This window comes from Oryctolagus cuniculus, chromosome 1 (assembly GCF_051225735.1).
Source record: "Oryctolagus cuniculus isolate XC-2025 breed Fujian yellow rabbit chromosome 1, ASM5122573v1, whole genome shotgun sequence".
Classification (NCBI taxonomy): Eukaryota; Metazoa; Chordata; class Mammalia; order Lagomorpha; family Leporidae; genus Oryctolagus; species Oryctolagus cuniculus.
In genome coordinates this window covers 7,400,879-7,542,376 of record NC_142867.1, presented here as the reverse complement: position 1 = coordinate 7,542,376, position 141,498 = coordinate 7,400,879, and the positions used below count along the sequence as shown (strand labels likewise).

General features: G+C 50.8%; 3 protein-coding genes across 9 annotated transcripts; all 3 read right to left on the bottom strand.

Annotated features, from left to right (window-relative positions):
• Window positions 1-15,081: 15,081 nt before the first annotated feature.
• LOC100344012 (phospholipase A and acyltransferase 2) lies at window positions 15,082-24,128 on the bottom strand. Its single transcript, XM_002720987.6, has 4 exons — window positions 24,100-24,128; window positions 22,385-22,493; window positions 19,066-19,334; window positions 15,082-17,820 (listed from the first exon to the last, which is right to left on the bottom strand). The coding sequence occupies exons 1-4, from the start codon at window positions 24,106-24,108 to the stop codon at window positions 17,719-17,721; spliced, it is 489 nt and encodes a 162-aa protein (XP_002721033.2). The 5' UTR covers window positions 24,109-24,128; the 3' UTR covers window positions 15,082-17,718.
• A 23,541-nt stretch (window positions 24,129-47,669) lies between these two features.
• PLAAT3 (phospholipase A and acyltransferase 3) lies at window positions 47,670-79,262 on the bottom strand. 5 transcript variants are annotated; one of them, XR_016229125.1, is made up of 6 exons: window positions 79,145-79,262; window positions 78,680-78,756; window positions 65,819-65,921; window positions 61,719-61,987; window positions 55,536-55,616; window positions 47,670-47,925 (listed from the first exon to the last, which is right to left on the bottom strand). XR_016229125.1 is itself a non-coding variant. In XM_008274337.5 (6 exons), exons 2-5 carry the CDS (start codon window positions 78,692-78,694, stop codon window positions 55,553-55,555), a joined length of 462 nt encoding a protein of 153 aa, XP_008272559.1. In that variant the 5' UTR covers window positions 78,695-78,756; window positions 79,145-79,262; the 3' UTR covers window positions 47,670-47,925; window positions 55,536-55,552. The 5 variants fall into 5 exon arrangements, 4 of the variants coding, with proteins under 4 accessions (XP_008272559.1, XP_069925391.1, XP_002721032.1 ...); XM_008274337.5 differs by having other exon boundaries at window positions 55,536-55,627; XM_070069290.1 differs by lacking the exon at window positions 79,145-79,262 and adding an exon at window positions 78,899-79,002 and having other exon boundaries at window positions 55,536-55,627.
• Window positions 79,263-84,844: 5,582 nt separating this feature from the next.
• ATL3 (atlastin GTPase 3) lies at window positions 84,845-141,099 on the bottom strand. 3 transcript variants are annotated; one of them, XM_089325897.1, is made up of 14 exons: window positions 140,628-140,762; window positions 126,637-126,910; window positions 123,649-123,863; window positions 123,375-123,518; window positions 115,597-115,701; window positions 114,301-114,351; window positions 102,645-102,701; window positions 100,558-100,650; window positions 99,759-99,897; window positions 93,797-93,924; window positions 93,165-93,221; window positions 92,336-92,407; window positions 89,974-90,405; window positions 84,845-88,937 (listed from the first exon to the last, which is right to left on the bottom strand). In XM_089325897.1, the coding sequence occupies exons 2-14, from the start codon at window positions 126,680-126,682 to the stop codon at window positions 88,851-88,853; spliced, it is 1,626 nt and encodes a 541-aa protein (XP_089182023.1). In that variant the 5' UTR covers window positions 126,683-126,910; window positions 140,628-140,762; the 3' UTR covers window positions 84,845-88,850. The 3 variants fall into 3 exon arrangements, with proteins under 3 accessions (XP_089182023.1, XP_008272558.4, XP_051689047.1); XM_008274336.5 differs by lacking the exons at window positions 126,637-126,910; window positions 140,628-140,762 and adding an exon at window positions 140,958-141,099; XM_051833087.3 differs by lacking the exon at window positions 126,637-126,910 and having other exon boundaries at window positions 140,628-140,874.
• Between the last annotated feature and the right edge of the window lie 399 nt (window positions 141,100-141,498).

The window sequence follows — 141,498 nt, the reverse complement described above, 5'->3', positions numbered from 1 at the left end:
CCAGATCTCCCTTGTAGGTGCAGCTGCCCAAGGACTTGGGCCATCTTCTACTGCTTTCCCAGACCCTGTCAGAGAGCTAGATTGGAAGTGGAGCAGCCAGGACATGAACTGGAGCCCATATGGGATGCCAGCACTGCAGGCAGCAGCTTTACCTGCTATGCCATAGTACCAGCCCCCAAAGTATCCTTTTTCATAAGTGACAAATGAAAATGTAGGTTTCATTCTGAGCATCTAGATGTATGCCATGATTTACAGACATGGCATAAAAAACTTTATCCCTAACCAATTTCTCTCACCACAAAGAAATGGGGTATTCTTGATTAACTAGCTTTTTTCAAATAGTTTGGGTTTGTTAGCTTCACTTTTATAGACAGCATTTGCATGCAAAAGTAAATAGAGCATTGAACATTAAAACATAAAGAATTTTTAAGAACACTTTTATTTAATGAATGTAAATTTCATAGGTATATCTTTAGGAACATAGCAGTTCTTCCCCCCATACCTGCCCTCCCCCACCAACTCCCATCCCACCTCCTACTTCCTCTCCCTTCTCATTCTTCATTAAGAATCTTTTTAAATTAACTTTATATACAGAAGACCAACTCTATACTAAGTAAAGATTTCCACAATTTTTACCCACACAGACACAGAAATTATAAAGTACTGTTTGAAAACAAGTTTTACAGTTAATTCTCATAGTATAGCTCATTAAGGATAGAGGTCCTACATGGGGACAGTACACAGTGCACAGTGACTCCTGTTGTTGATTTAACAATTGAGACTCTTATTTATGATATCGGTGATCATCCAAAGCTCTTGACATGAGCTGCCTAGGCTGTGGAAGCATTTTGAGTTCACAAACTCCATCAGTATTTAGACAGGGCCATAAGCAAAGTGGAAGTTCCTCCCTTCAGAGAAAAATGCATCCTTCTTTGATGGCCCCTTCTTTCCACTGGGGTCTCACTCACAGAGATCATTCATGTAGATCATTTTTTGCCACAGTGTCTTGAGCCACAGAGAATTGACTTCTATCAAGTTAGGCACATTGGGCTACTTTATTAAATGTGTTTCTCTTGTCCTCAAGCATGTGTCTTTATCCATCCTTGAGGTATGAGGGCATGTCAAAAAGTTCCTAAAAAGTGGAATTAAAAGATGTTTATGTGGATGCAAAAACACAGAAATCCATGCATAACAAGAGTTCTTCAAAACTTATGAAAATTCACATTATGAAAAAAAAACTATGAGTGGATTTCAAAAAATCTAGCACCAAAAGAAATTTATCTTTTAATGCCATTCTGCTAAAAAGGCTTTTGAAGTACTCTAACACTAACCAGCCTTAAGAATTTCAGTAACTATCAATAGTCACCTTGAATATAAATGGCCTAAACACTCTAGTTAAAAGATACAGACTGGCTGAATGGATTTAAAAAAAAAAAAAAAAATTTGCTGCCCACAAGAAACACATCTCACCAACAAAGAGCATGCAGACTGAAAGTGAAAGGATGGAAAAATATATCCCATGCTAACAAAAACCAAAAAAGACCTTGGGTAGCCATCCTAATATCAGACAAAACAGACTTGAATACAAAAACTGTTAAAAGAGACAAAGAAGGGCACTCACTATGTAATGATTAATGGATCAATTCAAAAGGGATATGTAACTATTATAAATGTATATGCAACTAATTGCAGGGCACCTAGCTATTTAAAAGAAATGTTAAAGCATCTAAAGGGAGACATAGACTATAATATAATAGTAATGGGGGATTTCAATACCACACTTTCAGAAATGGACAGATCAACCTGACAGAAAATCAGCAAAGAAGCAGCAGAGTTAATCAACACTATAGTTCAACTGGACCTAACAGATATCTACAGAACTTTTCATCCTACTGTTTCATAGCATACATTCTTCTCAGCAGTACTAGATCCTTCTCTAGGATTGACCACATACTAGGCCATAAAGCAAATCTCAGCAAAATCGAAATCATACTATGCATCTTCTTGGACTGCAATGCAATGAAGCTGCAAATCAGCAATTCAGGAATCTCTAGAATATATGCAAACACATGGAGACTGAAAAACACATTCCTGAATGAACAGTGCGTCATAGAAGAAATCAAAAGAGAAATCAAAAAAATTTCTGGAAACAAATGAAAGTGACAACACAACATATCAAAACTTATGGGATACAGCAAAAGCAGTGATGGGGCTGGCACTGTAACACAGTGGGTTAAAGCCCTGGCCTGCAGTGCTAGCATCCATATGGGTGCCACTTCATGTCCCAGCTGCTCCACTTCTGATCCAGCTCTCTGCTATGGCCTGGGAAAGCAACGGAAGATGGCCCATGTGCTTGGGCCCCTGTACCCATGTGAAATACCTGGAAGAAGCTCCTGGCTTCAGATTGGCACAGCTCCAACTGTTGCAGCCATCTGAGGAGTGAACCAGTGGAATGGAAGACCTCTCTCTCTGTCTCTACCTCTCTCTCTAACTCTGTCTTTCAAATAAATAATAAAATAAATTTTTTTTAAAAAAAGGCAGTGTTAAGAAGAAAGTTTATTACAATTGGAGTCTACATGAAGAAATTGAAAGGCACTAAATAAACGAGCTATCAATGCATCTCAAGAATCTAGAAAAACAACAGCAAACCAAACCCAAAACTAGTAGGAGAAAAGAAATAATTAAAATTAGAGAAGAAATCAGAAAATTTGAAACAAACAAAAAAAAAACACAAAAGATCAACAAAACAAAGAGCTGGTTTTTTTGAAAAAATAAACAAAAATTACAAACCATTGGCCAGCTAACTAAAAAAAGGAGAGAGAAGCCCTAAAACAATAAAATTAGAGATAAAAAAGAAAATGTAACAACAGTTACCACATAAATAAAAAGAATCATCAGGAATTACCACAAAAAGCTGTATGCCAACAAACTGGGAAACCTAGAAGAAATGGATAGATTCCTGGACATATACAGCTCACCTAAATTGAACCATGAAGACATAGAAAACCTAAATAGGCCCATTACAAAGACAGAAATTGAATCAGTAATAAAGACCTTCCCAACAAAGAAAAGCCCAGGAATGGATGGCTTCACTGCTGAATTCTACCAGACATTTAAAGAGGAACTAACTCCATTTCTTCTCAAGCTATTCAAAATAATTGAAAGGGAGGAAATCCACCCAAATTCCTTCTATGAAGCCAGCATCACCTTAATTCCTAAACCCAGAAAAGATGAAACAGAAAAGAGCACTACAGACCAATTTCCCTGATGAACATAAATGAAAAAATCCTCAACAAAATTCTGGCCAATAGAATCCAACAGCACTTCAGAAAGATCTTTCACCCAGACCAAGTGGGATTTATCCCTGATATGCAAGGATGGTTCGACATTCACAAATCAATCAATGCAATGCATCACATTAACAAACTGAAGAACAAAAACCATACAATTATCTCAATAGATGCGGAGAAAGAATTTGATAAAATATAACACCCTTTCATGGTGAAAACTCTAAGCAAATTGGGTATAGAAAAGAACATTTCTCGGGGCCAATGTTGTGGCACAGCAGGTTAATGCCCTAGCCTGAAGCTCCAGCATCCCATATGGGGGCCAGTTCAAAACCCAGCTGTTCCACTTCCTATCCAGCTCTCTGATATGGCCTGAGAAAGCAGTAGAAGATGGTCCAAGTCCTTGGGCCCCTGCACCCTTGTGGGCGACTGGAAGAAGCTCCTGGCTCCTGGCTTTGGATCAGCGCAGCTCCGGTCATTGAGGCCATTTAGGGAGTGAACCAGCAGATGTAAGACCTTTCTCTCTGTCTCTCCCTCTCACTGTCTGCAACTCTACCTCTCAAATAAATAAATAAATAAAATCTTTAAAAAAATAAAATCAGTTGTTTTGAAAATTGACAGAGGTAGTAGCTACTCGACATAGCGAATATACTAAATGCCACTGAATTGTATGCTTTAAAGTGTTTAATTGTATGTTATGTGAGTTCTATCACTATAAAATATTTTTTCAAATAAGGAAAAAATGGAATACCTTTGATTCAAAGTTTCTACATCTAATCTCTGGTTTCTCTTCCAGTTGTATAAATCTTTTGATTTACAAAGTTTCTACATCTGCCAAGAAGGAGCAACAAGGAAACATCCAGATTTGGTTGCATGCTTGTGAGATGTGAAGATTTCAAAGGCAAAGAATACATCAGCTGTCAGAGGAGCAAAATATATCAAGGACCAAAAGTCCCAGGTATATCCCTACTGCCTAAAATGGAGCGCAGAGTGCCATAGGTTCTCAATAAATACGGGTTGAATGAATGAATGAAGACATAGGAAATAGAACTAGCCATGTATTAGATATCTATGGAAATCTCAGTAGTGCCACAAGCTTATTCTCTGTCCAGATACAACTATAGTAGAAACAAAGACTAGAAATACTTTTCCCCAAAGCCAGATCTGTGAAAAGTTTCCTTTAGGGTCAATAACAACACGGGAACATCTGGGGACAGGAATTCTGAGACACATCCTTCCAGCTTCCTTAAGCTATCACAACAAAAACCATCCAGGCCCACTCCCTGTCAACTGGGCATCCACGCTTCTTTCCCTTACCCAGACTTAAGTTCCAGTTAAAGGCCGGCGCCGCGGCTCACTGGGCTAATCCTCCACCTTGCGGCACCAGCACACCGGGTTCTAGTCCCGGTCAGGGCGCCGGATTCTGTCCCGGTTGCCCCTCTTCCAGGCCAGCTCTCTGCTGTGGCCAGGGAGTGCAGTGGAGGATGGCCCAAGTGCTTGGGCCCTGCACCCCATGGGAGACCAGGATAAGTACCTGGCTCCTGCCATCGGATCAGCGCGGTGCGCCGGCCGCAGTGCACTGGCCGCGGCGGCCATTGGAGGGTGAACCAACAGCAAAAAGGAAGACCTTTCTCTCTGTCTCTCTCTCTCACTGTCCACTCTGCCTGTCAAAAAACAAAACAAAACAAAACAAAAAAAAAGGCTCCAGTTAAACTCAATGGTGAAATTAGGCTTGGACCAATCATGATGTACAACCGCCCCCTCATATGACTGAAGCACACAAGCTTCTCCCTTAGAAAAAAGCTAGCTTCTTTATCAACCTGTGGGTGATAGTCATTTCTCATTTTGCCAATAGACACTCCCCCTTTCACATCATATGAATTAGACAGAGAAATAAAGGTGACTACTATTCACACAGCTTATGTTACATGGCAAGAGAGTGGGAGAGGGAAGAAAATCAATGGCCAATACACAACAAATATATTCAAATCATAATTAGGAAGAAAAATCTGCAATGCCCTCATCCATGTAGCTTATATACGTCAAGAATTCAAGCTAACCATCTTAACCACTAGGACAAATGTCCAACCCACATACATTTTTTAAATTGGTACACAGAAGCATCTGAAAGAGTAAATGAATCAAAAACACCCTCCCTTCCTAAAAGGTTCCTTACAGAAGCCAAATGAAAAGCTTACGCAACAAACTGAGGACATAAAGAAGTGTCCTTGACTGAATGAACCAGCCTGCTGCTCCTTCTCGTTACCCATCTCTACCTAAATGCTCACTACCCACAGACATTTCTGCTCAATTACCTCTTCACCCTGAAGATAGTGAAATAGAAGTTAGACAAAGGCCTTACAAAGTGAGACCTGATCAGCCAGCCTGGCCATAACCACTTTTCCCTCATGGTCCAAGGCTGAGCTTAGAGTAAGAGACTTTCACGATCCCAGAGAAAAATTTTCAAAAATTTACTAAGGAACGTAGAATCCTCATAGGAGGGTATGATCCAGGGCTCTCTGACCTTTACTGATTTATTCACGTGACATTGGAACCAGCAAAGCTGGAAATTGGTGGCAGCCACAGAGAGGGGAGAACTGAGGAGGACAATAAGACCCCTCCAAACCCCTCTCACAAGTAGAGCCAAGAGGAGCCAGAAGAACTATGACTTTTAAATTCAATCACTAAGATCTTTCCACAAAAACATTGGCTGGAATGGAGTTCAGCCTAGCAGCTCAGGTGCCAGTTAGAATGACTGCATCCCATATCTGAGCACTTGGGTTCAATGCCTGACTCTGGCTACTAACTCCAGCTTCCTGCTAATGCAGACCCTGGACGGCAGAGTGATGGCTGAAGTCAAGGGTCCCTGCCACCCAGATGGGGTGCTTGGCTCAAGTTCCTGGCCCTTGGCTTTAGCCTGCCCATTCCTGACCATTCAGGAAATGACCCAACAGATGGGAAGAAAGGAGTGCACTCTCGCTCTCTCACTCTCTCTCTCTCTCTCTCACACACAAATAATTTTTTTAACATTGGCCAATCATGCACTCTTACTGAACAAAAAAAAAGTGAGCAAGTTTGAGACTACACTCTAAGTTCAAAACACATGGTTATTTCCTGCAGATTAAAATGTCATGAACTGTTCTACTTGTAAATGGACTTCATCCTGAACTTAATAATCTAAGTAGAAAACAGAAACCAAGGTGGGAAGTGATAGATATGGTTGAATTGGTGGACTTAGCTGAACAGTTTGAGAGGATTCTTGAGCAAGAAAAATATTCGAAAGATTAGCAAGCTGATGCCAGTCCAGTTACAGTTACAGGGGGCAACACTAAAGGGACCCTTTCAACTTCACTTCACACCACCACCAGGGGGTCCTAGAACACGCATTCATGCTCTGAAGTGTCTCCCTACATCATAAGCAGCCAGGGCTCTGGAGGAGAGGTCGTCCAGGTTTGTGTCAACCACCAAGCCTCCTCGTAGAGAGAGCGGTTTCCCAACCAGGGGGAGCCCGCGAGATGACAGCTGGCATCTCCCCTGGCTCCAAGGGGATAAGTTGTTCTCCATAATAAATAAATGTTGAGAAACAAAGGGTGAGTTAAGCAGAGAGGTTGCTGCGCGGTTCTGGTAGACACCGAGGCCATCTCCTCCACCGTAAATCCCTCGTTAATAAACCAACAAATCCCGCACATTGGGAAGGTCGTTTCTGTGGTGGACGTTTTGACTCAAGTTCAAGAGTGTCTCTTATCCAGTTGACTTAAGGCTACTTTCAGAGAAACATGTCTTTTTGCTATGTGGAACCACCACAGTAACCTTGCTAGGGTGACTTACTCTCCAAGATAAAAGGGTGTATTCAGTTCTCTTCTCAGAGAGAAATAAGTTGGTTTCCTGATTCTGCTGAACAAATACTATTAGATTATATATTTTATAGGCAAAAATTGGCGAGCTCAAATCATAGGCCTAGGATACCTGACTCTCCTAAATTCTTGAATGTTTACAGGCCTCTTCCTCCTGACACAGAAAGGGTTAAAAGTATGGCACCCACCAAAACCTATTTAAGATGATTTAATTAATTGATCAATAATAATTCATAACCAATTAATAATTAATGATTCCTAACCAATTAATAATTAACAGTCATTCTGTGTACCAGTCCTTGAAACACTACAACCTGAGCAGTTGAAAAGTCAGGTGGATGGGATTAAAGATTTGTTGAAGACTCACAAGCAATTAGTAAAAATTGTGACCCCAAGGTTTCCTATAGCCTCAAATCCTAATCCTTGCCTGTCTAATGTGCCTACCCACTGATTCAGAGTGGTTCAGCCTTCTTGGGATTTCAGCCCAGGGACAGAGTCGGTACTTGTTCTCTTTCCCTGGGAACCATCAACAATACACTAGGAGTGCGATGCCACGAGGATTTACTGAAGTCCCTCCTTATCTTCCCCAGGCATTATGACCCTGTCGCATCCTCAAGATTCTACGCTCACTCTGTCTGTAGATGACCTGTCCTGCGTGTCCTGCTAGAAATCCTTAGAAACCAACTCAGTGTACCTCCTCCAACAACTCGCACCTAAATGTCAAAGCCTTTTACAGATGGATTTCAGTTCTCAAGGGAAAGACCCACTATTCAGGATATGAACCGATGGCTGAAAGGATTGCTCCCTTGCCTTAGAGATAAGAAGGATTCTGTTTTTATGGCCTGCAATCAAGAGACAATTAAAAGGTTTTCTTGGCTGGACAGGATATTGCAGATTCAGAGTCCCAGATTTCTCGCTAATGGCCTCAGTGCTGTGTGAACTCGCTCTGAATACAGCACGGGTGCCTTTATCTGGGAAGAGAGGCACAAACTTTTAAACCAGTTGAAACTGGCCTTGCAACAACCCCCAGCCTTAGGACTTGGAAATTCTACTGAACCACTGAACTTGTTCATTCGTGAACATGGCAATGAAGCATAAGTGTCTCTATGTAAGAACGTGGGGGAAAACAGGCCACCCGCATGAAGGTGCTTCAAAAAGTGCATGAATACATGAAATTTGTAGAACTTAAATAAAATTTAACTAAATACATTAAAAGTTTATGGAAAATATGTATTAGAGAACACCCATGCAAGACTGCCAAAATTTTTGGCATCAGAATAAACTCAAATCTTAATTCTATTTTCCACAAACTTTTTGAAGTGCCCTCTGTTATGTGGCCAACAATTAGACTGAAGGCTAGTATGCATCTTACAGCAGGCTATCATGGGACCACAGCAAGGTAAGTTTCAGACTAGACTTTGTTCGGAAGCCACGCAGACAAAGGAGATGGTCCTCTCTCCCAGCCCCCAGGGGCCTATGTTGGGTCTGCGGAGAATTTGCACCCTCTGTCCTGTCTCCACAGATTTGGATGCTGTGGGTTGGCCTGGCTTGCTCCTGCCTTCTGAACAGTTGTCCCGACATTTTCCATAGCATCTCCTACAACCAGAGGAGGCAGCGACCAGAGCCCTCGAGGTTGGTTTGCAGGCATCCTGGAAGGCGGCCAGCATGCTTAGCTCTTCCAGGGTTTCCTAAGCTTCGTGTCTCTTTGCATGGTCTCGATTACTGTGACTTGTGGTACCAGGCCCACCACAGAACGGATCCTCCTGAAATCAGGGCATTTTATACAAACTGCAGTCCTTGATTTCCCTCAGGCCCAGAATAAAAACCATGACTCATTGGACAATTTTTATTGCCTGAACTTTGAGTTGTTTGATATTAGTTCAGATTGTGCAGAACCCTGTCAGAGAGTACACCTCCATTTCCTGGTGTTCTCCTGATAACCATTGTGAGAGCTCCAAAAGCGAACCCTCAAAGCATGGCACTCTGACATGCTGAGTCTTTCTGACAAAAGGAGATTGGGGGGCTGGCACTGTGGCGTAGCGGGTAAAGCCAACGCCTGCAGTGCCGGCATCCCATGTGGGTTCTGGTGCGAGTCTCAGCTGCTCCACTTCTGATCCAGCTCTCTGCTATGGCCTGGGAAAGCAGTGGAAGACGGCCCAAGTGCTTGGGCCCCTGCACCCAGGTGGGAGACCCGGAAGAAGCTCCTGGCTCCTGGTTTTGGATCGGCACAGCTCCATCCAGTGCAGCCAATTGGGGAGTGAACCAGCGGATGGAAGACGTCTTTCTCTCTCTCTCTCTCTCTCTCTCTCTCTCTGCCTCCTCTCCTTCTCACTCTATGTAGCTCTTTCAAATAAATAAATAAATCATTAAAAGCAAAGGAAGCCCACCAGGGGCCGGTGCTCTGGCGTAGTAGGCTAAGCCTTCACCTGTGGTGCAAGGCATCCCATATGGGCACCAGTTCAAGTCCCCATTGCTCCTGTTCCAACCCAGCTCCCAGCTGACGGCCTGTGAAAGCAGTAAAAGACGGCCTAGATGCTTGGGCCCCTGCACCCATGTGGGAGACCCGGAAGAAGCTGCTGGCTCCTGGCTTCGGATCAGCCCAGCTCTGACCATTGTGGCCATTTGGGGATTGAACCAGTGGATGGAAGACCTTTCTTTCGATCTCTCCCTCTCTGTAACTCTACCTCTCAAATAAATAAATTAAATCTTTAAAAATAATAAATAAATAAGGCCCACCTGGAAACAGAATGGGTTGGGCAAGGCCTGAGGATTAAGGGGCTTTGGACCAGTGTGTCTGGGCCCGGGCTTGTTGAGGGGACTGGGGCCCAGGGGTACTGTTAGGAGGGGTGATGCCTTTCCGGGGCCCACTAGCAGAAATTATCTCTGATGGGTGCCATGGCCACCTAGGCAGGCCCGAGGTTTTATCTTCTAGTGAGTTCATTGCCCCCGTTTTTCCTGCCAAATCCTACGAGGAAGCAGTCTGATTGTTTGAGAACTGGATTCATTCTCCTTGTAGCCTTAGCGTGAACCTGTCTGTGTGGTGAATGAGAAGTGTGTGGGGCCGGGGCCACAGCTCAATAGGCTAATCCTCCGCCTGCGGCGCCGGCACACCGGGTTCTAGTCCCGTTCGGGGCGCCAGATTCTGTCCCAGTTGCTCCTCTTCCTGTCCAGCTCTCTGCTGTGGCCCGGGAAGGCAGTGGAGGATGGCCCGAGTTTTTGGGCCCTGCACCTGCAGGGGAGACCAAGAGAAGCACCTGGCTCTTGGCTTCAATCCGCACGGCGCGCCAGCTGCAGTGGCCACTGGGGGATGTACCAACGGAAAAAGGAAGACCTTTCTCTGTCTCTCTCTCTCTCACTGTCCACTCTGCCTGTCAAAAAAAAAAAAAAAAAAAAAGAAGAAGAAGAAGAAGTGTGTGTGTCTTATGTGTTGGTCATCCTGCTAATGGCCCTCTCCACACACTCACATGTACATACATGCATGAACACACATGTGCACACACACACACCACTGTCATCTCCTCCCAGTGTAACAGAGCCCTAGGGTCCATGGACAGCAGAAGCCCCTCCCACAGATGCTCTGTTGGAGGTCCCAGCCTCTCAAGGTAGCCCTTTCCCCTTTCCTGTGATTGGCTTAGGGTAGAAATGTCACTGGTTCTGGCCAATGAAAGGTGGGAGTCCACCAGCCAGGGGATTATGGGAAAAATTCTACTCCCTGAAAAAAGCAACGATCAACGGGAAGCACCCGCCACCACTCCTTTTGGCCTTTGCTGGGTGAAATGAGCCACTTGAGGCTGCTGTGGCCATAGTGGGCGGTGCGGGGCCACACTGTTCACAGGAGCCACATGACAGAAGAAGCCTGGGTCCTTGGTGGCCTTGACAAGCTGCTGAACCAAACTCCTCCTTGTCTTCCAACACCTGAGACTGCTGAAGCCCCTTTGGTATAGTACTGCTTCTTGCAGCCAAATGCAGCCTGATAGGGCCACGAGCTCTGGGCCCCACGTGGTCTACAGCACCCATGGTCTCCAGGGCATGTCCATGGCTGAAGCAGCCCCTGGCTGAGTCCCTGGCTTCTTCTCATTGCTTGCTGTGGATGGTTACAGGACCACGTCCTGGGGGCACTGGCCTCTCCCTGCCTCTGAGTCCTGCCCTTCCCGGGGTGGGAACAGCTGTCCAGGGGGCCGGTTAGGAGAGACATTCGGCTCCTCAAGTGGGGACAGGAAGGCAGGGCTCCTGCGGCTGCTGCTATGGTGGCTTCAACCACCAGTGAGGCAGTGGTGCAGGCCGGCGGCCATCTTCCCATTTCCGGGAAACACCCAGTTGATAAGGGCTGGCTTCCCTTTAGAAATGATTCCCATTTAAGTTTCTATGAATAGGATCGAAAGGAAACCAAAAGTGAAATTCCTGTCCTTGGAATAGAAGCTGCCCTGTGAGCCGTGGGGTCCCAGGCGCCGCCTTGGCCCGGGAGGTGCCCGGGAGTCTCCCACTGCTGCTTGGCCGACGGTGCCATTTAAAAGCCTGGTTGTTTTTTATCTTGCTGGACTCTGAGGTCTGCAGGGCAGAGCGGGCCTCCTCTCTGAGGGTGGCACAGCGGGGTCCACAGCCCTGCACGTGGGAGGGAGCTGGGGAGGGGTCTCCAGGAGCTGCACCTGCTGGAGCCAGGGGCCCTGCTCTCCAGACGCAGCTGGGGAGGGAGCCCCAGGTCTCTGGAAAGTGAGGGGTCCCCCACATTGTCTGCCTCTGCTGCTGACTGGGGTTCCGTTGCTCCTCAACCCCAAACAGGCCGTTCTCTCTCCTCCTTCCCCATGGCATTTGTCCTAACTTAAGAAATGCCATGGGGGCCAGGGTCAGGCCATGGAGGGTGGGGCTGCCGCCTGGGAGGCCAGCATCCCATATGGGTGCTGGTTCAGGTCCCGGCTGCTCCACTTCCCATCCAGCTCCCTGATAACAGCCTGGGAACGGCAGTGAATATGGCCAAGTGCTTAGGCCCCTGCACCCGCGTGGGAGACAAGGACGAAACTCCTGGCTCCATCCTAGTGCAGCCCTGGTCTTCTGGGGAATGAGACAGTAGACAGAAGTTTCTCTCTCTCTCTCTCTCTCTCTAACTGCCTTTCAAATAAATTTTTTTAAAGATTTATAATATTTATTTGAAAGACAGAGTTACAGAGAGAAATAGAGACAGAGAGAGATCTTCCAACCACTGGTTCACTCCCTAGATGGCCGCAACGGCCAGAGCTGTGCTGATCAGGAGTCAGGAGGCAGGAGCTTCTTCTGGGTCTCCCACATGGGTGCAGGGGCCCAAGGACTTGGGCCATCCTCTACTGCTACCCCAGGCCATAGCAGAGAGCTGGATTGGAAGAGGAGCAGCCAGGACTTGAATCCGTGCCCTTATGGGATGCTGGTGCTTCAGGCCAGGGCATTAACCCCCTGTGTCACAGCGCCGACCCCTCAAATAAAATCTTTAGAAAAATGACATGTGTGCGCCTCCCCTGCCATCAGCCACGTGTGCAGATCTGCAGAAGCTCCGGGCAGTGCAGCAGCTGAAAGGGAAGAGCTGGGCTCAGGCGTGGCCTGGAAAAGAGCTGATCCTGGGAGGGCAGCCACAGGTTCCTGGGGAGCGGCCCCGTGGGCGTCCGTCACCTGGTGTTGGGAGGAGACGTACTGCTGCCCAAGCAAACCAGGGCTCTGCTAACCAGAGCCGTTTCCTTCCCCAGGTGGGCCACTGGCAGCCGTGACAGTGTCCTGACCCTGCTTTAGAATTCCCTCGTGGTCCCCTAATAAAGCCCGATGGGTGCAGGCACGGCAGGTGGCCACTTCACTGCTTTGCCACAGCGTGGGCCCCCTGGAGCCGCTTCTGACCCACGGGTCTGGGTTTTGTGCCTGGATATCGGCACGAGGGAGAGGCCCACGTGCACAGAGCTTGTCTGGCTGGACAGGCCGGGATGAGGGCCGGAGGAGGGTGCTGTCCACGGAGCACAGGCACAAAGACGGAGAACACTGGAAAAACCCTCAAAGCAGAAGCTGCAGTGCCCTGGGAGGGACAGAGGCAGAAGAGGAAGGATGAGTGAGGGGGTCCTGGGAGGAGGCAGGCAGAGCCCCGCTGTGTCTGCCCAGCTGAGCTATGCTAGACCGGTCCCTCTGCCTCTCAGATCCTCCATTTCCCCACCTGTGCAATGGGACCATTGCGCCTTCCCCTGGACTGTTGGGAGGGTTGTGGTTATCCTGGGACAAGTGCCCGGCAGAGCCCTGCTCTGTGATGCAGCAGCCCCGCTCCATGCTGGGAGCCATTGGCCCCTCTAGACCCACTGCAAGGTCAGGTCCCAGCAGGATGCTGCCAGGTCCTGTCTCCCAGCCCGTCCTCTCCAAGGGATGGCTGTCCAGATACCAGGTGGGGGCAGGGTCATGGAAGAAGTGCCCGGCGAGGCCATGGACAGGCACGGGGCAGGAGGGTGATGAGGAGCCAAGGGGTCTGCAAAGGGCAGAGGGGTCAAGACTCCCCCTCCCCCATCCAGTGTAGCTCCCAACCTCAGCCAAGCCACTCGTGCACACAGCCTTGGTGTCCCCACCCTCAGGAACACGTGCACCTGCATCCTCCACGTGTACACAGAACACACTCACGGTCTCCCAGACCAGCCTCCTCCTGTCCACCCCACAAGGCATGCACATTAGATGGGAGCTGAAATTGGGAGCAGAGCTTGGACTTGAACCCAAGCACTCTATCAGATGTGGGCATCTCAACTGCTGGGCCAAATGCCCACCCCAGGACCCACCTCTGAGACCTACCCTGCTGTGGGTCAGGGGGACAGTCTGGGTGTGGAGCAAGGACCCGGACAGTTCTCTGAAGGCCCCATGTGGGTACAAGGACCCAAATACTTGGGCCATCTTCCACTGCTTTTCCCAGGCCGTTAGCAGGGAGCTGGATTGGCCATAGAGCAGCCAGGACACAAACCGGCCCCTATATGGGATGGCAGCAGCACAGGTAGCAGCTTTACCTGTTACGCTGCAATGGCAGTCCCCTGACCCGCAACCAAAACACAGCTTCTAAGTAGCAGAAGCAGGATTCAAAGCTCAGGTGTCCCTTTCTGTAGTCTGACTATTACTGCCACGTGACAGAGCCTCGGGGCCCCTGGGCTCAGCGATTGGACGGATGAGGACCCCTCGGGATGATGGGGGAGGAGCTGGTTTGGAACCAGAAAACCGAGAAGTCGGCGCAGCAATGTGATGCTGGCGGTGTCCCCGAGGACAGCCCGGGGAGACTGGAGAAGACGAGGTGCCCAGGACCAGGGCGGGGCTTGAGCGTGTCCTCGAGGGGGCTGGGGTCTGGGACAGCCAGGGCACAGGAGGAGCAGGGGAGCTCTCAAGGCTGCCAGCCATGTGTTTTTTTCATTTTCATTGCTTTTCCATTTGTTTGAAAGGCAAAAGAGAACAGAGACACAGACCAAGAAAGGGCTCTGACCCACTGGTTCACTCCTCAAATGGCTGCAATGGCCAAGACTTGGCGAGGCCACAGCCAGGAGCCCAGAACTCTATCTACCTAGGTCCCCTGTGTGGATGTCAGGGACCCACGTACTAGAGCCGTCCCCTGCTGCCTCCCAGGGAGCACCGTAGCAGGAAGCAAAGCTGGGATTCAAACCCAGGCACCTTCATGTGGGATGTGGCGTCCCGAATGGCATCTTCACCACTCTGCTGAACACCCACCCATCACACTGGGTTTGCTTTTTAATGAAAGGCAAACATTCATTACTGGAGAAGAGAAAAAGCTAGATTCTTTCTCTTCATGCACTACTTTTGTAATAATGTCGCAGAATCAACTTTAAAGATTTTACGAGGGTAAACTCTTCCTAACATGGGCTCATTCATTGTGTGGTGGACCTTGTATTCAAAGAAACCATTTTCTGTAAATTTGTTCTCATAATTTGCAAGAAACTGAGAGCAACTACATATTAACAAAGATGACAATGTTATATTTGACTACAAAATATTATAAAATGATACAATTGTGTGGCTTTTGAGTATTTAATTTGATTTGAGCAGGACAACGGAAAAAAAAAATACATAGAAAAATCATCCAGACAGGCCTGAATTTTTGTGTTCTATCGTCATCTCCAGTTAGCTGAAACTCATTAAGTGACCACTGGGGAAGCCTGGCTACCCATCAACACGAATGAAGGAACAATGTTTCTTTCCAAGACATTATACGCCCCAGTGGCAGAACCTGGGCTAATCTAGAATTTGTTTTCATGCTCAAATGCTTCAAATTGTGTGCACGTTGAATGATGAGATAAGAATGTCCACATCAAGCAGGCTCTGCCGCTGGGCGAAGCTGGCAGGACCGCCCCACGGAAAGACTCGAAGTCCACGGGTCAAGCCAATTTTGCACCGTCGACAGTCACATCTTCCTGTTCTGTATCATTCAGATTCTCATCAACGTCTCCTCTCACATGTGAACAACAGCAGCCAGAGTCCGCAGAGAGTCAGTGCTTTATTTGGAGCAGAAGTGTGCAGTCCAGAGAATGTGCTTGTGGGGAGCAACTCGGACTAGACTGTTACTGGAATTAAGACTTATTCTATGCATCTGCTCTCCCACAATATGGCGCTGGGAGAGAAGAAAACAGCTTCTACACAGCTGCCTCCAGTTCAGCCAATAAACAGCAGGACCTGCTCCTGATTGGAGGAGAGCAGCGTGCTCGGCGTGTGGGCAGCTGAGTTGGGATTGGCGGAGGAGGACTATAAAGGAGGAGAGAGACGGCATGCACCAGGAACATCTAAGGGGAACATCTAAGGGGAACACCTGTGCAGCCCCCGAGAGAGCCGGCCGGCGGTGTGCCGCTCCCCCTCGGAAGTGGGGAAAGTGGCAGGGGGAACCGCCCTTCCACAGAGGTGGAGGGACGGTAGCCAACCCGGGAAGAACCAGCAGCAAACCCGGGGAGGGCCGAGCAGACGAAAGAACAGCGCAGGGTCCTGTGTCGTTCCTCCACGAAGAGGGGGAGCAACATGTGCTAACTCTTTCCCTGGTACCGAGTTTTTTGCTTGGTTTTTTAATGTAGCTGGCAAACTGTCTCCCGGGCGTGGGATGTGCGGATCTCCTGATACCAACCTCAGCATCCTGTAACCCAGCTTCCCCGGCCCCCCACGTGATTTCTTAATTCCACTATTCCATGAACTTTCTGCAACCTCTCCTATGTACACAAGGAAACTAGTCAGCCATAAGAAAGAACAAAATCTTGTTATTCATGACCACATTAGATGATTAGGTTACATGAAATGAGCCAGGCATAAAGACAAAAGCTGCGTGATCTCCCTTCTCTGTTCAGTCTTTAGAAGTGGATCTCAAAGAAGCTGAGGGTAGAATGGGGGTTGCCGGAGGTTGGGAAGAGTGGGGGACGGAGGATGTGGCAAAGCTGATCAACAGGTCTAAGTAGGAGAAGTGAGTCCTGGCGTTCCATGGCCAGTGGGATGGCTGTGGGTAATAGGTGCGTGCCGTATATGTCACCAGAAAGAAACAACAAATGTTTGAGGAGGCAGACATGCATATCCTGATTGGAACATTATATAAATAGACATAGCAAAACAGGGTATGCCCTAAATATGTATACTTTTTAACAGGAATTTAAAAGATTTATCTAAAAAAAAAGAAAGAAATAGGAGCTTGGGACTTCTTGGGGTGGAAGAGGCGGTGGCAGAGTGTGGGATGTGAGAAGGAGTTAGGTGCAGATAAAACCCTCAGACAGGGGTGCGCACCATGGCAGGTGCCTGCAGACACCAACGTCTCCCTGCACGAGCTGTTGTGCTTCTTCTCTTTCCAGTCCTCCAAGCCAGTTTTCTGTGGTTGACGAGGGGAGGAACCAGTCTCTAGGCAGACAAGGAAGTTCCCGGATGCCTTTGGTTTGCAGTAATCAGCACGGCAACATTCCATTCTTGAGGGTTTCCTCTCCTGAGCGCCAGCAGGGTGGTCTTAGTCCCTGCCAAGATCTAAACGAAGCATTGATTGGGCCTGGCCCTTGAGCCCAAGGTCAGGGAAGAAGCAGGGGGCAGTCAAGACAGTGCAACGTAGCGGGACAAGCCCCAGGACAGGGGCCTGGGCTCTGCGCCCGGCTTATCAAAAGCCCCCTGCGCAACAGCAAGCTGAACACAGCTTCTCCTGCTGCTCTGTTCAGGCCGAGACCACCCCACCTGAGGGGAACGACCGCTCGGTATTCCGGCGCTCGGGGACACAGAACCGCCAGCCACGTCCTCGGGGTGCACGGTCGTCCCAGCTCCCTCAGCCACTCGCCAGAGTCACACAACTCCAACCAGAGGAGCTGGTTTCCCTCCAGATCTGCTTGATCCAAAAGTCACTTCTTCAGTGCGCCACGTGGGAGGCGGGGCTTCAAAATATAAAAGGGTGGGGGGGCTAGGACCAAGCGATGGAGTCCATGACGTGGTGCAACGGTGTCTAGCAGAATTCACATGGAGCTGCATTCCTCCTCAATAAGCAGTCAGGATCACGAAACAGAGTGAAATCAACAAAGCAAGCCCCACTCCCGTCGGCTAAGCGTGATCCCCTCACAGTGGACGCATCTCAGGGCAATGCCTCGAAGTTACTGCCTTTCCCGCTTGCTTCTGGCAAGTGCCATCCCGAAGATGCCCAGAACTGCCAAGACACCCGATGCCACAGCCACTGTTGTGACCGTGTCCGTGACCTTAGGTGGAAGAGAGAGGGGCTCACGCTCAGTGCCAGGGTGCTGACCAGGAACACTCACACCCACAGCCTGCAGTTCAGCAAAGACCTGCCTGGCCCTGGCCCTGTAAAGACACATGGGTCACACTATGGGCAGGAGAAGAAAGGGCTGAGCTGCGCTCTGATTGGGGCAGAGGCGGAAGAAGGGAGGGGAGAGGGGAGGAGCCTGGGCTCAGCAGAAGCAGGGATGTGAGAAAATTCAACGCCGTGGTCTGAGCCAGCACAGCCAAGCCAGCGGCAGCCTTGTGAGGATGACCCTGCACAGGTCCCTGAGAAAGACGCTTGCACTGTGGGAGACAGTGGTGGGGGCTGGGGTTGTCTGAGGGACACAGCCTCAGCCACTGGAAGCAATAAATAAACAGGTGACACCTGCTCCCCAGGGCGCCATACCCCCTTGAGCTCTAACCCTTGGAAGGACAGTGGAGGGTCAACCATCCCCAAAAACCAGGGTTTCCCAGACCAATCCTCGGGGAAAGGCACAGCCTCTGGAGTTGCCTTTAACGCAAGCCCACCCACAGCCCCTGCCCCACCCCCACCAAGCACACCACCCCTTGGTCCAGAAACAGGTCCAGCCTGCTCAGCTCCCAGGAGGGGAGGCCCCACCAGCAGGGCCACCGCCAGGCACCGGAGCAGTTCCCGCTCCAGGGCCCAGAACAGCCTGGCAGCCCCTCGGTAGCTCCATCCTAGGGTTCTCCTTTCCACCACCTCTCCTGCTCCTTAATAACTAGGAGATGAGTCCTATGTAAAACAGGCGGGAGTCATTTTTCATTGGTTGAGCAAGCTGAATGTGCAACCCCAGGTGTAAAGAGAGCTCATGCATGAAGTGTGCACGCAAGGTGCAATCTGCCAAAAATCCCATCTTTTGCAAATTTCTCGGATTTTTTTTAAGCAGCTGATGCCAACTAAAAACAGATGAGGAGTCTCCCAGTTTTGCAAGTGACTTTAGAGCAGGAGTTGGTAAACTTTAGCCCAGGGGGTGGGATCCAGCCTGTGCCCATCTATGAAATAAATACATAGAAACAGACCACTACCGGGACATGGCCTTGCTACGTCTGCCAATCCCTTCCTTGGCCAGCGAGAATCCCATCTCCACAATTTCGTCCACGTGCCCTATTGCCATCCCAGACCAGCCACAGCAGGTGGCCAGCCGCTGTCACTGAGGGAGTGCTCTGGCTCCTGGGGAAGGGGACCCTGGATGAGGACCCACCTGGTCGCTGCGGGAGACCCTGTAGCGCAGCTCGTTCACGAAGTGCTCACAGTTGTCGTGGATCAGTGAGTAGCGCACCTTGCGCCCCACCCACTCCTCTGCCTGCTTCACGATCTTGTTGGCAGGCAGCGGCGGGTACTTGTCATCGTGTTTGTTATTGATCCGGTACCTGTCTCCCCCAGCCACCTTGGACAGCAGTTCCTTCTTCACTATGGCTGTTTCAGCCACGGTGGACAGGATACTGGATGCCCCAGCTCCCGCGATTTCACCTGCCGAAAACAGCAGTTCAATCAGAGAAGGGTCACCAGGACCCCCCGCAGCTTCCAGCAGGCAGCCTCACTGCCCTCGGCCCCACCCACAAGGACCTGTCCATCCTGCCTGGCCTCAAACTCAAGAACAGGTCACACCCAAGCCTTCTGGGAAGTCACCAGGGGTCCCCGATCTCTGGTTTCTTCACATCCAAGGCCAAGGTAATGGGTTTTAAAGGACCAGGTGAGTCCACATTGTCTCTGTAGGAGCCAGACATCGAGACAGAAGACAACCAGGTCCCCGTCACTGGCCTAGAAAAAGGCACTCGGCTCCCTAGCCAGCACCGTGGGAGTACCTGCAGGGGAGGGGGCGGTTGGAAATAGTACGGCAAGTACTGAGCCAGACAGAGGTGTGACCTGGGAACCCCGCTCAGTCACTCTGTATCTGCAAGCAAGCCCCTTCTCCCCTGGGGCCCCACTGGCTCTGTCACTCACAGATCAAAGGAACCCAGCCAGGTGAGGGCCATGACCCCCAGCTCTACGCTCTCTGGTTTGTCATTCCTGGGGACGCCTGCCTCCTAAGCCTCACCCAGACTACCTGGGAAGCAGAACCAAGGTGCCAACGAAGACCCTGGGCCAGAGATCGAGTGGGCTTCCTGAGAGCTGTGTCCCTCATACATGCTGGGTCCGTCTGCCCTCCCAGATGATTGATGGCTTCATCATTGTTGTGGGTATCTGAGGAGTGAACTGGTAGCTGGAGATGGGGTGTGTGTGTGTGTGTGTGTGTGTGTGTGTGTGTCTGCTCCTAAATGAATGATTTCTACTGACTTCCGTAATCTAACCCCCTGGTTACAGACATCCTGAGTAGAATATCTTCTCTCTTGTAGTCCATCCCAGGATGCTCCAGCTCCCCCCACACACCTTGGTAAGTTTCCCTAATAAATGCTTTAAATTCATCAGCCTTTGTTTATCAATCGCATCTGCCTTTGGAATCCAGCTGACCCCATCTGGTGAGGATTTGGGGCAGTCCCATGCAGGAACTCACCACCACTTCTAGGACAATTCCAGTCATCAGTTCAACCAGACAGAACACAAGGGGACTCTTCTGTATCTGTCTTGTGGTGATGGTTACGTGATTATACACATTTGTCAAAACTCAGAGACCTTGGGCCAGCGCTCTGGCAAAGTGGGTAAAGGCATTTCCTGTTGTCCGGCACCCAACATGGGCATCAGTTCGAGACCCAGCTGTTCCACCTCCAATCCAGCTCTCTGCTATGGCCTGGGAAAGCACTGGAAGATGGCCCAAGTCCTTGGGCCCCTGCACTCCAGTGGGAGACCTGGCTTCAGATAGGCCCAGCTCCGGGCATTTGAGGAGTGAACCAGTGGATAGACAATCTCTCTCTCTCTACTTATGCCTCTCTGTAACTCTGCCTTTCAAATAAACAAATAAATCTTTTTTAAAAGAAATTAAAGAATTGTGCACTAAAAAGTTGACTTACTATTTGTAAATTATCCCTCAATAGGTTTAACTTGAAGAAAAATAAATTTGAGTATCTGTTAACCAAAATGGAGGCCACAGTGTGGCTATAAACCAAACATCCACAGCCACATAACCTAACTGTTTACCCTGATTTCTCCCAAAACGCTAGCTCTGTCCATACACAAAACCAAAGCTCCCCTCACGTGACTGTGAACTTCCGCAGCTTGCAGCCAATCAGCTACAAGCAAACTCCCGGAGGCGGGCACTTCCTTAGGGGAGTGTAAGTCTCCAGTACCCAAACAAACCAGGCAACAATGGATGGGGAGTCCTCAAAAGGTTCATGCAAAGCCCATTTGTTTTGTTTTTTTTTTTTTTTTTTTTTTTGACAGGCAGAGTGGACAGTGAGAAAGACAGAGAGAAAGATCTTCCTTTGCCGTTGGTTCACCCTCCAATGGCTGCCGTGGCTGGCGCGCTGTGGCCGGTGCACCATGCTGATCCGAAGCCAGGAGCCAGGTGCTTCCTCCTGGTCTCCCATGCAGGTGCAGGGCCCAAGCACTTGGGCCACCCTCCACTGCCCTCCTGGGCCACAGCAGAGAGCTAGACTGGAAGAGGAACAACCGGGACAGAATCTGGCGCCCCGACAGGAACTAGAACCCGGTGTGCCAGCGCCGCAGGCGGAGGATTAGCCTAGTGAGCTGCGGCACCGGCCGCAAAGCACAAATCATGAAGAAACTATGCATGGACTCAAATCTTCTTCATCCTATTTTGCCCTTAACCTTTTGAAGACCCCTTGTACTTTCTCCTTCGTGCTTTGTAAACTGAGCTACGCCTGCTCCAAGGCCAGGCTTCTCACCATTTCAGGTTGAAGTCCCCTGGTTCCTGAGCTATTCCTTCCCATGTGCAGTAAACCTCTTAAATTTCTCTACCGTGAAATGACTTCATCTCTTTTACACCTGTATGTGTGTGTCTACACTGGCCGTGCAGCAGTCCACGGTAGCAGGTGTATCTGGTTCATTTCACCGAGTTCCTGCATGCTCCTCAAAGCCATGATGCTTCAGCAAGAGAGGCCAGCCCTGCACCTGTGCCTGGGAGGAAGGGAGTCTCACCCCTGCCCTGCAGAGAGTACAGCTGACCGCAGCGAGGTGAAGCCGCACGCTCGGGTCACGCAGTCCACACAGCAGCCAGGATTCCCAAGTGTTCTGGAGAGCTGGGAGTCCCACACTCCTCCCATCACACTCCACAGCCAGCCAGGGGTAAACAACTTGGAGGGAATGACTGTTACTGGCTCTGGCTTGCACCTCCAGAGGAACCGATGTATGGGATTGGGCACACAGCGGGATGCTCACTAGGGAGAGAGGGGTGTTTGGGGCTGAACCACCCCCCCACAATGGAATAAAGGCCAACAACCATCTCTCCACCCACTTTCTGATAAGAACGGGCGGCCGTTGAATCACCTAGCAGGGAAGAGTAGATTCATTCAGCAAATTATCGAGTGCCTGCTCTGCCAGGCAGAGAGGACCATCACATAACCGTGCCTCTGTTCAGACTCGTGGTCTCCACCCGTGTGCTTAGAAAGGGAACCCATCCTTACTTGGGGGAGCCAAATGGACCACGTAGCCGTTTCCCACGTAGATGGCCCAGTGCGAGTAGCCGAAGCGAAAAATCTCAATCAGATCTCCAACTTTTGGTGTCGGCGAGGACTACAATAGAAAAAGCAGAGATGGGTAAGGGTGAACTGTCGAAGAGAACATTCTAGAATCTGACCTGCAAGGAATCCTGGCCCGGATTGCAGCCTCCATGTGTTCATTGCCTGCAGGAAACCAGGGAGACCCCAGCACGCGCCAGGGCTGCTGGGCTAGAAAAGCACGCTCCAGGGTCGAGGAGATGAAAAGGATGGTGTGTGTGAGCGATCACATTAGCAGGTGTGCACACGAGCTGGGTGTGAAGGCGCCTGAGGTACCCAACTGTGGGGAGCAGGGTCCGTCTCCCGCAACATGGCGGGGCTCCCGGGAGCGGCAGCAAATCCGGGAAGGACAGGGGAAAGAAAACAGGGTCCGGTGCCCTTCCTCCGCGAGCGGAGGAGCGACACCCAACGTGTTTGTATCAGCCCACAACGCCCAAAATGCCTCAGTAACGACCGCTTGTCACATGCGTCGGCCTGCGTAAGTCCTGTGAGTTAGAGTCCCAGCTTGCAAAGTCCACAGCACCAAACATGGAGTGGAACGCTGGATCCGCATACCCCTCACTCTCCCGAGCAAGGATATGATTACCCACTTAACCGATGAGAAGACCGAGTCTCAGGGAGGTACAAACAAGGTTAAAACTTAAGTCTAAATGATTGTGGATGGGGTGAGCATTGTGGTGCAGTGGCTTAAGCCATCTCTTAGGACACCCACATCCCATATCAGGGTGTCCGGTTCAAGTCCCAGCTCCCTGCTTCCAATGCAGCTTTCCTCCTACTGTGCTCGGGAAGGCAGCGGTCGATGGCCCGAGTGCTTGGGCTCCCACCACCCATGTGGGAGACCTGGATGGAGTTCCTGACTCCTGCCTTCAGCCTGACCCAGCCCTGGCTGTTAGCATCTAGAAAATAAACCAACAGATAAAAGAGCTCTCGTTCTCTCTCTCTCTCTCTCTCTCTCTCTCTCCCTGCCTTCCAAATAAAAATAAGTAAGTCTTTAAAAACAAAGAAGAAATGCTTCCTATGTTTGTGCCCTTAGCAATCCCACACCATCCCAGGCAAGTCTGGGGCTGCGGAAGACTGGGCTCCAGGCCAGAATTGGGCCGAGGGACGGCAGGTGTATCCGCAGTTGCTAGTGGGGCAGTGTTCTGGAGTTTGCTTAAGCGAGAGGCACGCTGCACTTTCCCCATGGGGATCTATTTCTGGACCACCCTGAGGCCAGCAAAAACCACTCCTCCAGGCCACCAGCTCATGCCAGGCCGGAGCTCAGAGCACAGTGGGGCCACTGAGCCCACCCTACTCAGCCCTCTACCCCCACCCCCACCCCCACCCCACAGGAGGCCCAGGGAGCCACAGGGAGTGTGGCCAGAGGAGCACTTGCACAAATACAAACTCAGACCCAGGCAGATGGTCCCTTGGCCTTCGGGGACCCAAAGCCCACACAGCAGCTGAGATAAAGATACCTCAGGACTCACGTCCCCGGGGCCGGGGTTCTGTGCCCACTGGTCTGAGGGTGCTGGACCCAGAGGCCTCAGCTGTCTCCTTGCCACCTCTGTGCCAGAGCTGTCAACCGACCAGAAAACGCTCAGAATAGCCCCTACCAGGGTTGGGGCTGTCTGGGGACTTACCGAAGCCATCCTTCTTCAAGGCGCTCTGTGTGTGGCCGCCCAGAGTCCCAGCCTTTTATTGGTGGTAAAGTTTCATTTTCCCCTCTCAACCTGTCAAGATGTAAATGCTTCAAAACCAAGGTCAAGGTTCACATAAATATTTGATCATCAAACAAAGGCAAGGCGTGGGCATGGAAACAAGCGGGAAAGAGAAGAAACTGGAATTCAAGAGGGCGAGTCGAGGAATCGGTGCCAACATGATCGGGTACACAGTCAAAAATCACCAAGCTGGGGCTGGCAAAAGGGCGTAGCAGGTTAAGCTGACACCAGCCCGTCTCTGTCTCCTGTCCCAAGGCAGAGGAGGGTAAGGGAGGCAGAGATGGAGAAACGGAGGAACAGAGACAGCTGGAACTTGCTTTTCCCACCTGCCCCGGTTAACCCTTTGCTGCCTCCTGCCTCCTCGCTTCCATCAGCTCCACAGCTGATGGGGAAAGAGGAGACAATTTATCACAGGCACAATCCCACCCCATGACAAACAGAGCGAGCCTGGCCCCCGCCTCCCCCACCCTGGGGCCCAGAAGCACTCGCTCTAGAGCAGTCAGAGCCCAAAGCCACGAGTGCCTGGCTGTGCCGAGGCTGCTTTTGGACCAGCCACCGAAACACGGCTCCCCGGCCAGACCCCCAAAAAGCTCCCCTCTCCTGATGGCCACTCACAGCTAACATTCCCAGGGCAAACTGGACAGGACAGGGTGGTGGGTGAGCCCGGAGACGGGGTGCATGGGTGGGAAAACCAGGGCCCCACAACCTACCTTTTCAGGCTCTTGGAAAAAAACTTAATGTGAGGGGCAGACTGGCTGGAACTAGAACTGAAACTGAAACTGAAACCACGCAGGACCTAGGGCATCCCTGCTGGCCAGCTGCCCTCACAACCACGCTGCTCCCCCTCCACTCCATCCTCCTGGGGGCCCCAGAGGGACACACCCCAATGCAGTGCTCGCCTTCTTTCTGGAGGCAGGGAGTGGGCTTGACCCACCTGCCTCCCTCTGTCCCCAGGGGCCACAGCCCCCTGCCACTTGGTGATGGTCACCTCCAGCCAAGCGATCTCAGTTTGTCCGTGTCATCCCCTCGCCACGACGTCCCAGCCCTATCTCCCTGAGCAGGGGGACTCAGCTGGGTGCTGTCCCCTGCAGAGATGTCAGGTGGGACTGGCACAGTGACTAACCCAATTGTGCCAGGCAGAAACGGGAGGAAGTGTGGTGGTTCCGGTGCTGGGACCCCCACCCACCCAATCCAGTGTATTCAGAGTGGTAGGAAATGAAGCCCAGGAGCCTTGCAGTAGAGGAGTCTACAGGTCGAGGGCAGGGACTTCTGCTTGTCCCCCTCCTGTCCATGCAGCCCGCCTGGGTGGAGAGTGCGGCCAGGGCAGCCACACACCCAGACCGGAGGTGAACCCTAGGACCACAGCCTGGAATGTGTGTATGTTGGTCATGTATTGTTTTTAATTGAAGACAAGACTGTAAAAGGAAGATGGGGATCCCATGCTCCCCTCCGCTGGCCCCAAGCATCCAATTCCCTTCCCTACAGGCAATGCACTCAGTGCCTTGGTATTCCCAAGGAACTCCTCGGAGCACACCAGGAGTCTCCACCGTATCCATGGAAATGCCCGCTCTCTTTTAGTGCAATTTTCAAGAATTTTTGGAGTACTTTCATATCCTCTTTAGTGAGTTTTATTAAATCTTCTGTAGAAGAATATTTGTAACATACGTATAAGATATAAGAAACAATAGAACATGTATGTACCAACCACCTGGCTGATGAAATAGAAGTGACTCTCGGCCAGCGCCGTGGCTCAATAGGCTAATCCTCCGCCTGCGGCACCGGCACACCAGGTTCTAGTCCCGGTCGGGGCGCCGGATTCTGTCCCGGTTGCCCCTCTTCCAGTCCGGGACTGCAGTGGAGGATGGCCCAAGTCCTTGGGCCCTGCACCTGCATGGGAGACCAGGAGAAGCACTTGGCTCCTGGCTTCGGATCAGGGCGGTGCGCCGGTTGCAGCAGCCATTGGGGGGTGAACCAACCGAAAAAGGAAGACCTTTCTCTCTGTCTCTCTCACTGTCCACTCTGCCTGTCAAAAAAAAAAAAAAAAGTGACTCTTATCTTCTTTAAAATTTATTTATATCTTTACTTGAAAAGTCAAACAGAAACAGAGGGAGAGACAGAGAAATCTTCCATCTACTGGTTTACTACCCAAATGATCCCACAGCCAGGGCTGGACCAGGTTGAAGCCAAGGGCCAGAAACTCCATCCCAGTTTCCCACATGGGTAGTAGTAGCCCAAGTGCTTGGGCCATCCTCTGCTGCCTTCCCAGGCACACCAGCGGAAGCTGGATGGCAAGTGGAGCTGATATGGGATGCCGGCATCACAAGCAGCAGTTTAATCTGCTGTACCAGGCTCCAGACCTGAAAAAGATCAACATCTCACAAAAGCCCTGTGTCACACAATGTTAACAGCAGCTGTGGTGATTCATGTGTCAATTCCACTGGGCCACGTAATCCCAGAGTAAATACTTCTGGGTGTGCCCGAAAGAAAGAACGAAGTTTTCCCCTGAGCTCTGCACTTGACTCAGTGGATCGACATTAACACAGACGGCACCGCCCAATGCGCTGAGGACCCGACCAGAGCAGAAGCCGAGGAAGGAGGCCTTGACCCCGTTTCCGCCTTGCTGCTTGAGCTGGAACTCTCACTTCTCTTTCTCTGGTTCTCAGGTGCTGAACTCAGACCTGCTGGGTCTCTGGCTTGCAGCGGGTAGATGGGGGGACTTCGAGGAATAAAGACAGAGATAGAAATGATAGAACTAGTTAAGTACATCTATACCTAGATGACAAGACAGATGCATAAATCAGATGATTGGACATAGACATACATACCTAGGTAAGATAGATACATGGATCAGATGATTAGACAGATATAATAGATGATCAGTACACAGATGATTGATAGATATCTGTCTTCAGAATGTTTATGGAAAATGTGTATTATGATAAACCCATACATGGATTTCAAGAATTTTGCACCAAAATGATTCATCTCTTTTTATTTGAAAGGCAGAGAAACAGAGACAAAGAAATGGAGATCTCCCATCAGCTGATTCACTCCCAAATTGCCCTCAACAGCCAGGGCTGCGCCAGGCCAAATCCAGGAGCCTGGAATTCAATCAGGTTTCCCCATGGGGGTGGCAAGGACCCCAAGTATCTGGGTCATCACCCACTGCCTCTCAGGTTGCAAATTATCAGGATGAGGCCTCTGTGTGTGGGACCCACAGCTGTCGGGCCGGAAGAACGATGACATCTCTCGACAAGAAACACCAGAGACAGGCCCGATGCACGTGTCCATTTATGAGCAATCAGGCACAGAGCTTTATGGGGGGGGGGAGGAAAAACCTGGGGTAGTAACAGCAATTCTATAGGGCAGAAGGGGCAGCGTGCCAAAGGACCCCTGACCTTATAGGTCACGTAGGCCACGCAGGTCCCCTGGGCTCCTTTGTGCAACCGGCCCACATGTGGAATGCGGGAGCTGCTTATCGGCTCTCTGTTTATCAATTGTAAAGGCACAGCCACAAGGCTTCCAACAGGAAGGCGGGTGGGAGAAACGGGCCTGGAGCTCCTGCCGCCTGCCAGCAGCCAGGCTGTGGGGTCCCGCCCAACCTCCCACATGGGCACGGCAGGCAGTCCCAAAGGATCACCCACATCAGGAAGAGGGAATCAGAAGCAGAACTAGGCCTTGAACTCAAGCTCCAATATTGGATACAGGTGTCCCAAGTAGTGGCTTAATCATTGTGTCAAACATCCGTCCCCTACTTATCTTATAATTTCATTTTTCCAGGAACTTTTCAAAGTTCCTTCATGTGTGTGAATCTGTGTGTATATATATGTATGTAACTCAGGGTGTATAAAAAGAACAAAATTCTGGGGCCTGTGCTGTGGCGCAGCGGGTTAATGCCCTGGCCTGAAGCGCTGGCATCCCATATGGGTGCCGGTTTGAGATCCGGCTGCTCCACTTCCAATCAAGCTCTTGCTATGGCCTGGGAAAGCAGTGGAGGATGGCCCAAGTGTTTGGGCCCCTACACACGCGTGGGAGACCCAGAAGAGGATACTGGCTCCTGGCTTCGGATTGGCTCAGCTCCTGCCATTGCGGCCAATTGGGGATTGAACCAGTGGACGGAAGACTTTTCTCTCTGTCTCCCTTTCTCTCTGTATCCCACTCTCACTGTCTGTAACTCTGCCTCTCAAATAAGTAAATATAAATAAAAATAAAAGGGGGGAGGGGGCTGGCGCTGTGGCATAGCGGGTAAAGCCGCCTGTAGTGCTGGCATCCCATATGGGCACCGGTTCAGTCCCGGCTGCTCCACTTCTGATCCAGCTCTCTGCTATGGCCTGGGAAAGCAGTAGAAGATGGTCCAATTCCTTGGGCCCCTGCACCCACGTGGGAGACCCGTAGGAGGCTCCTGGCTTCAGATCAGCACAGCTCCGGCTGTTGCAGCCATCTGGGGAGTGAACCATCAGATGGAAGATATCTCTCTCTCTCCTCTCTCTCTCTCTCTCTCTCCGCCTCTCCTTAATCTGTGTAACTCTGACTTTCAAGTAAATAAATAAATATTTTAAAAAAAAAGAAAAAAGAAAAAAATTAGGGAGGGGACTGAGCAGCCCCTTGGCTGACATCCTAAGGGCTGCCTCTGTGGTCTGTTCAACGGAGACCAGGAGGAAGAGGAGCGAGCTAGGCAGCGGGATAGGTGGCAGGCCAACAGCTGCTTTAGGCAATGAACTGCCAACAAGGAGACCCAGCAAGATCAGTCTACGTCCAGATGGCACCTGCTTCTGATGTGGAAAGCCAGGGCTCTGGGCAAAAAAAAAAAAAAAAAAGCTGGCTTCCCAACAGCCCTGACAGCTCTGCCAAAAGCCAGGACACTGGAAATGGAACTGCCTGGGGTCAAAGGACTTCCCAGGTCAAACCACAGTCCCTGTTGGCCTAAGAAAGCCCTTCCCGCCACCTGGTTTCCATAGTAACCACTGCTAGGCGGGGCACCTGAGGTCAGTGACACTGCAGACAGGACCTGTAAAGTTCCTTTTAGAGACACTGTCTATTCTGTACTGATCTCCTGTTTGAGCCAGCCCTCCCCCCACCCCAGCCAGATAGCGGGAATCAGTGGGCATGCCTTCCCTAAGGAGGTTCACACTTCCCTTGTAATGACTCTTCCAGGACCCCACGTGAAGAGATACCTAGGTCTGGGCTTCACACATACTTGGCCAGGCCTTAGAGCCCACCTGATTGTTGTTAAGCCTAAAGTCCCCTCCTGTCAGTTCTTATTTGCCTTTAAGGGGGTTAACAGGGCACAAAGTAACAGCTAACTTGGACTGTTCTGCATAGGGTTTCAGAGTCAGCCTGCACCAATCTGGACAGGCCCTCCCTGAGGACTTAAAGGACCTATCTCTTGGAGGGGGTGCAAAAGTAATCCGGTATATAGGTGAGGTACTAGTCTGCTTCCCCCAGGACTCTGGTCCTGTGCATTAACTAACACCCTTACCTCCTTAGCAGAAAGTAGCTACCAGGCATCTTCTCCCACTGGGGAGAGAAGAGCAGCCCCAGAGAGGGCACAGGCCACGGAGCAGCTTCCTATCCTCACAATGCTACTGCAGCCCCCCCCCCCCCCGCCATTTCTCTCACAGGTTAGGGGTCCCTAGGGGAAATAGCAAGGCTGCTAAATAAGGCCTTCAAGAAGGAGCCAAAATGGGGCCCCCTCCTTTGGGGAAAAAACAAAATGCAGTTTCTGCCCAGTTAAAGACTGCCTAGATCTCCCATGGGGTGCAGGGCCCAAGTACTTGAGCCATCCTCCACTGCACTCCCGGGCCACAGCAGAGCCATTAGAGGGTGAACCAACAGCAAAGGAAGACCTTTCTCTCTGTCTCTCTCTCTCACTGTCCACTCTGCCTGTCAAAAAAAAAATAAAATAAAATAAAATAATAAAAAAAAAGACTGCCTAGAGCCCAGTCCTGGAGTTGCTAAATCTAATCCTTCAAAACAGGTCAGCCCTGGACTGCTAACTGCTGCCCAAGGGGGTGTCTGTGCCATGCTCCAAAAATGGGCTTTTTCTCTGGAAGACGGGGTGGTCAGTCCAACTGGACAGATACAAAAACCACATTCATCATTTCTTGGGTAAGGCCAGACAGCTCCAGGACCAGACTGGACAAGGCTGGTATCTGGCCAGTGTCCCTCATTGGCCCTGTAGCTCCAACACCCTAACTGCTTCTCTTTGGATCATATGTTTTAATGCTTTGTTCGTTTTGTTTCAAACAGGATACAATTTGCCCAGCTTCAGGTGGCTGTGAGGCAGAGTTTCCAGGCTTTCCCACCAGAAGAGATGACCAGTCCTCTAGACCAGACAGGACGCTGTTGTCCAAGGCCACCCTCAAACACCATAGGAAAGATAGCAAGATAAAAATACCCATAAGCAGCTCTATGCCCATAGGGCAGCCGGAAGAAATTGAGACCTTCGTCCATTCTATCCCCCATAACAGTATGGGTAACTTCTCCTGAGGGGGGAATGTAGGTAGGAAGTAGTCTATGGGTGTAAGAGGGGCCTAAGGAAAACAAGGTACCTTGGAGAGGAAAGGAACGCATCGGACTTTATCAGCCTCAGAAGCACAGTGGTATTTTAACTACAAGGTCCTCCCACACCCTGATAACTCTGGGAGTGACTCCAGCCTTTTTCCCAAAGAAAGCCCCCAGGAAAGTCCTCTAACTGCATCAAATGAGTTACCCAGACTGATAACTTAACCGGACAATAAAACCTTCACAGTCTCCTCCCAGGGAAGTCACCCTAGGGGAATCTCTGCCCTGTGCCTGGTGAGCTAACCTGGGTAATAAAACCTTGGGACACGGGGCCAGCGCAGTGGTTCACTTGGCTAATCCACTGCCTCGGCACGGGCATCCCATCTGGGATCCAGGTTCTAGTCCCAGTTGCCCCTCTTCCAGTCCAGCTCTCTGCTGTGGCCCGGGAGGGCAGTGGAGGATGGCCCAAGTGCTTGGGCCCTGCACCCCATGGGAGACCAGGAGAAGCACCTGGCTCCTGGCTTTGGATGGGCACAGCGCCAGCCATAGTGGCCATTTGGGGAGTGAACCAACAGAAGGAAGGCCTTTCTCTCTGTCTCTCTCTCTCTCTCTCTCTCTCACTGTCTATAACTCTACCTGACAAATGAAAAAAAAAAAAAAAAAAAAAAAAAAAAAAACCTTGGGACTCTGGGACTTGATTCACACTCAGCCAGCCTTGTGTACTGGAAGAGAAGGAGGAGGGGAAGGAAAGTCAAGGGGAGGTGGAGGGGACTGGACCCTGCTCCCTCATAAGCCGCAGTCTGAATACAGACCACACTCTCCGCTCTCAGCTCCCTGCTGAGTTGCCTGCCTGGCCTGCCAGGTGCGTTCTCTCCTTTAACCATGGGACCCTGCTTTCCCCAGTCTGAGTGACAGGGCACTCTCTCTCGGATTCTGTCTGGAGAGGTGCCCATCCGTTCTGACAGATACCCTACCCCATTAAACCTTACTACCTTGCTTCCCACTCCTCTCCGTCTCACGTCTGTATTCTTTCTTGAATGAAGACAAAAGCCTATTCCTCTCGCCTCCACTGACAGTAAGAGTTAGTACATGAAATCATCCCCATAACTTGGAACAATTAAACAAAGTCATAAGCAAAAAGAGCTTAAAGGACCTGACTAGAAAACTGACAAGAGAGGGGCTGGCACTGTGGCGTAGCGGGTTAAAGCCTGGCCTGAAATGCCGGCATCCCATACGGGCGCTGGTTCAAGACCCGGCTGCTCCACTTCCAATCCAGCTCTCTGCTATGGCCTGGGAAAGCAGTAGAAGATGGCCCAAGTGCTTGGGCCCCTGCACCCACTTGGGAGACCCGGAGGAGGCTCCTGGCTCCTGACTTCGAATCAGCACAACTCCAGCCATTGCAGCCATCTGGGGAGTGAACCAGCGGATTCTCTCTCTCTCTCTCTCTCTCTCACTCTCTCTCTCTCTCTCTCTCTCTGCTTCTCCTCTCTTTCTGTGTAACTCTGACTTTCAAGTAAACAGTTAGGCAAATCTTTAAAAATAAATAAAAAGTAAAAGAAAGAAAATTGACAAGAGAGTAATCAACTAAACAGAAACCATTAAAAGGAGATGCTGTCAAACTGTTGAAATCCTTACTTAAGGTATACTAAGCTGATCTTCTGTATATTAAGATAATCGAAAATGAATCTTGATGTGAATGGAAGGGGAGAGGGAGTGGGAAAGGGGAGGGTTGTGGGTGGGAGGGACGGTATGGGGGGGGAAGCCATTGTAACCCATGAGTCGTACTTTGGAAATTTATATTCATTAAATAAAAGATAAAAAAAAAAAAAGGAGATGCTGTCATTTTTACAAAAACAGATTTTAAACCTTAAGAACCATATTGCGTTAGGTGTTTACTAACATAGCAATATATATATATATTCAAAAATTTCACTGCTTTAACAGATCAGATTTTAATTTTATGTTAGTTTATCTTTGATAATAATGCTCAATCTTTAGAAATGCATATAAATAAATTTATTTTAATCTCAACCAAACTAATCTCACACCAGATTTATTTTCCACAAGCTTTGTATAGCCTTCTTATATTCCCTCAGTGATTTATCCTATGTAGTTTCTCTGTCTTCTTATAAAACATCAGTTGTTTTACTCTAGGAGAGATATCTTTGTGACCAATGTCTTTTTTAATCCAAATTTCTTTTTCTTTTCAAGCTTTCTACCAAGAACACATTCTCATGCTTGCAGCTTTCTTTTTTGTTGTTTATTTTTCCCCATCTGTTGATTTTTTACATTTACATCCTGAAATAATCCTTGAAAAAAAATCTCTAAATTCAGAAAAAAATTTTCAACATAAAAGAGCAATTCAAATTCCAACCAGAGTTACTTTCAAGCAGACTTGAATTATTTGTCACCATAGAAAATTTATTAAAACCAGGGCCAGGCCGGTGCCGTGGCTCACTAGGCTAATCCTCCACCTGCGCCACCGGCACTCTGGGTTCTAGTCCCAGTTGGGGCGCTGGTTCTGTCCCGGTTGCTCCTCTTCCAGTCCAGCTCTCTGCTGTGGCCCAGAAAGGCAGTGGAGGATGGCCCAAGTGCTTGGGCCCTGCGCCCGCACGGGAGACCAGGAAGAAGTACCTGGTTCCTGGCTTCAGATCACCGCAGCACACCAGCCGTAGCGGCCCTTTGGGGGTTGAACCAATGAAAGAAAGACCTTTCTCTATGACACTCTCTCTCACTAACTCTGCCTGTTGAAAAAAAAAAAAAAAAAAAAAAAAACCAGGGCCAGTGATGTGGCCCAGCAACTAAAGCTGCCACCTGCAGTGCCAGCATCCCATATGGACACCAGTTTGGGTCCCAGCTGTTCCTCTTCTGATCCACTTCTCTTCTGTAGCCTGGGAAAACAGTAGAAGATGGCCCAAATCCTTGGGCCTCTGCACCCACATGGAAGACCTGGAAGAAGCTCCTGGCTCCTGGCTTCAGATTGGCCTAGCTCTGGCCTTTGCAGCCATCTGGGGAGTGAACCAACAGATGGAAGACCTTCTCTCTTCTCTCTCTCTCTCTCTCTCTCTATCTGCCTCTCTGTAACTCTGCCTTTCAAATAAATAAATTAAAAAAAAAAAAAGAAAATTTATGAAAACCTGAGTGTTGACACCAGTGTTGTGGTATAGCAGGTGAAGCCGCTGCCTGTGGCACCCCTATCACATACGGGTGCCAGTGTGAGTCCCAGCTGCTCCACTTCCAATCCACCCCCTGCTAATGGCCTGGGGAAAGCAGCAGAAGATGGCCCGAGTGCTTGGGCCCTGCCACCTACAGGTCCTAAATGGGGGACCTAGATGAGGATCCTGGCTCCTGGCTTCATCCTGGCACAGCCCTGGCCATTGCAGCCACATGCAGAGTGAAGCAGCAGATGAAAGCTCGCTCGCTCTCTCTCTCTCTCTCTCTCCCTCCCTCTGTGTGTGTGTGTGTGTGTGTGTGTCCTCTCTCTCTGTAACTCCAACTTTCAAACAAATAAATGCTTAAGCCAGCGCCGCGGCTCACTAGGCTAATCCTCCGCCTTGCGGCGCCGGCACACCGGGTTCTAGTCCCGGTCGGGGCGCCGGATTCTGTCCCGGTTGCCCCTCTTCCAGACCAGCTCTCTGCTGTGGCCAGGGAGTGCAGTGGAGGATGGCCCAAGTCCTTGGGCCCTGCACCCCATGGGAGACCAAGAGAAGCACCTGGCTCCTGCCATCGGATCAGTTGGGTGCGCCGGCCGCTGCGGCCATTGGAGGGTGAACCAACGGCAAAGGAAGACCTTTCTCTCTGTCTCTCTCTCTCACTGTCCACTATGCCTGTCAAAAAAAATAAATAAATAAAAAATAAATGCTTAAAAAAGAAAGCAAGCAAGCTTAAATGTTAATAAACCCCAATATTCTCTTTTTCAGAGAATTTAAGGTGCTAAGAGTATTTGTGGGGAATAAGCCCACCTGAGACCACCCACCCACCAAAGGATGGACTCAGAAACAGGAAGGAAGCAGAAAGCAAGGTGTTTATTCCCACCCCTCTAGAGCGCATGAGCAGTCGGTGGAAGCAGGCAGGGCTCTCAGAAGTTTAGTTCCTTTTATATCTGTCATGCAAAGTTTCCTCCCCCAGTTTGAGCCACTTTGGGAAACACAATCTAAACTCACACAACAATGCAAGGGGGTGGGGAGGTGAAGCGGTGGAGTGGTGCGGGGCAGGTAAGGCAGGGGAGGGGAGGTTACACTGCTGAGATTGATGGGAGGTCAGACCTTAGCCTACTTGTGAGTGAGGGACGCAGCAGCCTTGGAAGCACACCTTACAAGCAGCCCAGTATTCCACCCTACAAAGTTCTGCCCGTACCCCAGTAGCTCCGTAGGTGGTCCCAGCCTTCCCCCAGGGGATGGCTTCTGCCCTGTGCCAGGTGGGGCTACCCAGTGTGGTAACACTAGGTGGGAAAACCTTGGGAGGATGTTACCTCATTCCTACACAGCGAATCCTTTGTGCGGCAGGAGGGAGAGGACAGAAGAAGAAACGGAAGGAAGAAAGGGACCCCATTCCCTAGAAACCACAGTCAAACGTGAGCCAGGCGTCCTCTCCCAGATCCTGCCCACAGAGAGGCCCATCCATCCGGAGGAGGCCCCACCCCACAAACCTCGCCCTCTTGCTCATCACCACTCTCACGTCTAAATTCTTTCTTGCGACAAAGACAAAAGCCTAAGCTAAGTTCTTAGGAAAACACACTATTCGTTCACTTCCAACATATTTGTATTTAGAGACATTTATCTCAATCAGCTTCTACTTAGCATCTGTACCAGATGACTTAAAGAACTGAGATATTGGGCAAGCACAGTTATTTTAAAGTTATTTTAAAGCGTTTTTTGTCTAAAGGCTGGTTCACTGTGTTCAATAAGAGAACACGAGGAATGCTGTACGTTTAACTGAATTATTTGTTCTTAGGTCAAAGTCATACTTTTATGATTTTACATAACTGATAAGGGAAAACATCACATCCCCTTGGCATGGGATAAGGTGGCTTAGCTGAGCTGGAGGCCACAAACCATGAGGCCCTGGACCACGGAATTCTACTTGTTCATCGAAATGAATGCCCCCTTTCCCAGAGTGCTTTGTGGTCATCTGGGCTCGGGGGAGAAGTCTCCTGGTAAACACGTACCTGAAGCGCCGCGTGGCACTTTTTGGAGGTACCGTCAGACTCCCGGATGAGCGTGTTACCTACAAAGGAGGCGCTGGAAGGTGCTCCCGCCCTCTTTCTTCAGACCAAGACTCAGGAGGTGCTGAGCTGCTGCCACCCTCTGCTTCCCTTCCCCCAGCCCCTCGCCCCTCTGGCCCACTGCCCTCCTCAACTACCCCACGTGCGTGTGCGCGTGCGCTTTCTCACCTTTTGAATGACTACCACTCTGTGCACCACAGCTGTACCTGTGCTTAGAATGCTAAGCAGAAGGCAAGGACCTAGATCAAAATAGAACCCTGCCTCTCCCACATCACCCTGACCAGCAAACGCTGGCACTAACATATGCTAACAACTTGGAAAACGTCTTTATCTCTGTTCAAAAAAAAATGTAAGGGAGCCAGCACTGTAGTATGGTGGGTAAAGCCACCACCTACATCCCCTATGGGCACTGATTTGGGTCCTGGCTGCTCCACTTCGGATCCAGCTAATGGCCTGAGAGAAGCAGCAGAGCTTGGCACAAGTGCTTAGGCCCCTGCCACTCACGTGGGAGACCCCGATGAAGCTTCTGCCTCTGGCTTCAGTCTGTTCCAACCCAGGCCATTGCAATCATCTGGAGGGTGACCCAGCAGATGGAAGATTTCTCTCTCTCTCTCTCTCTCTCTCTCTCTTTCTCTCTCCATCTCTGTAACTCTTTCAAATGAATAAATCTTTTTAAAAAAATTTAAAGCAAATCAAAGAGCCACAGAAGCCACATAAGGCATTTGGATTAACATAATTTTTCTGAACCACTCTCAGTATTGGCTCACTTTGCATACATAGAACTCACTGCCATTTCTTTCCCTAAAACACTCTAGCTGGAAAATGGGAACATAAACCAGAGATCTGTTACGTGGCCACTTCTCACTTATCTCAGGGTGTACTGAGGTATAGGGGTGTTAGAGTAAAGCATCATTGTTGTCTTTCATAGGCTTAAATTAAAATTTAATTTTGCAAAATACACCTAAAGGTTGTGTCAATTGAACTCTGACCACCCATTGATATTTTGGCCAGACCCTTTGAACCCAATTACAAGACAAGTTTGGCAAGTTACAAAGCAAATTTTTTTATGAAGAGGCAGAGTCTCTTTCCTTTTCCCTGGAATATTTTTTTGTAAAGATTTACTTATTTATTTGAAATTCAGAGTTACACAGAGAGAGAAGGAGAGGCAGAAAGAGAGAGAGAGAGGTCCTCCATCCGCTGATTCGCTCCCCAATTGGCTGCAACGGGCAGAGCTGTGCCGATCCAAAGCCAGGAGCCAGGAGCTTCCTCCGGGTCTTCCCATGCGGGTGCAGGAGCCCAAGGACTTGGGCCATCCTCCACTGCTTTCCAAGGCCATAGCAGAGAGCTGGATTGGAAGTGGAGCAGCTGGGTCTCGAATTGGCGCCCATATGGGATGCTGGCACTGCAGGTGGCAGCTTTACCCGCTACGCCACAGCGCTGGCCCCTATACTGGATCTTTAAGTTGGGAATGATAACATATGCTGACAGAGCCTGGAGATGGAGGCTGGGTAAGGCTGGGCTTACTTCTGGCCCAGGGCCTTTTTTGTAAGGCTTGGCAATGGAAAGCACAGTTTCCAAGGACGGATCCCAGCAGGGAGGTGATGGAGGTTTTGTACTGCCCACTGGGGAGAGGAAGGCGCCCCAGTTCTGCTCCCTTGGACTGAAGCGGGCTAAGGCAGCCCTTGGCCATCCCCCTCCCTTACTCCCCAATCCTGAGCCTGCCAAGGGCCCCAGCCAGTCGGCCCCAGTGGGCATCCGCCTGACCTTAAGCCAGATGTTACAGGCCTGCATTGGGAAGTAAGCCTCGGCCCGAGCCCCTTCCGTCAGCCCCAGCTTTTCCCCCAGCCACTCACCCCCAGACCCCTGTTCTGGAAGGAGATCAGAGATGACAGGAGGAAGGAGAAAACGGGGGTGACCGCCTTCTCACACTCACCCGTCATGCAGTCAAGGGAACGTGGCAGCCATGGCCCCAAGATGTTCCAGCTGAGAGTGAACCCCAGGAATCTGGATCGGCGGCCAGGTCAGAGGCCGATGCGCAAAGAAGGTGATTTTTAGCCACATTTTATTGAAGTGGACAGAGACAGCTCGGGCCGCTGTGGCTCAGCGAGAGGAAGCTTCTGAACCAGAAAGGCCGTATTGCAAAGAGCGGAGGAGAGGTTCCCGGGAAAGCTGCCCGAAGGGGCTTTCCTCCCCCAGAAAAAAGCCCTGGGGAGGAAGTGAGCCGTGGGGTTTACTCTCGCTGGAAATTTGCATAAATTCTGTGTGTGTGTGTGTGTGCGCGCACATGCACTAGAACAAGGCATAAAGACATCCTCCTGTATTTGCTTACAGAACTGTGTATTTTTATCTTGCACAGGTTAAGTCTGGAAGCCTTCCCCAGCCTGGCATTTCCTGTGCAAAGTCCCTGTGGTTCTGCCATCGTCTGATAGTATTTTTGGGATACAGCTCAGCCAACAATGGCCACAGACCAAAACCAGCCTCTTCCCTCGTTGTGAGCAGCCCCGTTCAGAATAGTCTGTGCATGTTCAATGGCTGAGAAAGAGAAAATTAAGAATTGATGACCCATGGAAAGTATACAAAATTCACATCTCCGTGTATGTAGGTGGTTTTTTTTTTGGTGTTTTTTTGTTTTTGTTTTTGTTTTTGTTTTGGCAGGCAGAGTGGACAGTGAGAGAGAGAGACAGAGAGAAAGGTCTTCCTTTACCTTTGGTTCACCCTCCAATGGCACCTTCGGCTGGTGCATCGCACTGATCCGATGGCAGGAGCCAGGTGCTTCTCCTGGTCTCCCATGGGGTGCAGGGCCCAAGCACTTGGGCCATCCTCCACTGCCTTCCCGGGCCACAGCAGAGAGCTGGTCTGGAAGAGGGGCAACCAGGAAAGAATCCAGTGCCCCGACCGGGACTAGAACCCGGTGTGCCGGCGCCGCTAGGCGGAGGATTAGCCTAGTGAGCCGCGGCGCCAGCCCCGTGTATGTAGTTTTATCACTGCAAGGACACGACCACCTGTTCACTTCCTGTCCATGGCTGCTTTTATGATGCTACAGCAGAACCGAGTAATGGCCTCAGACACAAAGAGGCCCCCAAAATCTAACATTTCTATGACCCAGCCAGTCCCTGAAGAGTTCACTCTTGCCCCACTGATCTGAGTGCCACGTGTGCTGTAAACTGTGGTTTCACTTATGGGTGGTTCTGTTTTGGAAATTCTACTCCGTTCCAAAGGTCAGTTTCATTATTGCTGCATCAAAAACACACCACCTTGGTTGGGGCAGACACTTAAAATGCTGCTTGGGAGCCCTGCAGCCATATTGGTTTGAGTTTTGGCTCTGCTTCTGATCCGCATTCCTGCTAATGCAGACCCTGGGAAGGCAGTGGAAGAGGGCCAAAGTGCTTGGGTCTCTGCCACCCAGATGGAATTCCTGTCCTGGCTTCAGCTTGGCCCAGCCCTGGCTGCTGTAGGCATTTAGGGAGTGAACCAGAAGATGGAAAGTCTCTCTCTCTCTCTCTCTCTCTCTCTCTGCTTTTCAAATAAAACAAAAAGAAATTTTGTACTTTGAAAATACACCACCTTGATCATGACAGTAATTTGCAATCAGCTTCACTATTTGGTGGACAAGGCTGCTTGCTCGGTGTCCCTTCTCTCTTCGTGACATAGCTGACCCTGTCTGGACTTCTCCATGCTCATTTTAGAATAATCTGGTTGCCAACTCCAGGGAAGACCCTGCTGGGATTTGGTCGGCAATCTCATTGAATCTCTGGATGAGCTTAGAAAGAAACTGACATATTTATACTACTGAGGCTTTCTATCCGTGAGTAACATGTCTCTCTCCTTCTATAAGGTTCTTCAATGTACCCCAATAGCTCCTCTGGAATGGACTCACTCGTCTGTAGCTTGAAACTTACTTATAAGCTCACCTAGAAAACCACCCCTGGCCTAATGGTAGAGCTAGAAATGTGCCAGGGGATTCCAGTTCAATCCCATCAAGGTGGCATGTACCAGGGCCATCTTACTTGTGAAAGTGACCAGTTTAAGTTCATAATTGATCAAAAAGACAGGATTAAGTGTCAAAGGGATTACATAAATAAGACCAGTGTTGGCAAATAATAATTTATCAAATTAAAAAGGAGAGAATGATCCTACATGGGAAGCAGGATACATAGCAGACTCATAGAATGGCAAATGCCCTAAACAGCACTCTGGCCTCAGAATCAGCCCTTAAGGCATTCAGATCTGGCTAAAAACCCCATGAGAGTTTCACAGGCATGGAAAGCCAAGACATTGTGGCAAAAAAAAAAAAAATCTAAATGAAAGATCTCTGTGAATGAGATCCCAGTGGAAAGAACGGGCCATCAAAGAAGGAGCTACCTTTTTCTGAAGGGAGGAGAGAACCAATTTGAATATGACCTTGTCTAAACAAAATCAGAGTTGGTGAACTCAAGAGGCTTCCATAGGCTTGGCAGCTCATGACAAGAGCCCCAGGTGATTACTGACATCATAAATAAGAGTGTCAATTATTAAATCAACAACGGGAGTCACTGTGCACCTGCTCCCCGTGTAGGACCTCTGTCCTTAATGAGTTGTACTATGCAAATTAATGGTAAAACTACTACCCAAACAGTACTCTAACCTTTGTGTGTCTTTGTGGGTGCAGTCTGTTGAAATCTTTACTTAGTATATACTAAGTTGATCTTCTGTATATAAAGATAATTGAAAATGAATCTTGATGAAGAATGGGATGGGAGAGGGAAAAGCCACCATAATTCAAAAGTTGTACTTTGGGGGCCATTGCAGTGGCTCACTTGGTTAATCCTCCGCCTGCAGCGCCAGTGTCCCATATGGGCGTGGGGTTCTAGTCCCAGTTGCTCCTCTTCCAGTCCAGCTCTCTACTGTGGCCCAGGAAGGCAGTGGAGGATGGCCCAAGTGCTTGGGCCCTGCACTTGCATGGGAGACCAGCAGGAAGCACCTGGCTCCTGGCTTTAGATCGGCGCAGCGCGCCAGCTTTAGCAGCCATTTGGGGGTTGAACCAGCAGAAGGAAGACCTTTCTCTCTGTCTCTCTCTCTCTCACTGTCTAACTCTGCCCGTCAAATTAAAAAAAAAAAAGTTGCACTTTGGAAATTTTATTTATTAAATAAAAGTTAAGAAAAATAAATAAATAAAAAGATTGACTAAAAAAAAGGAGCCAGTGCCATGGCGCAGTAGGTTAATCCTCCACCTGCGGCACCAGCATCCCATATGGGCGCCAGTTCTAGTCCCGGCTGCCCCTCCTCCAATCCAGCTCTCTGCTGTGGCCTGGGAAAGCAGTAGAAGATGGCCCAAGTCCTTGGGCCCCTGCACCCACGTGGGAGACCAGGAAGAAGCACCTGGCCCCTGGCTTCGGATCGGCGTAGCTCCGGCCATTGCAGCCATCTGGGAAGTGAACCAATGGAAGGAAGACCTTTCTCTCTGTCTCTCCCTCTCATTGTCTGTAACACTACCTCTCAAATAAATAAATAAAATCTTTTTTGATAATAAAATAAAATAAAATAACCACCTGGCCATGCTACTTCTTTGTGGATAAATTTTTTTAACTTCCAATATAATTCCTAGAAGTTATAGGCCTGCTTAGATTTTTTTATTTACTTTGGGTTCAATATTGCAAATATTTTTCATAAAGTGTCAATTCATCAAGACTTTGCAATTTTTTGTCATAAAGTTTTTATTAATCTTTCTCATTGCTTGCTTCATCTCCTTATCATCTGTAGTTCTGAAGTAGGCAGGCATATAGGTTAAAATTGATCAGATTTGTGAACTGGAAGACCACGCCCCTGTGTGACCTCATGCCCCTACCTGATGCCTTTGCCACGGCCCTGTGTGGCCTCATTCCCCTACCTGGCCACACCTGGGTGCCCACCAGCCAATCAGGTTAATTGACCACTCCCCTTTGGAAGTGGGTTAAAAGCTGGGCCACGGTGTGGCCCGGCCAGCTCTGTTTCCCTGGCCTCGTGCTAGGAAGGGGGCTTGCTGTAGCCCCGCGCCTCCAGGGCCCATGGCCTTCGGGCCATGTGCTCTAGGCTTCCTGGCCTAGATGCTCTTCCACGTGGCTGGTTCCTGGTGCTTGGTATGAACCCCTATTCACCTCTCTCCCCTAAATAAAGCTCTCACTCTCCTACGCATCTTTCTTACTAAATAAAAGCTTAAAACGTACCGTGCTGCCTCGTTTATCTGTGCCGGTATTTAGAATTCTTCTCTAAATATTAGGCAAAACCCTCTCGGGCTTATGAATATCGGGGATTTAGTAATAAGCCCGTGGTGAAATCGTAAGGCACCCTAAATTCCGGTAGCACATGTGGCACCCCGGATAGCATTTCTATGGAACTTTAAGGGGACACATTTCAGTGTAAACTTTAGGGGGTCTTCTCCGATTTCAGTTCTGCCTCCTTTCTTTACTCCAGAAGGGTTTTCTTGGGGGTTCTCTCTTATATATACCCATTTTGCTTCATCTGATTTGCTCATATCTTTTTATTTTTTTCCTTCTATTTTTCTTTTTTTTTTTTTTTTTATTTGACAGGTAGAGTTACAGTGAGAGAGAGAGACAGAGAGAAAGGTCTCCCTTCCATTGGTTTACTCCCCAAATGGCCACCACAGCCGGTGCTGCGCGGATCTGAAGCCAGGAGCCAGGAGCCAGGTACTTCTCCTGGTCTCCCATGCAGGTGCAGGGCCCAAGCACTTGAGCCATCCTCCTCTGCACTCCCAGGCCACAGCAGAGAGCTGGACTGGAAGAGGAGCAACCGGGACTAGAACCCAGCACCCATATGGGACACCGGCACTGTAGGCAGAGAATTAACCTAGTGAGCCACGGCGCCAGCCCCCTCTATTTTTCTTCTTTAAATATTTCTTTTTATTTATTTGTAAGGCAGAGTGAGCAAGAGAGAGAATCTTCCATTTGCTGATTCACGCCTCAAATGCCTGCAGCAGCCAAGGCTGGGCCAAGCTGAAGCCAGGAACCCATCAATGGCAGGGACCCAAGTCCTCTGACCCATCCCCTGCTGCCTTTCAGGCACACCCTCAGGAAGCTGGATGGGACATGAGGAGCCAGAACTTGAACCAGCATTCTGCTAAGGGGTGCAGGCATCCCAAGGGGCAGATGAACCTGCAGCACCATAACACTTGCCCCTCTCCTTTTCTAGCTTCTTAAAGTGGATGCTTGGGAGCTAGCACTGTGGTGTAGCAGGTAGAGCCACCACCCAAAACACTGGCATCCCATCTGGGCTCCAGTTTGTGTCCTGGCTGCTCCACTTCGGATCCAGCTCCCTGCTAACGTGCAGGGAAAGCAGTGGAAGACGGCCAAGGGCTTGGGCCCCTGCACCATGTGGGAGGCCCAGGGGAGGTTTTTGGCTCCTAGCTTCAGGCCAGCCCAACTCTGGCCATTGTAGCCATTCAGGGAGTGAACCAGTGGATGGAAGACCTGTGTGTGTGTGTGTGTGTGTGTGTGCACGCGCGTGTCTCCGTGTCTCCTTCTCTCTCTCTCTGTAACCTTGTCTTTCAAATAAATAATCTTTTTTAAAAAAAATCGGATGATTAACTCACTAATTTGGACTTTTTCCTTTCTTAATTTAAGGGTTTATGCTACAGTTTTTTTTCTGAGCATCCCTTCAGCTGCTCAGTCCAAATATTTACATCTGCTTTTTTTGTCGTCATTCAGTTCTAAATATTATGTAATTTTCATTACGCTTGCTTCCTCGTCTTCTTGCTAGATGAGTTGTCTCGCAGCACAATCTAACATTTCTGAAAGTATCGAGGTTTTCTAGCTGCCTGCTACAGGATTCCTAACGTAACCGCGCTGGGGTTAGAGACGATGACCTTTTTGTTACTGATGCCCTGAAATCTGTTGAGACTGTGTGAGGCCCAGGATGTAGTCCCTCTTCATAAATGCACGATGGCCAGCGCCGCGGCTCACTAGGCTAATCCTCTGCCTAGCGGCGCCGGCACACCAGGTTCTAGTCCCAGTCGGGGCACCAGATTATGTCCCGGTTGCCCCTCTTCCAGGCCAGCTCTCTGCTGTGGCCCGGGAAGGCAGTGGAGAATGGCCCAAGTGCTTGGGCCCTGCACCCCATGGGAGACCAGGAGAAGTACCTGGCTCCTGGCTTCGGATCAGCGAGGTGCGCCGGCCGCAGGTGCCATTGGAGGGTGAACCAATGGTAAAGGAAGACCTTTCTCCCTGTCTCTCTCACTGTCCACTCTGCCTGTCAAAAAAATAAATAAATAAATAAATAAATAAAAATAAATGCACGACTGTGGGTGGTTGAAAAGAATCTTTGTGTTCCGCTATTATATATGTCCATGAAATTCATTTGTCAAGAAGGGTTTTGGTTTGGATGTTGAAGTCCCCCGAGTCCCCCATGTGTTAAAGGCTTGCTTGGTCCCCAGGGTGGCGCTCTTGGGAGGTGGTGGAACCTTTACAGGTGAGGCCTAGTGGGAGATCCTCAAGTCGTTGATGGTGTGCTCCCAGCAGAGTGGGGTGGGGGTAGGGCAATCTTCCTTCAAGGCTGTTAGGAAAAACCTAAGTTTCCGCCCACCCTCTCTGGACTTCCTGTGTTCCTGAATGACTGTGTTCCTCCCCCCCTCCCCCGCTCATGCTCCACACGGTCATTCTCTGTCACCACCAGACAGCCCAACCAATGGAGCCACCTGATACTGGCATTGAACCTCCACCACAGAGCTCAGTAACGCTTTCCTTTTAATAACGTTAGCTGTCTCAGCTGTTTCATTACAGCAACAGAAAGCTGACCGATATGGTTAAGTTTTTCAAATTTTCTGCATCTTAACTGACTTTTGTATTTCCTTGGTTCATCAGTTCCAAACAGAGGTGTGTTTAGGGGTCCAATTATGATGGTGTCTCCTTGCCAGTGGTAAACATTTTTATCTATTTTGGGACTGCCATTAGATGCAAATTTACAACTATTAGATATTTCCAGTGAGTTGAAATTTTTATCGGGAATTTTTATCCTCTTTGTCCAGTGATAATTTTTGCCTAAAGCCTGTATTTTCAGGTTTCAGTATACCAGCTTTCACTTGTTAATATTTGCCTAGCATATCTTAATATTTAATTGTTTAATAGTATTATTTGATGTATTGAAGTAGACTCAACAGTGCTATTTTATTTAAACTTTCAAATTCAAATTTAGATATTATTAAAGATGTTTGCTTTAAAATTTTGACATACAGAAAGTACTAGAAAATCCAGTACAGGGCTGGCATTGTAGTGCAGTGGGTTAAACTGCTGCCTGCAATGCCAGAATCCATGTGGACACAGGTTCAAGTCCCAGATGCTCCTCCTGTCCAGATCCCTGTTAATGCACCTGGGAAAGCAGTGGAAGATGGCCCAAGTGCTTGCACCCCTGCACCCACATGGGAGACCCTAAAGAAGCTCCTGGCTCCTGGCTTTAGCCTGGCCCTGCCTTGGCCATTGTGGCCATTTGGGAAGTAAAACATCAGATAGAAGACCTTTCTCTCTCTCTCTTTCAAATAAATATAATAAATCTTAAAAAATGAAGAAAACCAGAAATAAAAAAAATAAAGAAAACCCAGTGCAATGATTAAACCCCCAAAACAATGTACCTCAATTTAAGATACTATTTTGCCATTTTTGCTTTATCTGCATCAATTTTTTTTATTTGACATATGGAGTTAGACAGTGAGAGAGAGAGAGAAAAGGTCTTCCTTCCATTGGTTTACTCCCCAAATGGCCACTACGGCCAGCGTGCTGCGCCGATCCGAAGCCAGGAGCCAGGTGCTTCCTCCTGGTCTCCCATGCGGGTGCAGGGCCCAAGCACTTGGGCCATCCTCCACTGCCCTCCCGGGCCACAGTAGAGAGCTGGACTGGAAGAGAAGCAACCGGGACTAGAATCCGGTGCCCATATGGGATGCCATCGCTGCATGTGGAGGATTAACCAAGTGAGCCACGGCACTGGCCCCCTTCATCAATATTTTTATCAGGACATCTTTTTACCTAAGTCTAACACCATTGTTATTAGGTTTCAATAAAATTAATAATTCCTCAATATTAATACTCCACTCGCACTCAAAATTTCCCAATTACCTCAAATCGCATTTATGATTTATAATTATATATATATTGCTTTTTATAATTTACACTTGTTTTTCATGTTGTTCTTCCGGCCTAACACTTTCCTGATCTAGGACAGTTTCCGTAAACCACCAGGTCTCCACCACACACTTTAAAGTCATCTGCCCAATCCCCATGGACAGCCCAGGCTTTCACTTCCGTCTTTGTGTCCTTGTACTTTAGGCATGTTGGCTGCGACCCACGTTCTCTGCAACAGTTTCTTAAGCCAGTGCCGAATCTGTCTTTTACTTTGTTATGGGGTCCATTTATTCTTACTGTGATTGCCAATGTATTTGGAATGAATTCCTCCATGTTGTTATTTCTACACGACACGTCCTGTGTGAAAATGTAATTTTCCTCCGGTGCTGTTTTTGTTTAATTGGACCAAGTGTTCTGTTTTTGCTTTCCCGGGTTGGTTTCTCTCATTCCTTCTTTCTCCGAAATTACTCTGGAGGTTTATTTACATTATTTGTGTCCCCTGCCCTAAGCCACCTGACAGTGCGTAACAGCCCCACCTCCCCTTGTGCCTGGCCCGTGTCCCTCAGGTCTGGGTGCCAAGAGCCAGCGTGGGAGCCACATCCACGGAACTGCAGGACAAAGGGGACCGCCCTGGAAGAAAGCTGCTGTGCTAACCCTGGGCCACGGCTAGGCACGGGTCACTCCTGCACTGGCTGAGGGCCAGGCCGGAAGGCGGCGCTGGCATGGCGCCCTTTGTACACCCCATTCAGGGCTCCAGTGGGCAGGAGGGGTCCCAGGCAGCAAGGACGGACCGAGGACTCATTCACAGCCAGGTAGGACATCGGCCTGGGGCAGCAACAGCGCCAAAGGAGAATTTCTAAGGAACTCATGGAAGTCCCCGGCAAAAAAAAAAAAAAAGGTCACTTAGATCCAGGCCCCGGGAGTGGGAGCAGCCACGGAAGCTGGTGCCTTGTCCCGACTGCCCCCGTGAGGGCTCAGTGGACATCAGAGGGCCAGCCGCACCCACTTCCCACTAAGGTCTGGTGCGCTCTTTGTACCATGTGACCCTGGGCCAATAGCCAGGTTCTGATTGGCTTAGGGAAGGTCACCTGATCAATGGCCGCCAGTGGGTAGGCGGAGCTATGTGGTGAGCTCAGCCAATCAGATTGTCTCTCGGGAACTTGGCGCCGGGAGCCGCTGGAACCCACAGGAAGATGGCGCTGAGCACCGGAAGATGACAGCAGGTGGGACAGGCCATGGCAGGAAGCGGGAGTCCGGAGGCGGCGGAAGGCACAGGGCAGAGCGGAGGAAGAGAAGGGCGGTTTAGCAAGCTCAGCGGAAGCTGGATCCCTCTGGGCTGAGGATTCTTTGTCATCCACTCACTCCTGAGAGCTGGCTGCCGCCCTGGGGCATGGTCGGGCACTTGTTCATCCTGGCCAGGAGCCCCGGGCAGGCTGATCGCATTGGGGGCTTCGCGTCAGGCCCCTCGCCTCGCCTGCTGCCTGCAAGCGTCCTGCCCTGGAGCAGCGCCCTTCCCTTGGGGTCGCTGCAGCTGGGCTCTGAGCGCCACCGCAGAGGGCCCGTCCCTCAGGGAAAGTGAGAGACGGGAAGGGCGGCCCCGGGTGCAGCCCAGCGGTCCCCCACCCACACAGACGTCACCCCAGACAGCTGTTGCTGCGTGTCCTCCAATAAACTTCTCCCCCTTGTGTGCTTTATTTTATTCTGGGAAAATAAGCCTCATTGTATAGTAGAATGTGATGCACAAACCAAGCTCCAAACTCTGTCAAAACAAGAACCAGCCCGCAACACCCCTCCTCCCGTGTATAAAGTCACTGCCGATACGACCGGCCCCGCAGCTTATTGCTTCTGTCGCTTGTTTCTTGAGAACATGACCCCGATCAGGCCCATGGCTGCCAAGCCCACTCCTGCCACGCCTGCAGCCATGACCACGTCTCTGACCTGCAACAGAGAAGAGGGCCGATGAGACGGGGGAGGAATCAGAACAGGCCACACACTCCGGGAGGACACTGCACACAGGGAGCCTTGCCCGCCCCTCTGCCTACCTGACCAAACTCAGGGGTCAGCCGGGAAGGGCAGGGCAGCGTGGGAAAAGAATTAGAAAAGGGAGCCATCCGGCCAGGAGTGTGGGTGGGTGGCCGTGAAAGGACAGAGAGAGGATGCCAGGTGATGGAGGGCCTGGCAGGCCACCGGGCAGCTTGAAGCAAGGGAGACATCAGGGAGGAAGTGTTACCAGGACTCAGGAACCTGTAGGCCCGTGGGAGCAAGCCCTTTCCCTATCTTGGGCATCAGTGCAGGCAAGGAGGTGCCCTCTGTGGGTTCCTTAAATGACTCAACGATGAAAAATAGTGATGTTAGACTTTGAGTTATTAGGATAACTGATTTATTTTGCTTTCAGTTTGTTTTGTTTTGTTTTTTTAAAGGTGTTGCAAAAGTAACAGTGAATTTCATGACAAAAGTGGAACACATCAACTGTTGCTCCCTCCTGGTACAAGTTAAGCCTCCACTTGGGATGCCGCCCATCTCAGAGCGCCAGTTCAAGTCCTGGCTACTCTGTCTCTGATCCAGCTTCCTGCTAGTGCACCTGGGAAGGAAACAGCGAAATGGCTCACATGCTTGGTGCTTGGACCCCTGCCACCTGCGCAGGAGACCCAGATGAAAGTCCTACCTCCTGGCTTCAGTCTGGCCCAGATCTGGCTGTTGCAGCCATTTGGGGAGTGAACCAGCAGTTGGAACATCCATCCTTCCTTCCTTCCTTCCTTCCTTCCTTCCTTCCTTCCTTCCTTCCTTCCTTCCTTCCTTCCTTCCTTCCTTCTTTTCTCTCTTTCTTCCTCTTTCTTTCTTCTTTCTTTCTTTCTCTTTCTTTCTCTCTCTCTCCCTCTTCCTTTCTTTCTTTCTCCCCCCCTTTTCTCACTCCTCTCTTTCCTCTCTTTCTCTGTCTCCTTGCCCACCACTCTGCCTCTCAAATAATATCAAAAGAAAAAATAAAAAGTAAGGTCCCCTCAACTTTAAGAAGCAACTAAAACCCAATTAAGGGCTGGCACCACGGCTCAATAGGCTAATCCTCCGCCTTGCGGCACCAGCACACCAGATTCTGTCCCAGTTGCCCCTCTTCCAGGCCAGTTCTCTGCTGTGGCCCAGGAAGGCAGTGGAGGATGGCCCAAGTGCTTGTGCCCTGCACCCCATGGGAGACCAGGAGAAGCACCTGGCTCCTGCTTTCAGATCAGCGCAGTGCGCCGGTCACAGTGCACCGGCTGCGGCGGCCATTGGAAGGTGAACCAATGGCACAAGGAAGACCTTTCTCTCTGTCTCTCTCTCACACTGTCCACTCTGCCTGTCAAAATAAATAAATAAATAAATAAATACCCAACTAAAAGTAAAAGAAGGCATTTGTTGTAGGCTAATTCCACAAGGACGCAGACAGCCCTAAACCCTAGGACACCAGAGTACAATGCTTTGATGGACACTAATTATACAACTCCAGGTACGTGCGGAAACGGGACAGAAGGAGAAAGAGCTTTTGCTAGGTCCTTGGACCCCCTCCTGACCTCACTGGATAAATGGAAATGTATTCTCTGGAGAGGGTAAAAGAGTACATTGAGGGCCGGCGCTGTGGCGTAGCAGGTAAAGCTGCTTCCTGCACTGCTAGCATCCCATATGGGCGCCAGTTTGAGTCCCGGCTGCTCCACTTCCGATCCAGCTCTCTGCTATGGCAAGAGTAGAAGACGGGCCAAGTCCTTGAGCCCCTGCACCCGCATAGGGGACCTGGAAGAAGCTCCTGGCTCCCAGATTCGGATCAGCGCAGCTCTGGCTGTTGTGGCCATCTGGGGAGTGAACCAGTGGATGGAAGACCTCTCTCTCTGTCTCTGTCTCTCTCTCTGTCTCTCTCTCTCTCTCTCTCTCTCTCTCTGTAACTCTGCCTTTCAAATAAATAAATAAATCTTTTTTTAAACAAAAAGAGTACATTGAGGAGCGAGCCTAGATTTCAAGAAGGAAGTGTGCAGACTTGAGTATCCTATCGCAAACAAGGAATCAAGAGACTGTAGATGGAACCAAAACTGCCGTGACTCAGTTTTACTTAACAACAGCTAACAGCGATCTGCAACTGATCAGACTTGTTTAACTTCACAGCTAAATAATGCTTGCTTAAGAATTCCATGAAGTGACCTCAGGGAAGTTGGCTACAATTATAGGACTTCCTCCTTCTGCAAATGGCCAAGCCCAAGGTCAAACCGTTCCCACGTGGCCAGTTCCAGGATGCTCATCAGCGCTGACTGTGGGAATCCGTCCCCACCCCCACCCCCCAGCAAAGTTCAGTATCCTTCTTAGAGCCCTTCGAGGCTTCTCCCGCCTATGAAACGTTCTCCTGTGAACTTGAGAATCCGAGATGGTCTTTGCAACAAAGGTCCACCATCTCCCCAGGCTGCCGGCCTCTTGAATAACCTGATACCCTCACGTCAACTCTCGCCTCTCGAGGGTTGGCGTCTAAGAGGCCAAATCCTCAAGTCTGCAACACAAACCTGGGAGACTCCCAGACCTCCGACCCCTCTGCATTCCCAGGAATCCACTTTCCACAAAAGAGCCTGAAAGACTCCTCTGGGTAATCTGACCAGCCAGCACAAAAGAGACCAGTGACAGGAGTTCTTAAAGAGCCCACACAACTTTAAGAAGCAACTAAAACCCAACTAAGGGCCGGCGCCGCGGCTCAATGAGCTAATCCTCCGCCTTGTGGTGCCGCTGTGGCATAGCAGGTAAAGCCACCGCCTGCAGTGCAGGCATCCCATATGGACACCGGTTCAAGTCCCGGCTCCTCCACTTGCAATCCAGCTCTCTGCTACGGCCTGGGAAAGCAGAAGAGGATGGCCCAAGTCCTTGGGCCCCTGCACCCACTTGGGAGACCCAGAAGAAGCTCCTGGCTCCTGGCTTTGGATCAGCACAGCTCTGGCCATTGGGGCCAATTGGGGAAGTGAATCAGTAGATGGAAGACCTCTCTCTCTCTCTCTCTCTGCCTCTGCCTCTCTCTAATTCTGTCTTTCAAATAAATAAATAAATATTTTAAAAAAAGAGCCCACACAGAGCACTTCACAGTGACACGAGGTTAACACACCGCCCTGGCCCCCACCCACTCAAGGGCCTCATTCAGCAGCAAGCCGCTCACCCTTGATGGTGAGCTTACAACCAAGACCAGAGACTGCCAAGGAAAGCTTCCAAAAGTGAAGACAAACAGCAGGGCACAGGAAAAAGCTATCTAGACAAACATAAACGGCCCAGAGATGGAAGCAACTTCTGAAAAACCATCAGGAGAGAAAAACAGAACATGTTGCATCCGATGAATATGAAAGTGGTACTATAAGAAATAGAATATTGGGAAAACAAAAACAGCCCATAGAAAATAAACTTATGATGGAAATGACAAACTCAATAGAAAGGTCGAAAGATAAAGCTGAGGGGCCAGCACCATGGTGTAGGAGGTAAAGCCGCCACCTGTGATGCTGGCATCCCATATGGGCACCAGTTTGAGTCCTGGCTTCTCCACTTCCAATCCAGCTCCCTGCTTATGGCTTGGGAAAGCAGCAGAGGAGGGCCTAAGTGCTTGGGCCCCTGCATCCACATGGGGGACTCGAAAGAAGCTTCTGGCTTCCGATCAGCCCAGCTCCAGCCATTGCAGCTATTTGGGGAGTGAACCAGTGGATGGATGACCTCTCTCTCTGTCTCTCCCTCTCTCTCATTGTAACTCTTTCAAATAAATAAATAAATCTTAAAAAAAAAAAAAAAGATCAAGTTTAGGATATCTCTCAGAAGGAGTAGTAAAAAGGTAAAGATATAGAAAAACAAAGATCAAAAAGTAGGGAATAGACCCCGCTTCCTTATAACGCACATCCTGAGAGGCAGGAGGCAGTGGCTCAAGGAGTTGGGCCCTGCACCCATGGGAGAAATCGGGTTGAGTTCTAGGCCCCAGCTTCCGCTTGGCCCAGCCTGCTGTTGCAGGCCTCTTGGGAGTAAAGCAGCAGATGCCAGAACTCTCTGTATTCGGCTCTCTGCCTTTCACAATAAAATGGAAATTTCAAAAGTATGGAATAATCCAAACAGTCCAACACTGGCATAACAGACATTCCAGGAAGGGACACAAGAGAAGAATCAAGAGAAAAATAATGCATGAAACTCACTAGAACCCAAGCATGTATGCTTCAGACTGAAATGGTGTCCTGAGGCCCATGTAGACCTGCACCAAAGCACATTACCATGAAATTCTAGAACAAAGAAAGACAGCACAACAAGATGGTTTTTCAGAAGTTGTTTCCGTCTCTGGGACGTTTCTGTTTGTCTAGATAGCTTTTTCCTGTGCCCTGTGCCAGGAAACCATGAAGAGGTGAGAGACCACAGTGGCTCAGACTCAGAAGCAACACAGGAAGCGAGAGGACAACGGGCGACGCCCCCAGACTTCTGGAGTGAAGCTGTCTCCACCCAACATTCTGTGCTCCAGCTATCAAATCAGGTGACACAGGAAATGTTAAGACAACGCAGAAACACGAGGTCTCCAAAAATGTACTTCACGTGCTCCATTTTCAAGTCACCGAAACAGGTAAGACATGGGCTACAGAGGATGGGTGTTCCGTAATAAGACAGAAATAGAACGCACTCTCCCCCCAGGAACGGTGAAAGCCAGGCTCAGAAAGACCACTGGGCACCAGGGCACCACAGACAGTAACTGCCGGGCTACATCATAGCTCCCCCCCAACAGACGTCCACATGGCGAGGGGAGCTGAGGACGCAAATGCACTCCAGGGCACGAATTACGTCACCCTTGAAACAGGGACATGATCCTGAGCTACCCGAGTGGGCCCAAGGTAATCACAAAGTTCTTTAAAAGACAGAAGGCAACAGGCAGAACAGACGTGTCACCGTGATGCAACGTGAGAAAGATGCAACTGGTCATTGCTGGCTTTGAAAGATGGGGGTCCAAGAGCTGAGACAGTGTGGGAAGATGCGGCAATAGGTACAGAGAAAATTAAGCAATGAAAAGAGCTAATTATCATCAAGAAAAAAGAACCCCTAGAAAGGCAACTACCCTAATACATCACGGCACCCAGCTGTGAGTAAAACTTGTGTAGACAGAACGCAAACACCAAAGACTAACTTAATAAAAAGTATCCTCTAAAGTTGTGCTGAGAGAACGGGGAAGAGGGTAGTACTGAGTGTAACCCTCAGGGGCGGGCATCCGGACCAGCAGTTAACACCCAGCTTGGGGCACTTGCATCCCAGACACCAGGGCCTGGGTTCGAGTCCTAGCTCCTCTGCTTCTGATCCAGCACTCACTAGGAAGCCGCAGATGACGGCTCCGGAACCTGAGTCCTACCCAGCCACACGGGAAACCCAGATGGAGTTCCAGCCCCCTGGCCTGGCCCAGCCTCAGCTGTGGTGGGCATCTGGGCAGGGAATCAGCAGATAGGAGATTTCTCTCTCTCTCTCTCTCTCTCTCTCTCTCTCTGCCTTTCTAGTAAAATGAAAACAATTTTTAAGTGTAACTTTCATTCACCATAACAAAAAGACAAAAAAGCATATCTAAAATGTATTAATAAGGAATAGTATTTTTTAGTAATTTTATTGTTACTATTATTTTTAGAAATCTATTATTTAGAAACTTGGCAATAGCTGCGTACAACAGTAAGTGACTAAAATAGCCATCTAGTGGAGTGAGTTCTGAGAAGAACAGAGTGGCAGAGAAGGGAACCCTGCATTGCGTTAGGAGCTTGAGTCCTGGTTATCTTTTCAAATTGTGTAGTGTTACTTTAAGAAACTAAAACACTGAGTTTTAAAGAGTTTTCAAGAGAGAGAACAAAAAAGACAAAGAAACAGAGAGGCTAGGTTGGTAACCCCAGGAACCTGATACAAAATCCTGCCCTACTCACTAACTGCTTAGAAAACAAAAGGCACGACAATGGCGCCGGAGCCATTCCACAGCTGAGGAAGACAAGCAGCCACGCAGCCCAGCAAACAGCACAGGAAACACTGCTCCCGCACAGTGCCGGCCACCGCGCTGGCACAGGTACCCGGGCAACCGCCAGAACTGCCCTGCTATTTTGGCTTTGTCCAGCGGCGGGCGGGTCTCAGCTAAGAGGGTCAGGGACAGGCGTTGGCACAACCAGCGCAGCCGCTAACCCAGTGTGTGGGACGCACCTCCCACATCTGAGAGCCTGGTTTGAGTCCCAGCTCTCCGCTTCCAGTCCAGCTTCCCGCTAATGCACACCCTGGGAGGCAGCAGATGATGGCTCAAGTCCCTGGGCCCCTGCCACCCACACGGGAGAGCTGAGTGGAGTTCCTGGCTCCTGGCTTTGGGCCAGGCCAACCCTCGTTGTTGGAGAGCGAGCCACTAGGTGATAGATCTCTGTCCCTCTCTCTTTCTGTCTCTCTGCCTTTCCAATCAAGCAGGGGAAAGAAACGAGGGTCACACAGAAAGAGCTCAGATTCCCCTTTCCTTTGGCCTCTGAGCTTCAAGCTGGGTTTATCTCAAGTGCCCGAACACGCAGCCAGCGTGACCATCAGTGTTTCAGATTCTAGGGATGTGCCTGCTGATTTTACCACGCTGTCTTTCAGTAACCACACCTGGCATAACGGGTCTTTCAGAGGCAAGTCACAAGACGTCTTTAATGTCCAACTGGAGGGTCTCTCTGGCAGTCTGCAACACAGCAGCCATGGACCTAAGCCCAAGCACCATGAAGAGTTTCAGATCCACTGTGGTAGGAGCTGGCATGAGTGTGTGCCGGGCATGCACCAGCGTTTGGACCATTCCCAGCACAAAGCTCTGTTCCCCTAGTCTGCACTTGGGCTTTTAAAGTCCACTGCACCTGTTATGGTTTAAACAGAATTTTCTTTTCTTTCTTTTCTATTTATTTATCTGAAATGCAGAGTGGACAGAGGGAGAAGGAGAGACAGAGAGAGACAGATCTTCCATCCATTGGTTCACTCCCCAAATCCCTATAACAGCCAGTGGGCCAGGCCAAAGCCATGAGCCAGAGAATCCATCCAAGTCTCCCACATGGTGGCAGGGGCCTCAGGACTTGGGCCATCACCTGCTGCCTCCCAGGCCATTAGCAGGAAGCTAGATTGGAAGTGGAGCAGCCGGGACCCAAGTGTCCCAAGTGGTACCTTAACTCACAGCAGAGAGTTCACCCCGTAATAGGATTCACCTCCCGGACTCAGGCAGACATTTAAACCGCCAAGTCTTGTGTTAACAGTTAATGGATTACTAATATTAATGGGTAGGGTGGACCCTTGATCTAATCATGGCATCTGAGAGGTGCGATTCCAGAGAGGTCTTTAGGTTCCTGAAGGTGGTTCTCACCAGAAGGTTGGTTATGTAAGCCAAGAGTGCTCCCTCTCTCTCTACTTGCTCTCTCTGTCTGTCCCTTCCCACTTCCCTCTGCCACCTTCTCCAGCTTCACCAGATGCCTGAGCCAGTGGGGTCCCCTGACTGTGGACTGTGCACCTCCAAACTGTAAGCCCCCTTCCCTCTGCAAAGCCCCTCTCCGGTATCCCGCACCTTCCCCCACCTTCCTTCCCAGTCTCTTCACCAGCGCGGCCCGCCATCCACCGGCTCAGCCCTGCGCGTTGTATCAGGCACAGCAGCAACCCTGAAACAAAACTGGATAGGAGTGACGTAGGTCAGCACCAGTGGCGGGACAGCGTGACTTCTTCCTATTTCTAGAATTATCCAGGGCTCAATCCTGGGGCCATCCATTCCTGTGACAATGCAGAGGGAGGGAGAAACCCCTCCTCGCTTTACAGCAACTGTTCCCAGTGAAAGCCAGAGGCCCCAAATCAGCAAAACTGCACTGCCTCCCACTGAAGGCATGAAAGAGAGTCACGAACACAAATCAAGAAATCCCGTCCCAGAAACAGGCACTGAGCCTGGCGGCTAAGTCCCCGGTTAAGATGCCCACATCCCACACCGCACTGCCTGGCTCCTCACTCCAGCTCCCTGCTCGTGTAGACCCTGGAAGACAGCAGTGAGGGCTCAAGTAATTGTGTTCTGGCCATCTGTACAGGAGACCTGACTTGAGATTCCAGTTCCCAGTTTCAGCCCATCCCAGCCCTAGCCATTGCAGGCATTTGGGGAGTTTCTCTCTCTCTCTCTCTCTAATAAATGAACTACTCTAAGCAGAATGCTGCCAAAACTCCCAGCTGACCAATGTGGAGAGAATGCATAGGCCTGTCTTCAATGGTCAATATTTACATATATATACATATATTTATTTATTTATTAATATACACATCTTGGCGTTGCTCAGACTTAACTGGGTCATATATGTGTCAGGATACCTAACAGCACAGATGGCCAGCACTGTTGTTAACTACCAGAACGAAACTCACAATGACAAAAATCTGGGCGGGGCCTCCGGCCTGAGGTCTGCTAGTCGCCAGTCTTTAACCCTTCCTCCCGGAAGGTGGCATCTGGTCCAGCAGTTACCACAGCACCTCGCACATCAGAGCACCAGGCCCTGGCTCGAACTTCCAGCTTCCTGCCAGTGCACATCTGGGAGGCAGCAGGGTCCCTGCCGCCCACGCCCACGGGGAGACTTGTCCTGAAGTTCCAGCTCCTGGCTCTGGCCTGGCCCAGCTGCTGCAGGCATGTGGGGAGTGGACAACAGAGGGAGAGCTCCCTCGCTCTTGCTCTCGCTCTCTCTCCCTCCTCCTCTGGCCTTCTCAAATAATAAATGGACGAATGAATAAGCAGATCTGAGGCTCGGCAGCCATGACTGTGGGGGGTGAACTGGCTGGGGAACCTGCGGAACGCGGCTGGTGTGGAGTGGTGGCCCTGCTAAGCTCTCTGGCAGGGAGGCGGGATGATGGAGGGCAAATGCTAATGCAACGGCTCCATTACAGAAGATGCTTTGTCAAGGAAGACACAAATAGCCCCGCTGTTTGTGGTCATGCTTTGTGCACAAAGAGCGTGTTCAATACAAGACAGTGGGCTCTGGTTACCCCAGCAGTGCAATGCATGGGAAAACGGCCCATGCAGGAGTTAGGGCTACACCTGCAGAGACCAGCCCAGCCACCGTGCGATGGGACGGCACTTTCAATCCTGACAACAGGTACGCGCTGTGTGTCCTGCACCCGACAAACTGTCTGTCATTAGAAACGCTAAGAAACCTGACGTTTCCAAAGCAGGCAAACTGGATTCTACCAAGATGCAGACGCCGGCTGTGGGTCCTCCGCGGCTGCTTCTCCGTTTACTACAGTCCGAGCTGTGTCTGGGGAACAGACCGGGCTTACCCTCTAGCCGTGTCCGGGGGGATTACAGACCGAGGGAGCAGCAGTCTTCCCCCGAAAGCACCTGCATTTGGACCGAGCAAGCTTACAAAATATTTATATAGGAACTGGGCTTCATTGACAGTAAGCTAAAAATAATGCCCCATGGTTATCCAGATTTGTGTCATTTGTGTCTTGCCACTGGCCACATCTTCATGTTCTAGTTATCTTACTATTTTATCTGACAGCGACTAGACTTCACTGTGAGTGTGCTTTCTGGTTGCTTTTTCCCCAGTACGATTCGGTGTGAAGGCTTCTTTACAAAACGCTTATTAAAATATAACTATATCTATGGGGCCAGGATTGTGGCGTAGTGGGTAAATATGCTGCCTGTGCCACTGGCATCCCTTATGGGCACCAGTTCAAGTCTCTGCTGCTCCACTTCCAATCCAGCTCCCTGCTAATGCTCCTGGGAAAGCAATGGAGGACATTCCAAGTGCTTTGGCCCCTGCAGCTATGTGGGGGACCCAGAAGAAGCTCCTGGCTGCTGGCTCCAGCCTGGTCCAATGCTGGCCATTGTAGCCATTTGGGGAGTGAACCAGTAGATGGAAGATCTTTCTCCTCTCTCTCCGTCCCTCACTCTCTCTCTGTAACTCTTTCAAATGGTTAAATAAAACTTCTTTAAAAAGAAAACAATAACTAAAAATAAGATAACTATGATACACAAGACCACTTTAGAAAGTTTGTAGAAAATGGAATCAAAGTATCTTGCATGCAAAAAAATTCGCACCCCATGCATCTGAGGGGGCTTCAAAGCGCTCATGAGAAATGCATTCCACGGAAAAACTATGCAGGGATTTCAAAAATGTCTTCCACCAAAATAAACTTATCTTTAATTGTTCCACGAATCTTGGAGGTTCCCTCCTATTTTGTGTATCTGCCAGATAGTCCTGGTGCAGCACCCTGAGTTTCACAGCGTGTCTCGCTGCTTCCTAAGGCTGGATTAGAGTCTGTAGGTGGCATTCATGTGCCTGAAGTAGACACCAGGAGTGTGTCGGACCTTGGCTGTGAGACAGTGGTACCAAGGGTGAAGGCTGAAGGTGCTTTTCTTTTCTTTTCTTTTCTTTTCTTTTTGACAGGCAGAGTGGACAGTGAGAGAGAGAGAGAGAGAGAAAGGTCTTCCTTTGCCATTGGTTCACCCTCCAATGGCCGCCACGGCCAGCACACCGTGCTGATCCGATGGCAGGAGCCAGGTGCTTCTCCTGGTCTCCCATGCAGGTGCAGGGCCCAAGCACTTGGGCCATCCTCCACTGCACTCCCGGGCCATAGCAGAGAGCTGGCCTGGAAGAGGGGCAACCGGGACAGAATCCGGAGCCCCGACCGGGACTAGAACCCGGTGTGCCAGCACCACAAGGCGGAGGATTAGCCTAGTGAGCCGCGGCGCCGGCCTGAAGATGCTTTTCTTTATGCTGATCCTGACACTGCTCATCCTTAAAGGAAAACTGCTGGTACATCTTACAATAAATGCTAGTTTTCTTATGTAAAAAGATACCTAACAGGAAACAGGAGAGAGAAAACAAGAGAAGCAGAAGAGCAGTCTCAGACAAGCTCCTAATACTGGCAGTCAGAGAGGGAGAAGAGAAACTGGAAAATCCCCCAGAACTGAAAGCAGACACACACTGGGGGGAGCATGTAGCCTTGGTGTTAAGACACTGCCTGGGAGGCCGGCGCTGTGGCGCAGCGGGTTAACGCCCTGGCCTGAAGCGCTGGCATCCCATAGTGGCGCCGGTTCAAGACCTGGCTGCTCCACTTCCGATCCAGCTCTCTGCTATGGCCTGGGAAAGCAGTAGAAGATGGCCCAAACCCGGAAGAAGCTCCTGGCTTCAGATCGGCACAGCTCTGGCCATTGTGGCCATCTGAGGAGTAAACCAGCGGATGGAAGACCTCTCTATCTCTACCTCTCCTCTCTCCGTGTAACTCCGACTTTCAAATAAATAAGTAAATCTTTAAAAAAAAAAAAAAAGACACTGCCTGGGACACCCGCAGCCTGGGCAGAGTGGCTGGGTTCAAGGCTGAGGTCTACTTGGTTCCAGCTCTCTGCTGGGAGGCAGCAATGGTGGCTCAGGTGATGAGGGCCCTGCCAACCACACGGGGACCCCGACTGAGCTCCACATGCCTTGCTCTGACCTAGCCCAGGCCCACCTATCGCAGGCATTTAGGGAATGAACCAGTAGTTGCAAGATTATCTCCGTCTCTTTTGCTATCTCTTTATCTACCGCTTTCTGCCTTTCAAATAAATTAAATAAATAGGCAGCATTTTCTTAGAAAAGAAACCTACATGGTGTATAGCACAGTGAAATTTTAGAACACTGAGGATAAAGGGAGGATTCTAGAAGCTTCTGGAAAGAAAAGGTGTCGCATACAAGAGGTCAGAAATCAGAGCAACCTCGGATTTTCCTGCCACAGTACCAAAGTCAGACAACAATGAAGCAGTGCCTTCAAAAATCTGAAAAATAGAATTCTTCCAACCTAGAATTCCATACTCCGGCAAACCATCAATCAAATGCAAGGGTAAGATAAAGACATGCAAGCATTCCTTAGCAAACCAGCAAGGGAAGTCGTCCACCCAAGCAAGGCTGCAAACCAGAAGGAAAGGCTGGGAGCTCCAGAGGATACACACCCGGTCAAAGGCACGACCCGGAAGGAATCTCCAGGATGCTAGAGAAGGGAGACACCAGGTGGCAGCCACGCTCCATCGGGTGTCACTCAAGAGACAAGTGTTCCGAAGGCCATTGTCCCCAACAGACAGGTGTGCCTGCGCCATCATCTCCAGGCTCTTCCTCCCCTTGCTGCCTGATGTGACACAGACACTGATGAAGTCCCTCTCCAGGCACTGCCCACCAACTTCCCCAGGGGAGACTCTTACAAACTCTGAGGAAACCAGAGCTGGAGAGGGACCCAGAGACTCCGGGAGCTTCAGCAAACACTGGCAACACTGCTCTTTCCTTGGCTACTTAGGTAGGCACTTGCTACTAAATGCTTTCAAATAAATAAATAAGCAAATGGTCACATTTTTCTTATCTATAAATGGCTGTTGAATGATAACAACCTAATTGGTTGAAGAAAAAAAAAAGAGGCTACTCATTGGAAGATAGCCAACATCTCATCACAGAGGAAACAAGAACTGAACAACAGACATGAGGGTCTGTGTAGTAAGCTCTCCCTCAATCCCCATGGCAACCCTCCAAGACTGATGTTATCATTTGTACTTTGTCAAAGTTTCAGGAACATAGCTAGATCTCCCAGGGTCATTTCTGAATAGCCTGTGACTCCCACCTCAATCCCAAGGTCATCGGTGGAGAGGGCTGAGAGGGTGGAAACTTGATCCAGTGCTGATGTCTGGGCAGTGGAGCTGACGCGAGGTCACGGGAGGTGCTCTCACAGATGGGTTGGTTATAAAAGCCCAGCGGGGCCTGGCCACACTCTCTCCTCCACCCAGGCCCCAAGACAGCAGTCCTGTGGCCTCACCAGATGGCCAAACCAATGGCACCCAAAGCATTGAGTCAAAATCAACCTCATTCTTCCTAAGCAGTTTGCTTAGGTATTCCATTGTAGTAAGCAAAAGCTGACTATCACAGCTGGCTAAAGGCAGAGCCAAGATCCAGCCCAGGTCTGCCTGACCCTAGGAGCCCACGTTCTTGACAACACTGATCAAGAGAGAAGAAGTCAATCTCAAAAAACATTAAAGACTCAGTAATAGACAACCTGACAAATCTGAAGCTCATCCTTCCTGGGTGGGGGACAGGAATCATATTCTTTTGCATCAACAACAGACACAAAATAATATTTCCAGTGTTGAAGAAGAGGAAGAGGAGGGAGGAGAAGAGGAAGAGGAAGGGAGAGGAAGAAGTGCAGAGAATGGGTAGGAGAAAAAGAGACTCCAAGAAGAGAGGGGGCGTGGCCAAATCAAGCCAAGCACATGAGCAGCACCACATCCCTGGGTCTCTGGGAGTCACACCTGGATGTGGGCACGATGAGACTGTCAAACACACCTGGCGTCAAATCCCACCTGTGCCCTCAGCCCAGCTGCAGGTGACCCGAGCGGGAGAGGGGGAGCAGGCCTGGACACGCCACAGAGATCTGTTTGACGACATGAGCGGCCACAGACAAGTCACTTGAGCTCTGTGAGCCTCGGTTTCCCCATCTGTAAAGTGGGCATACTAAAACCCGGCCACAGGGCTGTGGGAAGGAGGCATCTCAGAGCCCCGTGGCCAGGGAAGACGCAGGGACAGGTCTGCCTGCCCTGGCTGCACTCCCACTTTGTCCTCCGTCCTGACCTCACTGATGCGCGTTGCTGACTTGCCTGTCTCCACACCCTTGTCCCCACCCCACTGTCTCATCCTCCAGGGCAGGAGGAATCCCACCTCTACTACCCTGATTTGAAACGGTCTGGTCCTGGACAGGGGACCGGGCTGGGCACGCACCTGGTCGCTGCGGGGGACTCCGTAGCGCAGCTCGTTCACGAAGTGCTCGCAGTTCTCACTGGTCAGCTTGTACAGCACCTCCTGGCCCACCAGCTCCTCTGCCCGCTGGATGATTTTGCTGGCAGGCAGCGGGGTGTACTTGTCATCATGCTTGTTATTGACCTGGTACTTGTCTCTCCCGGCCACGTCATACAGCAGCTCCTTCTTCACAATGGCCTTGTCGGTCAGAGCAGACATGATGCTGGCCGCACCTGCCCCAGCGACCTCACCTGCAGAGCCACCAAGGGGAAACAGAGAGATGGGTCCTGGGCGGGGCCACAGGGGCTCAGAGCCGGCTCCCAGCCGGGCATCCGCCCTTGACAACATGCCAAGGGGATGTACAAGACGTGAGAGCCAAGGGTCAGAAACACGGCTGCGTGGCTTAGGGCCCCGGTTTCCATTTCTGGTAGGGAAGGTCCATGATTCAGTCTGACTTGTTTCACCTAGAGGAGCTGGGCTCCTGCACCCCCTGACACCTAAGTGGCCCTCTGGATGGCGCAGACGCGAGCCGTGCGCGCACTCGTCATCCTGGGAGGTCGTGATGCCATCAGGGCCACAGCTCCTGGACTGCACAAAGCTGAGAGCCACAGAGAAGGCAGCTGGAGCAAAGGGACTGAAACCCCACCACCGGCCCCGCCCCCGGGGTGGGGGGATGCTAAGGATGCCCCGGGGCACAGTGGCAGCCCTGGCCCACGTCGAGAAATGAAGTGACCTTGAAGAACAGGAATCTGGGTCCACCAGGAGGACCAGGATGGCAGTGAGGGAAGCTGTGCCAACACGGAGAGCGGGCATCCCCCCCAACCCAGCCAGCCTGCACGGTGCAGGGTGGGCGCATGTGTTGGGTGTGGTGACTGCAAATGTGAGTGTGCAGGCAAGAGGGGACCCAGGAGTCCAGGAAGCATTGTAAGAAGGGGCTTGCTGAATGGGATGGGAGAGGGAGTAGGAGGTGGGACGGAGAGGGGGTGGGAGGGCCTGTGGAGCGGCTAACGGGGCCAGGGCTCAGGCAAACCACGCAGTCGCCAGGAGTGTCAAGGCGACACCAACTCCAGGGCCGGGCAGATGCTGAGTCAACTCCTGGGAGCGAGGGCTTCCTTCCACTCTGTGCCCCAGGGGCCACCCCACTGGGGTTGCAACACACACGGGCCACCAGAGGCTCAGGCCCGGGCCCTGACCGACTAAGGGGTCTGTCCATGTCCCTTAACTCCGCGGGCCACTGAAGTTGATGCACAAACACCTGTCGACATAGGAATTTGAAGTTCCTTTGAACACCGTTATTTCATGGTTGTTGTTGTTGTTGTTGTTGTTGTTTTTTTTTTTTTTTTTTTGACAGGCAGAGTGGACAGTGAGAGAGAGAGACAGAGAGAAAGGTCTTCCTTTACCATTGGTTCACCCTCCAATGGCCGCCGCAGCCGGCGCACTGCGGCGGCGCACTGTGCTGATCCGATGGCAGGAGCCAGGTGCTTATCCTGGTCTCCCATGGGGTGCAGGGCCCAAGCACTTGGGCCATCCTCCACTGCACTCCCTGGCCACAGCAGAGAGCTGGCCTGGAAGAGGAGCAACCGGGACAGAATCCGGCGCCCCGACCGGGACTAGAACCCGGTGTGCCGGCGCCACAAGGCGAAGGATTAGCTTAGTGAGCCATGGCGCCGGCTCATTATTTCATGTTTTAAAGTTAGTCTCTTAAAGACAACGTTAAGTATACAGTCAGAGGAAAGACGTGGGTGTGGCAAACAACGGATGGATCTCGGGAAATGTCCGGCTGGGCAGAAAAGCACAGAACCCGCAGTCAAACTCCTGGGGTTTGGGTACCACAAACAGCACGCGACCCTGGACAGCTCCTCAACACTGACTCCTCGTAGGATGCGGACAGTAACAGCCCCTCCCGCACAGAGAGCTGTGAGGGTCGGGGAGGCGGCCAGGGCGGGTGTTCTGCCTGGTGGCTGAGATGTCCACATCCCACGTCAGAGTGCCTGGGTTCGAAACCCTGCTCCCTTCCTGACTCCAGATTCCTGCCGGGGAAGCTCCGCCGGCCTCGATAGCGGAGTGAGAGGCCTGAGCTGCCCCCGGGGCCGGGCTGCAGAGCTGGGTGGTTGGGTTACTGGGGGTGGGGAAGATGACATCTACTTAGCTCCTCCAATTTCTCTGTAAGGACGGGATTGGGGGAGGGGGAGGCCTTGGGTCAGCAGCCCAGGAACACTATGACTCACAGCTCTGTGCATAGTAGCCAAAACCGGAACCAACCTGATTTCAGAAGAACAAAAAAAAAAAAAAAAAAAAAACAAAAACCAAAAAAACAAAAAACATGAGGCACATTCATAAAACAGAAAGCAACTCACGGCCACTGCTCCCAGCAGCTCGGCCGGCTCTCATGGGTGCCACGTGGCATGGAAGAAGTCGGAAACAAAAGCACAGACTGTGTGGTTCCTCCTCCACAAAGTTCTAGAAGAGGCAGAACAGATCTGCAGCCAGAGACGCTGGCATGGGGGGCTTCAGGAGAGGTCGTGGGAGGCTTTTAGGCTGGGGGAATGTTCTAGATCTTTGTCACACGGATGTGAGAAACTCACTGACCATACCTTTGCTTTATTGATAAATTCTTTACATTTGTGTTAGACCCCAGTTTAGTAAAAAGTTTCAGGAAAAGAGCAAGGAATTCTGTGTTGAGTATTCTCAGCCTCAGTTTACAAATAAAGAAACCAAGGCCGAGGCCAGCATTGTGGCAGAGTGGGCCAAGCCGCCGCCTGCAACCCTGGCATCCCCTATCAGACTGTTGGTTCGAGACCTGGCTGCTCCACTTCTGATCCAACTCCCTGCTAATAAGCCTGGGAAAGCAGCGGAGGGTGGCCCCTGTACCCATGAGGGAGGCCCGGAGGAAGCTCCTGGCTCCTAGCTTTGGCCTGGCCCAGCTTCAGCTATCATGGCCATTTGGGGAGTGAACCAGGGGATCAAAGTTCTATGTCTCTGTCTGTCCCTGTCTCTATCTCTCTATATACCTCTGCTTTTCAACTAAATAAATAAATATTTCAAGGAAAATAAAGAAAGGCTAAGTGTGTTGAGTAAAAACTGGGTTCAGAACCAAGTTTGGGGACCAGCACTGTGGCATAACGGGTAAAGCCACCGCCTACAGTACCATAAGGGTGCCGGTTCGAGTCCCCACTGCTCCACTTCTGATCCAGCTCTCTGCTATGGCCTGGGAAAGCAGCAGAAGATGCCCCAAGTCCTTGGGCCCCTGCACCCACTTGGGAGAATAGGAGGAAGCTCCCGGCTCCTGCTTCAGATCAGCCCAGCTCCAGCCATCGTGGCCATTTGGGGAGTGAACCAGCAGATGGAGGACCTCTCTTTCTGCCTCTGCCTCTCTGTAACTGTGCCTTTCAAATAAATAAATTAATAAATCTTTAAAAAGAAAAAAACAAAGCCTGTGTTTTCTCTGATATGTGGCAGCTAATATAGAATACCAAAAACTGTATGGCAATGACACGGACACCTTGTGATTTGATTGTTGTTTTTCAGCCCTTGTCTACACTCCTGTGGAACTGTGGTCTTTCTACCTTTTACTTGTTGAATATTATGGTTGGTGAGGCAGTAAGCCTGGGATTATAGAGTGGACTGGAAGTTGGTCTTTGCAAAAATTAAAGGAAAAAAAAAGAAGGAATGAAGGAGAGGGGTTGAGGGAGGGAGTATGATTATCATCTTAGAACTGTACCTTTGAAATGCATGAAATCTGTTGTCTTTCTATGAATAAAAATGTTAAAAAAAAAAAATAAGAAACCAAGTCTGTTTTCCCAGACACGTGTGTTCCCTCTGGGAGTTTTGTGCAAGGAGTTGAACGTGGGCTGTACAAACCCGTGAACAGCCCCCTCTCGGCCCCTACAAGAACCCCCTGGGTGCCAAGGGGCAGAGTGTGGGTGCCACTGCCCCACTCCAGACAGGCTTCTCATAACCCAAGGAGCAAACCCCTACTCGGGGAGCAAGGAGAATGTGGGGTCACCATCACCCATAACTCACCAGCCCCCTCCCCGCCCACCCACTGGGCCCAGCCCAGGGGAGGCCTCGGGCACTCTTACTTGGTGGGGCCAAGTGGACCACATATCCATCGCCAACGTAGATGGCCCAGTGTCTGTAGAACGGGCGGAAAATCTCGATCAGGTCTCCGGGCTTGGGCTCTGGCTGCAAAGGCAAGAACAGGGCTGTCAGAGGCTGCGAGAGCCGGGAAGCAGGGCAGGGCTCCGGCGGGCAGGGCAGCGTGGCAGGGCCTGTGTCTGCCAGCGCCGTGCTGCTCCACCCCTGCGGGCCCACGCCAGGCCTGGGGCCCCTGCAGGCCTTGCAATTCGCAAAGTGCAGGTCTACGGGGCTCTTCGTGGGCCAGAGGCTCTGCCTCACTGCTGCTGTTCCTGGGAACACTTACCGAGCTCTTACTCTGAGCCAAGCGCTCTGCTAGGGGTGTCACAGGCAGAGCTCAACAAACCCACGGAGCATCCTGTGATGGGGGCTCTGTTAGGAAGCCCCTTTTATGGATGGGAACATCAAGGCCCAGAGATGGGAAAAACCCTGCACATACCCACACAGCTCAGGCTGGCCGATTCCCAGGCGCCTGGACAACACCGCTGGAGGCTGCCGACCCGGAGGGTGCCCCAGGGACACTCCCCTACCTGGCCTCAGGCCCACAGAGACCTGGTGCCGGCCTCAGCAGTCACATCCTCCCAGCTGGCGGTGTGAGTGCACAGTGAGAGTCTAGGTGGGGGCCTGAATGTGTGGGTGCATGACAAGTGTGAGAGCACACACAGGGGTGCGGGAGACTTGTGCAGGTGTGCATCCATGCCTGTGGCAGTGAGCAAGGGCCTGCATGTGCAGGTGTGGGCCTACACGTGAGCACACGTGGGGGTGCATGTGCAGGTGTGACCCTGTGTGTGTGCACGCGTCGGGGTGTGGGAGCAGACGTGCAGGTGTGCACTGTGACGCCTCCCAGAGCCCCGCCCCATTAGAGGAGCACAGGGCAGAGCGAGAAACAGCTTCCGAGAGCCCCAGATGGTTTCCATCCAACACCACCCACGTGGACTATCACAGCCGTGCGAGGTGCTGGGTGTGGGGACGCCTCGGCCACGAGCAGAATCCGAGGTGGCCCCGTGCGTGGCCCAGGCCCACCTCAAGTCTCCTTTAATGAGCCAGGAAGCCCACCCGCAGAACACCCTCACGCAGAGCCCCTCTCTCCCTTGCCCAGGTTCCACTTCACGGCCGCAAAGGCATGGGGTGGGGGCTGTGGTCTGCCGCTCTCACAGGCACCGCCTTCATCCAGGAGAAAGGATGCCAGGGGCCTGCAGGCCTCCCCTGAGGGACCAGTGATGGGCAGTAGGAGGAGCCAATCAGAGCGCTGCAATGCCTAGGAAACCCAGCTGATGGGCAGGTCGGCAGTTGCTTCTTAGCAACATTAAAACTACAATCAAGCACCAGCTGTGGCAGGAAAAAAAATCTTTTCGTGGGAGGTTTATGGACAAATCACATTCTCCTATTACACAAGCAACATTTTTCTTCTACAAAGAGGGCGCCCACTTCCTACTGAGAACCTATTTCAAAACACGGGACAATGAACACGATTTCTGAATCCCTTTTGTTTCCCAGAATAAAAGACAAATCGTCTGGTCAGAGTCAGGGGGTCTTAGGGAGGCTGGATTGCAGGACGAGACGAGAACTGCAGGGATAGGATGTCAGGTCAGCAGCAGTGGCAGCCCCAGCACATGGGAGCCAGGGCTCAGGGTAACACGGAGGACACATGAGACATAACAAAGGAAAAGAAAGGAAAGTATTACAACGATCGCAGACAACTTAAGATATTGTAACGGTTCAGAGAGGGAAAAAAAAAAAAAACAGTGAAAAAAATTCATTCCCAAAAGACTACCTTCTGTACATCTGCTTTATGAAAGTCACTGGAACAGGTGCAGCTACTGTACAGGGAACTGACCAGTGCTGACCGGCCGGCAGGAGGAGGGACTTCCGGGTTAACATCCTATAGGGTTCTACGTCTTGATTTTGGGCAGGCTTCTACAGTGCGGCGTGTTTATCAGAACTCAAACTGACCAAGAAAAACAGTCGATTACAATAAAAAATGGCAGTTACACCTGAATTTTTGTAAAGAAACTAATTTTGTTAAAGATGTCTTTTTTTTTTTTTTGGACAGGCAGTTAGACAGTGAGAGAGAGAGACTGAGAGAAAGGTCTTCTGAGGGTTCACCTCCCAAATGGCTGCTACAGTGCGCTGCACCGACCCGAAGCCAGGTGCTTCTCCTGGTCTCCCATGGGGTGCAGGGCCCAAGCACCTGGGCCATCCTCCACTGCACTCCCTGGCCACAGCAGAGAGCTGGCCTGGAAAAGGGGCAACCGGGACAGAATCCGGCGCCCCGACCGGGACTAGACCTGGTGTGCTGGCGCCACAAGGCGGAGGATTAGCCTAGTGAGCCGCGGCGCCGGCCCAAAGATGCACTTTATTTATTTGAAAGGCATAGTTACAGAGAGAGGGAAAGACAGAAATCTTCCATCCGCTGGTTCACTCCCCAGATGGCCACACCGACTGGAGCTGGGCCAATCCAAAGCCAGGAGCCAGGAGCTTCTTCCAGGTCTCCCACATGGGTGCAGGGGCTCAAGCACTTGCACCATCCTCCACCGCCTTCCCAGGCCACAGCTGAATCAGAATTGGAGCAGTCGGGACGCACATGGGATGCCGGCACCACAGGCCAGGCACCCGCCCCTCAAATAAACCTTTTTTTTGTTTGTTTAAGTTGAGCATTAGTAAGAAAATAGTGGGCCTGTACAATTAACCTTCAGTTATGATTTCCCATTGACATTTTCTTTGCTATGTTTGTAGCAGAACGTTGCATTTTATGAATCCCCTGTCAGAGCCAGAGGGTGACTATGAGTGGGTCACAGCAGTCCTGACATGCTGGGCCAGAAATTCTCACTAGGTCAGTAATTTAAACTTTGGATCTTCACAAACAAATAATAATGTGAAGCAAAACCAACTGAAAAATGATTGTTCATGAACTGTCACACGTTGACAATGTGTTTTTTAGAGAGCCTCAGTCTTGCTGATTTCAAACACTTTTTTTCTTCTGTGTATTGCTCGTCAAGAGAGCCATCAGTTAGTTATCAGACTCTAGGTTGATGCATTTTGTACTCAGCTGTACTGTGTGATATTTTTCATTATTTTAGGATGCCAACACGAGACCTGTAATAAAATATGAAATGGGGCTGAAAACTGGGGAGGAGGATCTACTGCTGTACAGCTAATAAATCATAACGGATTAACAAGTGGAAAAAAATAGTGGGCTTTTTGTTTTTGTTTTTCATTTTGAAACCATGCATAGCTTTTTTTTTTTTTAAGATTTATTTATTTACTAGAGAGGCAGAGGCAGAGAGAGAGAGAGGGGTCTTCCATTCACTGGTTTACTTCCCAAATGGCCATAACAGCTGGAACTGGGCAGATCCAAAGCCAGGAGCTTCTTCCAGGTCTCCCACACAGGTGCAGGGGCCCAAGCACTTGGGCATCTGCTGCTGCTTTCCCAGGCCACAGCAGAGAGCTGGATTGGGGGTGGAGCAGCTGGGACTCAAACTGGCACCCACAAAAGATGCCAGCTCTGCAGGTGGCCACAGCACTGGCCCTGAAAATATTTTAAAATGATGAAAAAGGTTGGGGTTCACTTATGGAGCCCTAACTCTCATGAGAAGCAAGGATGATCTTTAAAACACAGGGCTAGGGGCTGATGCTGTGGTGCAGTAGGCTAAGCCTCCGCCTGCGGTGCTGGCATCCCATATGGGCGCCGGTTCTTGTCCAGGCTGCTCCTCTTCCGATCCAGCTCCCTGCTGTATGGCTAGAAAAGCAGCAGAAGATGGTCCACATCCTGGGATACCTGCACCCACATGGGAGACCCGGAAAAAGCTTCTGGCTCTTGGCTTCAGATCGGCTCAGCTCCGGCCATTCCCCAGTAGATGGAAGCTCTCTCTCTGTCTCTCCCTCCCCTCTCTCTAACTCTGCCTCTCAAATAAATAGAAACATAGAGGCTATGTGTTACAAATGGTGACACAACCCCACACCTCACCAAGAAGCATGTGGGGCTGGGGGTGGGGGATTCATTCTTAAAAAGCAACAACAAGAAACAAAGTGATGCAAGGAAACAAATAAACCCACACAAAGGGAGGGCCTGTGGGGAGCATGACAGCCCCTCCCCTAAGATCCAGCAAGAAAAATGGCTCCCTGATGGCACAGATGCGTCGTCCACTCAGCCGAACCCACGTTCTCAGCACAGGAGCAGAAAAAGCGGCAGCCCAGGCCCAGATTGCTTGTTTTCCTCTGCAATCTCAGAATGGTTTCTACATTTTTTTTTAATAGTTAAGGCTAAAGTCAAAGCAGGAGAATGCTTTGTGTCCCACGGAAATTGGCTGAAATGCCAATGTCAGCGTCCGTGAGGCTGCACTGGAAAGCGGCAGTGCTCTGACATTTTCATTTTGTCTGCAGCTGGTGGCCAAGACCATCCGGACTGCAAAACCTACAGTGTTGGGGCCGGCGCTACGGCGCCAGCATCCTACATGGGCGCCAGTTCATGTCCCGGCTGCTCCTCTTCCAATCCAACTCCCTGCTAATAGCCTGGGAAAGCAGCGGAATATGGCCCACGTGCTTGGGCCCCTGCACCCACATGGGAGACCCAGAAGATGCTCCTGGCTCCTGCCTCCTGCCTCCTGGCTTCAGATCAGCCCAGCTTGAGCCGTTGCGCCCACCTGGGGAGTGGACCAGTGTATGGAAGACATCTCTCTCTCTCTCTCTCTCTCTCTCTCTCTCTAACTCTGTGTCTCAAATAAATAAATAAATATTGGGGAAAAAAAACAACCCTACAGTGTTTGCCATGCAGCCCATTTCACAGAAGGAGTTTGGCAACAAGGCTTGGGTCAGCAGAGGGGCCTTCCAGAGCCGCCTCCTCCAGGAAGGGGCTCCGCCTGCCTCCCTGCCCCCACCCCGGCCCAGCCAGCACAGGCCCCCCGCTGCTCCCACGCAGCACCACGTGCAATGACAGTGGCAGAGCTGAGACTGTGCGCCCACGGGATTCCAGAACAAAAAGTCTTTATCTCCCCCACAAAAGCAGAGTGACAAAGAGCTGTACAGCAGCCATTTTCCTTAGCAAGCACATGGAGGAGCTATTTCTGGCCTGCAACATTCATACTGGAAAAAAAAAAAAAAAAACCCACAGCCGTCAGTAAGGACCAGTGAAATAGACAATCCCGCAGCCGCAGACACAGCAGTTAGGAGAAGGCAAATTTACAGAGCGGACGTGGAAGTGACAGGAAAAGCAAGTCAAGACACACTGTCATTGCATTTGTGCTGAAAATACATTTTTAGACATGTAAGTAAAACGGATTGCATAAGGGTACTTCAGAAAGCTCACGGAAAATGAAAGTAGAAGTCGGGGCCGGTGCTGTGGCGCAGCGGGTAAAGCCTCCACCTGCAGTGCCAGCATCCCTTATGGGTGCCGGTTCAAGTCCCAGCAGCTCCACTTCTGATCCAGCTCCCTGCCTGGGAAAGCAGCAGAAGATGGCCCAACTGCTTGTGCCCTGCACCTGCATGGGAGACCCGGAGGAGGCTCCTGGCTCCTGGCCTAGCTGTGACCCATTGCGGCCATTTAGGGAGTGAACCAGTGGAGGGAAGACCTCTCCCTGCATCTTCCTCTCTCTCTCTCTCTCTCTCTCTAACTCTGCCTTGCAAATAAATAAAAATCAATCTTTAAAAAAACTGAAGATAAGTTACTCAGATGCAAGCTTTTTTTGAAAATATGAGTCATCTTTAAAAGTTCACAGAATGGGTGCTGGCATCGCAGCCCAGTGTCTTAAGCCACCACTTGCGACACCTATGGGCACCAGTTCCAGTCCTGGCCACTTTGCTTCCAATCCAGCTCCCTGCTAATGCCCCTGGGAAAGTGGCAGAAGATGGCCCAAGTACTTGGCTCCCTGCCACCTATGTGGGAGATCAAGATAGAGTTCCAGGCTCCAGCCTTTGGTCTAAACCAGCCCCAGCTATTACAGCCATTTGGGGAATTGGAGGTAGGGTCTCTCTCTCTCTCTCTCCCCCTTCCAAATCAACATATAAATACATTTTTTGAAAAATATAAAAAGGAAAAAGTTCACAGAAAATGTGTTTTATGAAAAAACCATGCAGGGATTTCAACTGTACAGTTTTTGGTAAGAAGTTTTCTCATATGCACTATTTTTAAAAATATTTTGTACTGGGGCCGGTGCTGTGGCACAGCAGGTAAAGCCACTGCCTATAGTGCCAGCATCCCATATGGACGCCGGTTCGAGTCCTGGCTGCTCCACTTCCAATCCAGCTCTCTGCTGTGGCCTGGGAAAGCAGTGGAAAATGGCCCAGGTTCTTGGGCCCCTGTACCCATGTGGGAAACCCCAAAGAAGCTCCTGGCTCCTGGCTTCGAATCAGTGCAGCTCTGGCCATTACGGCCAGTTGGGGAGTGAACCAGTGGATGGAAGACCTCTTTCTCTGTGTGTATGTGTGTGTGTGTGTGTGAACTCTGACTTTCAAATGAATAAATAAATCTTTTTAAAAAAATTTTGTACCGGGTCGGCACTGCGGCTCACTGGGCTAATCCTCTGCCTGCGGCGCTGGCGCCCCAGGGTTCTAGTCCCGGTTGGGGCGCCCGATTCTGTCCCAGTTGCTCCTCTTCCAGTCCAGCTCTGTGCTGTGGCCCCGGAAGGCAGTGGAGGACGGCCCAAGTACTTGGGCCCCTGCACCCGCATGGGAGACCAGGAGGAAGCACCTGGCTCCTGGCTTCAGATCAGCACAGTGCACTGGCTGTAGCAGTCACTTGGGGGGTGAACCAATGGAAAAAGGAAGATCTTTCTCTCTTAAAAAAAAAAAAAAAAAAAAAAAAAAAAAAATTGGTACCAAAACAAACCTGTCTTTTAATTCTACTTTCCACAAAATTCTGGGAGTCTCCTCTAAGGACCTAAGGAAAATATACAAAACCGCTGTCTGATACACACTGTGGGTGGCTGGGATTCAGATTTTATTTTTTATTGTTTGAATGCTGCACCAATTGAATTATTGTGATCATTAAAAGGAAAAGACTCCCATGTTGATAAACTAGCAGCTCCTTTCATTGGAAAATGCGAGCATTATGTGTTACTAGAATTCCATTAAACTGAATCCCAGTGGGGTGTTCATTCTACTTGTAACTGTGTTCTAGTTTCCTAAAATCTTTTTAAATAAGCCTGTATTCATTTTGAAGAGGAAAAAAAAAAAAAAAACTAAGACCTGACCAAGATTACTGTGTTCAATTACTGTGCACAATCCATGCAATGCATATCGTGTTAAAAAATAAAGCACATGGCGCCGGCGCCGGCTGCAACAGTGGCATCGCTTATGGGCACCAGTTCAAGTCCCGGCTGCTCCACTTCCAATCCAGCTCCTGGGAAAGCAGTGGAGGATGGTCCAAGTGCTCGGGCCCCTGCACCCGCGTGGGAGACCCAGAAGCAGCTCCTGGCTTCAGCCTGGTCCAGGCCCAGCTGTTGTGGACACCTGAGTAGTGAACCAGCAGATGAGAGATCCCTCTCTCCCTCTCTTTCTCTCGCTTGCTCCCTCCTCTCTGTATAATATTTTAAAAATGAAAACAAAGCAAACGAAGTAGAAAGACTGGGAAAGACACGGGGCCGCGCCCCATGGCCGCCCCTTGGTGCTGGCGCCAGCAGTGCCTTTGGGATCAAATCGCTTCCTTCTGTTTGCCCGTATTTTCCACCTCTTCCGAAATACGCGCTTCTAAATGGGGCTTCCTGACATTGTCTTATGAAGCTTTCAAACACACAGTTTGAATTTTCAAAGGCAGAGTTACAGGGAGGGGGAGGGGGAGGGGAGGGGAGGGGATGGGGAAGGGGAGGGGAGGGGGAAGGGAAGGGGAGGGGAGGGGGAAGGGAAGGGGAGGGGAGAGGGAAGAAGGGGGAGGGGGAGGGGAGGGGGAGGGGGGAGGGGAGGGGGAGAGGGAGGGGGAAGGGGAGGGGAGGCGGAGGGGGAAGGGGAGGGGGAGGGGGAGGGGGAAGGGGAGGGGGAGAGGGAGGGGGAAGGGGAGGGGACGGGGAGGGGAGGGGGAGGGGGAAAGGGAGGGGGAGAGGGAGGGGGAGAGGGAGGGGGAAGGGGAGGGGACGGGGAGGGGGAGAGGGAGATCTTCCATCCGCTGGTTCACTCCCCAAAGAGCAGCAGCAGCGGCACCTGAAGCCTTTGGCTTTGATTGACAGGGCCACTGCCGGGTCTGCAGCATGGGAGAGAGACTTGATCTAAGCTGGCTGCTTGAAGGGTCCTGCTGCCTGCTGTTCAGAGATCGGACGCAGGGCGCAAAGAGATGTAAGACACCTGTTAAGAGGTGAGGGGAGAGCGGGGATGAGGCTCAGACAGCTGGGAGCAGGGCTGATGAGAAGGAACAGGTTCTGGATGGACTTGGAGGGGGCAGCCGACCCCTGTGCTGACGGAATGAGGGGGGCGTGCGGCAAACAGCAGTCAGATGCTCCCAAGGTTTGGGGCCAGGACAACCAGGGGGCTGGGAAGGGCTGGCAGCTGCACACAGAGCAGCTGAGCGAGGGCTGGGCACCCACGCCCGGGCACACTGGCCCGAGACTGTCCCGTAGGGAGCCGAATGGAGAAGCAGCCTTGTGCAGGAGCCTGGCGCCCAGGGGAGCAGCCAGGGGAAGGGGAACACGGGTGACCTGCAAGACACAAGCCTGGCTGAAATGGGTTCAAGAGAATGGGAGGAGAGGAAGTGATGACAAGAGAATGGGAGGAGAGGAAGTGATGACGACACGGAAGAGGCCGTGCCGGAGTCTGCGTCCCACCTGAGACCCAGGGATCTCCAAACCCCACATTCTGCGCTCAAAGCGGGAGACGGGCGGGGAAGGGGTCAACCTCCAGGGAGCACAGAGACAGGCAGGCAGGGAGCCGAAACCTCAGGGCGCTCCTGGGGCGGCGGAGCCCAGACCTGGTATTTTTTTTAAGTTCCCAGGTGATTCTACTGAGCAGCCAGAGTGGGAGCCCCAGAGCAGCAGGGTGAAGGGAAGAGAGGATAAGACTGAACAGGTAGACGGTGCCGCGCCTCAATAGGCTAATCCTCCGCCTAGCGGCGCTGGCACACCGGGTTCTAGTCCCGGTCGGGGCACTGGATCCTGTCCCGGTTGCCCCTCTTCCAGGCCAGCTCTCTGCTGTGGCCAGGGAGTGCAGTGGAGGATGGCCCAAGTGCTTGGAAGACCAGAAGAAGCACCTGGCTCCTGCCATCGGCGTGGTGCGCCGGCCGTGGTGGCCATTGGTGGCCATTGGAGGGTGAACCAACAGCAAAGGAAGACCTTTCTCTCTCTCTCTCTCTCTCTCTCTCCACTCTGCCTGTCTGCCTGTTTAAAAAAAAAAAAAAAAAAAAAAAAAAAACTGAGCAGGTAGACGGCGAGGGGCCATTTTCTCCTTGAGGGTTGAAACAAACAACAAAAAGTAGCCGGGGTTGTGGCTTCACAACAGGTTAAGCCACTGCCTGCAGCACTGGCATCCCACATCCGAGCACTGGTTCCAGTTCCAGCTGCTCCACTGACGATCCAGCCCCCTGCTAATGCAAGAAGGCTCAAGTGTTTGGGCCCCTGCACCCACGTGGAGACCCAGATGGAGTCCTTGGCTCCAGCTCCAGCTGGGTCCAGACCTGCCTGTTGGGAAGTGAACCAGCAAAGGGAAGATCTCTCTCTGTCTCCCCACCCCCACTCTGCCTTTCAAATACATAAAATAATTTTTAAACAAGCATTTTCTTTTCATTCAAGGCCACTCAGGATGATTCCAAACCCACTCACACCCCATCTGTCCTTTCGGGGCTTGGGGATTTTGTTTGTTTTTATGAATTACCCCAGGAGCATAAAAAATACAGCAAGTAAAACAAGGAGCACCACTGCCCGCTTTACGTCAGGATGGACGCGAGCTGCAGGAGCAGCACCGTGATGTCCTAACTGCACAGCCCCAGGCACGTCACCCAGCTTCTCCGGGCCTCGTGCCCTCCGCTGTCATCACAGCCCCAACTCATCCCGAGGAGCAAACAAGGTGATAGCGTCCCTAAAAAGCCCTCGGCACGGCACGCAGGGCCCGGCACAGGGAGCTTTGGTAGGTGCCAGTGCTTACAGCCCCTGTTTCTGGGGCAGCTGCCGCCAGTGCGGATTTGGAGAGGTGTCTCGGGGCTCTGGCCCAGCTGGAGACATCACGGGCGTTTCAAAACCCGGATGGAGACAGGCTGTTCTCTGGGCCTCCAGAACCAGAGAGAAACAGCAAGCGCTTTCGTGCCGCCTGTGAAATGCCACAGCTCGGCCCTTTCACCTCTGAGAGGAAATCCCGGGTGTGACTTCCCCAGCAGGGAGCCGAGCTCTCCCAGCCAAGGTTTTAGGAGAAGAAGAAACCCAGGAAGAACAGGCGTCAGTCCTGAGTGTGCAGAAGCAGAGCCCAGCCCACCCTCCTCCTCAACACCTCCGGCCCTGCTGCCTCCCCCAACACAGCCCTGCTCTGGGACCTCCGTGGTGGCTGTGCTGAGCCCAAGGACCAGTGAGCCCTGACCTCAGCACCCAGCAGAAGTGCTGGCCGGGAGGGGTCGCGCTGCTTCCTGCTCCAGCCCCTCCCCCGCGGCGGCCTCTCAGAGGTGACCGCCCCCACCCCCCACTGCTACTTGGGAAGGGTCCAGAGATGTCCCAGAGGCCCAGCAAGCTCAGAAGCCGGGAAAGCAGTGGGCACAGGAAGGAGCCTGGACTCCCAGCCCCATCTCCCTGGGCTGCAGCTCCAGTTTCAGTTTCAGTTTCAGTTTGTTTCTCTGCAGCAGGTGCTCTGCACACCCCAGGGTCAAGGCTGAGGTCGCGGGAGGAGGGAAGGCAAACTCCAGGCCCGCTCATTCCAGCACACTGGAATCCTGCAGCAGGGAGGGGCCAGGCCAGGTGGCGCCACGGGCTGGACGGCTGGACCAGAGCTGTGTCCACGCAGCCTCTCCCACACCAGCTCCCCCTCCCCTCCAGGAGGCACCTGAGTGACAGCTAAGGTTGGCAGAGCCCAAAGAACCCCAGGGGGAGCCTCACTCCCCAGAGCAGACAAATAGGGGCGAGCTGTCTGTGGGAAACACAAAAGCAACAGAACCCACCGGAAGCCTGGCTGCGGTTAATGCACCTGCCGGCCGCTTTCAACCCACGTGGATGGCCGGGACCCCAGCCAGTGCTGCTGCCTCCCAGGGTCTGCACTAGCAGGAAGCTGGAACCAGGCAGGCTGACACAGGAAGTCTGCGTTCCCAGGGTGTCTCCACTTAGCGTTAAACACTCCTGTCTACTTCTTTTTATTTTAAAAATGGTGTCTTCCACGGAAGTTAAAGAGAACAGCACCCATCATCCAGTCAGCCACTTCCACTCAGCCTCATTCACTCACGTCTGTTTCCAGTCAGTTCCCCAGCTCAGAATGGTTCCAGCTCAGCTATACAGTTGACCAGCCCACGCCCTGCAGTCCTACATTTCCCTGTGTTTAAACAGAAGACAGAACAGCTGGGTCTCCCAGCGCCAGGAGGAACCAGAGCAACATCGAAGAGGCTGGCTCGTGTTCCCGAGAGCTGCCTTCCTCCAAAGCCCAGGATTAACGAACTGTCCGTGCTGTTCAGTCATTCAGCCATTCTCCCCGGACTTTTGCAGAAGCAGAAAAACTTGGGGAATTTTGCCAAGTAAAATAAAAACTTAGGGTGAATTTTCTGGTGCAGACATCTTAGTGAAAATGTTGTGAGTGTGGAAATATTTAAAAGCTGCTAGAACTGATTTAAAAAAAAAAAACGTGGATAGTGTTGCAATGTCTGGAATTTATTATGAAACAGAATTTTCATAAATCTCTGCCAGACCAATCCTAACACTTAAGGCTTTGTTTCATTTTATTGCTTCAAGTGAACGCAGCTTTCAAAATTATAATTAATAAGTAATATTCTTCAACCAACTGTGGGCTGACAAATTAACTCTACTTGTTGAATACGAATATGCAAAGATCCATCTTGACAAAGTCACGGACAACTTTTTGCAAGTGTTCAAAACAGAAATGGTAGCATTCTAATGATTCATGACTGCGACCAACCTATAGGTAGGAATACATTTCTTCCCTTTTCTCAAAAACACACTCCTGCGGAACAGGCATTTAACCTGTCAGCTCAGACCCCGCAGCTCAGACCCCGCAGCCCACCCGGGGATGCAGCAATGAGGGCCCAAGTCTCTGGGTTCCTGCCACTTTTTCTTTCCTGCACATTCACTACCTTTCATTTCATGATTGTTCCTGGGAACAATTTTGCCACGTAAACGAGACCAGAGCAGGTCAACCATGCCACTGTCCCCAGACACTGCTGGAAGCTCTGCAGGATGGCCCGGCGCGCCACGCTGTTCCCAGCACTCCTGCGCTTGTGCTTGATCAAAATGCAAAACCCGTACTCTAAATCGCTCTGCTGCTGGGGTCCCGCCACGCTCCAGCCCGGCCCTGTGCCAAGCCTCTTCAGGATTTCCCAGCCGCACAGCAGGTCAGAAAGAGGGCCCGCTGGGGTGGTCAGGAGGTGAGTCAGTTGACACCACGGGGTGGGGATGGGGGGGGGGAGACCCGCAGCCAGGCCCCGGGGGCAGCACAGCCAGCCTCTGACAATGTCTGCTGTCCTGGTTTGACCTTAGCAGAGGGGCCTCGCCCCCTGCTCCTGCGCCCCTGCAAGGACCCAGCAACAGTTCCAACACGTGGCCTCCCACCCACAGCCGACACCTGAGGTCCTGCAGGTGCTGGAGGGGTGGACGGTGCCCCCAGCCCCGAGGATGCTCTCTGCGGGGCTCCAGGACTTCTGGTCACTACCCACACACGCCCCCCACCCCACCCGCACCCGCACTTACGATGGGTGCGCGCATCTTCCGTCCCGACGTGGACCCTCAGGTCAGGGTGGACTTGGCTTCACTCGCTGCAGAAACACCTGAGACACGGGGGAGCGGGGGCTCATGATGACACTACCGGGGAGCAGCGACCCGAGTCCCCCCGCCCTCCACCCCAACACCAGGGGCTCAAGGAGGGGAGCCCGCGCGAGGTTCGTCCCCGCGCCCCGCAGAAGCCACCACCTCCCTCTCCTCGCAGGTTCCTCGCTGGCCCCGCGCCCGCCCTGCGCTTGGCCCCGGGCGGACCACCCCTGGCGGGTGAGCGGGCGAGCAGGGCGCCGGCTCCGTGCGCGCCAGCGCGGCCGCCGCTTGCAGGCCGCCCGCCCGGCTTGTTTACCCAGCCCCGCCCGGCAGCGCTCCGGCACCTTGCGCGGCTCTTGCTGCGCCTCCCCTTTCCCTGGTGTCCCCGAAAGGAGCCGCCCCACCCACCTGCCGGACTCCGGAGGGAGGCAGAGCGGCCACCGCGGCGACGGACACCGGCTGAGTGGCCGCGGAGCCCCGGCCGGCGCGAGCTGGCCCGGCCCCTACCCCGGAGGCCGCTGGGGACAGCGGGCCGCCCGCGGCTCGCCCCGCCCTGCCCGCAGCGCCCCTCCCCTCCCCTCTCCGGCCCGGAGCCCAGGCCACACAGCAGGGGCATTCCCAGGGCGCTCTGCCCGCCTGCTGCGAGCGAGCGCCCGGCTGACGAATGGAAGGAGCCGGACACAGCAGCCCGCCATGCTGGCTGTCCCAGGGGCTTGAGAAACAGCAGGTGCAAGAAGATACTCCTGAACACACCCTGTTCTCCCGGAGCTGGGCCAGGAGAAACCGTGAAAACGACTCTTGTCTCTCAAGCCTCTCCCGCAGAATTTAATGGCTTCTTCTCTCCTTACTATTCTTGGTCCAGTTGAGTATAGAAGTCACTCCTGCTTCTTGGGGTCTTTCATTACCTGCTGGCGCTCCCAAGCCAAGGGCAATTTGTGTTACAGAAGTGGGTGGGGTCGGGCGTTTGGTGTAAGGGTTGAGACCCCCTACACACATGTCTGATTCCATCTGGGAGCGCCTGGGTTTGGATCCCAGCTTCCTGTTCAAGCGCACCCTGGGAGGCAGCAGATGATGGCTCAAGTCACCCGGTCCCTGCCACCCACGGGGGAGACCTGGGCTGAGTTCTCAGGGTGATAGGCCTGGGTGCCCTTCTTATTCCTGGAGCCTGCCCCACCCCCACCCACCCCCAGCTAAGAATTCAAAGCAGAGACCTACATACGGTGCCCCCCCGGGGGGAGGGCAGGGTGTACTTCCACGAGAGTGAACACACGTTCACGTGGGAATGTGGATCATCAGAGGGGTACGTGGCATGACTGTGCCAGAGTTGCCTGTGATGGGGCGGGGGCAGGGGCGGGGGCTGGGAAGGGTGGTCACCTCCCAAAGGCCCCCTCTAAACATCCGGGCGGATCCAGCTTCTACCTTCTCAGTACCACTAACGTGAGACTCGGAGAACCAAACGTTTACCACGTGAGCATTGGGGGACACCCAAACTCATACCCAGACCACAGCACCCCTACAAAACTGTATTAAACATAAAACCATTCAGAGGCAAAGGAGGATTCTAGCATTGAGGAAGTACTTTTATTTATTTTCTTCCATTTTTTCCATCTGGCTCTCTCACTGTGGGTGCAGGGGCCCCATTACTTGGGCCATCCTCTGCTGCTTTCCCAGGCTCATTAGCAGGGAGCTGGATCACAGTAGAACAGCTAGGACTCACGCCGGTGCTGATTTGGGAAGCCCACGTCACACAGGTGGTGGCTTAACCTGCTGGCCATGACACCAGCCCCAGGAAGTACTTATAACTACTGGGTCTGAAGCCACCGGGTAGCCCCAAACCTTCCGGCAATGAGTAGATGAACGCTGCTCGCTGGCCTGACTCCACAGTACAACAGCTCTCCTCCCCCTCCACACTCCTGCCGCTCCCATACCGGCTCGGAGCCTCGGGGTCGGGATGCTTGTGCCAAACCCTGGCCCTGCTACTGGCTAGTTGTTCTCTCCCTGAGCCTCAATTTGATCATCTGTAAAATGGGGTGGTGGTGATACTATGTTCTGCCTAAGAACGCGTTCCCCCAAGGGAGAGCCACAAATGAAAGGATGCTGAAAAGTGCATAGTAGGCATAATAGACTAAGCTTCTGCCTGCTGTGCTGGCATCCCGTATGGGTGCCGGTTCAAGTCCTGGCTGCACCACTTCCGATCCAGCTCTCTGCTGGTAGCCTGGGAAGGCAGTGGGGATGGCCTAAGTGCTCAGGCCCCTGCACCCAAGTGGGAGACCCAGAGGAGGCTCCTGGCTTCAGCTCCAGCCATTGCACCTATTTGGGGAGCGATGGAAGACTTCTCTCTCTGTAACTCTACCCCTCAAATAAATAAAACCCTTTTAAAAGTGCTGAATATCTGGGACATGTTGGCTGTGTTGGCTGTTGTGAACGTGGGGAGAGGCACACGTGCTTGTCACATGGTATTCTCTGAAGAGGAGGCAGAGGCAGAACAAATAAATACCAGAGCTTTGTGTTCTCACTCGGTGGAGCACACCGAGCACGGGACAATCTGCAGGGTCACCCAGACCCAGGATGGAAAGGCTCAGCCTTGAGCAAACCACACTGACGTCCTCCTCTCCTCCCCTCTGCTCCCCAGCGGATGTCACCTCCCTCACCGTGAGAGAGAGAGAAAGTGAAACAAAAGGAGCAGGCTGTATATTTTCATACACCTCTTAGAAAGAGGAGCCAAAGGAGAGGCCCCAGGACTTCCGGAGAAACTGCCAGACGACGCCGGCACCCTCCCCAGCGAGAGCATCCTCAGCCCTGCTCTGACAGGAGCCTGACCCGCAGGGATCTAGAGAGGAGAGGCTGGTCTGGCTCACGGTTCTGGAGGCTGGCGCCCGCATCTGCACAGCCTCCCGTGAGGAACTGCGTGCTGCATCATCACACTGTGGACGGCCCCACGGGGCCAGGCAGGGCCGGCGTGCCAGAGGTCGCTGCTTTCTTTTCTAAGATTTATTTATTTATTTGAAAGGCACAGTTACAGAGAAAGAGAAGGGGGTGGAGATAGTCCATCTGTTCATTCCCCCAAATGACTGCAATGTCTGGGGCTAGGCCAGGATGTAGTCAGGAGCCTGGAACGCCATCCAGGTCTCCCGTAAGGATGGCAGGGACCCAAGCACTTGGGTCATCTTCCACTGCTTTCCCAGGCGCATTATCAGGGACCTGGATCAGAAATGAGGCAACTGTGAGACTCATTTGAGTATCACAGGAGGCGGCTTAACCTGCCGTACCACAGAGGTCACTTCTATAACCAGGTCATTCCCCCAGACACCGGTCCATCCGTGGATCCAGCAATGGAGTAATCTAATCATAGAGCACTCAGGACCCAGTCAGCTGCCACAGGCCCCGCCTCTCAGATGCCATTAATTTAGGACTTTGGGGATTAACTTGCCAACACAGAGAATTTGGAGGACACATCCAAAGCCTGGATGGCACCCCCACTTCTAGGTGGGTGGACAGGTGCGCAGCGCGCTGGGCTCCAACTACGACCTGACTGCAGCTAAGGAGCCCCCACGGCTCTTGTTGGGACAGGGATGTGGTGGGGAGTGCAGGGGGGGGGACAAAGATGTTTTAAGTTTGCAATCTCCAGTCTCTGCCTTCCGAGGAAAATGGATGCTCCCAGGACTCTCCGAGGATGGAGTGCCTGAGCAAGGCTAAATTGCTGTGCACCAGGACACACACACACACACACACACACACACACGAGGAGGAGGAGGAAGGGGGAGGGAAGAGCAGGCGAACTGCGTCTGGGCTGCTTAACAGCAAGCAGTTCTGAGATGGAGCCCTGCTCACGGGGAAAGTGCTCCACCAGCCGGCTGCACACGGGGTGTCCACACCGCGCAGCCCGCACTGCCGGGATCTGTGAGCATGCCAACTTTGACAGTTTGCTCTGACCAGAAAAAAGCGCAAGCGCCCTTGTATCAGAGAAAGGGTGAGAAGGGTAAAGTGTAACTTCCTTCCAAAGCCCCCTCTCTGAAATCCCTCAGATCCCACTGGAAAGGCAGAACCAATCTGCAGTGTGACATTTCTGGTGCATAAGTGGGCAGGACAATCATACCGCCCCTTCAAGGAACATTCCAGAACCTGCAACCTGGGAAACGTCCCAGGCTCTCAGCCCCAATGTGAAATGGCCAGTATGGGCAGTGGTTAAGACGCTGCTTGGGACACCCTCATCCCATATCGGAGTGACTGGGTTTGAAGTCCAGCGGTGCTGCGAACTCCAGCTTCCTGCTAGAGTGCACCCTGGGAGGCAGCAATAGCTCAAGTTCTTGGGTTCCTGCTACTTACGTGAGTTCCTGGCTCCCAGCTTCAGCCCGACCCAGCCCTGGCTGTTACAGGTATTTAGGGAGCAAACCAATAGATGAGAGGTCTTTCTGCCGCTAACCCGAGGAACTGGTGATGGCAATGGTTTTGGTCTGCCCAGCAGTCTTTCATTTGGCAACTCTGTGCAGCTCTAGTGGGGCTGTCAATCACCCTGGCTCAACACCTGTGACCTAGGTCTGGTTGGTTAAGGTGCCCAAGCCCCGGGGCTACAGGGTTGACCTTGGAAGGAGCATGACTCAAGCCAGACCAAACAGAAGGCTTACCTGGATGGATGGATGGATGGATGGATGGATGGATGGATGGATGGATGGGTGGATGGGTGGATGGATGGATGGATGGGTGGGTGGGTGGATGGATGGGTGGGTGGATGGATGGATGGGTGGATGGATGGATGGGTGGGTGGATGGATGGGTGGGTGGATGGATGGGTGGGTGGATGGATGGGTGGGTGGGTGGATGGGTGGATGGATGGGTGGGTGGGTGGATGGATGGGTGGGTGGATGGATGGGTGGATGGATGGATGGATGGATGGGTGGGTGGATGGGTGGATGGATGGATGGGTGGGTGGATGGATGGGTGGGTGGATGGATGGGTGGATGGATGGATGGATGGGTGGGTGGATGGATGGATGGATGGGTGGGTGGATGGATGGATGGGTGGGTGGGTGGATGGATGAGTGGATGGATGGATGGATGGGTGGGTGGATGGATGGACGGGTAGGTGGGTGGACACACACATTTTTAACAGGCAGTAAGGGGGAGAGCTCCTTCCTCCAGGGAGTTAGAGTGGAATGCTGTAAGTCCAGGACCGTCTGTGCCTGTCCTTCCCGGGGCACGGACGACACCCATCTGCAACAACAGATAATTTGGGTCCTGCTCTTTGAGATAAGAGCCCTGCTGAGAGCCGAGTTCCTCGCGTGCACAGGTCAGGTTTGCCCCTGGACATCCAGTCACAGGAATCTTTTTCCCAACAATTCCTTTTTCTGCTCTTTTTGATTAAGCTAAAGCTGGACCAGACATTTCCAACACAATAACCAAAGACAAGCCGTGGTTCGTAGCTCACTTGACATTTTCCCGTTGTACATGGCCACAGCCCTAGCCTGGCCCTTGCTTTCCAACTGACGCTGATGGAGATGTCAACACCGCTAGTCCCCAAATTGTGAATCTTTGTCTTTACCATACTCCTTACGTGTGGACCACCGTGCCTGCCCCTCCCCTGCAAGGAATGGTGAGGAACTCAAACGCAGTACCTAGCAGAGCACAGGGCCCGACCCGAGCACGGTCAGGGGCTGGTGGTGGGACGGACGAAGGCTGCAGACCCCATTCTGTGTGCTTCAAACTGGGGAGGAGGAAATCTTTATCCTGCAGGGCTGGCTGAGCCACGCCTGGCTGCTAGCGTCGGAGAAATCCAACACAGCCTCCCCGCTGCCCCCCTCCCGCTCCCCTCAGAGCCAGCTGGCTCCACAAGGGGCAAACGAAGGCACTGCAGATGCCAAAGTCCTCGGGGTGCCTGGTGCTGTCACAGGATCTGTGCCCACTTTTCCTCAACCCTGCCGACAGCACAGCCTTCTCTGGTGGTATGCTGGTCCCGCCCTGGTGCAGTGTCGTTATGTGGGACAGAGAGAGCCACAGTGCCACTACTACTACCTGTGACCCTGCGTGGCCCACCCCCTTTCAGATCCTATTCACTGCCAAGCCCAGTTCTATGTCACAGACCCTCCTGCACTACAGACCAGGCACAGACAGCATGGTGTTGTGGTCTTTATTCCGTTAAACAACCTTGCAGCTACAAGTGAAACAGAAACATGCTTCAAGTACATTAGCGGCATCATCTCATCTCATTGCACGGTTTATACAATTTAAAGCCATTCAAAGGCAAAGGTTTAGCATAAAGTATTTTTAATAAATCATTTTTAAAGAAAAACAATACAAGAGAAACCCCAGGAAAGTTTATGAATGTTCCAGATTAATATGAACTCCTTTTAAGGCAAACATCCAGGACAGCACTTACTGATCTAAGTTAGAACGCGCCGGGCATCCGTGCAACCTCCCCTCCGTGAGACACCTGAATTTCTGGCCCGTGAAAGTCCTTCCCAGAGAAGTTTCTTGCAAAACCGCTCCACCTCTAGGTCCAGCTTGAAAATTCTGGACCTGGGGTCCTGAGGCCGCTAATTATCAAAGTCATGAGCCTGCCCCTCTTTACTGTTCATTATTTTTATTTATGGTTTACGGTTTCCTGTGTGTGGAAGATTTAGGGTTTCAAGTCACAGTGCTACATTTTGCTTTTTAAGTGAAAAATAAAAATACAGCTATCAAAACCTTAGGAATTCCAATTACACCTGTTAGTAACAGGGTAACCGCCCATTCGTTCTCCAGGGAAGGCACTGTGACGGTTAGAGAAAGCCCCAGGGAGCCCACACAGCCTCTGGATTCAGACGTCCTTACGCGCTCAGTGCAACCTCTCGCTGACGCTTCCCGCACTGGGCAGCAGCCGCGGCCCAGACAGCACTGCGCGGCATCTCTCCTGGGGCTTCCCATGCCACGAGCAGACTCTCCAATCCCTGAACCTCCGACGAGGCAACCTCTGGGACCAAAGCTGGGAGTTCCCCTTCTGTTTGGTTAACAAGCTCCCTAGGCGGGTCTCACGAACGCCGGGGTCGACCAGAGCCAATTCTCCAAACACAGCACAGTGGACTGAACCTAAGGAGAAATTCAACCGCTGTTCCGTGGTCTTTCACAAGGGGCTTCCTGATGCCACTTTAACAGAGGCTCTGTGCTTCCGTGACTGACGCCCTGACCCCGAGACTCTGCTGGATTCGAACCCAAGCCAGAAGGACACAGCCCACGCTGGCCGCCTTAGATGTGAACCCCAAACCATGCTCAATTATGTGGCAATAGCTCCATGAGGAAACTGACGTAAGTTACATAGTTTTAAAAATAAACGCTAGGAAAAAAGTAAAGCTGCTTAGGTTTTATTGCTTTCGCTGGACTTGAATCAACCTACTCAGTTTCTCTGTAACTCACACATACACAGACTCACCCACACTCACCCTGTTCAAGGCACCGTGTGTGTAAGCTGGGAAGAACACTGCACATGGCCTGCTGAGGAAGCTGACAGCAAACACACGGCAGTGTGTGTGTGTGTGTGTGTGTGTACGTGCACGTGGTGTCCAAAGTGAGTGAGAGAAGAGAGAAAGAGTGGGGAAACAGAACCTACATTCGCAGGTACTTCTACCCAGCGTGGTCAGAGTTAGAACAGAGAACATGGCTTATCCTTATTCATGGCGGTTTCTCCTTGCCTTGTCCTTGAATTAATCTAGAGAGATTCCTCAGCGCAAGCTCCAAAGGTTTGATTCTATTATTTTTATGGTAGGGAGCTAATTTGGAAGTCCTTTTTAAAATTAGCAACAACCAACTTGTCCTGAGATATTTTAATAAAAAAACTGTGAGGAACTCCTTGATTATTATGTTCAGAGGAAGGTGCTCCGTATCCACACTGGAGGGACATGTGCACATTACCAGCGAGGGAGGGCCTGCTGGGGGCGGGGGGGAGCACACGCCGCACCACAGCCAGAACTCCTGCGCAAACTCACAGCTCAAAGAACGCAGCAGGTAGATCTCAACCTGGACACCAAGGCTGTGTACAGCCAGCAGTGGCCGTGAGAATGCAAATGACCTAATCACTGTCACAGGAAAAAGGTCCCAGAGGAAACCCTGCAAACGCTTTCTAGAGGCAGAACAGGGAACTGAACGGGGAGCGAAGACTTCGCTGGATAATCAGCCAAGGTTATTCCTTTAAAAGCCAAAACAGAAATGGTGGCTCCACACAGGAACTAAATCCCAAGCTTTCATTAAATCACGCAGTTATCACTGTAAAAAGCAAACGTGCTTTTTAGAACGTGCATATTAGAATTCACCTTAGCATGAATTTCAGACACATTACCCTGTCTCACTATTAAAGTTCTGACTTCTGACAGTTACTCTGCAGTCAATGCTCTTACTCAGAGAAGGCATGGGAAGTCTAACCGCGAGGCCTCCTGGTGAGCGGAGCCTGCAGGGACGGGAGGCCACCTGAACACGGCCAGAACGCGAACAGCTCTCAACCTGCAGTCAAAGCTCCCGCCACCGAGAAGCAGCGGCTTAGAACACGCTGGAAGTTTTCTAAAATTTTAATAGCAAGTGAGCAAAATAGTAACAACCTCCAGGCAAGACAGCATGTAAGAATTTTTAAAAAATACATAATATGCTTGGAATTAATCGGGGGACTTACAAAATACTGCAGTGGTGAAGCGTCCACCAGAAGACACCCTCTGGGAGGCTCCCTTTTCCCTACTCTCCATTCACACCTCGTCTCTGTGAAAGTGACAACTCCGATTTTGCCTACGCCCTTCTATCTCCCACCCACAACAAAAATTACCACAAAAATTAAGGCTCACACACCTGAATGGTTATACAAATACTTAAAGGTGGGTGTGAGGAAGTTGAAAATCCACAAAAATTCATCATTAGAAATCAAAGGAAAAAGCCACCGACAGACAAAAACCTCATCATACAATCAGGGTAAATAAAAAAGAATTAGTGGATGCGTGGAGACATTGCCTGCATGTGGGTGACTTTGGTCCTCATTAAGCCAAAGCGATTTCAAGGCCATGAGACGATTCAAAAGTAAATAAAGGCCGAGGGACCGCATCAAAGTGACGACTTCAGCTTCATTATCAGGAAGGCCACACGGTGCATAGGAGGATGCAAATAAACACCTTGGGTCAAGACTGTAAAACAGGCCGTTGAATCACTAATTACCGCTCAGCCACAGGAACTGGGACATCAGTTAAAGGCACTAATATTTGGTAATGTCTTTCCTCGAATCCTTAAAAAAGCTCTATTCTTGCACAGAACTCAAACACAAAACCTCTCAAATGGCCACTGTGTGTGAGAGCTGCGAGCCGCACACGTGCGTGTCCAAGCTCCCCGGGAGTCTGACCAAGGCACAAAGCCACGCGCAGACCACAGGTCACACGGCTCACTTAAACGCAGCTTTTTATTCTTAGGGGATCCGGCTCCTTCCATTTAGGATGAGCCAGCCTGGCTTTTCAAGGCACATTCGCCTCTTTTCTAGAAAGAAGCTATAGGAACAACAACAACAAAAAGAGCACTTTGCAGCTAAACTGTGAGGCTGCCCGTGAACCGACCTTCCGGGGATATTTCCGTATGACGGGGTTCTCCCCACACTGACAAACAGGTTCTCTAAGATCATAGACACGGTGTTCTGAGTGCAAGGGCATCAGGATTGGGGACTGCAGTTCGGAAGCTCTTCCCAGCTCTGTAAACTTTTACAGAAGAGTAAGGTATAAAAGAAGTTGAAGCTGCACCGACAGCACCTTCCGCGAGGCGCCCCCCACCCCGCAGCGTCTGCGGCAGCGCAGGCTCAATCCCACAGGCACTGAAGCGGCGGCGTTTCCATCGTTTCCTTTAGCTTCTTCCCCCATAAAGTGCACAAAGCAGAGAACACTAAGAAAACAGAGACGGGCTTGGATCCGTGACAGCACGAAAGGAACGGCTGCCAGGAGACATGGAAGCGTCTAAGATCTGGACCCACAGGGAGGCCAGGTCATTTATTACAGCGCCACAGGTCCGCGCTGCCCAGGGGTCTCACAGCCTCGGCTCCTCGGCCAGGCCCCGTGGTGCGGCGGGAGCCAGGACTCGGCAGGGGCTGGCGGCGGCAGGCGGCTCTCGCAGGGTCCTCACGTTCCGATGCTACTGCGCTTTCTTCTCCGTGGAAGGCCGCCCGACCACGGCCTCCCTCATGGCAGCCTGAGTGGAATTACCAATGTGAGAAGAAGCCTGCAAGAGTCCACACATTCACACCTAAGTTAATGCAACACAACTCAGCACCACGAGCCGTCCTTGGAGACACACACCTCCGCCTCCCCCAGCGATGGCTTACGAGAGGAGAACGCGGGGGGAGGGGAGGCTGCGGGAGCTGCCCACCCGGAACCCCAGGACCCTCTGCCCTGTGACGGGGCGGCCAGCTCCTTTGGCTCACCACGCTACGGGCCTACCCGATCTGCTCCTGTCACTCAGAAAGACACGAGCTAGTCTCAAAGATCTGTAAAGCTGGAGACGACCTCTGCAAAGAGCCGCTGACTTGTTGGAAGATTTTAAATGAAGGAGATGTCATCTCTTGTTGAGTTCATATTTTTTTCAGGACTCTTGATTTTCAGCAAAGCAAGATCATGGAGAGGAGAAGGCCGAATCACACAGGAATTGTGTCTAAAGAGCACGCACAGGGCCAGCACTGTAGCGTGGCAGGTAAAGCCGCTGCCTGCAGTGCCTGCATCCCATTTGGGTGCCGGTTCAAGTCCTGGCTGCTCCACTTCCGATCCAGCTCTCTGCTGTGGCCTGGGAAAGCAGTGGAAGATGGTCCAAGTGCTTGGGCCCCTGAACCTGCGTGGGAGACCTGGAAGAAGCTCCTGGCTCCTGGCTTCAGACTGGCCCAGCTCTGGCCATAGTGGCCATCTGAGGAGTGAACCAGCGGATGGAAGGCCTCTCTCTCTCTGCCTGTCCTTTTCTCTCTGTGTAACTGTGACTTTCAAATAAATACATAAATCTTTAAAAAAAAAAAAAAAGCACCCATAGGTTTCCTGTGAGGGACACCCTACTCTAATTTGAAACTTTTTATATACTAAAGGCCCACTTTAAGTCATGGAAACAAAACATCAGGAATAACTACTCCTATCCCAAAGAGGATAACAGACTAAAGCCAAGGAAGTTTAAAAACGGCCCAGGGAGGTTTCTCATGCCCTCTTTGCTACCAAACTCCGAGATGTTTCACGACAGAAGCTGACCCGGCCGCCCACCATCACCCCACACCACTCACCTGCTCCAACACATAGGCCGCACCCACATCGATAGCTCCGCCCAGCTCGCGGTACTGGCCGGAGTACCGGATGTAGCCCCAGGTGAGCAGCGCTATCAGCAGCAGCCCGACCATGCAGTTGAACAGCTGGGCCACGACCTCGAGGCCCACGAAGCCGGTGAGGCCCGAGGCGATGTAGAGGGCCACGATGCCCGCGAAGAGCACGGCGGGCGTGCGGAAGGTGCTGAAGACGTTCTTGCTGCTGTTGTGCCTGCAGAAGCTGCCGTACAGCTCCCCGATCTCCTCCTCCAGCTCCTGCTGGTAGCGCAGGCTGAAGTCCTTCCCGCCCATCTTCTTGGTCTTCCTGAAGTGGTCCAGAGCGAGCTGTCTGAACTCACTGTGCTTCTCCTCTAGAATGTCAGGGGACAGGTAAGGCTTCTCGCCCCCACAAACCTGCAGGCAACAGAGACACGGCATGGCGAAGGTCCCTTCAAAAACAGGTGAAGACTCTCAAAGGTTACAAGGCTTTAAGTATCAGACGTTAATCTCTTATCACTGTGTTCACTTCGGGGCCGGCACTGTGGCGTAGCAGGTAAAGCTGCTGCCTGCAGTGCCGGCATCCCATTAGGCACCAGTTCAAGTCCCAGCTGCTCCACTTCCCATCCAGCTCTCTGCTGTGGCCTGGGAAAGCAGTAGAAGGTGGCCCACGTACTTGGGCCCCTGCATCCACGTGGGAGACCTAGAAGAGGCTCCTGGTTCCTGGCTTCGGATCGGCCCAGCTCCTCTCTCTGCCTCTGCCTCTCTGTAACTCTTTCAAATAAATGAATACATCTTAAAAAAAAAAAAAAAAAAAAAACTTTTTCACTGTTTATTTTCATTTTGTTTGAAAGACAAAGAGAGATCTTTCTTCTCTGGTTCACTCCCAAATGCTCACGACAAACAGGGCTGGGCCAGACTGAAGCCAGGAGCCCAGAACTGTCCAACCAGGTCTCCCATGTGGGTGGCAGGGACCCAGGCACTCGGGCCATCCACCTGCTGCCTCCCAGGGGCACAGCAGCAGGAAGCTGGATGGGAGCAGAGCAGCCAGCACTCCAGCCAGCACTCTGCTAGGAAAGGTGGGTGACACACTCACAACTGAGCTGCTGCGGCAAGCGTCAGTTAACTCTCAGAAGGTGACGGAGACCAGTGAAGTCTGGTCTCACTCCTCTGCAGAGCGCACTTGGGTAAGCAGAGTGAGGAGCTCAGCGTGGCCCGGAAACGGAAAGAAATGACCATCAGAAGAGTGAAATCGACGTTTTGAGCTTCGATGACTGTTTACAGCCCTGAACAGTGTTTTTTTAATTATTATTATTTCTTGAACTCTTTACTTAGTGTAGGGTTAACCTCATGAGTGTAAAATAAACTCAAAGTAGATCACTGTAAAAATTAAAGAGGAGGATGAGGAGAGGAAGGAGGAGGAAGGGTGGGAGCGTGGGAAGCATCACCACACTCCTAAACTGGTGTACACCAAATACATGTAACCTGTATACCTTAAATAAAAAAGAATAAGTAAAACACATATATTTTTAAAAAAAAGAAACGAAATGGTGATCAGAAGGACCTGGTTATCACAATGGCCTGAATACAGCTTTGCTGCCTCATAACTTTTTTAAAAAATTATTTTTTTAGCGCCGTGGCTCACTTGGTTAATCCTCCGCCTGCAGCGCCGGCATCCCATATGGGCCCCGGGTTCTAGTGTCGGTTGCTCCTCTTCCAGCCCAGCTCTCTGCTGTGGCCTGGAAAGGCAGTGGAGGATGGCCCAAGTGCTTGGGCCCCCGCACCTGTATGGGAGACCAGGAGGAAGCACCTGGCTCCTGGCTTCGGATCAGTGCAACACACCGGCTATAGCGGCCATTTGGGGGGTGAACCAACAGAAGGAAGACCTTTCTCTCTGTCTCTCCCTCTGTCTGCAACTCTACCTGTCAAATAAAAATATATACTTATTTATTTATTTATTTGACAGGCAGAGTTAGAGAGAGAGAAAAGACAGAGAGAGAGAGAGAGTGCTCTTTCATCTGCTGGTTCACTCCCCCAGATGAATGCAAGAGCCAGGGCTGGGGCAAGGCCAAAGCCAGGAACCCAGAACTCCATCCAGGTCTCCCATGTGGGTGCAGGCGCCCAAGTACTTGGGGCATCTTCCGCTGCTTTCCTGGGTGCATTAGCAAGCAGCTGGATTGGAAGCCAAGCAGCTTGGACTCGAACAGGCATCACAAGTGATGGTTTAACCCGCTGTGCCACAATACCAGCCCCCCTGCAGTGTCAAGTCAGATCAAGTTTGGGCCTCGGAAGACAGCCGCATGGTCAGGTATCGCGACACCTCAGGATCAGGCACCTGCCCACATACCTCTTCCATGTTGTTGTAATACACGTCCTTGGCAGCGGCTGCCGCCGCTAAGTTGTTGGCTTCAGCAGTGGCCTGTTAGGAAAGGAAGGCGTGAGCTATAAACCCTTCCTCTTTGAACATGCTCCACAAATACCCAAGTACAAATCTCTCACCCCACTTCCATTCTTCCTTTCTCGTTAACCTTCTGCTACTTTTTAGACTTTCACATAGCTCAATTTATGAAACAAAATATATCTTTTCTGCCAGATTTTCAACCAAATTAAAATCTGTTCTTTAATATGTAAGACTCGTTAACACAGGATAAACCTCTAAAAATCTAGGGAAATAGCATTTCCTTGTCTCTGGTTTTAAATGTAAGAAATAGCTGTGAATCAAAAAAAAAAAAAAAAAAAAAAAAAAAAAGGAACATTTTCGTCTTTGAAATGTGAGTCCCAGGCACTCGTCTCCTGTGTGAAAATGCTTTGCTACTAAAGGAACTGACATTTGGCAATGAGTGTGCTTATGCTCGTCATAAGAAAGTCAGAGATTATCTGCGTTAACCAGATGACAGTGTCTAGTCAAACACGTTAAAGAACTGCTCAGTGAATGAGTGACCAGGCGCGTCAGCAGACAACAGACGCAGGCCACAGCCTGTCTGCCACGCTGGGTGCGTCCTGCCTGGGAAAGCACGGCTGTGCCCCAGAGTGCGTCTGGTGGGGCACCAGGCCCAGCGAGCAGGGGCCATTCTGTTCTTAACTGGTGCCACCCCACGTCCAGAGACAAGGCCAGCGGCGCCCGCTTACTGCATGTAACTGACAGGTGTCATTCCGGATGTCGGAGAGCCTCTTACCTGCAGCATGGACTTGGGGTGAGGCAGATCTTCCCCTTGGTAAATTTTGATATATGCCTTAGAATACAAACGTTGAAAAGATTATGAAAACTATGGTTCTGTTCAATTTTATTCCCATCTTGAAAACAGTGACCATACAACTGCATTTTCCTAAACACCTAGACCGACAGTCAGGAATTAGCGGAAACACAACACACCTTGGAAGTGCATGTTAGCATTTTTAGTTCACTAAAAATGTTCTCAAGCAGCACAAGCCCACGAAGGCTGGGATTCCACCAGAGGCCCGTCACGCTGGCCTCACCACTACCTGTGGGCTTTGAGGCAGTCGGGTCACGACTAGGTGCCGCTCCTACTCACAGCAACCTCCTAACCACCTCCTTGGCACTGCGTCTTCCTTGAGGAACAATCTTCCTTTAGCCACAGTAATTACTCTGAGAGAGCGCAAAGACATCCATTTGGTTCTTAGACCGGTACTGCCACCCAGTGGCCCACGCCTGGAAGGACACTGGGGTCTCTCATCCGGCCTCACCATCTCCCCCCAACCCAGGAAAATATTAAAATTCAAGATGGGTTACAAGCTAAACCAGCTTTACCAAAAATTCAACATTTTAATAATTAAAACCCGTAGTTACCTTAAAATACTCCAGTAGTCCCCGACAGGTAACTTTCGAGCCGTTGATCTCTTTTTCCATTAACTTGGAGGGGTTTAATACATATGGGATCAGCGTCTGCAACTGCTCTTTGAACTCACCAGCAATATCTGTTCACAGGACCATAAAGAAGGAAACATGCCAGACGGCCTTAGTCTACCCAGGTGAGCATACAACACAATCTTCACAGTCCATTTAGTTATTTTTTAAGATCTATTCATTTGATACGAAATTTGTTTACCTTACGTTAATAAAAATATTATTTTTTAAAATTAAATGTGTTTGAAAGGCAGAGAGACAGAGAGATTGACTCACTCCCCAAAAGGCCGCAACAGCCAGGGCTGGGCCACACTTGCCACACTGAAGCCAGGAGCCTGGAAGTCTATCCTGGCCTCCTATGTGGGTGGCCAAGTTCCTGAGCTTCCCAGGTGCACCAGCAGGGAGCTCATCAGAAGCAGAGTGGCTGGGACTTGAACCTGCGCTGCAACATGGAGTGCAGGTGTCCGCGCAGCAGCCTAGCCCTCTGCACCACAGTGCCCACCCCGCTGTTTCCACATTCCTTAGCTCCAAGTGAGGGCAGTGGGGTCCCAGACCGTACATGTCGGACCCATTCTGGCTGTGACCAGACTGCTGGCACAGCTCTGCCTCCATGCATCCTTGTCCCCTCCCCTGCTGAAGCATAAGGACCTCTAAGATCCCCTCTGGCTCAGAGCAGAACACAGGGCACATCTGCACTGGGTGCTATGGTCTGGCTGTTCAACGTCCCCCGAAGGCCCATGTGTTAGCAGACTGGTCCTGAGGGTGGCGCTACTGGGAGGCGGTGGAAGCTTTAGGAGGCGGGGCCCAGCGGGAGGTTCTCAGGTCGCTGGGGGCACTGCCCTGGAAAGGAAGCTAGCTCTCATGTGACCTCCTGAGTCGTGCAAGAGGGCTGCTGTGGAACCCTGGTGAGCCTTCCTCTCTCTGTGCCCTGCCATCCGCCAGGGGTCCCTGGCCAGAAAGCCTGCCCCATGCCAATTGGCCTCTGAAGCTCAAAAACCAAGCTCAGTGTGAGTGAGCCGCCTCAAGGATTTTGCTATAGTAACAAATGCTAATATACTTGGTTTCCATTCTGGGGATGTTTGGTCGATACCCTAGTATTTCAAGAAATTTCATTTTTGGCCGGCGCCGCGGCTCAATAGGCTAATCCTCCGCCTAGCGGCGCCGGCACACCGGGTTCTAGTCCCGGTCGGGGCGCCGGATTCTGTCCCGGTTGCCCCTCTTCCAGGCCAGCCCTCTGCTGTGGCCAGGGAGTGCAGTGGAGGATGGCCCAGGTGCTTGGGCCCTGCACCCCATGGGAGACCAGGAAAAGCACCTGGCTCCTGGCTCCTGCCATCGGATCAGCGCGGTGCGCCGGCCGCAGCGCGCCGGCCGCGGCGGCCATTGGAGGGTGAACCAACGGCAAAGGAAGACCTTTCTCTCTGTCTCTCTCTCTCACTGTCCACTCTGCCTGTCAAAAAAAAAAAAAAAAAGAAATTTCATTTTTAAAGAACTTGACTAATGAGGTCTTCAAACTCTGAGTATCAGAGGTAAGCATTTAGCCTATCAGTTAAGACACTGGCTGGGGCACCCACGTCGCAAACAGGACAGCCCAGCTCTGGGTCCTGATTCCTGCCTCCTGCTGACACTAACACTAGGTGGCGGCAGGGATGGCTGCAATGGATGGGCTCCTGGACCGTGTCCCCAGCTTCTGGCTCCAGACCCAGCATTGCAGGCATTTGGGGCTGAACTAACGAACAGAAGCACATACACTCACCCTCTCTCGCTGACTCTCAATCAATCAGTAACTTGTTGAATGAGAACAATCATCGTCAGCCCTTCCAGTTGTCTCAGGCCTTTGCTATGCACACCTCACACTTACCTACAAATCTGTTTGGAATCACTACTGCTCATCTGGTTGCTTTCTCTCTTTCAGAAGTAACATCACCTGTATCTCACGAGGCGCATTTCCCATCAGTGCCTCAGAGGCCCCCGGCCCGCCCCAAGATGGAAAGGGTCATCTCTCAGGGACACTGGCAGATTGTGTGCAGGTTGCACCAGGTTCCCACCAAGGGCCTGGGAGCCGTTACACAGATCTCTTTCCTCAAAGGCAGAATCAGCGGGCCCCACTACAAAGGCACAGGAGGATTACAGCACGAGGAATCTGATTTGTGGAATCATCTAAGGTCTCCCTTGGCCCCCAACCAACAATTGAAAAGAAGTGGGTGGGAGCCCATAGCAAGGTGAGAATCCTTCAGCACTCCGTAAATTTAATTATACCATGAAAATAGAACTGTAAAACTAAAAACAACAAAGAAGGACCAATTCTTAGTAACTTTGTTGTGCAAAGTATAAAACAGTGTATACAGTAGGCGGTTCTGTATAAATTCATATTTGTTCACATATTCTAAGAAACTCTGGAAGCCTACAGAAATGGAAAAGACATTTCAGTGAACACCTTTTAATTCTTTGGGGTATTTTAAATGCGGAAATGTACTGTCTATTTAAGAAAAAAACACAGAGCTTTTTTTGGCTTCAACTTTCATCACACTGAAAGGCCGTTTCAGAAACACTCACACAAGGAGCCAGCAGGTCCAGGTGCTGCTGAGCGCCGTTTTACCAAGACTGACAGATCCTACACTAGACACGTCTAAGAAGGCCGGATGGAAAGAACAGCTTCTCAGTCGGAGGAGACAAGAGCCGTATCACGACAGGGACAGGGTGAAGTGGTGACGGTGTCAAAGGCGACCCCAGTCTGACCTCCACAAGGAAGCCAGGAAGAAGTCAGCTGCTGCATGCCAGAGGCGGGCACCCTGTGTCTGACGAATCTGCTGCGGCTCAAAAACCAGCTCACGTCCTGGCTACCTGCAGTAAACGGCAGCAGTGTTGCCTCACTTGTGCCGGGAGAGGGACCGTGAGCCCCGTGTTCCTCTCTCAGCTGTCAACCCCTAAAGCAAAGCAGAACCACGGAAGCCATTCCTAGAAAGCGTGTGGGGGACATCGGCAGAAATGCCCCCAGGACAAAGTTCTTACCGAATCAAAGTGTTCTGTGAGACAACACTAAGGCCCTTTCATGGATCAGCCTTGAACGTTCTCAGGCTAATGGTATCTTTTTCCAAGTATATGGAACAGAAATGTAACTCTACTTACAGGTCTCCCACAACAAGGCACCTGTGGTTCTCAAGTCAGCACTTGCCAAATACTCACAAGCCACCTGCTGTTTGCAGGCCAGCCTCCAATTGATTCTTCACTTCAAAACCCTTCCATATCTTGGTTACAATCTTCCCCAAAATACACACACACACACACAAATCTATCTCCAAATCTAAAAATCACATAACCAGGGCCAGCATTGTGGCACAAGTTAAGCTACCACTTGGGATGTCGGCATCTAATATCAGAACGCCAGACAGCCAGAGTTGGGCCAGGCCGAAGCCAGGAGCCAGGAGCTACTTCCAGGTCTTCCACGTGGGTGCAGGGGCCCAAGTTATTAGGCCATTTTCCACTGTTTTCCCAGGCATATTAGCAGGGAGCTGTACCAGAAGTGGAGCAATTGGGACTTGAACCAGTGCCCATATAAATCAATCTTAAAAAAAATCACCTTCAGGCTATGTGGATAGAGTTTATGAAACATTTAGAGGGGCAGGCACTTGGCTCAACAGTTAAGGCACTCACATCCCCTATCAGAATGCCAGGGTTCAAGTGCCAATGCTCTGTTTCCAATCCAGCTCCTGCTAACGCGCCCGGGGAGGCAGAGGTAATGGTTCAAACACTTGGGTCCCTGCCACTCTCATAGGAGACCCAGATGGAGCTCCCGGCTCCTGGATGTGGCCTGGCCTGGCTCTAGTTGTTGCAGTTATTTGGGGAGTGGACCAGTGAATGGAGGATCTATGTCTCCCTCTCTCTCTCTCTTGCTCTCATTCTGCCTTTCAAATAAAAATAAATATTTTAAAATTAAAAAAAAAATAAATTCTATTGGATACTTTGCTTACCAGTGATGACCAAATACGAGTTTAGGTTTGGTAAAAGTGCAACTAATAACGTGGCATTATAACTCTAAAATAATATAAGATCTGGCCGGCGCCGCGGCTTACTAGGCTAATCTTCCACGTGCAGTGCCGGCACCCCGGGTTCTAGCCCCAGTTGGGGCGCCGGATTCTGTCCCAGTTGCTCCTCCTCCAGTCCAGCTCTCTGCTGTGGCCCAGGAAGGCAGTGGAGGATGGCCCAGGTCCTTGGGCCCTGCACCTGCATGGGAGACCAGGAGAAGCACCTGGCTCCTGCCTTCGGATTGGCACAGCACGCCGGCCGAAGCAGCCATTTGGGGGTGAACCAACGGAAGGAAGACCTTTCTCTCTGTCTCTAACTCTGCCCGTCAAAAAAATAAATAAAATTTAAAAATAATATAAGATCTATACACATACATACAAATGCACACTAAGCCTTCTTTCCCAATTCAACTCTGAAAATTCCCTCCCAGCTGCCTTTTAGGTAAAAGGTCCTGGCTCCAGTGCTGCCGAGGCAGATTTCTCAGCCAAGGCCGGGTCTGATCTTGGATCGCAGTTCCTGTGTAACAGGTGCGGGAAGTCTCCTCCTCAGGACAGCTGCCAACCAGTTCAGAGGGTCACATGAGCAACCCACAGAAGGTAAAGGGCACGGCTCTCGATTCTGCTCTGGCAATGCTAAGACCAGCTGGGATGCCAGTCTAAAGTTGAACAAGGACATTCATTTCCTTTGATCAAATAAATTGAAAAGGATGCATCTTACATTTAAGATGAGACTCTGGGGGCTGGCATTGTGGCATAGCAGGTAAAGCCGCTGCCTGCAATGCCGGCATCCCATGTGGGTGCCACTTTGTGTCCAGGCTGCTCTACTTCCCATCCAGCTCCCTGCTAATGGCCTGGGAAGAGCAGCGGAAGATGGCCCAAGTGCTTGGGCCCCTACACCCATATAGGAGACCCAGAAGAAACCCCTGGCTTTGGCCTGGCCCAGACCTTGCTTTTGCAGCCATCTGGAGAATGAACCAGCAGATGGAAGACCTCTCTCTGTCTCTCCCTCTCTCTGTAATTCTTTCAAATAAATAAATACATCTTTAAAAAATTAGGTTACGAGAACCTTCCAGTTTGAAAGGCAAGTTCCCCTGGTACCCAAACAGCCTCCAGGTGAGCGCCCCGAGTAACAGAAGAACTTGAATTCTGCCAGGCCACGGCTCTGGGGGCAGAGGCATCTGGATGAGGCTCTGCCCCACCACGTTCAGTCAAGCACTCTGAGTTATTTAACTTTTCTCGTTTGTGAATTCTAGAATAAAGGAAGTGACACTGACTTCATGGAACTCCTGGGTGCACAGCACAGGGTGAGGACCTGAGGGGCTCTAAAATTGGCAGCTGTGATTATCACCACTTTACGGGGAGCCCAAGAAGCTCAGATGAGCTTGTAAACAAAGTGCCCAGTTTAACACGTGTGTCAACTGAGGGCCAGCTATTCGGTGACGCAGCCTCGGTGAATAAGGACCAAAAATGAGGTAATGGGCCCCTGAGTCCCAGCTGTGACTACATCTAGATCAACACTTCCTGGCATCAGCGCGGGACCCAGCCCCGGGTGGTCGGCAGTAACTCGCATCGGGTGCCTGTCCTCAGAAGTTAATCTTACTGAATGTTTGGTCTTCCTTTATTGAGCACCTGTATCGCTTACAAACCAGTAACTATAGCATGTATCTCAGAAAGACCCTCAACGGCTATTTCTAAGACACAGAAACTGAGGTAAACGAACTCTGATAGTCTCAGTAAGTGAGGAACAAAATACGAACCAGACGTGAAATACTGTTCTAAGAGACACTCTGTGTCCGTGAAGCATTGCTTGATTTGTCATTGACACTCACTGTCATTATTTAATTCCAAAGAACAAGTCACATGCTTAACACGTGCTAACGCACCTTTCAATTTCCCATCAAAGTCAGGGCTCGTGGCCACCTGCAGCCCCGGATGTGGTAAGAGGAAACAGGTGACATCAGAGAAGCACGAGTGGATGTGGTTCCGGACGTTCTGAATTTCTTCGTGTTGGTGTTCCTTCACCTGCAATGGAGACCAACCATTTACCAAGGACCATTTGGCTTCCTCCACTGGGGCCACCAGAAGTAGAACAAAGGAAGGAAGACGCCCCAACTCTGACACCACGGCGGCCAAAGAGAAAACACAGAGCCCTGAGACGCACGAATGTCCACGTGGGACTGACCTGGCTTGGCTCCCACAGCAAGCACACAGGGAGCGAAGTTTCTGAACAGAGCATGTTGCACAAACACTGAGAACAAGGGCAGGCTTGTGCAGAAAGGACGACCTAACCGGTTGGAGGTGACTGACAAAGGAGTCCTGTGTTTTGATTTTGGGGGAAACAGGCTGGACCCGTTTATGTCCACACCAAACCAAATAAGAAATTTGAATAAAAACAACAGAACTAAGAATTTGAATATGACACTGTAAAGGCACACACAGGACCTGGTCTACGATGTGAAATGGAAGTTATATTCAACGTTCGGGAGCTTCCGCCCACAGTTCTCCCCTACACTCCCTGTGCGTTACATACCATGAATAAATAACACTGGTCTGTGCTAAGACTCATACATATCTAAAACACCGAACATCATTTCCAATCATGTTTTAAAGCAACAGCCAGAGGCAAATGAGCGAGCTGCGCGCCTCTCAGCTAACTCCTCAGAAGGCCGAGCTCCCACTCACCTGCAAACGCTTCTCCAGGAACGCCATGCCCCCTTGCAGCCCATAGCCATATTCGTAAGGGAAGCTCCAGTCCCGAACCAAAAACATCAGTGTCTATTTAGGGAGAGAACAGAGCACAGTGTAATGGTGCGTGGCTGCATTTTCAGGACAGCTGCATTACTTCTCTGCAGGATGCCAGCTTCCTCCAAGGGGACAGGGAAATGTGCTAAAGGATTGCCCTGCTTTTTCTTTTTCTTTTTTTTTAAGATTTATCCTGGAGAGCCAGCGTTGTGGTATAGCGAGTAAAGCCACCGTCTGTGGCATCCTACATGGCATGAGTTTGAGTCCCCACTGCTCCACTTCTGATCCAGCTCCCTGCCAATAGCCTGGGAAAGCAGAAGATGCCCAAGTACCTGGGTTCTTGTACCCACGTGGGAGACCCGGAAAAAGCTCCTGGCTCCTGGCTTCGACCTGGCCCAGCCCTGATCGTTGCAGCCATTTGGAGAGTAAACCAGCAGATGGAAGATCTCTCTCTCTCCACGTCCTCCCTCCCCCACCCCCCACTTTTTTTTTTTTAAAGATTTATCTATTTGAAAGAGTTACACAGAAATATCCCAGTCCAAAGCCAGGAGCTAGGAGCATCTTTCAGGACTCCCACATGCAGGCAGGGGCCCAAGCACTTGGGCCATCCTCCGCTGCTTTCCCATGCACACCAGCAGGGAGCTGCATTGAAAGTGGAGCAGCAAGGATTCAAATGGTGCCCATACGGCACCACAGGTGGCAGATTTACCAGCTACACCAAAACACTGGCCCCGAACTCTGCCTTTCAAATAAATAACATACATCTAAAAAAAATTATTGTTTGGAAGGCAGAGTTACATGGATGTGGGGGGAGATGAGGAGGGAGAGAGAGAGGCAGAAAGAGAATATTCCATCTGCTGGTTCACTCCTCGAGTGGCTGCCAACGGCCAGGGCTGGGCCAGACTGAAGACCAGGAGCTTCATCTGTGTCTCCCACCTGGGTGGCAGGGGCCCAAGCACTTAGGCCCTCCTCTGCTGCTTCCCCAGACACACCAGCAGGGAGCTGGATAGGAAGTGGAGCAGTGAACTGATGCCCACTGGGGATGCCAGTGTTGTAGGTAGCAGGCAACCCACTCTGCCACAATGCCGGCCCCGGGATCTACCTACTTTGTAATGGCTTAGAAACTTCAAACACCGGAAGGACAAGTGCAAGCCAATGTAAGGCCAGCGTATCCAGTCTGTTCTTTTTGTTCGCACAGGTTAACAGGAGCAGAAGGAAGACACTGATGAGGAGATACTCAGCTTGGTGCTCGGCCCTGAGGGTGAGAACGCATAGTGCAGAGGACAAGAGAGAAGACAGCGCAGCCCACACACTGGGTCACAATACCAGACCCGAAGTTAACGTCAAAGAGGAAAAGGATGGGGCTGATGCCGCGGCGAAGTGGGCTGAGCCACTGCCTGCAGCACCAGCATCCTATATGGGCCAGGTTCGAGTCCCAGCTGCTCCACTTCCGAGCCAGCTCCCTGCAGATGGCCTGGGAAAGCAGTGGAAGGTGGCCAAGCTTGGGTCCCTGAACCTGCACACGAGAAGCAGAGGAAGCTCCTGGCTCCAGAGCGGCCAAGCTTCGGCCCTGGTGGCCATTTGGGGCACGAACCAGCAGATGGAAGACCTTTCTGTCTCTCCCTCTCTCTGTAACTTCTAACTCACAGATAAATAAAAATTTTTGAAATAAATTTTAAAAAAGGGAGTAACACATCCTCAAAGCACCGCTCATCTTTGGGGTCAGCACACACTTGCTGTAAGGGGCTGTGTGATAAGCACCGCTCAGCTCTGCGGTGGTGAGCAGAAACAGCCCGGGCGGGACTCCCACACATGCAATGGGCACAGCTTAGCCCCATGAGAACCCAGCGACGGACACTGACGTCTCGGTTTCGGATCACTGACACATCCAATAAAGTATTATTCTCTTTTTCCCGCTTTTTCAACTGTTTAAAAATATTAAAACCATGCTTCACCCATAGCTCATATGAAAACAGGCGGCAGGCCAGATCTGGCCTGGGAACTAAATCCCAGAGTTAATGTTTTACCTGGAAAGGCTTCTGGAAAATTTCATCCATTGCCAGGCGGCCATACTCTGTGAAGAGCTATAAAAAAAAAAAAAAAAAAATGATGGTTTGCAACGCAAAACTACTTAAATGCCTCTGTGGTTATTCTTTAGCCAAGTATTCGGTTAACAGACTGGACACTGCTTCCATGAGACATAAGTTCAGCTTCTAAACACCACAGGCACCATGAACCCCGACATCCGCTTGGCTACTGCCCTCGCACAGCCCACATCCCGGTTTGCCAGCGAATCCAGAATCCAACTGCACGCTCCTTCCACAAGGCCTGACATACTGCAGGAGCCTCCTAAGGGCCCTCCGTGCCGACTCTCGATACAGCAGCATGGTTAGGCCCCACACTGCTTCTACTCAAAACCTTGCAATCTCATCCAGGACAAAGGCCAGTCCTGGGGCAGGCGTCTGGCACAGGGATTCCTCTGCTGCTTGGGGCCTGTGCATCTCATATTCCATTGCCTGGGTTTGAGTCCCTGCTCTGTTCCCAATCCCAGCTTCCTGCTACTGTGCACCATGGGAAACAGCAGGTGATGGTTCAAGGGGTGTCAGCCATCCACGTGGGAGACCCAGATGAGTTCCAAGATCTTGGCTTTGGCCTGGCCAGCCCTGGTTGTTGTGAGCATTTGGGGAGTGAACCAGCAGGTGGAAAGATCTTTCTCTCTCTGTCTCTGCCTTTTAAATGAAATAAATAACAAAATTAAAAAAACAGATTAAAAAGCCAGTCCTACAGTGTGATCCAGCCACACTGGGCCTCCCTGCAGATCCTCAAACACTGGGCACTGTGCCTCAGGGCCTCCGCCTGGCTCCTGATGTCCTACTGACCAGCTGCGTCACCTCTTAGTCTTTACTCAAACGGCTCCTCCTCAGTGAAGACATCTGCGTAAAAAGTGGATCACTAAACCCTGGAACCCCCACAAGACTGGTTTAGGCCCTGACGCAACGGAATGGCCTCTGTAAGACCAGGGTTCACACGGACGTTCACCTCTGTTTCTTCATGGAGCCTCTCTAACGATAACGAAGCAAAGCTTGGAGTTATAAACTCACAGGACAGAGAGGCTGGCAAGCACTGTGAGGGCACACAAGAGCAATTAAAGACATCCTGAATGGAAAGCAAACAAACGACAACTGCCCAGGGTTTTGGCTTTTCCTACACTGCTAAGAAATCTGGGAGAAGCAGGAGCCAACAGGAAACTAACAGATTCTCTCAGCAGAGTCCCTGGTAGGCTCAGAAAACACAAGCACACAGCTACCTTGCAGGAGGGGCACGGCAGAGGGGCTGGAATGAAGGAAGTATCTGGAAGTCTTTATAGAGCACACCAACACTGCCAGATCCCCACCCTCATCCCACCTGCTTCCTGCTCCCGGACAGGAAGTAGACCGCCCGTGTTACCAGGGACGCCACGAGCCAAGGTTCCTGTCTTCCCATAAGAGTTTCAGGGGCCTGAGTCATGGCGTAACAGGTTAAGCCACTGCATGCAATGCCAGCATCCCATATGGGAGCCAGGTTCAAGTCCCAGCTGCTCCACTTCAACCCAGTTCCTTGCTAAGGAACTGAGCAAAGCAGTGAAAGATACCTCAAGTGTTTGGGCCCCTGAACCCACGTGGGAGACCCAGAAGAAGCTCTTGGTTCCTGGCTTCGGCCTGGCTTAGCCCCAGCCATTGGCAGCCACTTGAGGAGTGAAGCAGCAAATGGAAGATTCTCTCGCGCGCGCGCGCTCCTCTCTCCCCTCTCCTCCATCCCTCCCTTTCTGTGTAACTCTTTGAAATAAATAAATCTTAAGAAAAAGGAATTTCGGAAGTGAGGAAGCAAGCCAGTGATGCTTAAGGAAGAGAACACACCTGAGAGGCACCTCGGCCAAGAACTGAGCACACGGTCTGCATCCGTCCGGGTTACTGATGGGTATGGGCACACCTGCCCCTGCCGTTTCTTCCCCCCCACTTCACGTATGAGGTGTTGCAGGGTGGAGGAGGGTGTTCCGGGCGTGAGATTGGGGAAGCTCCTCCAGGGCCTTCATGAGCGCAGTGTTACCAGACCACACAGCCCCCTGGTGCCAGGCTGGGAGGATTCCCTGGAACCCCCACAAGACTATGGACACAGCAGGATCTGCGATGTGTAACTGCCCAGCTGTTGCCAAGGCACACGTCTTCGTTCCTTCACTCGTCCAACAGCACGAACTACCGTGTTTGTTCCTCCGGCCCCTCTCACACACACAGGCTGACGCCTACTTTCCTACCCAACACCTGGAGGATAAACCATAAAAAATCTAGCCCCAGATACCAAACTCAGCTGAGGTTCGCAGTACGTCCCCTACCTTCCTGGAAGCAAGTGCTTAAGTCAAAGTACAGAGACTGAACCAGGAGACACCTTAGCTCCCTTCAGCTGACAGCCCAAGAGTCCAGGTCTGCAAATGCAACAGACGAGCCTCAGAATCGTGCCCCACTGCCGCACGGAGATCCAGTCCAGGACCCAAGGCCACTCTTCTACCAAAGCTCAACTGCTTAGCGGCCCACTCTATGTGCACAGCCATGGACCACAAACCTTTGAGGAAGCCTCAGGCAGAAAAAACAAACAAACAAAAAAACTGAAGGGCATCTGTTTAAGGATTTATTTAATTGAAAGGAAGAGATACAGAGAGACAAGAAGAAGGAAAGAGAGAGAGAAAGAATCTTCCATCCACTCATTCAATCCCCAAATCACCAAAATGGCTAGGGTTGAGATAGGCCAAAGCCAGGAGCCAGGAGCTTCTCCCAGGTCTCTCACATGGGTGCAGGGGCCCAAGTACTTGGGCCATCCTCCACAGCTTTTCCCAGGTGCATTAGCAGGGAGAGGGACAGGAAGTGGAGCAGCCAGGACTCAAACTGTTGCCCATGTGGGATGCAGGCACTGCAGGCAGAGGCTGAACCTTCTACGCCATAACACCAGCACCCAGAGCTTCATCTTGTACCACCGCTGTCATTTTCTTTCCCTGCACTGTCTCTGGTCTCTTGTACACTACTGTGTGTAAACTGTTAAACCTTGTTTTCCCTTTTGTGTAAGTGGCCTCTCCCACTCCTCCACTTCTTCCTCCTCCCATCTTTTCTTTCTTTTCTTCTTTCTCTCCTTCACTACCTCCCTCCTTCCCAGTTTCTACTCTTTGTATCTTCATTCAACCTACTAGGGAAATTTTCTCCAATGTGTGTGTGTGTATATATATACATATATATATATATTATAAGATTTGTTTTATTTATTTGGAAGGCAGAGTTAAGGGGGGTGGAAGGTCTAGATATCTTCCATCCACTGGTTCATGCCCCAAATGGCCACAAATAGCCACTCCAGGGCTGGGCCAGGCCTAAGCCAGGAGCCAGGAACTCCACCAAGTCTCCGATGGGGGTGGCAGGAGTCCAGGTACTTGGGCATCTTCTGCTGCTTTCCCAGGCACAGTATCCAGGAGCTGGACTGAAAGCGCAGCGGCCTAGATGCACACCAGCACTCTGACATGCGATGCTGGCACCACAGACAGCGGCTTTACCCTCTGCACCACAATGCCAGTTCCTCCAACGTATATTCTAACTCTTCCTCCACTGAATTTTCCATGTTTGCTGTTATAATTTCCAGGATCTCTATTTTAGTCTCCATATGTTGCTTTTTAACATAATCCAGTTACTATATCTCAGTTTAAGCAATTCACAATACCTCATCTTTCAGATTTGCATTTACAAAGGATGGAGAAAAACTCCACGTATAAATGCATTATTGGCCAGTGCCGCGGCTCACTAGGCTAATCCTCCGCCTGCGGCGCCGGCACACCGGGTTCTAGTCCCGGTTGGGGCCCCGGATTCTGTCCCGGCTGCTCCTCTTCCAGGCCAGCTCTCTGCTGTAGCCAGGGAGTGCAGTGGAGGATGGCCCGAGTGCTTGGGCCCTGCACCCCATGGGAGACCAGGAGAAGCACCTGGCTCCTGGCTTTGGATCAGCGCGGTGCGCTGGCCACAGCGCGCCAGCCACAGTGGCCATCGGGGGATAAACCAACGGAAAAAGGAAGACCTTTCTCTCTGTCTCTCTCTCACTGTCCACTCTGCCTGTCAAAAAAAAAAAAAATTTTTTTTTCATGCCAAGATCTTATAGGCTTCAGAGAAACAAAACGGTTGGGTAAAAAGGTTCTGGAATCCAATAATCCAGGACTCTGGCACCAACACTTGGAGGCTGGAAGACAGTGAGGCAACGCCTTCACAACTTTTTTTTAAATATTTATTTTGTTTATTTGAAAGGCAGAGTTACAGAAAGAGAGAGGAGAAACTGAGAGCAAGAGAGATCTTCCATCTGCTGATTCAGTCCCCAAATGGCCGCAACAGCCTGGGCTGGGCCAGGCCAAAGCCAGGAGCCAGGAGCTTCTTCCAGGTCTCCCACATGGGTGCAAGGGCCCAAGCACTTGAGCCATCCTCCACTGCCTCCCCAGGCACATTAGCCAAGAACTGGATCAGATATGGAACAGCAGGGACTAGAGCAGGCGCCCATATGGGATGATGGTGTCGCAGGCTACGACACAACACCAGCCCCAGTGCCTTTATGACTCTAACAGAAAATTATCTCCATTCAATAATTCTTAGGTAATATTAAGATATTCTCGGGGGGGGGGGTGGGGGCAGCATTGTGGCACAGTGGGTTAAGTGCTGCCTGTGATGCCAGTATGGGTGCTCATTCCTGTCTTTGCTCCACTTCCAATCCAGCTACTTCCTAATGTGTCTGGGAAAACAGAAGAAGATATCCCAAGTCCTTGGGTCCCCGAAACCAGGTGGGAGACTCAGAAGGAGTTCCAGGTTCCTGGCTTCAGCCTGGCCCAGCCCTGGCCATTGTAGCCATTTGGGGAGGATGCAAGATCTCCCTCTCTCCCTTTCTCTCTAACTCTGCCTTTCAAATAAATAAATAAACCTTAAAAAAAAAAAAGATTCTAAGATCTGCAAGAGTTATCTCCCATTCATCCTTTCTCAGGAACCTACTGGAGAATGAGAATGAACAAGGCATGAAAAAACAAAAGAACAAGTGGGATCCCACTGAAGCATGAAGTGAAAAGCTGCTGCAAGAGCATGGCAGACAGCAGACTCATAGAATGACAACCACTTTATATAACACCCTGACCTCAGAATCAGCCCTTAAGGCATTCTGGTCTGGCTGAAAAGCCCAGAGGGCATTTCAGGCATGGAAAGCCAGGATACTGTGGCAAAAATGTCCTACATGAAGGACCTCGGTGTGTAAGACCCCAGTGGAAAGAAGTGGTCATCAAAGAAGGAGGTACTTTTCTCCGAAGGGAGGAGAAAACTTCCACTTTGCTTATGGCCTTGTCTAAATACTGATAGAGTTTGTGGATTCAAAAGGCTTCCATAGTCTAGGCAGCTCATGTCAAGAGCCTCAGGGGATATATATAAGAGTGTTAACTTAAATTTTTTTTTTTATTTTGACAGGCAGAGTGGACAGTGAGAGAGAGAGAGACAGAGAGAAAGGTCTTCCTTTTGCCGTTGGTTCACCCTCCAATGGCTGCCGCGGCCGGCGCGCTGCGGCCAGCGCACCACGCTGATCCGATGGCAGGAGCCAGGTGCTTCTCCTGGTCTCCCATGGGGTGCAGGGCCCAAGCACTTGGGCCATCCTCCACTGCACTCCCTGGCCACAGCAGAGAGCTGGCCTGGAAGAGGGGCAACCGAGACAGAATCCGGTGCCCCGACCGGGACTAGAACCCGGTGTGCCGGCGCCGCAAGGCGGAGGATTAGCCTAGTGAGCCGCGGCGCTGGCCAAGTGTTAAATTAACAACGAGTCACTGCACACTAACTTCCAATGCAGGACCTCTGTCCTTAAAGAATTGTATTATAATTACATCTAAGTGATCGCAAAAGATGTATCATTCCTGGGTACTTCTTAAAGTTAATTAAGTTTCTAAAAAAAAAAAAAAAAAGTGAAATTAACTTCAAGATGCAATGACTTTGAACAGCCCTTGTCCTGACTGTTGAGGAACAGTTGTGTGTGTGTGTGTGTGTGTGTGTGTACACAAATTGTGGAACTCTTTACTTAATATAGAGTTGGTCTTCTGTGTATAAAGTTAATCAAAAATGGATCTTAGAGAATGGGACTGGGAATGGGAGAGGGAGGAGAAGGGGTGGGAGAGAGGATGGGAGGGAGGGCAGGTATGGTGGGAAGAATCACTATATTCCTAAAGTTGTATTTATGAAATGCATGAAGTTTGTATTCCTTAAATAAAAGGTTTGGGGGGGGGGCAAAAAAAAAAGAAAAACAACTGCATAAAAAAATAAAGTTTCTTTTGTTGTTTTACAAATAAAGAAAGAGACCTACATCTGGCCAAAAAAAAAAAAAAAAAAAAAAAAAGAGTGAGGCAGAGATGACAGCTGCACACCAGCCTAGAAGAGGCTCCAATGGCAGCGGAAGAGCACAGCAGAACCTCAAGGACTAAGAGCTGAGAAGTGTCAGGAGCTATCAGTTTGTAGATGCTCTAGTGACCAGCATATAGGAACCTAAACTGAAATGAAAAAGGAATAAAGGTAATTTCAAGAAATGCAATCGTAGCTCACAATAAGCCTCAGCTGTGAGGAACATGCACACACACAGACACACACACACATACACACACACACCTGTACCATACGGTTAGCATGATTTTTTTTTATTTTTTATCTTTTATTTAATGAATATAAATTTCCAAAGTACGACTCATGGGTTACAATGGCTTCCCCCCCCCATACCGTCCCTCCCACCCACAACCCTCCCCTTTCCCACTCCCTCTCCCCTTCCATTCACATCAAGATTCATTTTCGATTATCTTAATATACAGAAGATCAGCTTAGTATACCTTAAGTAAGGATTTCAACAGTTTGCTCCCACACAGAAACATAAAGTGAAAAATAATAGATGATTTTTTTTAAATGATGATGAAATCAGATCAGTCCTATTGTCATGTTTAATCCCAGTGAGAGTCAAGTTGGGAATTGATAATTTCTTTTTTTTTTTTTTTTTTACAGAAGATCAGTTTAGTGTACATTAAGTAAAGATTTCAATCGTTTGCACCCCCATAGAAACACAAAGTGAAATATACTGTTTGAGTACTCATTATAGCATTAAGCCTCAGTGTACAGCACATTAAGGACAGAGATCCTACATGAGGAGTAAGTACACAGTGACTCCTGTTGTTGACTTTACCAATTGACACTCCTGTTTATGGCATCAGTAATCTCCCTATGCACCAGTTATGAGTTTCCAAGGCTATGGAAGCCCCTTGAGTTCTCCGACTCTTATCTTGTTTAGACACGGTCATAGTCAAAGTGGAGGTTCTCTCCTCCCTTCAGAGAAAGGCACCTCCCTCTTTGAAGACCTGTTCTTTCCACTGGGATCTCACTCCCAGAGATCTTTTTGCCAGAGTGTCTTGGCTTTCCATGCCTGAAATACTCTCATGGGCTTTTCAGCCAGAAGCATGATTTTTTTTAACCAAAACTTGTGATACAATGATTGGAAGAATGAGGGGAAGGAAACTGAGTGAAGAGTGGAGAACCAGAGAGCCGAGTCTGGGGTGGACACTGGCCTGGCGGCTAAGGCACCACCTGGGACGCTCACATCCCAGATCAGGATGCTGGGTTTGTACTTGGCCCCACTCCTGACTCCAGCTTCCCAGTAATGCAGACCCCGGGAAGCAGCAGGACAAAGTAGTCAAAGGGGCTGAGTGCCCGCCACCCCTGCGGGAGACCTGGACTGACTTCCAAGCTCCCGGCTTCAGCCTGGCCCAGCACTGGCCCAGCACGCATGTGAGGAGTGAAGCAGCGGATGGAAGACAGCTCGCTCACTCGCTCGCTCTCTCGCGCTCTCTCCCCCTTCCTCCCTCCCTCTCTCTCTTCCTTTCAAATAAATAATAAATTTAAGTAAAGTTCAAAAGAAAACCTGCTTTTCACATATGTAATGTGTGATGGGTACCTAACTAGGTTAATTTTTAAGATTTTTGTGGATTTCCAGACACACAGACAGCATATTCTCCTTTGTAGCATTTGTAAGTATGCAGTTGCTGGGTCGGCCATCAGCCCTGTCGACTAAGACACGCCCTTTGGCCATGAAGTCCAGTCATTTAACGTGAGTAAACCTCCAGTTCGCAAATCCACCACATCTATCGCCCCTGTTTCCACCAGTGAATGCCCTAATGGTAGCCACACCCCTCGCCCCAGCCCTGCAGTCCATGGCACTGTCACTCATGTGATGCACCAGCTCCCATCCCCGCCCCCAGATACTCCCACTATAACATCTGCAACTTCAGGCTGACGGAGAAGAAACTCTGCTATATTCCCAGCCACTTCTCTGATCGCTGCTTCTACCTCTTTGACTAAAACTTGAGGGAGCAATTTTCCTTGCTAACATCTTAAGCAGTGGCTGTTAGTCTCTCCCAGAATCCTTGTATCTCAGGACCACAAAGTGCGGCTGTGACTGTGTCCTTCCCTTTGTCACTTCTACACCACCCTTCCCCACTGTGATGTAAAAAGCCCTACTCTGTAGGGTCTGTGCTGTTCTGTATGACCTCCTTCCCGCACTTCCTGCCGTCTTCCTGCCAACCATTGTGCCTTCTCACCCACCAAGCCCCAGGCTTCTCCTCTGTCCAAGGCACCGCCACTCAATCCCTGCCTGGCAACTCCTCGCCATGTCACCTCTGGCAATCTCCACATCATGGACTCTGTCACCCGTAACTGTTCCACCTCCGAAGTCACAAATTTAAGCATTTTATTCTAAAACCTCTTTTTAAAAAACTATTAAACTGGCCGGTGCCATGGCTCACTTGGCTAATCCTCCACCTGTGGCACCGGCACCCCGGGTTCTAGTCCCAGTTGGGACGCTGGATTCTGTTCCGGCTGCTCCTCTTCCAGTTCAGTTCTCTGCTGTGGCCTGGGAAGGCAGTGGAGGATGGCCCAGGTGCTTGGGCCCTGCACCCACATGGGAGACCAGGAGGAAGCACCTGGCTCCTGGCTTCGGATCGGCGCAGCGCGCCAGCCACAGTGCACCGGCCGTAGCAGCCATTTTGGGGGTGAATCAATGGAAGGAAGACCTTTCTCTCTGTCTCTCTCTCTGTCTAACTCTGCCTGGCAAAAAAAAAAAAAAAAAAAAAAAAAAAACACCACTATTAAACTAGGGGCTAGTGTTGTGGTGCAGCAGGTTAAGCTGCTGTCTGCAGTGCCAGCATCCCATGTGGATGTGGGTTCGAGTCCCAGCTGCTCCGTCTGCTCCATTTCTGACCTAGCTCCCTGACAATGTGCCTGGGAAAACAGTGGAGGCTGGCCCAAGAACTTGGGCCTCTGAGCCCATCTGGGAGACCCGGAAGAAGCTCCTAGCTCCTGGCTTCAGCCTGGTGCAGCCCTGGTCATTGCAGCATTTGGGGAGTGAACCAGCTGATGGACAATCTCTCTCTCTTTCTCTCTATCCCTCTCTCTCTTTCCCTCTCTCCCCCCATCACTTTGCCTTTCAAATAAATAAATCTTTAAAAGAGAGAGTGATGACTCCACAATGTGAAACATGGTTCTTAGAGAGGAGAGACTGGAAACACTAAGGTCAGTGGGAAAGCTATCCTAAGATCACATACGAGGGAATCCTTCCAAGAACTACGAGACTGTGGAGGACAAAAAGAATCAGGACAGGCTGGTGCTGAAACGAGTACGGGAAAGGTACGCTTAGACACGAGCAATCAGAGGGTGGAGCTCTCGAGAACAGTATCAAAGGAAAATCCTGTAACTGTGTCATCATTTCCTTACCACCTGTTTAGGGCGAAATGTCTCCTGCAAAAAAATATGGTGACATCCTCACACCCAGCACCCAAGAACAAGACCTTATTTGGAAGGAAACATGCTCGTCATGAGTTGAAGACAAGGTCGCTGGGGTGGGCCCTCCTCCAGCATGACTGGCGTCCTCACAAGAAAACAAAAACACAGAAAGGAGAATGACACAGAACGACACGGAGGGAAGCCAGTGGCCCTGTGAAGACAGAAGCGGAGCCCCGAGGGCTGCAACTGCAAGCTGAGGACGGCCAAAGGTGCCAGCAGCTACCAGAAGCCAGGCCGTGGCAAGAAGAGATTTTACCCCCCAGGCTTCAGACAGCACGGCCTGTCGACCCCTTTATGTGCGGCTTCTGGCCTCACACCCGGGAGACCAACCACTTCTGTTGTTTTCAGGCCCTTGTCCATTCAGCACCTCAGGTGAGAGGTGAGAACGTGAGAGCTGTGTCTACTGCAGACAACTCTAACCCGGGATCTCTTCCTCACACTGGGTAGGCACGCAAACAATGTGTGAAAGGAAGGAGCTTAGAAGGTACATTTCCGTGGCTCGCTGACCAACTAAGCTTTGCTGGAATGCTTCATGGGGCAACCATTCTCAACCGCTGCGCCAGGAGGCTGACACTGAACCACTGATGGTGAGTACAAGCTACTGCTCTTAGAGCAGCACTGAGGCCAAAGCTTAAAAATCACCTTCTTTGGTTTTTTTAAAGGAACACAGGGACTGGTGTCACAGGTAAAACTGCCACCTATAGTGCCAGCACCCCACATGGTGCTGGTTCTAGTCCCAGCTGCTCCACTTCCAATCCAGCTCCCTGGTAATGGCCTGTGAAAACAGTAGAAAATGGTGCAAGTCCTCAGGCCCCTGTACCCACGTGGGAGACCCTGAAGAAGCTCCTGGCTCCTGACTTCAGACCTGCCCAGCTCTGGCCATTGCAGCCATTTGGGGAGTGAACCGGCAGATGGAAGAATTCTCTGTCCCTTCCTCTCTCTCTCTCTCTCTCTCTGAAATACTGCCTTTCAAATAAATAAATAAATCTTTAAAAATAAAATAAAGGAATACAAAATACACTAAGCCGAGGAAACCCCTACAGTGAGGACAGCCACAGTCACTTGGTGCCGATGTGTTTCCTGGGGGTGCACAGGAGAGGCGGTCTCAGGAGCACTGCAGGACTGCACCCAGCCCTGGGCTCCCTCTGAGGGGTTTTGCAGGACAAACAGGTGAGAACCAGGGCTACAGAGAACGGAAGTCACGTGACAGCAATAACAAGGGCCCTCAGGTACCACGAACATTCTGCTCTCCGGGCCTCTGACCAATCCCCACCTCCTCGCTTACCTCACCTCCCCGGTTTACCACCACAGCTCCATGACCAGTCTCCCTGAGCGCACCCTTACCACCCGCCACCCCAAAATCCAAACACAGCAGCCAGAATGTGGGGTAACATCAACCCTTCCCGGCTCCAAGCCCTGTGCTGTCCCGACCTCCCCGCCGCTCCGACTGCATCGCTTGGCCCCTTCCGTCACTCGCACTGGCCTCCTCGCCGTTCCCTGGTCCTGAAGGGAAGGCCACTCCAGCTCGGGGCCTTTCTTCCTGCTGCTCGGCACCCCCAACAACAGATCCGAGGACTTACTCCTGCACTGTCTCTGCCATCTGCCCTAATCAGTCAGGGCTTCTCTGACCACCCCAGCGCCACACCAGCAAAACGAGCGTGGGATTACCACGAACCGGAAACCTGCATCCACATTTCAATCTCCTGATAAAAACTACTCGGTTCTAAATTTTTTCTTAACTTTAAAACTTTTCAAAATTATATAGTACGGTGTTACAATTCTGATGAGACATACACACCTGCAGCTGCTGAAGGTCATCTTCCTGAATGTTCTGGGACAAATTGTAGATCTAGAAAGCAAAATTCCACATTGATACGACTGGCCGATTTCTGACATCTGAATTAAGCCTAGGGCACTGAATAGAAGCTCTGCACAATGAAAGACGTGCACATGAGAACATACTAGAACCATTACTTTGAAAACGTAACAGTCACATTATCTGTATCTTGGAAAACTATGTACAAAAGGTTGAAATTGCAAAATTCTTCCTTAACAGTTTTTTTTTTAAGAGTTTTAGGAGCTCTGTTTCTTTTCTTTTAAAGATTTATTTGAAGGACAGAGTTACAGAGAGAGGTAGAGACAGAGAGAGAGAGGTCTTTCATCCGCTGGTTCACTCCCCAGATGGCCACAACAGCCGAAGCTGTGCTGATCCGAAGCCAGGAACGTCTTCTGGGTCTCCCATGTGGGTGCAGGGGCCCAAGGACTTGGGCCATCTTCCACTGCTTTCCCAGGCCATAGCAGAGAACTGGATCGGAAGAGGAGCAGCCGGGACTAGAACCGGCGCCCATATGGGATGCCGGCACTTCAGGCCAGGGATTTAACCCGCTGTGCCACAGCGCCGGCCCCTCTTCCTTAACAGTTTAAAATATGGTTTTCTGGGGCTGACCCGGCAGCCTAGTGGGTTAAATGGCTGCCTGCAATGTAGCAGAGCACCAGAGTGCAGGCTGCTCCATTTCAGATCCAGCTTCCTACTGAAGGCAATGGAGGATGGCCCAAGTACTTGGACCCCTGCCACCCACATGGGAGACAGGATGGAGTTTCAGGCTCCTGGCTTCAGCAGGGCCCAGCCCCAGCCACTGCAGCCATGTGGGGAGTAAACCAGAAGATAGAAGCGTGCGCGCATACGCGTGCTCTCTCTCTCTCTCTCTCTCTCTCTCTCTCTCTCTCCCCCCCTTTGCCCATCTCTCCCTTTCTCTCTGTAATTCTGCCTTTCAAATAAATCTTAAAAAACAGAATAAAGAAAATATCACATTCCTAAGTTTTCTAAGTAGTTTTCCAAATCTACACTTCCATGTGATTTATTTCTATTTTTACTTTTCACACATTTCTTGGAGCATTTTATATATAATTACGATCAAAGTGGAAAGACAGTTCAGCTCCTTCTGGAGCTTCTAAGAGCGTAACTTCCTCCTGAAGTCTAGAAAGAGCGTTCACATTTGACCCCAGGGCTCGTGAACAGAACAGTAGCTGAAACTCGGCATCTGGCTTTGGCTTATTCCCCTCGCAAACACTTTTCCAAGTCACGTAACTTTACCTGGACAGAACTAGTCATGGTACTCAGAGCAAAGATGGTGGCACAGTCTTTCACAGTCGACTGGCTGTCAAATGCCCCCTGGGTATCCATCAGAACAACGGCAACCTGAAACACAGGAAAATACAAGCAGAAGACATTACTGTGAGAAGGGGGAAATGTGAGGAGAAATCTACACGTACAGGTAACGTCTGTAGGAGCCTTAAGCTCCTGCTTGTGGGTTCTATCAGAAAAGGCTGTGACCAGAGCACCTTGCAGCCGACACCTGCTCAGACCTGCTGAGATTTGCCGGAGGTGCACGGAGCACTGTGGGAGTGGGGAAACCATCCCAGCAATCCAGACAGCCACTCGCTGCCAACGGTGAGCTCACTACCCAGCCAGTCACCTACATGCCTTTTGTCATTCAAAAGCAAGTGGCACAGCGCAGGCATCCCATATGGGTTCTGGTTCGAGACCCGGCTGCTCCGCTTCCTGTCCAGCTCTCTGCTATGGCCTGGGAAAGCAGTAGAAGATGGCTCAAGTCCTTGGGCCCCTGCACCCACGTGGGAGACCCAGAAAAAGCTCCTGGCTCCTGGCTTCGGATGGGCACAGCTCAGGCCATTGCGGCCATCTGAGGAGTGAACCAACAGATGGAAGACCTCTCTCTCTCCCTTCCTCTCCTCTCTCTGTGTAACTCTGACTTTCAAATAAATACATAAATCTTTAAAAAAAAAAAAAAAAAGCAAGTTCTGAGTACTAATTTGACTTAGTTTACATTTATAGGCTGGGATTTGGGAGAGGGGGACAACTGTAAGGCTGCATTCACTTCTCCGATTTCTGGTGTTTTCTGCTTGCTTGATAAAATTATTTCAACTTCAACAAAAGATATAGCAGGACACAACAAAGATGCCAAATGAAAGCAAGGAGACTCCAGGCTGTCACCGCCCTACACCGAACACAGCAGGGCTTTGTCAAACTTCAGGGTGCCCAAACAGCTGATGACTCTATCCATTCCCACTCTAAAAACAATGTACGCAAAATGTTAAATAAGGTGCACACTTATACAACTTGTTATCCTTATACAACTTGCTATGATCTTCAGTCATATAATTTAAAAAATAAGTTTCAAATTCGTGTATAAAGTACCCAGTTCCAAGACGAGACAGGGTTAATACAGTCACAAAGAGAAGTAAATTCATCAGTGAGTGCCTGATTCTTTTTTAACACCTGTATTACTGCAAAAGCCAGCAAGGAAGCTTTCTGTGAAATTCTGCTGAGCCATAGTCAAAGCACTTCAGAGTCAAAGCATTCTGTTATGGTAACAAACATAAATGAAAATATTACAAGGTATTCTTATTCTTAGAAACTGTAACATAACTTTCTATGGTTTATATTCAGGTCTCATTCATCACATTATTTATTTTTATTTTCTTTTTTTTTTATAAGATTTATTTTTTATTTGAAAGAATTACACAGAGAGGAAAGGCAGGGAGAGAGATAGAGAGGTCTTCCATCCACTGGTTTACTCCCCAAATGGCCTCAACAGCCGGAGCCAGGCCGATCCGAAGCCAAGAGCCAGGGAAATTCTTCCGGATCTCCCACGTGGGTGCAGGGGCCCAAGGACTTGGGCCATCTTCTACTGCTTTTCCAGGCCATAGTAGAGAGCTGGATGGGAAGAGGAGCAGCCAGGACTTGAACTGGCACCCATATGGGATGGCGGCACTGCAGGCGGCGGCTTTACCTGCTGTGCCACAGCACCAGCCCCTTTTTTTTTTTCATATCCTAACCCAATATTGTGGTAGAAGGAATACGATAAAAATTCAAGCAAAAGACAGTCTTATGCAGAAAAGAAACCATTTTGAAACCAAATAAAGTTTCTAGCCTGAATACATTGAAAACTAATGAGAGACATAGAAAACTTTATCCTGTCTGTATTTTATCCACTGTGGTAAGGACACTAGTAAAAATGAGTAATCAAGACTAATCACAGGGGCCAGCACCATGGCACAGGTTAATCCTCCACCTGCAGCGCTGGCATCCCATATGGGTGCTGGTTCAAGTCCCGGATGCTCCTCTTCCAATCCAGCTCTCTGCTGTGGCCTGGGAAAGCAGGAGAAGATGGCCCAAGTGCTTGGGCCCCTGCACCCTCATGGGAGACTGGGAAAAAGCACCTGGCTCCTGGCTTCGGATCAACACTGTTGCGACCATTTGGGGAGTGAACCAATGGAAGGAGGACCTTTCTCTCTGTCTCTCCCTCTCTCTGTCTGTAACTCTATCTCTCAAATAAATAATAATCTTAAAAAAAAAAGAAAAGAAAAAGACATCGCAGATGGGACAAATGGATTTCCACATGCAAAGGAATGATGCTGGATCCCTACCTCATACCATATGCAAAAATTAACTCAAACTAGATCAAAGGCCTAAATGCAAGAGGTAAAGACATAAAACTTTTTTTCTTTTTAGATTTATTTGAGAGGCAGAGTTACAGAGAAAGAGAGACAGAAAGAGATCTTTCATCTACTGATGCACTCCCCAAATGGCCACACAGCAGTGGCTGGGCCAGGCCAAAGCCAAGATTAGAAGTGGTGGCTTAAGTCAATGGGCTGCAACTCTAGCACCCATTCTGCGAACTATTAAAGACTAGTTGTATGTTGAAAAAAAATTTTACATCTGAGTAACTTATCTTCTTTTTTCTTTTTTTTAAGGTTTACTTTTTATTACTTGAAAGGCAGAGTTACAGAGAGAAAGAGACAGAGAGAGAGAGAGGTCTTCCATCCATTGGTTCACTCTCCAAATGACCGCAATGGCTGGAGCTGGGCTGATCCAAAGCCAGGAGCCAGGAGCTTCACCAGGTCTCCAATGGGGGTACAGGTGCCCAAGCACTTGGCCATCTTCCACTGCTTTCCAAGCCAGAAGTAGAGAGCTGGATCAGAAGAGGAGCAGCCAGGACACAAACCCACACCCATATAAGATGCCAGCACCACAAAGGCTTAACCTACTATGCACAGCACTGGCTCCCATAAGACCCTTAAAAGAAAACAGGTGTAGGGGCCAACATAGTAGCAGAGTGGGTTAAGACACTACCTGCAATGCCAGCATCCCAAATGGGCACTGGTTCAAGTCCAGGCTGCTCCACTTCCAAACCAATTCCATGCTAATGCACCTGGCAAGGCAGCAAAATATGGCTTACTTGCTTGGGCTCTGGCCACCCATATCAGAGACCCAGATGGAGGTCCAGGCTCCTAGCTTTGGTCTGGCCCAGCCCCAGCCACTGTGGTTGTTTGGGGAGTGAACCAGCAGATGGAAGATTCATTTTCTTTCTCTTTCTCTTTCTCTTTCTCTTTCTCTTTCTCTTTCTCTTTCTCTTTCTCTCTCTCCCCCCCCCCCTTTCTCTCCTCCTCTCTGTAACTCTTTCAAATACATAAAGTAAATATTTTTAAAAAGAAAACATACATGCGTATCTTTGTCATTTTGGATTTTAGGCAAAGGTCATCTTAGATATGACACCTAAAACACAAACCAAAGAAAAATAGACAAACTGCATTTCACCAAAATTCAAAGCTTCCATAGTTGAAAGGACACTACCAAGAAAGCAAAAGGCAACCCACAAAATGGGAGAAAATATTATTTTCTGCAACAGCCTAGTATCCAGAATGTAAAAAGAAACTTTTTTTTTCTTTTTTTTTTTTCTTTTTTTGACAGGCAGAGTGGACAGTGAGAGAGAGAGAGACAGAGAGAAAGGTCTTCCTTTGCCGTTGGTTCACCCTCCAATGGTTGCCGCAGCCAGCGCGCTGCAGCCAGCACGCTGCACTGATCCGATGGCAGGAGCCAGGTACTTATCCTGGTCTCCCATTGGGTGCAGGGCCCAAGCACTTGGGCCATCCTCCACTGCACTCCCTGGCCACAGCAGAGAGCTGGTCTGGAAGAGGGGCAACCGAGACAGAATCCGGTGCCCCGACCGGGACTAGAACCCGGTGTGCCGGCGCCACAAGGTGGAGGATTAGCCTAGTGAACCGCGGCACCGGCAAGAACTTTTACAACTCAAAAATAAGGACAAATAACCCAACTAAAAAATAGATTTAAATGGGGTTGGCATTGTGGTGCAGCAGGTTAAGCCACCACCTGCAACATCAGCATCCAATACAAGCTCAAGTTCAAGTCCTGGCTGCTCCATTTCCAATCCAGCTCCCTTCTAAGGAGCCTGGAAAAAGCTGCAGAAAGTGGCCCAAGTATTTGGGCCCCTGACACCCATATAGGAGACCCGAGTTCGGGGCATTGCAGCCATTTGGGGAGTGAACCAGTGGATGGAAGAGTTCTCTCTCTGTCTCTGTCTCTCTCTCTCTCTGTCTCTCTAACTCTGACTTTAAAATAAATAAATTTTTATATATAAATAGATTTAATTTGAATCATTTCTCCTGAGAAGACAGATAAATGAAAAAATGCTCAACACCATTAATCATTAGGGAACTTATTATCAAATGCAAATCAAAACCACATGAAACATCATTTCATCCCTACGAGGCTGGGTGTGATCAAAAAGACAAACAGTATCAGGCATTGGCAAGGATGTGGGGACTGGAGCCTTGTATAGTGCTGGTGAAAACGCAGATTGGTATAGCTGATTGAGAAGGTATCTGACAGATTTTGTAAAACAGATTTATTTACTTGGGGCTGGCACTGCAGTGTAGCAGGTAGAGCCTCTGCCTGTAGCACCAGTATCCCTTGCGGGTGCTAGTTAGAGTCCCGGCTGCTCTGCTTCTGGTCCAGTTCCCTGCTAATGAGCCTGAGAAAGTAGCAAAGATGGGAAACTGGAAGAAACTCCTGGCTTCAGATCAGCCCAGCTTCAGCCATTGCAGCCACTTGGGAGATTTTATCTGAAAGGCAGATTAACAGAGAGGGAGAGAGGGAGAGAGGGAGAGAGCGAGAGAGCGAGAGAGGGAGGGAGAGAGGTCTTCTATCTGCTGACTACTCCCCAAATGGCCACATTGGCTGTAGCTGGGCCAATCCGAAGCCAGGAGCCAGGAGCTTCTTCTGGGTCTCCCACACAGGTGCAGGGGCCCAAGGACTTGAACCATCTTCTACTGCTTTCCCAGGCCATAGCAAAGACCTGGATTGGAAGTGGAGCAGCCGGTACTCGAACCAGTGCCCATATGGGATGCCGGCACTGCAGGTGGCAGCTTCACCAGCTACTCCACAGTGCCGTCCTGATCTGGCAGTTTTTTGAAAGGTTAGCCATGAAGTTGCATTGACCCAGAAACTCCACTCCTAAGTACATACCCAAGAGAACTGAGAGCATATGCATACACAAAAATTGCTCATGGATATGTATGGGATCTTATTCAGAATCTCCAAAATCCGAAAACAATCCAAACATTTACCAACTGATGGATAGCAAAGGTGAACTTATACAGTAGAACATTATTCACCCATAATAGAGAGGTAAGTTCTGATGCAGGCTGTGTCATAGATGGGCCACAGGACCCTGGCTGAGTGGAGCAGGAGACACAAAAGATCATGTACTATGGCCGGCGCCACGGCTCACTGGGCTAATCCTCCACCTGCGGCGCCGGCACACCGGGTTCTAATACCGGTTGGGGCGTCGGATTCTGTCCCGGTTGCCCCTCTTCCAGTCCAGCTCTCTGCTGTGGCCTGGGAGGGCAGTGGAGGATGGCCCAAGTGCTTGGGCCCTGCACCCGCATGGGAGACCAGGAGGAAGCACCTGGCTCCTGGCACAGTGGCCATTTGGGGGGTGAACCAACAGAAAAAGGAAGACATTTCTCTCTGTCTCTGTCTGTCTGTCTCTGTCTCTGTCTCTGTCTCTCTCATTGTCCAACTCTGCCTGCCAAAAAAAAAAAAAAAAAAAAGATCATGTACTACATGATTCCCTGTAGGCAGTGTCTAGACTAGACTAGGCACCCTGATGCGTGGCAAAAGAAAACAGGTTCCCAGTCATAGGACGCTGGGAGAAGGGAGCAACAGCAGTGACTGCAATCGGATGGCGGTGACACTTGCACAGTGTTAGGAGTACGCTCAAGATCGCTGGATTGTAAATTTCTAAATTCTGCAATATGTGAATTGTACCTCAATTTTTTAAAGCTAATCATGGCATGTAATTGCTATGTAGGAAAATGAGGCTAAGTAGATGAACCAAGGGAAATACTAAGCAAAGTCCTACAGGAGAGGAGTCATGTGCAAGCTTAGATACAGTGCTGGACAGCGGGGGAAACGGTATTCTTGGCGACAGAGCTGAACAGCAAACCACCATAGCCATTATCAAGAAAGGCTAGAAACAGGCATCCTCAGAAAAGAGGAAACGGGCACTCACACACCCAGCAACTCCACTTCTAAGTGGTTTTCCAATGATCTCAACCGGAACCCACAGTATGACATACATACTGTGAGGGTACTTCAAAAAGTTTGTGGAAAAATGGAGTTACAGCATGCTTAAGGGACCAATGCTGTGGCGTAGCGGGTAAAGCTGCCACCTACAGTGTCAGCATCCTATATGGGCGCTGGTTCAAGTCCCAGCTGCTCCACTTCCAATCAGCTCTCTGCTATGGGCTGGGAAAGCAGTAGAAGATGGCCCAAGTCCTTGGGCCCCTGTACCCCTGTGGGAGACCTGGAAGAAGCTCCTGGCTCCTGGCTTCAGATCGGCGCAGCTCAGCCACTGCTGCCATCTGGGGAGTGAACCAGCAGATGGAAGACCTCTCTCTCTCTCTCTCTCTCTGTATCCTTACAAATAAATAATAAATAAATAAATCTAAATTTAAAGAAAAACAAACAAACATGTTTAACAAGGGTGGGCATTGTGGCTTAGTGGGTAAAGCCACCACCTGCCACACTGGCATGCCATATGTGCACTAGTTCGAGACCTAGCTGCTCCACTTCCAACCCAGCTCTCTGCTACTGCACCTGGGAAAGCAGCGGAAGATGGCCCAAGTGCCTGGGCCCCTGCACCCACATCAGAGGAAGTAGGGAAGAATAGCACGCATGACAGCCACTCTTCATTAGAGGACTTCCAGGGCCACAGGACCTTTTAAACTATATCCATGCATTATTTTTAAACCCTGCCCTTGAAACAATTAAAAAAAAAATCTGTGAGCTAGAGCTGTGGCACAGCAGGTTAAGCCACTGTCTGCAGTGCCAGAATCCCAGATGTACAAAGAAGTCTCGGCTGCTCCACTTCCAATCCAGCTCCCTGCTAATGTGCCCAGGAAAGCAGCAGAGGATGGCCCAAGTGCTTGAGCCCCTGCATCCATGTGGGAGACCCAGATGAAGTTCCTGGCTGCTGACTTTGACCTGGTCCAGCCCTGGCCATTGTGGCCATTTGAGCTACAAACCAGTGAATGGAAGATCTCTCTGTCTCTCCCTCTCTCTCTCTGAAATTCTGACTTTGAAACAAATAGAAAATTTGGGGAGCTGGCACAGTGGCACAGGGTTCTAGCCACAGCCTGCAATGCTGACACCCCACATGGGGGCCGGTTTGAGTCCCAGCTTCTCCACTTCCGATCCAGATCCCTGCTAATGCACCTGGGAAAGCAGAAGATGGCTCAAGTCCTTGGGCCCCCATACCCACATGGAGTTCTAGGTTCCTGGCTTCAGCCAGGCCCAGCTGCAGCCATTGTGGTCATTTGGGGTGTGAACTAAGGGATGGAAGAGCTCCTCTCTGTCTCTCCCTTTCTCTCTGTAACACTGCCTTTATATAAATATATAAATAAATAAATCTTTTTTTTTTTATTTTAATTAGGTTCACCCAATACACATTTAAGGTCCGATTCTGCTGTTGATCTGAAAATTCTTACCTTCTTCCCACCTGGCTTCTCCACAGTGAAAACTTCACTCCAGATCTGAATCCCCGTGGTTTCAGGGTCAGAGCCCCCTCGCCATGAAAAGCCTGTCAGTGGTTCTTCTGGGTCACCCAACCAATTTGAATGGCCGCCTTCTTTCTGCAGGAGAAATAAGAAACTCCTATTGAACTTAAGTAATTGTGGACACCCAGGATAATCCATGAGCTTATTTTGCTTTTTTGGGGGGATATAAAGTTTCTGATTTGCAATGAAATTAATTCTACCTTACCTGAGAATATAAGTATCGTAGCATGAAGTCCAGAATGAAGGACTTGCCCTTTCGGAAGGCGCCAGCCACTGACACCACCACCACATCGAGATCTCGGATGTGGTCCTGCAAGAGGATGCTGGCCAAGGCTTTTTCTTCTAGCTCAAAGGAATGCTGCTCTTTGTGAACCGAAACAACCTGCACTGGTCCAGGCTTTCCACTCTCCATGGCATCACCTATGTTAACATAGAGGGAAAATATTAAGTATTTATTTATTCATTTATTTGAAAGGCAGAGTGACAGAGAGGCAGAGAGATCCTTCCACGTGCTGGCTGACTCCCTAAATGGTCCCAACAGCCAGGTCTAGGACAGGCTGAAGCCAGGAACCAGGAACTCCATCCTCATCTCCCACATAGGTGGCAGAGGCCCAAGTACGTGGGCCATCTTCCACTGCCTTCCCAGGCACATTAGCAGGGAGCTGGATTGGAAACAGGGTAGCTGCAACTCAAAACAGCCCTCTAATAAGGGACACACATGTCGCAAGCTGCAGCTTAACCTGCTGCATCAGAATGCCATGTGCATGTGGAGAGAGCAAAAACTTCCTCAAGAGAGCAAAAAAGCACTAACTATAAAAGGGAGGGAAAATGACAAATAAGACTTCATTAAAATTAAAAAATCTATTCATTAAAAGATACCACAGTAAAAATGCAAACCACAGGTTAGGAGAAAAGACTGACAGTATATATTTCCAAAAAACTCAAAGCCAGAATCAATTTGGATATCCATTAAGAAAAAGATGAGCCCTCCAATGTTTAATGCACAAAAGAACTATGAATAGACACTTCACTAAAACAGCCCAACAAACGGTCAATAATCATATAAAAAAGCGTATCTGTGTCATTTATCAGGGAAATGTAAGTGAAAACCACAATGAGACACCAGTAGCTGCCCATCAGAATGTCTAAAATATAAGAGTGACACTGGGGGAAGATGTGCAGACACGAGAATCTCAAACATTCTGATACGAGCACACAACATGGCAGCCATTTGGAAAACTTGGGTGATAAACACACCTGTGACCCGGCAATCCTACTCCTGGGCATGTACCTAAGAGAACTGAATGCAGATGTGCACCAAAAGACACGCACACCACAATGCGCACATCAGCTTTATTCAAAACAGCCCTAAAGTAGAAACATTCTTTCACCAGGAGAAAGGGTACCTGCCAAGCCTTCCACATGGGCACGTTCTTGAACCCTCAGAGCAGCCCTAGGCAGTAAATAAGGTGCGGTAGCCAGAGAAGCTGCTACCTGCGATGCCGGCATACCATATGGGCGCCAGTCCGTGTCCCGGCTGCTCTGTGTCCCATCCAGCTCCCTGCAAAAGGCCTGGGGAAAGCAATGGAAGAGAGCCCAAGTGCTTGGGCCCCTTCCACCCACGTGGGAGACCCAGATGAAGCTTCCTGGCTCCTGGCTTCCGCCTGGTCCAGCCCTGGCTATTATGGCCACTTGGGTAACAAACGGGCAGATGGAAGAGTTCACTCTATCTCTGTAACTCTGCCTTTCAAATAAGTAAATAAATCTTAAAAAAAAGAAAAAAAAGGTAAGGAAAACAGGGCCAGCATTGAGGCACAGTGGGTTAAAAAGCCACCTCCTGCAACGCCAGCATCCCATATCATAGGGCTGGATCAAGTCCCAGGTACTCCTCTTCCAATCCAACATCCTGCTCATGCGCCTGGGAAAGTAGCAGCTGATCACCCAAGTACTTGGGTCACTGCCTCTCCTGTGGGAGACCCAGATGGAGTTCGTGACTCCTGGCTTCAGCCTGGCCCACCCTGGCTGTTGCAGGCTTAACGCCCTGCACCACATCGTGGACTCTGTTGCAATTACTCAGTAATTCAATCAGCACTTTAGGAACAATTAATTCTAGAGCCCAAAGGTAACTAGTACTTCCGTACCAGAATTAAAGGCACAAAAATACTAATTCTTCAAATTTAGGGCCACGTAGTAGCTGTGGATTTGTGAAAAGTTTACCAAAAAAACCCCGATGGGTTAGGGAACAAGGCAAAGCACCCACCATGTCCCGAAACATGTATGCCACTGGGATCAGCAGGGATGTTTTCAGGTAGATGGTTAAAAGGACATTTTTTTAAATGTCTTTTTTTAAAAGATTTACTTATTTTATTTGAAAAGTAGAGTTAGAGGAGAGGAAGAGGCAGATACAGAGATCATCCATCCGCTAGTTCACTCCCCAAACGGCCACAACAGGCAGGGATGGCTCTAAGGGAAGCCAGGAGCCTGGAATTCCATCTGGGTCTCCCATGTGGGTGCAAGGGCCCGAGCACTTGGGCCATCTTCCACTGCTTTCCCAGGTGCGTTAATAGGGAGCTGGATTCTAAGTGGAGGGCCAGGACTCAAACCAGCACTCATATGAGATGCCAGCATTTCAATCGGCTTAAGCAATGCCACAATGGCCCCAACACTTTTTAAATTTTAATTATGTGTATTATTGCATTCTAGAAAACACCATGCCAATGTTGTAATGGATTATTACTTTAAAAAGAGGCTAAATGTAATAAGTACATTAATGGGGACAACCCTGGCATCCCATGACAGCCAATTCGAGTGCCAGTCGCTCTACTCTTTCCCTTCTGCTGTAGAACACACGTCCAACCCAATCATATGGCTCGGGTTTGCCCATGTGACTAAGTTTTGACCAATGGGAAGTGAAAGAAATGACACAGGCAACTTCCAGGCCCCCTACTTTTCTTCTTCCTGCTGGCTGGCGGTAGAAGTGGGAGTGAGTCACCCCGGGCCAGCCCTAGAACCCTGGAGCAACAAGAGAGGCAGGGGCTAGGACTCTGTGCAGCAGAACTGCCACTGGTTCACTTTTACAAGAAAGAAAAATGTCTACTTTGTTTAAATTGCTCATTTGATGCCTCTTTCATTCACAGCCAAACCTAGCAACCAGCACAGCAGCAGTCTCCCAGGTCTCCACCATTAAGTCCACCTTCTGTCTCCACGTATTTCACTGAGGCCCACCGAGCAGTGCGCATGCAATGATGAACACCAGGCCCACGGTGAGACGCTGCAAAATGAATGCTCTCTGCCGTATTCTAGCTGGGGGCTCCGGCCCAAGGAAGCAGGCGCGTGATCAGGCCCACGAGCGTGGAAGAGGAGGATACAAGGGCTACAGGGCAGGTGGAATAATCCAGTGACAAAAAGCTACAGGGTTGTGCACAGTGAATTCCACTCCAAGAGCAGCTGAAGGCCACCAAAGACAGCTGAAAAGAAACAAGATGAGGGCATAACTTCTCTCTTCTTCCCTTTCCGCCTGCCGCTCGGCGCTCAGGAATACAGGAGGAAACTGGATGGGCTGAGTGATCCTGAATGTCTCTTCACACCAGTGATATGAGCACAGCTATCAGTGTCCACAGGATTTTTAAAAAGTCTTGTTCACTAACAGTGACCTTTGGGTTTGAGCTTATGTATGGAAAAAATTTTCTAAACTGTGTGCATTTCCAATAACTTGATCCAAACACAGAGCTGCTCACTTTCCATCACCCCATGTTTATCTTCTGCTTCCTAAAGACCACAGAACTCTTTCACTGATTTTCCAAGTAAAAAGTTCATTTCCACACATTTTCCAGATGCCACTTAAAGGTCTCTTGCTAATTTATCGACACACTTCGGACTCCCCAGTCTCTTAGATCCCCTCATTAAAACGTTAGAGCCAGAGGCCAGTATCGTGGCATGGTGGGTTAAGCCACCACTTGCAATGCTGGAATCTATATCAGAGTGCCAGATCAAGTCTCCACCACTCCACTTCCAATCCATCTTCCTGCTAATGCACAGTGGGAGATGGCTCAAGCGCTTGGGCCCCTGACACCATGTAAGAGACCAGGAGGGAATTCCTGGTGTCAGCCTGTCCAGACCTGTCTGTTACAGCCATTGGGAGAGTAAATCAATAAATAGAAAATCTCTCTCTATCTCTCTCTTTCTCCCCTCTCTGCACCAGACATGTGTGTGTGAATGTGGGTATGTGTGTGTCACTCTACCTATCAAATAAATAAACACATCAATCTTCAAAACAAACCTTAGGGCCAGGGCCAGCATGGTGGCCCAGCATATTAAGCCACCATTTGGTTCACCCCATTCAGTTTCCTTCTACTGTATCCTGGGAGGCAGCAGATGATGGCTTAAGTGCTTGGCCCCTGCCCCAGCCATGGCAGACCTGGGCGGAGTTCCAGGCTCCAGGCTTCGGCCTGGCTCAGCCCTGGTTGTTGCAGGCACTTGGGGAATAAACCAGCAGATGGAAGATTTCTCTCTCTGCCTTTCAAGTAAATGCACATAAATAAACTATTAAAAAATAAAACACAGCTTAGAGCCCTCTCCCTTGCTGGTAGCAGCCTTGCTCAAGGTCGTCCACTTGGATGTCGTCAGCCACGTCACCATTCCCAAGTGCTACTACTGTCACCTCATCCCTAAACTCTTCCGCTCCGTGACAGTACATAAATACATCATGTCGGCAACTATGGGAAAGGCTTCCAAAGACAGTTGATGGATTCTTTGTAGATGACGCAAAGATAAAATTTCCATTCTCTTAGATCAAAGCCTTTCATTCACCATTCTCCCACTATCTGTTTCCCCTAATTCCCCACCCTCCTCATCCTCACAGGAAAATGTATTCTCACTGGCCTTTCTACTGGGAGAAAAGCTGGATTCAGGTCCTTCCAGTCCTGATTCGGAAATGTCAACATACAAACTACCCAGCCACTCCTGCCCTCTATCCACAACGCCCCTTCCTCTGGACTGCAGGCGCCCACTCTCTCAGCCACCTTCCAACGCTCTCCCTCGGATGAAGCCCTCCCTTTGTGCTGGCTGCCCTTCCCGGTCCTCTCAGGCCTACAATTTACATGAGACATTAAAAAGAAAAAACAAAAACAGAAAACTCTGGCATCAAAACAAGGCGAGGCCTGAATTCTTCCTCTGAGGACAGGAGCCTCTGTCTCTTTGTCCAATGCTACATCCCCCATGCTACCAGCACACTGTTCACACACAGTAGGCAATCAATCGAGAGATAAACTAAGTCAACTGCTTAGTCACAGTGTGACTATGAAAAAAAATGGCTATCTGTTTTTAAACATTTATTTGAAAGAAAGAGGGATATCGGCCATCTGCTTGTTCACTCCCCAACTGCAGGCAAAGATCCAGTCAGTGCCGGTCTCCCACGAGAGCAGCAGGGAACCAGCTATTTGAGCCAGTACCTGCTGCCTCCCAGGGTGCACTTCAGTGCAGAGCTGGGACTTGAACCCAGGGACTCTGACCTGGGATGCAGGTATACCCAGTGCTGTCTTAACCTCTGTGCTAAACATCCACATTTCTAACCACTTTTGTCTCCATTTATAAATCTAACATCCATCTCAAAGCAGTGTCTAACACACACTAGGGTTCAAAGTTCCTCCTCCCGGGCCGGCGCCACGGCTCACTAGGCTAATCCTCCACCTAGCAGCGCCGGCACACCGGGTTCTAGTCCCGGTCGGGGCGCCGAATTCTGTCCCGGTTGCCCCTCTTCCAGGCCAGCTCTCTGCTGTGGCCAGGGAGTGCAGTGGAGGATGGCCCAGGTGCTTGGGCCCTGCACCCCATGGGAGACCAGGAAAAGCACCTGGCTCCTGGCTCCTGCCATCGGATCAGCGCGGTGCGCCGGCCGCAGCGCGCCGGCCGCGGCGGCCATTGGAGGGTGAACCAACGGCAAAGGAAGACCTTTCTCTCTGTCTCTCTCTCTCTCACTGTCCACTCTGCCTGTCAAAAAAAAAAAAAAGAAAAGTTCCTCCTTCCCACATTCCTGTTTCTATCAGAACTCTGTACACATTATTCTACATACTACAATATTATATTGTATTACAATTTATCACCCAAAATGGGAGTTCCTAAGGAGAAATTATCACATTCAGCTCCAGTATGTAACACAGGAAGAATAATTTCCTAGTATTGTGAACACTAAACCCAGTAATACATATAATACAAGCATATCAATAAAACTGGTTTCTTCGCTTCCCCTCCCATTCCTTCTTCCTTTGTCAAACTCCTTAAATGAATGCTTTTTGTTTTTTTAAGATTTATTATATTTTGGGGCTGGTGCTATGGTGCAGCGGCTTAACGCCCTGGCCTGAAGCGCCGGCATCCCATATGGGCGCCGCTTCAAGACCCGGCTCTCCACTTCTGACCCAGCTCTCTGCTGTAGCCTGGGAAAGCAGTACAAGATGGCCCAATTCTTTGGGCCCCCACATCCATGTGGGAGAACCGGAAGAAGCTCCTGGCTCCTGGCTTCAGATCGGCGCAGTTCCGGCCATTGCGGCCAATTGGGGAGTGAACCATCGGATGAAAGACCTCTCTCTCTCTGCCTCTCCTCTCTCTGTGTAACTCTGACTTTAAAATAAAAATAAATAAATCTTTAAAAAAAAGATTTATGGGGCCGGCGCTGTGGCACAGCAGTTAACGCCCCGACCTGAAGCATCGGCATCCCATATGGACGCCAGTTCTAGTTCTGGCTGCTCCACTTCCAATCCAGCTCTCTGCTATGGCCTGGGATAGCAGAAGATGGCCCAAGTCCTGGGCCCCTGCACCCACATGGGAGACCCGGAAGAAGCTCCTGGCTCCTGGCTTCGGACTGACACAGTTCTGGCCGTTGCGGCCAATTGGGGAGTAAACCATCGGATGGAAGATATCTCTCTCTCTCTCTCTCTCTCTCTGCCTCTCCTCTCTCTGTGTAACTCTAACTCCCAAGTAAAAAATAAATAAATCTTTAAAAAAATCTTTAGACCAGCACCGCAGCTCACTAGGCTAATCCTCCGCCTTCCGGCACCGGCACACCAGGTTCTATTCCCGGTCGGGGCGCCGGATTCTGTCCCGGTTGCCCCTCTTCCAGGCCAGCTTTCTGCTGTGGCCACGGAGTGCAGTGGAGGATGGCCCAAGTGCTTGGGCCCTGCACCCAATGGGAGACCAGGAGAAGTACCTGGCTCCTGGCTTCGGATCAGCGCGGTGCACCGGCTGCAGCGCGCCGGCCACGGTGGCCATTGGAGGGTGAACCAACGGCAAAGGAAGACCTTTCTCTCTGTCTCTCTCTCACTGTCCACTCTGCCTATCAAAAAAATAAAAAAAAAAGTCTTTAAAAAAGATTATATTTTATTGAAAGGCAGAGTGACAGAGAGGGAGAGACAGAGAAAGAGCTCTTCCAGGGCTGGTGCTGTGACATAGTAGGTTAAGTACCTCAGCCACAGCACTGGCATCCCATATGGATGCCAGTTCTAGTCCCAGCTGCTCTGCTTCCAATCCAACTCTCTGCTTATGGTCTGGGAAAGCAGTGGAAGACAGCCCAAGTGCTTGGGCCCCTGCATCCACATGGGAGACCCAGAGGAGGCTCCTGGCTCCTGACTTTGGATTGGCCCAGCTCCTACCATTGCAACCATTTGAGAAGTGAACAATTGGGTGGAAGACCTCTTTCTCTGTCTGTAACTCTCTCAAATCTCAAATAAATAAATCTTAAAAAGAGAGAGAGAGAGAGAGAGAGAGAGAGAGAGAGAGAAAGGGGCCTGCACCATGGCACACTGGGTTAATCCTCCACCTGTGGCACCGGCATCCCATATGGGCGCCAGTTCTTTTTTTTTTTTTTTTTTTTTTTTTTTTTGACAGAGTTAGACAGTGAGAGAGAGAGACAGAGAGAAAAGTCTTCCTTCCGTTGGTTCACCCCTCAAATGGCCGCTACAGCTGGAGCTACACCGATCCAAAGCCAGGAGCCAGGTACTTCCTCCTGGTCTCCCATATGGGTGCAGGGCCCAAGCACCTGGGCCATCCTCCACTGCCTTCCCGGCCCACAGCAGAGAGCTGGACTGGAAGAGGAGCAGCCGGGAATAGAATCCAGCGCCCATATGGGATGCTGGCGCCACAAGCGGAGGATTAGCGAAGTGAGCCACAGCCCCGGCCCCTGGGCACCAGTTCTAATCCCAGTTAGACCCCAGTTAGGAGACCAGGAGGAGGCACCTGGCTCCTGGCTTCGGATCGGCGAGGTTCCAGCCATTGCAGCCTACTGGAGAGTGAACCAACCAACGGAAGGAAGACCTTTCTCTCTGTCTCTCTCTCACTGTCTGTAACTCTACCTGTCAAATAAATAAATAAAAAATCTTAAAAAAAAAAAAAAAAAAAAAAAAGAAGATCTTTCATTTGCTGGTTCAGTCCCCAAATGGCTACAAAGGCCAGGGCTGGGTTACACCAAACTCAGGAGCCTGGAATACCATTTGGGTCTCCTACATGGGTGGCAGGAGCCCATGTACCCAAGGGAGCTGGATCAAATGAGAAGCAAGCCAGGACCTGAACCAGCACTCCATTATGGGATGCCAGCAAGGGCAGTGCAGGCGGTAGCTTAACCTGCCACACCACAAGGCCAGCGGAGTGTTTCCTCCACTGTGTACTCACTCCCTCTTACCAGCTGCAATCTGCCTTCCTCTCCCCTCTCTGTTGACACTCTCCTGCCAAATCCAACAGCCCTACTCCTGATTCTCACTCAACTCTGCCTCCCTGCGACAAAACACAACCGCCACCCACTTTCAAACGTAAAACCTGGGGACTCCGTGCAGTGCCTGTTCCAGGTTTTCAGCCTCTTCACCGTCTCCCGTCAGCCTCTGTGAGTTCATGCCAAAGCTCTACTGCACACTCCTTCAAAGAGCTCTTTATTCTTGTAACGTCAACTATGGCCTCTATTTTGATGTCACAACCTCAAGACTCTCTAACCCGCGTTTAATGCAAATGTGCCACTGCCTAAGGGACAGATTCACCCGGATGTTCCCGATCACCTCACCCCAGGAGCACCGTGTGCAGAAACACGGACCTGTTCCTGTTCCAGTTCTGCCACTGAACGGGGTCCCGGGCAAGTCTGGTCTTTGTTCAGCCTCCTCAGTGAAATGAGTCAGACTTGCAGCAGCCGTTCCGGGGCTAGCGCTTTATAAGCCTACGTGCAGTCCTGCCGAAACGGATCCTCTCAGGGTCTCCACCGCTCTCAGGCCTCCCCACTTTCCCTAATCTGCCCGCCTACATGCAGTGGATCACCAGCTGCCATCATCTTCCCTCCATGACTTACGCTCTTGTTTGGTGCTAAGGTTACTTTTCTGCTGAGGCACGAGAGGCAGGCCTTCCCTAACAACCAGGAAAGACCCCAGGACCCTGCTACCTGTAACAGCACGAGCCAGATTTTACCTCTACGTCTGTCTCCTCTACAAAATCAACCAGAAGCTATTTTTTAGCTCTAAAATTCAGTGATGGGGCCGGTGCTGTGGTGCAGTGGGTTAAAGTCCTGGCCTGAGTTGCCGGCATCCCATATGGGCACCGGTTTGAGACCCGGCTGCTCCACTTCTGATCCAGCTCTCTGCTATGGCCTGGGGAAGCAGTGGAAGATGGTTCAAATTCTTGGGCCCCTACACCTACGTGAGACCCGGAAGAAGCTCCAGGCTCCTGGGTTTGGGTCAGCACAGTTCCAGCCACTGTGGTCATTTGGGGAGTGAACCAGCAGATGGAAGACCTCTCTCTGGCTCTACCTCTCTCCCTAACCCTTTCAAATAAATAAAATTTTTAAAAAATTTTTTAAAAATTTCAATGACTCTCAAACAACTGCAAATTCCCTAAGTATCCAAACTGGCGCAGCTTGCTGGGTAGCCTAGTCTTCCCCTTAGCCACAGAGGACTGGCTGAAGAGCAAGTCAAAATTTATGATCACATCAGCACGGTGCGCCAGCTTGGTGCGCCGGCCGCAGTGGCCATTGGAGGGTGAACCAACGGTAAAGGAAGACCTTTCTCTCTGTCTCTCTCTCTCTCTCACTGTCCACTCTGCCTGTCAAAAATTAAAAAAAAAAATTTTTTTTTAAAAAGTTTATGATCACAAAACCTTTAAAGTAACTGGTTCCATAAGGACCTGCAAAAAGGTTCTGGGGATGTAGGTTCTGCTTTGGTGGAGGGCTCTCCCACGGACTGCAATGAAATTACTACCAAGTCTCAGGAATCTCAAACTCCAAAGATGTGGGCTCCACGGATGGCAGTAGAAATACCTTTTAGTGGCAGCCTGGCATGCCTTCTCCCTGACATGCCTTCTCCCTTTGGAGTTGCATGTGGAGAACACAATTAATGCCATAGCACATTCACTTATACACAAATGACAGATGTGACATTTTTGCACATTTTTTAAAAATGGCCTGACTACTCACATCTGTTATCCACAAGTGAACTTAAAATCTACACTTAAAAAGGTACCAGAAATGCTGTATGGGCCGGCGCCGTAGCTCACTAGGCTAATCCTCTGCCTTCCGGCACCGGCACACCGGGTTCTAGTCCTGGTCGGGGCGCCGGATTCTGTCCCGGTTGCCCCTCTTCCAGGCCAGCTCTCTGCTGTGGCCCGGGAGGGCAGTGGAGGATGGCCCAGGTGCTTGGGCCCTGCACCCCATGGGAGACCAGGAGAAGCACCTGGCTCCTGGCTTCGGATCAGCGCGGTGCACTGGCCGCGGCGGCCATAGGAGGGTGAACCAACGGCAAAGGAAGACCTTTCTCTCTCTCTCACTGTCCACTCTGCAAAAAAATACTGTATCATACTGCCACTTCTAATCATTGCTGTCAATAGCTCATAAATATACATTATTTCAACTTTGTAGAAAGACACAACACACCTTAATTCAGACTCACTTAACCAACAGACTTAATATGCCTGCTCAAATAAACTGCAGAAATCACATCCTACAGACAAGCTCTGCATTAAAATGGCAAGACGACTCAAGTTGAAGAATGAAGTCGAAGGGTTAACAGGTAAACCAGCTATTACAGGGAAGGATCTGAAGAGATCCGTGTGTATTACAACACACACTCTTCCTAGAACTCTCAGTGCTGCACATTTGAAGGTCTTTGAAAGGAACAGAAAGGAGCTGCACTGGATGAATAAAAGTGGATGAGAGACGACTAAATCATAGTCGGCCTTCTCAGTCCTACAGAGCACAAAACTCTAAGAAATAAGCTCTACCATAAAAACATTCCAGGCCAGCGCTGTGGCTCAATAGGCTAATCCTCCGCCTGCAGTGCCAGCACACCGGGTTCTAGTCCTGGTCGGGGCACCGGATTCTGTCCCGGTCTCTCCTCTTCCTGTCCAGCTCTCTGCTGTGGCCCGGAAGCGCAGTGGAGGATGGCCCAAGTGCTTGGGCCCTGCACCCCAATGGGAGACCAGGAGGAAGCACCTGGCTCCTGGCTTTGGATCAGTGTGGTGCGCCGGCCGCAGCACACCAGCCGCGGCGGCCACTGAGTGGGGGGTGAACCAATGGTAAAGGAAGTCCTTTCTCTCTGTCTCTCTCTCTCACTGTCCACTTTGCCTGTCAAAAATTAAAAAAAATTAAAAAAAAAAATTCCAGAAGGAGGGACAGGCACAGGCATTTGGCCTAGGACGTAAGATGACCACAACCCGTGCCTGAGTTCCACTCCTGGCTCTGGCCCCTGAGCCCAACTTCCGGCTATGCAGACCCTAGGAGGCAATTACTTGATGGCTCAAGGAACTGAGTTCCTGCACCCAGGTGAGACCTGGATTGAGTCCCCAGTTCCCAGCTTCACAGCCTGACGGGCGTTTGGGGAGTCAGTCTGCTTTGGCTCAAGCTCACTTGCTCTCACTCTCATGCCTTCTCTCTGCCTCTCAATTTTTTTTATTTTTTTAAGAAAGAGGTATGGGGGCCGGCTTTGTGGCCTCAGCGAGTTAAACTGCTGCCTGGGATGCTGGAATCCCATATCAAAGTTCCAGTTCAAGTCCCAGCTGCTCTACTTCCAATCCAGCCCCCTTGCTAATGCACCTGAGAGAGCGGCAGAAGACGGCCTAAGTGCTTGGGCCCCTTCCACACCCATGTGGGAGACCCTAATGGAGTCCCAGGGCTTTGGCCTGGCCCAGTCCCAACCACTGTGGCCATTTGGGGAGTAAATCAGTAAATCAAAGACTGCTCTCTCTCTCTGTCACTCTGCCTTTGTTAATAAAAAAATCAATAAAGGAAAAAGTTTAAATAAATGTTCCTCAAATATTTGAGACAATCACCTGAACAGTGATAAATTCAATGAAACTAGTTAACTGGAAGCAGTTACAATTACTTTCAATAAACTCATAGAGAATTTAGTGGATCAATTTGACAGTGTATATCGCTCACACTCAGCACCCTGGACAGCTGAAGCCAGGTAACTGCTTTGAGGGGCTACCCTTCTTCTTCCTTTTTTTTTTTTTTTTTTTATTTTTGACAGGCAGAGTGGACAGTGAGAGAGAGAGACAGAGAGAGAAAGGTCTTCCTTTGCCGTTGGTTCACCCTCCAATGGCCACCGCTGCAGCCGGCGCACTGCGCTGATCCGATGGCAGGAGCCAGGATCCAGGTGCTTTTCCTGGTCTCCCATGGGGTGCAGGGCCCAAGCACCTGGGCCATCCTCCACTGCACTCCCTGGCCATAGCAGAGAGCTGGCCTGGAAGAGGGGCAACCGGGACAGAATCCGGCGCCCCAACCGGGACTAGAACCCGGTGTGCTGGCGCCGCAAGGTGGAGGATTAGCCTATTGAGCCACGGCGCCGGCTCTCTTCCTTTTTTTTTTAAAGATTTATTTATTCATTTATTTGAACATCAGAGTTACACAGGGAGAGAAGGAGAGGCGGAGAGAGGGGTCGGGGGGGGGGGTCTTCCATCCACTCTCCAGTTGGCCACAACGGCTGGAGCTGCATCAATCCAAAGCCAGGAGCCAGGAGCTTCATCCAGGTCTCTCACACAGGTGCAGGGGCCCAAGAACTTGGGAAATCTTCCTTGCTTTCCCAGGCCATAGCAGAGAGCTGGATCGGAAGTGGAGCAGCAGGGACTCGAACCGGTGCCCATATGGTATTCCGGCACTGCAGGCGTCGGCTTTACCCGCTACAGCACAGCGCCAGCCCCTGCCCTTCTTATAGGATATTTATCAGCAGTCCAGGCTTCTACCCACTAGGTAACAGTAGAGTGTGCCCCAGGCTGTGACACCCAAAAATGCCTGCAGCCATTGCTAAATGTTCAACAGGGACAAAAAAGCACCGTGGGTTCAGGACCACTGGGGTTCAGCCAGCCTTGGTGCACTTCCTTACGGTGCGGAGTTCTTCGCCAAGTTACAGAAACACTCGGCCGAGCAGACAGTGTGACTCAGGGCAGAGCTATGACCTGAGTTTTCCAGCTGCCTCTGAAACACCCGTTCTCTAACGGGCAACAGCAACACACCCAAAAACAGAGGCAGACCACTCCCATGCCTCCCTCCTGCTGGCAGTCCTCAGCGTTCCGATTCACACAGCCAAAGAAAACATCACCACTGGCAGGGGGAGCACACTGAGCCTCCCAGCGCTGCAAGTGCCCGCTGCGGCTACCGCTGGAGAGGGTGTGGTGCTTTTAGGCTCTTCTGGTTCTCACAGGGGCAGATACACAAATATGTCTAAGGTTGTGTCGGTGGGGCTGGCACTGTGGTGTGGCGGTAAAGCCACCGCCTGCTGCACTGGCATCCCATATGGTCACCAGTTTGAGTCCCAGCTTCTCCACTTCTGATCCAGCTCCCTGCTAATGCGCTTGGGAAAGCAGCGGAGGATGGCCAAGTCCTTGGGCCCCTGCACTCACGTGGGAGACCTGGGAGAAGCTCCTGGCTCCTGTCTTTGGATTAGCCCAGCTCCAGCCACTGAGGCCACTTGGGGCATGAACCAGCTAATGGAAGATCTATCTTTCCCTCCCTCTCTGTAACTCTGTTTTTCAAATAAATAAATAAATCTTTAAAAAAAAAAATGCTTGCTCTCTCTCTCTCTCTCTCTCTACACCTCCCACTCTCTAAAATGAACGCTTAAAAAGAATTAAAAATACTCCTTAAACCCAACTAATTAAAATATTGGGAGGAAATTCTATTCTATTTCATAAAAGGGTTTAGGAGGAAGCTTTTTTCCAAGTCATCTACTGCAGAAAATCTTTACGCCTTAACTCAGAGCTCAACAAGAACCACATTTTCTTTGTTGACTGAGAATTGTGTAGTGCTTCATGAGGATCAACTACGACGGAACAGCCTTTAAGACTCAGAAAATGAAGCAACAAAGCTGAATCTAAAAATGATACCTGACTACACCCGCAGGTAGAGAAAAAAAATCACTTTAAGAGTTCAATAGTGACTTGATTTACCTCTTTCCTAAATGTGAGACCGCCAAAATCAATCTGATTACCTGGTTTTAATTTGCTGCATTCCAGTTAAACAAGGCTTTCCTATTTAGTATTTTCCTGCTTTATCATTGCAGGGCATAAATACACTTACTCCACTCCTTTCCTATACACCTGCTGTATTAGTAAAGCCAAGCTCCTAACTTTTAAATATACTTTAGCTGTGAATTATATTTAATATTTTGTAACATTCAAAATGCATGCAAATAAAAGGTGTTTTTTTTTTTCTACACAGAAGGGAGCTGGCATTGTGGCAGAACGGATTATGTCACCACCTGTGACGCTAGCATTCCATATGGGTGCCAGTTCAGGTCCTGTCTGCTTTCCTGCTAATCCAGCCCCCTGCTGATGGCCTGGGAAAGCAGTAGAAGATGGCCCAACTGCTTGGATCCCTGCCACCCACGTGGGAGACCCGGAAGAAGCTCCTGGCTCCTGCTTTCAGCCTGGCCCAGCCCCAGTTGTTGCAGCCATCTGGGGAGTGAACCAGCAGATGAAAGATCTCCCTTTCTCTCTGTAACTCTTTTAAAAATAAATATTTTTCAAAAAGAAAAATTTACACAGAAGGGTATCAATTTCTCAGCAGAAATATTCACAGCTGCAGCCACGGTCGGCCGTGGTCGTGGCACGGTGAGTTGAGCTGTTTCTTGCAACACCCACATCCGATAACAGAGTGCTGATTCGAGTCCTGGCTGCTCCACTTCCAATCAGCTCCCTGCTGTTGCACTTGGGAAAGCAGCCAATGATGGCCCAAGTGCTGATCATAGTTGAGTACACAGTAATATCTGATTATATCTAAGTATGCAAAATACAATTACTGGGAAATTTTAATTGCTGCCTGGTCCTTGAATGAATCAGTGAGTGGGACTCAACCACAGGCGGGCTGGGGCCAGGTGTTTGTTGAGACGCTCAGATTGAGTTCCCGGCTCCTGGCTTTGACCTGGCCCAGCCCTGGCTGTTTCGGACCCACGGGAAGTGAACCAGCAGATGGGACATGTCTCTCGGGCTGTCCTCTGTCTCTCTGCCTTTCAAATATGATGAAAATAAAAACTTTCTTAAACTAAAATAAATAAATGCCTCTGGGCAATTGTGCAACAGAGCTGAGAACCACAGCTAGAAGGCAACAGAGATAAAATTGCTTTTCTTTTTTAATAAAAGCTTTTCTCCCACTTTTTCCCCTTGGTATTCTTTAGGTAACATGCTCCTACAGTCTCGAAGATAACTCAGTAAGATATTTTAAAATTCAGGCAAGCTTTAAAATGCAGTTGTGTTACTTCAACGCTCTTAATAGGAAATGCAAGGACAGAGAACTTCTGACACGCCCCAGTTATTATCAGTAAATTCTAAAGCAGTTCTCCAGTTCACACACATCGAGGGTTCCCGCCGACGCTTCACAGGAACCTTAAAGAGTATGATCCGTTGACTCCGGGGAACTGCGGAGGTAGCCTTTTATACATTTTGCTCATTCAGTTCTGTCACTTCATTCTAAATAGTGAGGCTTGTGTATAACCTTCTGATTGTTAGCAAAAAAAAAAAAAAAAAAAAAAAACCGGTATACATGCACTGCCCAGCAGAAAGCCAGTTTCTCAAAGCCTATCCTAAGTAAGTCCTAAATATTTGGTCAAAACGAAGAAAGTGACGCCAGCCCACAGCCCCTGTGGCTGTTGTCCCTAACTTCCTGGTGCTACAATGAGACAGTAAACCGTGGCTAATCAGACAGCGTGTGGCACCAGACCCGCGCAGGCGGGCAGTCCTTTCGCTCCAGTGTTTCCTCTTCAGGTGTCAAAGTAGCAACAGGGGGTTCTAGAGCACAAACCCATTTCTGTGGGGCCTGAGGGTGCACAGCCTGCAATGTTTAAACTTAAAACAGACGAGAACTCCGCGGGTCCTGCTTCTTAAATCTGCTTCCCCAAAAGCAAACCCAAACGTCTAACCCCGCGGCTTCGGGCTGTCGGGGTTTTGCTGGTAGTTTTTTTTTGTTTTTTTGGTTTTTTTTTCCACCTTTCACAAAACACTCCACTACTTCCGGCTCAAATGCGAGGACGCCTTTGCTAACACATTCTTCAAACACTGTTCCTTTGCTTTCTGCCTTTAGATTCTGCCACCGAAACTTCTGGTTGATTCCGACAGTGCACACGCTGCACAGAACGAAGCCCGGCCACATGACAGCCGGAACTGTGTACGTGCACCCTGCCGGGGCCGGCGTTAAAGCCTCCGCCAGGACTGTTCTCCGACTTCGGGAACGCAGACAGCAGCGCGCGGGACCAGGACGCGCGGGACCAACTCTACTCAAAGGCAACTTGGGCCGGTCCTTTCGTCTCCTGCAGGGAGCTGAGCGCGGGCTCAACACCAACTTTCCTGCTACTTGTCAACGCTTCAAGGTCACGAGCAGGGGGTGGAGACCACCAAGCGGCCCTGCGTCGCGGCCTTGGAGACCGCATCCACCTCCCCGCTCCGGCCCGGCCCGTTACCGCCGCCGCAGCCGCGGCCCCAGGGCGCGCCCGGCGCCAGGCGGGGACCCGGCGGCGGCCCAGGGCGGGGCTCCGCGGCGCCGACCACTGCGGACTCCACGCCCGGGACCCCTGGCCCGCGCCCCGAGGGCGACCGCTCCTCCCCGCGCCCGCCGGGCCGAGCCCCGCCGGCGGCCCCCGGCCCCCAACTCCTGGCGAGGGGCGCGCGGTGCCCTCGGAGCCTCGGCGAGCACGGCGGCGGGGGCGGCCAGCGAGCGAGTCCCGGGGCACTTGGACGCCTCACCTGCTCCTCTCGAGGCAGCCGCTACCGCTCGCTGAGGGGACAACATGGAGCCACCGCTTTCAGCACAAGCAGCAGGGGCGCAGACGAGAGGGGCGGGCTGGGGCGGGAACGAGCCAAGCCCTGGAGGCGGGAAACGGGCGGGGCCTGGGCTCTAGACGCGGCTAAGGCGAGGGAGGGACGCGCGAGCCGAGCACAGGGCGAGCCTGCGAGGCCCGACGGCAGCCCGAGGCGTGGCGAGCGCTGGGCTGACCCGGGCGGGAAAGCGCACGCGGCCGAGCCCTGTTGCCGCCCAGCGCGTGTGCGCGTGCGCGAGCGCGCGCCGCCGGTTACCTGTGGCTGCGTACTGGGTTCTGCGGCCTGTTGGGAATGGTAGTCCCCCGTTCTCGGGGTCCCGACCTGCGGTCCCCTTTGGGCTCATGCTTCTCGGGCGAGGAGGAGGCGGAGCAGAGGGGCGGGGTTTGGAGTGCTCCGATGACTGGACTACAACTCCCAGCAGGCCATGCGATGGAGGGAAGGCCCCGCCCGGCGCCTAGCGCAGAGACCAGGCCCCGGGCGGAGGCCTTGGGGGTCCCTGGCCTCGGAGTCTGGCTGGCCGGGTATGAGATGGATTCGGTGTTTAACGCCGGCAGAGGCCGCCCGTGGGCGGCAGAAGGGAGGCCTCGGCCCTGGGTGACGTTGCACGTTACTGGGTTTTTGATGATTTTGACATCACAAACAAAGGTGACTTCATTGCCACCATCAGCATCGTCACCACGCCGTCGTCCCGTCCCTAGCCGAGCGTCTCCGAGAGCAAACGGAGGACCTCCGGAGAGACCCCTTCCGCCGGCTTTGTCCCGTCTGAGCCAGGGCCGTCTTCTGTACTCCTCGTGCT

Bases quoted from the DNA above. Each gene is read 5' to 3' on its own strand.
- LOC100344012 (XM_002720987.6), bottom strand. The intron at 19,335-22,384 runs GTAAGGATGGGT...TGTTTTCGGCAG, and splicing joins GGTCCATTTGGCTCCCCCAA to GTGAAATCGCGGGAGCTGGG. The intron at 17,821-19,065 runs GTGGGTCCTCAT...CTTCCACCTAAG, and splicing joins GGGTCTCCCGCAGCGACCAG to GTCACGGACACGGTCACAAC.
- PLAAT3 (XM_002720986.6), bottom strand. The intron at 61,988-65,818 runs GTAAGAGTGCCC...GTGGCTCTGCAG, and splicing joins GGTCCACTTGGCCCCACCAA to GTGAGGTCGCTGGGGCAGGT. The intron at 47,926-61,718 runs GTGCGTGCCCAG...TCTCTGTTGCAG, and splicing joins GAGTCCCCCGCAGCGACCAG to GTCAGAGACGTGGTCATGGC.
- ATL3 (XM_008274336.5), bottom strand. From the start codon at position 141,045: ATGAGCCCAAAGGGGACCGCAGGTCGGGACCCCGAGAACGGGGGACTA. The intron at 123,864-140,957 runs GTAACCGGCGGC...ATGTTAACATAG, and splicing joins AACCCAGTACGCAGCCACAG to GTGATGCCATGGAGAGTGGA. The intron at 93,925-99,758 runs GTGCGTTAGCAC...TCCTGTGAACAG, and splicing joins CTTTGATGGGAAATTGAAAG to ATATTGCTGGTGAGTTCAAA.